The sequence below is a fragment of the Trichomycterus rosablanca genome, chromosome 18 (genome assembly GCF_030014385.1).
Source record: "Trichomycterus rosablanca isolate fTriRos1 chromosome 18, fTriRos1.hap1, whole genome shotgun sequence".
Lineage (NCBI taxonomy): Eukaryota > Metazoa > Chordata > Actinopteri > Siluriformes > Trichomycteridae > Trichomycterus > Trichomycterus rosablanca.
Genome location: NC_086005.1, coordinates 10211588 through 10355766, shown reverse-complemented (window position 1 = coordinate 10355766; position 144179 = coordinate 10211588). Strand labels below are relative to the sequence as shown.

General features: G+C 40.9%; 1 protein-coding gene across 1 annotated transcript; it reads right to left on the bottom strand.

Annotated features, from left to right (window-relative positions):
* Positions 1–82717: 82717 nt before the first annotated feature.
* kirrel3a (kirre like nephrin family adhesion molecule 3a) lies at positions 82718–136871 on the bottom strand. The gene is made up of 15 exons (XM_063014740.1): positions 136793–136871; positions 129400–129549; positions 124236–124385; positions 115310–115467; positions 109300–109450; positions 100044–100149; positions 97211–97359; positions 96032–96159; positions 95599–95725; positions 92627–92727; positions 91233–91431; positions 90654–90761; positions 87367–87476; positions 86868–86954; positions 82718–83128 (listed from the first exon to the last, which is right to left on the bottom strand). The coding sequence occupies exons 1-15, from the start codon at positions 136869–136871 to the stop codon at positions 82718–82720; spliced, it is 2214 nt and encodes a 737-aa protein (XP_062870810.1).
* Positions 136872–144179: the final 7308 nt, after the last annotated feature.

The window sequence follows — 144179 nt, the reverse complement described above, 5'->3', positions numbered from 1 at the left end:
TAATACCTGCTTTGTGGTAGTCCTGTGGGGGTCCTGACCATTGAAGAACAAGGTGTAGGCAGGCTAAAAAGGTATGTAGAGAAACAAATGGACTACAGTCAGTAATTGTAGATTTTCAAAGTGCTCCTATATGGTAAGTGGAGCTGCTAAAATGGACAGTGAGTGTAGAAACAAGGAGGTGGTTCATGTGGCCGCTGAGCCCAGCCGGATGGCAGAGCTGAGATTCGATACGATGTATTCGAAATCCCAGCTCTGGTGCGCTAGCTTGTGTTTTTACTGCTGCGCCACCTGAGCTGCCCACAGTGTGTATTGTTGAGTTTGTTCTCCTCGTTCTGTGTCTGCTTTGTCTTGTCTTGCTTTGTAACTTCACGGTCCCACATTAATAAAACACATAAATTCAATAATTTGAAGGTGTGTCCACATACTTTTGGTCATAAAGTCTACCAAGAATGCCCAATGCCAAACCTTGCTTTTGGGCTGGGATCCAAAAACCCAATCCAACAGGGTATATTTATTGTTGGTTGTATCTTTAAAGCGACACATTTAACATAACACAGGTGTGCACTGTGATTTACAGATGTTCACTGCATCTTACAGATGTTTACTGCTGTTTACAGATGTCCTCTGTTCACTGTTTATTTTACTTCTAACACTAATGGTTGTAATGCATTAACTGTGACACTCAGATCTGTGGTAATTACCTCCACCTCACTGATACAGAGCTGTGAGAGGAACACTTCAGTGGAGCTCAGACTGCACAGCAGGGGGGTGGGGGTGAGGGGGTTCTGGGGGGTATCTTCAAGCAAGGGCAAAAGCAAAAGCAAGGGCATTGGCATGCACGCCTTGGTGATGTTTGACAAGTGTGGGTATGACACCGCTTGTCATTCTGCTGCACTCTGTGTTAGTGGTGCAAGATACACATGGTCTCTGACATCTCCATTACAAATAGCTTTAATGAGGGCATTACTAAAATTATTCCATGTGTACCCGCTCTGTATATGCTCTGTATATGCTCTGTATCTGCTCTGTATCTGCTCTGTATCTGCTCTGTATATGCTCTGTATCTGCTCTGTATGCACTTTACACACACACTCTGTTCCTGATTTATACCCGCTGTGTACCAGCTATGTACATGCTTTAAACCTGATCTGTACCTGCTGTGTATGCACCTGCTCTATATCTGCTTTATATAGTTTGTACTGCTCTGTACCCACTTTATACCCACTTTGTTCCTGCTCTGTAGCCGCTCTATACCCACTTTGTTCCTGCTCTGTACCCACTTTATACCCACTTTGTTCCTGCTCTGTAGCCACTTTATACCCACTTTGTTCCTGCTCTGTACCCACTTTATACCCACTTTGTTCCTGCTCTGTAGCCGCTTTATACCCACTTTGTTCCTGCTCTGTACCCACTTTATACCCACTTTGTTCCTGCTCTGTACTCACTTTATACCCACTTTGTTTCTGCTCTGTACCCACTTTATACCCACTTTGTTCCTGCTCTGTACCCACTTTATACCCACTTTGTTCCTGCTCTATAACCGCTCTATACCCACTTTGTTTCTGCTCTGTACCCACTTTATACCCACTTTGTTTCTGCTCTGTACCCACTTTATACCCACTTTGTCTGTACCCACTTTATACCGACTTTGTTCCTGCTCTGTACCCACTTTATACCCACTTTGTTCCTGCTCTATAACCGCTCTATACCCACTTTGTTTCTGCTCTGTACCCACTTTATACCTACTTTGTTTCTGCTCTGTACCCACTTTATACCCACTTTGTTTCTGCTCTGTACCCACTTTATACCCACTTTGTTCCTGCTCTGTACCCACTTTATACCTACTTTGTTTCTGCTCTGTACCCACTTTATACCCACTTTGTTCCTGCTCTGTACTCACTTTATACCCACTTTGTTCCTGCTCTGTACCCACTTTATACCCACTCTGTTCCTGCTCTATAGCCACTCTATACCCACTTTGTTTCTGCTCTGTACCCACTTTATACCCACTTTGTTTCTGCTCTGTACCCACTTTATACCCACTTTGTCTGTACCCACTTTATACCGACTTTGTTCCTGCTCTGTACCCACTTTATACCCACTTTGTTTCTGCTCTGTACCAACTTTGTTTCTGCTCTGTACCCACTTTATACCCACTTTGTTCCTGCTCTGTACCCACTTTATACCCACTTTGTTTCTGCTCTGTACCCACTTTATACCCACTTAGTTTCTGCTCTGTACCCACTTTATACCCACTTTGTTCCTGCTCTGTACCCACTTTATACCCACTTTGTTCCTGTTCTGTACCCACTTTATACCCACTTTGTTTCTGCTCTGTACCCACTTTATACCCACTTTGTTTCTGCTCTGTACCCACTTTATACCCACTTTGTTCCTGCTCTGTACCCACTTTATACCCACTTTTTTTCTGCTCTGTACCCACTTTATACCCACTTTGTTCCTGCTCTGTACCCACTTTATACCCACTTTGTTTCTGCTCTGTACCCACTTTATACCCACTTTGTTTCTGCTCTGTACTCACTTTATACCCACTTTGTTCCTGCTCTGTAGCTGCTTTATACCCACTTTATACCTACTTTATAACCACTCTGACCTGCTCTTTATCCTCTTTATATCCACTGTATTACCACATTATACCTGCTCTGTACCCTCTTCATACCCGCTTTATAACTACTTTGTACATGCTCTGTACCTGCTTTATACCCGCTTTATAACCACTTTGTACCTGCTCTGTACACTCGTTATATCTGGATTATAACTACTTTGTGCCTGCTCTGTACCCTCTTTATACCCTTCTTATAGCTACTTTGTACCTGCTCTGTACCCACTTTATACCCGCTTTATAACTACTTTGAAACTGCTCTGTACCCTCTTTGTACCCGCTTTATAACCACTTTGTACCTGCTCTGTACCCGCATTATACCCTTCTTATAGCTACTTTGTACCTGCTCTGTACCCACTTTATACCCGCTTTATAACCACTTTGTACCTCCTCTGTACCCACGTTACACCTGCTCTGTACTTACTTTGCACCTGCTCTGTACCCGCTTTATACCCACTTTATAACTACTTTGAAGCTGCTTTGTACCCACTTTATACCCGCTTTATAATTTGTTTGTATCTGCTCTGTACCCACTTTATACCTGCTTTATAACCACTTTATACCTGCTTTATGACCACCTTGTACCTTCGGTGTACCTGCGGTGTACACGCTTTATACCTGCTTTATAACCACTTTGAACCTGTTTTGTACCCACTTTATACTTGCTTTATAACCATTTTGTACCTGCTCTGTACCCGCATTATACCCTTCTTATAGCTCCTTTGTACCTGCTGTGTACCCAATTTATAACCACTTTATAACCACTTTGTACCTGTTTTGTACCCCCTTTATACCCGCTTTATACCCACTTTGTTCCTGCTCTGTACCCACTTTATACCCACTCTGTTCCTGCTCTGTACCCACTTTATACCCACTTTGTTTCTGCTCTGTACCCACTTTATACCCACTTTGTGCCTGCTCTGTACCCGCTTTATAACCAATTTGTACCTGCTCTGTACCTGCTTAATAACCACTTTGTACCTGCTTTGTACCGCTTTATAACCACTTTGTACTTGCTCTATACATGCTTTAAACCTGTAAATCTGTACCTGCTGTGAATGTGCCTGCTCTGTACCCGCTTTTGACTTGCTTAATAAATTATTTGTACCTGCTCTGTTGCCGCTTTCTGCCCAATTTAACCACTTTGTACCACTTTGCTCTGTACCCACTTTATTTTACTTAGTAATGCTCTTAATGCACTGGCATCAGATCCACGTTGTATTCCTGTCTTGTGCCCATTATATCCAGGTTCTGTCAGACCCAGACCAGGTCTCAGTTTTGTAAACATAAATAAAAAAAAACCTGTAATTTTGCTCCAGCTTATACCCAGCATGTCACTGAACACCCCTGTGGAAGCAAATATTGCTCCTCAGGGCAGATGCTGATACTGACGTCCTGTATTTGTGTCTGAGGAGTGAAGCTCATGTGAGGAAGATTTTAGGTGAAGCTTTTTCCGGCTTTTTCTCCTCTGCTGAGAAAGATAAAGCTGGTGTGAGGTGATGATGGGAAGTGCTTTGAAGGAACAGTGTTCATGGTAATGTCTGTCAGTTCAGGAGAACACCATAATCCTCCCAGACTCGACCTTTACTCCATGTATTAGATCCATTAGTTCAGTGGGGAGACACTCGGCGGTGAGCGACCTGTCAGAAAATATTCAGGACCCGGACTCAGATTTCTTCCCTCAGGCAGTGGCTTCCTGGAGCAGAACTAATTCAGTCAGACCAGGTCTTCATAAGTAACCAGCAGCAGGTGAAGCAGCATGAAGAATTGTGAATCAGAAAGCGTGCAGGGTGCACAAAGAAAATAAATCCAGCGGACCAGATGTCAGAATCAGGAGCACATTTAGTACAAAGGTACGGATTTCATCATGGCAGCTGAGCACAAGAACATCCAAGTTATGATTTGTTCCAGCATGCAGCACCTACAGTCCTGTCCACAATTATTAGCACCCTTGATAAAATTGTCCAAAAGCCACCAAGATATTGCAACTAAAAGACTTATTTCCAATATACATACATACAGTGTATCACAAAAGTGAGTACACCCCTCACATTTCTGCAGATATTTAAGTATATCTTTTCATGGGACAACACTGACAAAATGACACTTTGACACAATGAAAAGTAGTCTGTGTGCAGCTTATATAACAGTGTAAATTTATTCTTCCCTCAAAATAACTCAATATACAGCCATTAATGTCTAAACCACCGGCAACAAAAGTGAGTACACCCCTTAGTGAAAGTTCCTGAAGTGTCAATATTTTGTGTGGCCACCATTATTTCCCAGAACTGCCTTAACTCTCCTGGGCATGGAGTTTACCAGAGCTTCACAGGTTGCCACTGGAATGCTTTTCCACTCCTCCATGACGACATCACGGAGCTGGCGGATATTCGAGACTTTGCGCTCCTCCACCTTCCGCTTGAGGATGCCCCAAAGATGTTCTATTGGGTTTAGGTCTGGAGACATGCTTGGCCAGTCCATCACCTTTACCCTCAGCCTCTTCAATAAAGCAGTGGTCGTCTTAGAGGTGTGTTTGGGGTCATTATCATGCTGGAACACTGCCCTGCGACCCAGTTTCCGGAGGGAGGGGATCATGCTCTGCTTCAGTATTTCACAGTACATATTGGAGTTCATGTGTCCCTCAATGAAATGTAACTCCACAACACCTGCTGCACTCATGCAGCCCCAGACCATGGCATTCCCACCACCATGCTTGACTGTAGGCATGACACACTTATCTTTGTACTCCTCACCTGATTGCCGCCACACATGCTTGAGACCATCTGAACCAAACAAATTAATCTTGGTCTCATCAGACCATAGGACATGGTTCCAGTAATCCATGTCCTTTGTTGACATGTCTTCAGCAAACTGTTTGTGGGCTTTCTTGTGTAGAGACTTCAGAAGAGGCTTCCTTCTGGGGTGACAGCCATGCAGACCAATTTGATGTAGTGTGCGGCGTATGGTCTGAGCACTGACAGGCTGACCCCCCACCTTTTCAATCTCTGCAGCAATGCTGACAGCACTCCTGCGCCTATCTTTCAAAGACAGCAGTTGGATGTGACGCTGAGCACGTGCACTCAGCTTCTTTGGACGACCAACGCGAGGTCTGTTCTGAGTGGACCCTGCTCTTTTAAAACGCTGGATGATCTTGGCCACTGTGCTGCAGCTCAGTTTCAGGGTGTTGGCAATCTTCTTGTAGCCTTGGCCATCTTCATGTAGCGCAACAATTCGTCTTTTAAGATCCTCAGAGAGTTCTTTGCCATGAGGTGCCATGTTGGAACTTTCAGTGACCAGTATGAGAGAGTGTGAGAGCTGTACTACTAAATTGAACACACCTGCTCCCTATGCACACCTGAGACCTAGTAACACTAACAAATCACATGACACTTTGGAGGGAAAATGACAAGCAGTGCTCAATTTGGACATTTAGGGGTGTAGTCTCTTAGGGGTGTACTCACTTTTGTTGCCGGTGGTTTAGACATTAATGGCTGTATATTGAGTTATTTTGAGGGAAGAATAAATTTACACTGTTATATAAGCTGCACACAGACTACTTTTCATTGTGTCAAAGTGTCATTTTGTCAGTGTTGTCCCATGAAAAGATATACTTAAATATCTGCAGAAATGTGAGGGGTGTACTCACTTTTGTGATACACTGTATATATATATATATACTGATCAGCCATAACCTTAAAACCATTTCTACTCTTACTGTCCATTTTATCAGCTCCAAGCACTCTGTAGTTCTACAATTACTGACTGTAGTCCATCTGTTTCTCTGCATACCTTTTTACCCTGCTTTCACCCTGTTCTTTAATGGTCAGGACCACCACAGAGCAGGTATTATTTAGGTGGTGGATCATTCTCAGCACTGCAGTAACACTGACATGGTGGTGGTGTGTTAGTGTATGTTGTGCTGGTGTGAGTGGATCGGACACAGCAGAGCTACTGGAGTTTTTAAATACCATGTCCACCCACTGTCCACTCGATTAGACACTCTTACGTAGTTTGCCCTACTTGTAGATGTAAAGTCAGAGACGATCGCTCATCTATTGCTGCTGTTTGATTTGGTCATCCTGTAGACCTTCATCAGTGGTTACAGGACGCTGCCCACTGGGCGCTGTTGGCTAGATATTTTTGGTTGGTGGACTATTCTCAGTCCAGCAGCGACAGTGAGGTGTTTAAAAACTCCATCGGCATTGCTGTGTCTGATCCACTCATACCAGAACAACACACTAACACACCACCACCATGTCAGTGTCACTGCAGTCCTGAGAATGATCCACCACCCAAATAATACCTGCTCTGTAGTGGTCCTGGGAGAGTCCAGACCATTGAAGAAAGCATGCAGAGAAACAGATGGACTACAGTCAGTAATTGTAGAACTACAAAGATCTTATATATCTTTTATATATATATATATATATATATATATATATATATATATATATATATATATATATATATATATATATATATACAGTATATATATATATATATATATATATATATACAGTATATATATCAAGAGCCACGGTATCCAGGGAAATGTCAGCATACCACCAAGAAGGACAAACCACATCCAACAGGATTATGTGGACGCAATAGGAAGCTGTCTGAAAGGGATGTTCGGGTGCTAACCCGGATTGTATCCAAAAAACATAAAACCACGGCTGCCCAAATCATGGCAGAATTAAATGTGCACCTCAACTCTCCTGTTTCCACCAGAACTGTCCGTCGGGAGCTCCACAGGGTCAATATACACGGCCGGGCTGCTATAGCCAAACCTTTGGTCACTCGTGCCGATGCCAAACGTCGGTTTCAATGGTGCAAGGAGCGCAAATCTTGGGCTGTGGACAATGTGAAACATGTATTGTTCTCTGATGAGTCCACCTTTACTGTTTTCCCCACATCCGGGAGAGTTACGGTGTGGAGAAGCCCCAAAGAAGCGTACCACCCAGACTGTTGCATGCCCAGAGTGAAGCATGGGGGGGGGGATCAGTGATGGTTTGGGCTGCCATATCATGGCATTCCCTTGGCCCAATACTTGTGCTAGATGGGTGCGTCACTGCCAAGGACTACCGAACCATTCTGGAGGACCATGTGCATCTAATGGTTCAAACATTGTATCCTGAAGGCGGTGCCGTGTATCAGGATGACAATGCAACAATACACACAGCAAGACTGGTGAAAGATTGGTTTGATGAACATGAAAGTGAAGTTGAACATCTCCCATGGCCTGCACAGTCACCAGATCTAAATATTATTGAGCCACTTTGGGGTGTTTTGGAGAAGCGAGTCAGGAAACGTTTTCCTCCACCAGCATCACGTAGTGACCTGGCCACTATCCTGCAAGAAGAATGGCTTAAAATCCCTCTGACCACTGTGCAGGACTTGTATATGTCATTTCCAAGACGAATTGACGCTGTATTGGCCGCAAAAGGAGGCCCTACACCATACTAATAAATTATTGTGGTCTAAAACCAGGTGTTTCAGTTTCATTGTCCAACCCCTGTATATATATATATATATATATATATATATATATAGAGAGAGAGAGAGAGAGATATGACAAATAAAGGCAATCTATTTAGTATCTCCAATTAACCTGACTGTATGTCTTTGGACTGTGGGAGAAAACCCTTACAAACATGGGGAGAACATGCAAACTCCACACAGAAAGGGCTGTCATTCTTCACCATGAGAAAGACAAAACCTCACACAGTTTAATTAAGAAAAATCCTTATAACCACAATAATTGGCGCAATAATTACAAAGTTCCAATCAACTGGAACTTTGAAGAACTTGTCTGGACGAGGACCCATGTTTATTTTGCCTAACACTACTGGGACTTTAACTGGAAGCATGTTCTGTTGTCTGATGAAACAGAAAGTGAGATTTTTGACAACAAACACTTAAGGTGGCTTTGGTGTAAAAAGACAGATAACTAAATTAAAAACCTGCTGCCCACTGATAAGTACGCTGGAGCTTCTGTGATGCTGTGGGGCTGTTTTTTCTTCTTCTAAATGTCCAGGGAAGCTTGTTAGGGTACATTCATTTTAAAACATTTTTTACATTTAATTTTTTAGGGCTAGTAATGAGGTGAAAAAACTAAATAATGATGTGATTCCAAACAGGTGATTGTAATCATGGTTTGATACAAAAGCAGCATCCAGCCAAGTCTTTGATGAGCAAAGATGATCAGAGGATCTCCAGTTTGTCAACAAATGTCTGAGAAAATTATTGAAATGTTTAAAAACAATGTACCTCACAGAAAGATTGGAAGGGATTTGCATATGTCTCCCTCTACAGTGCATAATATCATTAAACGATTCGAGAAATCGAGAGGATTTTCAGTGCGTAAAGACCAAGGGCACAAGCTTGAGCTGAACACCCGTGATCTTCAATCCCTCAGATGGCACTGCAAGAACCGCCACTCAACAATAGCTGATATAACCACATGGGTGAGGGATTACTTTGGCAAACCTTTGTCAAGCACTACAATACAGAGTTACATAAACAAATTCCACTTAGAACTTTACTGTGCAAAAAAGAAGCCTTATGTTAACCATGTCCAGAAGCGGCGTCGACTTCTCTGGGCTCGGAGGCATCTAGGATGGACCGTCACACAGTGGAAACGTGTATTGTCGTCAGATAAATCAGCATTCCAGGTCTTTTTTGGAAAAAATGGACGCCATGTGCTCCGGAGCAAAGACAAAAAGGACCATCCAGACTGTTATCAGCAACAAGTCCAAAAGCCAGGGTCTGTCATGGTATGGGGCTGTGTCAGTGCCCTTGGCGGAGGTAATTTACACTTCTGTGATGGCAGCATTAATGCAGAAAAGTACATTGAGATCTTAGAGCAACATGTGCTGCCTTCAAGACGTCATCTTTTCCAGGGACGTCCATGCATTTTTCAACAAGACGATGCAAAACCACATGCTGCACACATTACAAAGGCATGGCTGCGGAGGAAGAGGGTACAGGTACTGGACTGGCCTGCCTGCAGTCCTGACCTGTCCCTAATAGAGAATGTGTGGAGAATTTTGAAACGAAAAAATGTGACAACGACGACCCCGTACTGTTGCACATCTTAAGACGTGTTTGCAGGAAGAATGAGACAAAATAAAAGCTGAAACATTAAATCACTTGGTCTCCTCGGTGCCAAAACGTATTTTAAGAGTGGTGAAAAGTAATAGCAACATTACAAAGTGGTAAATGCTTTTCTGTCCTAACTTTTTTTGGAATGTTTTGCAGGCCTGAAATGCAGGAATGGATGTTTATTAATAAATGAAATGAAGTTGACCAGACAAAACATGAAATATCTCAGAGATATCTATTGCGAATCTTCGGCCAATGACAAGCATTCAAAATAAAACCGTAGTACTTACCTGGACACAGGACATACTTGCAAACTTTGCAGTGACAGTGATCAAGATCTCAGATCAGGAAACCCCTCGGAACTTAGTGCTATGTGGGAATCGTACAATCTGCTGTTTCACCATGTTTTTTTTATGAAATTTAGTTGAGATTGTTGTAAGTAGGAAGCCTGCCAACTGCTGCGGATACTATTTCAGGGGTATTCGCTGCAATTATCACTTGTCAGAGACGTGGTAACAGTTGGCATTTCTAACAGTTGGAATTTCACTTCTGCAGATGAATGATTAACTTCATTTATGAGTTTATTTCTGCTTCTGAACTTCACACAAATGCATTATGTAATAGTATCTATTTTTTTATATTATTGTTTAATGCACTGTGTTGAGATGTTGCTTCAGCCTGGCATCATACTCTGGTGCACACTGGTGATTGTGTGGGATTTTTGGACATGACCGGCTACTCCTAAAGCACTGCTGTAGCCCGGGACGGCTCCTAGGCCGAGAGGAAGCTTAGAGACATTTGAATTCAGGAGCCCCTGAGGTTTACCTGCAACATTACAATCCAGTAAGGGATAACGCTGCTGCAGGGGCTTTGAAAGATAGTGAAGTAGATAGTGAAGCAGATAGTGAAGAAGTGTCTGCCACAAAAGTAATACAGACCACGAAACTTGGAAATGCATTGAACAGGAGTTTCTCCTGGACTAGAAAGAGCTTGGAGGACGTTGGTAGAAAGAGAAAGACGGTAAATCATTGATGGGTGCAGAACAACAAGTCAAACACTCCCATTATTTTTTACTGCAGCAGGAGAGACTCGAGCACGAGTCTTCAGTTATAGAGGAAAAAATGTCCAAAAAAATTTCCAAACTAGGTAAATAATTCGGTGTCATGCAGAGGTGGAACAGTCGTTAGAGTACAAGAGGCCAGATCAGTAGCTCATTAATACTCTACTAAATATTAATTCCTAATTTATTGTTTATCCATTTACTTTAATAACTTACTCATTCTACTCAAGGTTTCAAGACAGACTAATAAATGAAGGTATGTACGTTTATATATATATATATATATACACACACACCGATCAGTGGTGGATCATTCTCAGCACTGCAGTGACAATGACATGGTGGTGGTGAGGTGTTAAAAAGCTCAATCAGCGCTGCTGTGTCTGATTCACTCATACCAGCACAACACACACTAACACACCACCACCATGTCAGTGTCACTGCAGTGCTGAGAATGTCCCACCACCCAAATAATACCTACTCTGTGGTGGTCCTGGGAGAGTCCTGACCATTGAAGAACAGCATGAAATGGGGCTAACAAAGCATGCAGAGAAATAGATGGACTACAGTCAGTAATTGTAGAATGTAGAACTACAAAGTGCTTCTATATGGTAAGTGGAGCTGATAAAATGACTGTGAATGTAGAAACAAGGAGGTGGTTTTAATGTTATGGCTGATCGGTGTGTATATATATATATATATATATATATATATATATATATATTTATATATATATATATATATATATATATATATATATATATATATATTTATATATATATATATATATATATATATATATATATATATATATTAGGGCTGTCGAAGTTAACGCGATAATAACGCATTAACGCGATCTCAATTTAACGCGATTAAAAAATATAGTGCCGTTAACGCAAATTCCTATTTGGCCCTGCGAGTCATCCGTAGTTCATGTTGAGGCTTGACCGTGCACGGCATCTCTCATTAAGACGGCGTTTCTGAAATGTAACCGAGCGTGGTAGTGATGTACTTTCTTAATAAATAAATAAATACACGCTATATTCACAAGTTTCGGGAGCATTTAACATTTTATTAACAACTTCTGTTACGGTACCGAATAGCTGACAGCTAGAGTCCTCGCGTTAGCCGAGCATGCTATTACATGCACTATGGAAGACCCAAAGGGTCAAAACACACTCACTTCATGTAGAAACGTCCATCAAACCATTGTCACAATACAAGCACAGAAAAGTCTGTTACAATAACTACGCTTTATCCCACCTAAAGCACCACTGATCTACAATGTTTTCTGATGGAGAAATTCTAACCTACAATCTGACATTTACTGCCTAGTATGTGAGTGAATAAAACTCCCTTACAGTTTTCTCTTGTCCCAGCAGTTTTTAACATCAGTACATTTAGCATAAAATGTGTTCACCATTTTAATTGTAACATTTCACTTAAAAATTCTTGTTTTATATAACATTTACACAGATTTTTTTAAATGCGATTAATCGCGATTAACTATATAAAATTCTGAGATTAATCGCGATTAAAAAATTTAATCGTTTGACAGCCCTAATATATATATATATATATATATATATATATATATATATATATATATATATATAAAGCAAATGTACAGACGTTTCTTTTTCTTTCTATTTCATTTATGCATTTTCTTTCATTTTCTCCCAATTTAGCGTAGTGAATATGTCTTCCGCTGCTGGAGGATCCCTGATTGCAGTCGAGGTGGGTATGTTGCTGCTCACGCCTCCTCCGACCCGTGCGCAGTCCTTTGCGGAACCGTTTTTCACCTATGCACTCTGCACAGATAATCGTATCGGTCCCATATTGGCCCAAATCACTGGATCGGATATCAGAAGGAAAACAACGTGTAATCCGATCCGATACTGTTGCTTAATGTGAATAACACAATGTAAATAAGGCCATTTTTTGTGTGTAAAGCAAATAACACACGAAGATACAGGTACATTCCAACAGAGTGCCGTTTATTGCCAGCTCACTCTGCAACTGCCGTAACAAGGTGCATCTTGATGACATTGTTAACATGTACCACTGATCTACAACTCATCCGCAACAGCCATTCAGAAATTAAAACACACTAATCTATTTAAACTTTTAGCATTTTAAAAAAATCATCTACTACTGCCACATCTAAAAACACTTTTTAAAAACTATAAAAATCGCTTTATAAATGATACATCGCTCACCTGCGAAAACCTATCTTGTCCCGGCTCGGAGATCTCTCACATCCTCAACGATTCATCCATTAGTGTTAAGAAATAAAACAAACTACACAGTTTCCCGTTTATCCACAGATGTCCTCTTCAGAATCCAACAGGGTTTAATAATCTAAAAACGTGACAGAACTTTAACGGAAAATCTCAACCAAACTCTGCGTCAATTCTAATTGGTCCACCATGTTTGATTGACCTTCCAATTGTAGACACTTTGGACGACACGCCGTAAAGTGAGATGTGTCACCTGACCAACAGCTCGAACGTAAGTAAAACCAAAAATGCTGCCAAATGTTCTGTGTGTAAAAGTGAAAATAAAAACAGCAGTTTTGCATAAGTGTGATGTAGGTTGTAAATTTATTCCTTTAGAATATTTGTTTCACAGTCTGAGAATTGTTATTAAGATAGCTAGTTTAACCATGGTGCGTTGAAACATGTATTATTACTGCTTAGTTGTTTGAGAGGAGAAATGACGGTATAGGATTGGTATCGGTATCGGCAGTGGTATCGAGTCAGCCCTAGTTACTAGCATAAAGAATTTGCTGAGAGAAGCTTTACCTTTTGTTTACAGGTTGTGCAAATATTTGTTGTCTAGAATTGAAAGGTTGCTGAGATGGCAGTGAGGGCTCTCCTCATTTCCTGCATTACACAAACCACAAACAGGAAGCAGGACGAAATGATTACCATCATAATTCTCACCCTGATCTTGTTTCTCCTGCTTTGTTGCTCCTGTGTGGATGCAATTTAGAAAATTACAGAGCGTAATCAGAAATAATGCTACGTCTGAGCTAATAATGTACATATTGTACATGTTTATTCTGGTATTGCACTTTGATTAGTTTCTTTTATAACCAGAGTAGCAACACCAACATTTTTCTTCAGCTTATGATGAAACCACCAGCGCATGACGGAGTTCATCATCTCCGCTGCACTCTAATCTTGTTCTCCGAATAGGACATGTCCCTCAGTACCAGTTAGTTTCTGTTTATATTGCTCTGGTGCTTTACTGTGGGTGTATGGTTTATTTTTCTCTGACACTTACAAGGTTCTGGTGGAAAGGTGTGTTGGTTATTGTACGCTGAATGTCGTGATGGGAATCTGATAACACGGACCTAATTTTCTACACCACTGGATACATGATGAAAGATGGAAGGAAAAAAGGCCAAACTTGTATTTGATTCTTATATTATGTTGTATTATATTAATTTATACACTGATCAGCCATAACATTAAAACCACCTCCTTGTTTCTACACTCACTGTACTTTTTATCAGCTCCACTTACCATATAGAAGCACTTTGTAGTTCTACAATTACTGACTGTAGTCCATCAATGGTCAGGATCCCCACAGGACCACCACAGAGCAGGTATTATTTAGGTGGTGGATCATTCTCAGCACTGCAGTGACACTGACATGGTGGTGGTGTGTTAGTATGTGTTGTGCTGGTATGATCGCTCATCTATTGCTGCTGTTTGAGTTGGTCATCTTCGAGACCTTCATCAGTGGTCACGGGACGCTGCTCACAGGGTGCTGTTGGCTAGATATTTTTGGTTGGTGGACTTTTCTCAGTCCAGCAGTGACAGTGAGGTGTTTAAAAACTCCATCAGCGCTGCTGTGTCTGATCCACTCATACCAGCACAACACACACTAACACACCACCACCATGTCATTGTCACTGCAGTGCTGAGAATGATCCACCACCCAAATAATACCTGCTCTGTAGTGGTCCCAGGAGAGTCCTGACCATTAAAGAACAGCATGAAAGGGGGCTAACAAAGTATGCAGAGAAACAGAAGGACTACAGTCAGTAATTGTAGAACTACAAAGTGCTTTTATATGGTAAGTGGAGCTGATAAAATAAACAGTGAGTGCAGAAAGAAGGAGGTAGTTTTAATGTTATGGCTGATTGGTGTATATTAATACCAACAACATCCAAAAAGGATTTTAAAAATCTTGGAGAAATGAGCTGCTCTTCACTCCATCTCATGTCAGATTTCATTCTCTAGTGAGAATTATTTCAAGACTGAACATGATTTGAGCTCCATTACCTCCTCTGATTTACTCAGCTTCAGATCAGATGGAGGTATTTTTGACGTTTGACACTCTCGTTTATGAAGACAGGTACAATTTACCTCTAGAGTTTTCAGAACATTCATGGTAAGAATCTATCCTGGATGGAGAGGATTTGAAGAGGATGAAAATCCAATTGTTTCCTGCCAAGTCTGACATTATGCTTTACAGGATCTGTCTGGCTGGTTCTGGAAAACTGAAAGAATTCACAAACAGTTTCCTAATCCTCTAAAGTGTTTATTGAATAAAATAATCCTTGCTTAATTCTATTACACACACTGGATTATTTCTAAGCCTGCTTTTATCTCAGGAATTTGTACATTATAGGATAAGTGGATACCAAAGTAATCTTGTGTGTTTTTTTTTTTTTGCCTGGTAGAGACTCATGTTGGGTTCCATTGTGCTCACAAGCTGGATTTTTAGTACTAAGTAAGTCAGTATTACTGGAATATAATACAATATGGGTCACAAAAATGCCTTTTTTGTTCTTTAGTTTCCACCCCTATCTTTATAATAGAGTACCAGTTAGAGTCCCATTTGTCCTCTGAATACATCTTCTCCATTAGAGACCCAAGGTGATGTTTATATTATTCCTGTTAGTGGGTGGGATATATTAGGCAGCAAGTGAACATTTTATCCTCAGAGTTGATGTGTTAGAAGCAGAAAAAATGACTAGGGCCAAATTGTGAAGGCTAGACGACTGGGTCAGAGCATCTCCAAAATTGCAGCTCTTGTGGGGTGTTCCCGGTCTGCAGTGGTCAGTATCTATCAAAAGTGGTCCAAGGAAGGAACAGTGGTAAATCGGCGACAGGATCATGGGCGGCCAAGGCTCATTGATGCACGTGGGGAGCGAAGGCTGGCTCGTGTGGTCCGATCCAACAGACGAGCTACTGTAGCTCAAATTGCTGAAGAAGTTAACGCTGGTTCTGATAGAAAGGTGTCAGAATACACAGTGCATTACAGTCTGTTGCGTACGGGGCTGCATAGCCGCAGACCTGTCAGTTAGGAAGGTGGTCATAATGTTATGCCTAATCAGTGTACATTACAGTTACAGCCTGAGCAATTGAGGGTTAAGGGCCTTGCTCAAGGCCCCAACAGCAGCAATCTGGCAGTGGTGGGGCTTGAATCAGTGGCCTTCTGATTACTAGTTCAGTACCTTAACCACTATGCTATGGCTTGCCGTTGGGTAAGCTAGAGTTGCTGTTACGTAATATTAAGGTGTCCATAAACTTTTGGAAACTTGTCCTTCTCGTCTGATCTCTGTGTTTTAACAGAGGTGCTCATTTCAGTAATAGTTAACCACAGAACCTGTCTCAACAGGTTTTGTTGCCCCTCTGAATGTCAAACAACCCCAACACCCCTAACCATTCATTTGGTTCTGCTTGTAAATCTAAGCCTGGACATAGTCTCACATTCTCATGTTCACGTTATCTCCTCTATATAAACTCGACCCTACGTGTAATAAACTGGAAGCTCACTCTGATTGTCTATGGGTTGAGTTTCTTCCCCTATACTCTCAGGGCTCTTTCTCTCAGACTCATAGTAGCAAATTACACTGGAGTAGAAGATCAGAGCACCAAGATTGCTTGATGCTCTAACAGTTGCCCTGGTCAAGTCTCAAAAGGAGAAAAGACTGAATTGTGAGTAGAGTGGCTTCCATGTGAACACATTCCCAAATCCTAATGACCTGCATAATGGAATAGACTCGTAACATTAGCCCAGCATCATAGCTTATTATCCAGAAACACTTCCTGCAGTCTCAGATTGTATTATGAGAGTTATCCAGGGTGGTGACAAGGTTTTGACATGTAGACGTATCTCCAGTCAGACTGCCTGGGGTTTTTTAAAGAACTGACGTGAGAAATCTACCAGACATGAGTGTCTGTGAGCAGAATAGGATAGTCTGAGCTGTGCATCATTAGCATAGGTGTGGTAGGAGCAGCCATGTAAGCACATATACAGTCAAGCCGGAAAGTCTGCACACCCCTTTCTCCATGTTTTATTACATTACAGACTCATTTTACTGTATAATAGATTAAGTTCTTTTTTGTCACAAAATTCTACACAAAAAATCCCACAATGACAAAGTAAAAGCAGGTTTTTAGACATTTGTGCTAATTTATTAAAAATCAAAATGTAAAATATCATATGTACACAAATGTGCAGATCCTTTGATATGACTGAGGTGCATTTAGTTTTTACTGATACTGCTTGAGATGTTTCTACTATTTAATTGGAGTCCACCTGTGGTAAATTCAATTGATTTGACATGATTGGGGATTGCCAGCACTTGCCTATATAAGGTCCAACAGTTGACAGTGCATATCAGAGCAAACTTCAAGCCATGGGGTCAAAGGAATTATCTGCAGACCTCAGAAACAGGATTGTGTCAAGGCATAGATGTGAAGGAGTGTACAGAAAAATTGCTGCAGCCTTACAGGTCCCAAAGAGCACAGTGGCCACTATCATTCGTAAATGGAAGAAGTTTGTAACCACCAAAACTGAGCGATCGGGGATGACAGGCCTTGGCCAGGGAGGTGAGCAGGAACCTGAGGGTCACTCTGACAGAGCTCCAGTGTATCCTTGTGGAGATGGGAGAACCTATCAGAAGATCAACCATCCAGGCAGCACTCCACAAATCACACCTTTATGGTAGAGTGGCCAGACGGAAGCCACTCCTTGGTAAAAGACACATGACAGGCACCTAGAGGACTCTCAAACCTCTGGTCTGATGAAACCAAAATTGAACTTTTTGGCCTGAATACCAAGCATCACATCTGGAGAAAACCAGGCATCGCTGATCACCTGGCTAATGCCATCCCTACAGTAAAGCATGGCGGTGGTAGCATCATGATGTGGGGATGTCTTTCAGCAGCCGGACCGGAGCGACTACTCCTGATAGAGGGAAAGATGAATGCAGGTAAGTACACCAAAGATCCTTGAAGAAAACCTGCTCCAGAGCGCTCTGGACCTCAGACTGGGGCAAAGGTTTACCTTCCAACATGACAAGGACTCGAAGCACACAGCCAAGAGAACGAAGGAGTGGCTTCAGAGAAAGTCTGTGAATGTCCTTGAGTGGCCCAGCCAGAGACCAGACCTGAATCCAATCAAACATCTGTGGAAGGAGCTGAAAATGGCCGTGTACCGACGCTCCTCATCCAAACTGATGGAGCTTGCAAGGATATGCCAAGCGGAATGGGCAAAAATGTCCAGAAACAAGTGTGCCAAGCTCGTAGCTTCTTTCCCAAGATGCCTTGAAGCTGTAATTGCTGCCAAAGGTGCATCAACCAAGTATATTTACTAAACCCTGTTTTCACTTCATAATTATTGGTGATTGTGTGTAGATGTTTGAGGTAAAAAAGGACTCAATCTGTTATAGAATGAGTTTGTAACGTAATAAAACGTGGAGAAGATGAAAGGGGTGTGCAGACTTTCCGGCTTGACTGTAGTAGTAAAAAAGAGGACTCTAAAGAAATGTTCTGGATTGATGGGGCGTTTATGCCATGCACAGATGCCTTTGGTCATCAGAAAGTGAAAGGTGGCCATAATAATAATAATAATAATACGCTGTATTAGCAAAAGTAATTGCTTGGAACAGCAAATATTTTAGTTCCTGATTGCATGGCAGGTGATCAGTACTTATTTAAATCAGATAAAAATAGAACACCTTGTAATCAGTGCTAATCATGTGTAGTAAATCAGCTCAGCTCTGTTTCCTGTTATTCTGTCATAGAGACTAATGTAAGTACAAACCTCCGAGCTGCTTTATTATCATTCCTTATTTGTACTTTCTTGTTAAAACGATGATATATTTCACTTCAAGGTATCAGTTCATTATTCAGCTTACCAGTATCAGCGTCCTGGCCAAGCAATCTGAATCCAGTTACTTAGAGTAAAGTGAATATGTCTGCGATTTCAGGTCCATTAATTTGATTAATTTTAGATGAGGGAGCAACCATTTGTTTTTGAGTTTTTTTTTTTTTTATCTCCTTATGTTTTATTTATATTTTGCTGCTCGGCTGGCAGGAGAGATGAATTATTAGCCTTGCTGGACAAAGCCATTAGCTTGATATTAATCCCAGACAGGGTAGCTTAACTTCTTTAAAGATGCATCTAAAGCCCTGAGCTTCTTAGTGAGGTCATGAAGTTAATGTGTGGATGGTGTCACAATTCATCACCGTCTTTTACTACAGAACTGAGACAACTACTAAATCCAGACCCAATTTCAGGCCTTTCTGTTTGCGTTTGTCCATTTTTCTTCCCCATAATAAGCAAGTCTGTATATGATTAAATACCAAACAAAGTACCAACCTTGTCCTCAAGGTTTTTTTTGCATTTCCCCCCAGTTATCCTCCCAATATAGTCATATCAAAGCACCTGATTGGCTTCCTCCTCAGACCGCCACTCCAAACTGAAAAGAGCCATTATAAACACGCCCCCACTGACACATGTGCAGTAACCGGCTGCTTCTTTTCACCTGCTTAAGGCGGGTTTGTATGGCACTCATTATTATGTATGAAGAGTCATGCACTGATATACATTATTCCCTGTCTCTGTGCAGGCATCATCAATCAACCAGCAGAGGTCGTAATTGCATCAGTTATGAGGAATCCCCTCCGGCATTCCCAACCTTGGACGAACAAATTCTTGTGGGTAGCAGAGGTGAGTTCAAGATGTCAGCTCTGGTGTGATAGCATGTTTTACCACTGTACCACTTGACCGCCACAGTTAATTTACATTTCTGGCATTTATCTTTGGCTGGTAAAATACACTGATCAACCATAACATTAAAACCACCTCCTTGTTTCTACACTCACTGTCCATTTTATCAGCTCCACTTACCATATAGAAGCACTTTGTAGTTCTACAATTACTGACTGTAGTCCATCTGTTTCTCTACATGCTTTTTTAACCTCCTTTTATGCTGTTCTTCAATGGTCAGGACCCCCTCAGAGCATTTATTATTTGGGTGGTGGATCATTCTCAGCACTGCAGTGACACTGACATGGTGGTGGTGTGTTAGTGTGTGTTGTGCTGGTATGAGTGGATCAGACACAGCAGCGCTGCTGGAGTTTTTAAATACCATGTCCACTCTCACTGTCCATTCTATTAGACACTCCTACCTAGTTGGTCCACCTTGTAGATGTAAAGTCAGAGACGATCACTCATCTATTGCTGCTGTTTGAGTTGGTCATCTTCTAGACCCTCATCCGTGGTCACAGGACGCTGCCCGTGGGGCGCTGACCATTGAAGAACAGCATGAAAAGGGGCTAACAAAGCATGTAGAGAAACAGATAGACCACAGTCAGTTTAATGCTATGGCTGATGATCTTCCAAATCCAATTCAGCTCACCTTTGCTAGGCTTGTTTGCTTTCTGTTTGAACTTTGAACTTCAGAGCCAGAGCTGGAGAAGTCTGGTGAAGATCTAGGTAGTCAGGAGAACAACCGAAAAGGCAGAGACGATGATTAACACATAACCCGGTGCGGGTACGTGATCCAGAGCTAAGTCTCCTGAGGGGAACTTTATCCCAGAAAATCCCTCTAGCTTGAATACAAGGCACAAGTGAACACTCAAAGCCTGTGAAGGTCATTGATGTTTAGAGGTGGCATTAGAGAGAGAAGGGTAAGATTTTGGGGAACTCAAAACCATGAATGATGGATGGGTTAGTTGATTATTGAGACATTTGCATTTGAAAAATGCAGTTATACTTCTAATATTGTAAATGTGATATTCATTTACATTTACATTGTCTGCATTTAGCAGACGCTCTTATCCAGAGCGACTTACAGAAGTGCTTCCATAGTAAACATTTCATTTCTCAAGTTTTTTTTATTTTATTTTTTTATATTCTAATTAAAAGACAATTAAATGTGATTAAATAATTGTATTAACATAATATAATGCTGCTTTTGTATCACAGTCAGTGCAATCAACTTGAGCATAATAGCACAGAATTAGCAATGGCTGTCAAAAGCAGTTGATCACTTCTAAAAACAAATAATTTGTATATTTAATCAGAGGCAGTGGAATAAAAACAAACAACACAAAATCTAGCTGTGTATAATGACTTATGGGAACGTTATGGGAACCAAAATCACACCGCTTTTCCTTCGCACTTCTTTTGTTGAGCTCCAACTTGCAAATTACAACCATCATTAGGTTTTAATTTCTTTAAATCATCTCAGATTTTGCACCAGCTGGTCCACATTTTCTAAATTCCACATTTTGTTGGCCAAGCGACAATGGAGACACATCTGCAGCACGTCTCAATCAATTAATCATCATCAGTACCACTACAAATTTCAGATGATTTTTCTGTTTGGCAAAAATAACTTGAAGTGAAGTTGTGTTTTAGTTTGGCATATTTGGAGTGGGTTCTGCATGACCTGGGTTTGAGCTCAGCTGGTATTACAGGTAGGTACTTGATGGGAACTAAAGAAATGAGATTTACTTCAAGGCTTCATCAAGAGGGTAAGTTCAAATACTTTAGTCTTGGATCAAAGGTCATTTTGGTCATTTTACTCACTCACTTACGCACACAGTAACACCCTGGACGGGGCGCCAGTCCATCGTAGGGCAGACAGATACACACACACACACCCATTCACCTATAGGGCAATTCAGTGTCTCCATTTAACCTGACTGCATGTTTTTGGACTGTGGGAGGAAACCGGAGCTCCCGGAGGAAACCCACGCAGACACGGGGAGAACATGCAAACTCTGCACAGAAAGGACTGGGGATCGAACCCAGGACCTTCTTGCTGTGAGGCGACAGTGCTACCCACCGAGCGACTGTGCTGATTTTGGGCAGTTATGCTTATGCGAAATGACTTAAGGGTTAATGACCTTAAGAGCTCCCTCACTTCGACAACAGGGCTTAAAGAAAACTTTGGGTCCATGTCTGTTTTTTCCTCATCATTTGCAAAGCCAAAAATGGACCAGCGGATCCAAATGGATCATTTACAAAGCCAAAAATTGACCAGCCCCAAGCTACCTTAGAGAACTCATTAAACCCCACTATGTACCACACAACCTTTGAGCCAATAGTCTTGCTCATCTTGATTCTCCACCCAGAACTTGAGGAAACTTTGTTCTAACAGGGTTTCAGCAGATTTGTGTCTATGGACTGTTGTTTACTTAAACTAGAGTAGGGAAATATTCACTGTGGAAGCACTTCTGTAAGTTTCTCTGGATAAGAGCGTCTGCTAAATGCCTGTGTGATTTACAATTAACTACAGTTTTAATGCTGTACATCTTAAGAAAATCGTTTCCTAATGGTTTTCGGCTCTAAATAATGAATTTTCCTACCTTTCATGTCTGGGGTATAAAAGACTTTTGCTTTAGGGAGTAACTTGTACCTCTAAGTGAAGTTGTGTTGTGGTATTTTAGTTTGGCATATCTGGAGTGGGTTCTGCATGGCAATAGGCATCCTATTATCTGGGTCTGAGCTCAGCTGGTATCACAGGTAGGTACTTGTTAAGAACTAAAGCAATGAGATTTACTTCAGGGGTTCATTAAGAGGGTGATTTCTACTTTAGTCTTTGATCAAAGGTCATTTTGGGCAGTTATGCTTATGCTAAATGACTTGAGGGTTAATGACCTCAGGAGCTCCTTCACTCCAACATCCGAACACTTTTTTGTTTACATTTTATTATCTTATAATATCGGAGAGAATTGTATTGTCTTTTAAACTTTATTGCTCCTCTCTCTCTCTCTCGCTCTCTCTCTACATTTATTATCTCATTTTATGGACTTTTCATACTTGATTTTCTTTGTTTTATCATACTCTTCTCTTCGTTCCTCATTGTTTACTTTTATTTTCCTGTTTTATTGCCTTTTATTTTTTCCTGACTTTGTTTATCACCCTGAATTATTGGATACCTCTTGCCTAATAGTGTAATTTGAATAGAATGCCTCAGTGGCTGGTGTATGGTGGAAAGCCTTGTTCACAAAGAAAGACAAACAAGATATGTATGTATGAACCTGCCACCTGAGCCACAAAGAAGAGGTGATACATACAGTACAGCACCATTTTTTATGCATATGAAAGTAAATAAGGATTACACAAAATAAGAAGCCTGCTTGAACAGTTTGGATATATCAAAAGTGCAGCCCATTATATTCTATATGGACAAAAGTATTGGGACACCCCTAAAACTGATTATTGAATTATTGCTAACAGGTGTAATAAATAATTACATAATGAAAATTCCAACTTTCCAACTTTGCAGCAACAGTTTAGGGAAGGCCCTTACCAGTTCCAGCATTACTGTGCCCTGTGCACAAAGCAAGCTTTATAAAGGCATGAAAAAATCTTGATTTATAGTTTCTCCAGTGGCCTGCACAGAGCCCTGACCTCCCCACTGTACAATTAAAATGAACTGGAACATCAATTGAGACTCTATTGACCAACATCATGGCCCAGTCATAAAAATGGGTACAAATTCCCACAGACATACTTCCAAGTCTTGTGACAAGAGTTAGAGTGACATTTTTGGGCTCTTTTTCAGCTATATTTAAATACTATTTTTTATATGGAATGTCCAACAAGCTTGTGGTCAGGTGTCCAAATACTTTTGGTCATATTATTACATTATGGCCAATATTACAACATAACAACAGTATTTTTTATTTTAAAAGTGTTAGTTTTGTTGTGGGTGGCACAGTGGGTATAGAACTGTTGCCTCACAGCAAGAAGGTCCTGGGTTCGATCCCCAGGTGGAGCGGTCCAGGTCCTTTCTGTGCGGAGTTTGTATGTTCTCCCCATGTCTGTATGGGTTTCCTCCCACAGTTGAAAAACATGCAGTCAGGTTAATTGGAGACACTGAATTGCCCTATAGGTGAATGGGTGTGTGTACGTGCGATGGACTGGCGCTCCGTCCATGGTGTTACTGTGTGCCTTGCGCCCATTGAAAAGCTGGGATAGGCTCCAGCACCCCTCCGCGACCCTAAATGGATAAGCGGTTAAGAAAGTGAGTGAGTAAATGGGCACAAATCCCACTGACATACTTGAAAGTCTTGAATGAGTGACATCTGTCCTATTTTTTTTACCATTTTATGAAATGTCCAACAAGCTCATGCTCAGTTGTCCAAATACTTTTGGTCATATTACACTATGGCCAATATTACAACAGTATTTTTTTTTTTAATTATTATTCAGCATTAGTTTTGATTTTTGTCATACATGGCAACCCTGGTCATACTACGAGAGCATTCTGCTGACAAGATTTCAAACTGTGTCTATGGAAATCTGTGCCTATTTATTTAAAAGGACATCTGTAAGATCAGGTCCTGATGTTGACCAACAAGGCCTGGCTCACAGTCAACCTTCCAATTCATCATAAAGCTGTTCATTGGGGATGAGGTCAGGGCTCTGTGCAGGCCAGATACAACAGTACCAGATACAGCTGGATTCATTCAGATGTCCTTTGGAGTCCATGTTTAGCTTAGTCAAGGTTACAGCTATTTTGAGAGCATATTAGCCAGGTGGTCCTAATGTTTTGGCTCATCTATCTTACTCTTTATTTCTCTTTTTCTAATAAATACCACCTCATCCTATTATCCTAATTGGACTGACCAATAAAATGCCCCCTTAACGCCTGAACCTTCAGATCTACATCAGTCTCAAACACCCTGTGATTAACTGATGCGCCAATAAAATGCCTCTGATTAGATCTAGACTTCCTTACCTCTTCTCCATCAGCTCCTTCCTGTACTTAACTTCTATAGACTCCGCCGCATTTACCCCCATTCGACTCTGATTACTGATTAGCGCTTTCTCTCGGACGCCACGTTCACATCTCATTAATTGGTCTCACGATAGCGCTCGCGACTGCTTACGGTTCATTTTGCTCCAAGAGAGGACTAATTGCCGATAGCTGTGAGCTGCTGAACCCAGCATGGACGTGATTAATCCCTCTCTGCCACTTCCTCCCCCGATCTGCGCATCGGAGACCGACTTCAGGTGCTTTAGAAAATGGGTCATTTCCCACCGTGCCCCTTTTTTTTTTTTTTTTTTACCAGAGTGAAATTGCTCCTATTTTTCTTTGCTCTTCCACCTTTTGGCTTACCTCTGCAGACTGAACGGGTCAGGGATGCCTCCCAAAGGTCTCATGTATCAAAAAGAATGGCTGGAAAAGTCTGGTTGAAGTTGTTTTGAAGTTAGAAGTTTACATGAATCAGTTAGAGGTGCTGATCTTTGCCTTTTCACCTTCCACCTTTTTTCTGTCTAGAAGAAAAATGTCCTGAGCGTGGATGGTATTTACACTGCCAGATCCAAGAGCTGTTAACTCACTTTATGGACCATTACACCCAAGCTGGAGGGGAAGACTTGATTGTCTTGTTGAGATTTTGGGTATAAATTAGCTCCTGCTAAAAAACCCTGAAAAACCAGTATATATAGTAATACAGTGCCCCCTTTTTACCCGATCTCATCATGTCCAGTTGGAGCTTATCTCTCTCCCATTGCTACTACCACCTCAACCTTCGATTCAGGAGGGCAGAGGCTGTCACATGCCCCCTTCGACAAGCACACAACCTCTGATCACATCTTTCCACCTGCTAGGGGTGGGGTCTTTAGTCAAATGTATTTATTTATTATCTCACAGGGAACAGTATTGCATAGAGCCACGCACTGCCATCCATGACTAGCCACCCCCATGTGGGTGCCTTGGCCGGTCAGCAGAGGTTATAATTGTCTCAGAGACAAGGATTCCCGTTTCAGCCACTGCAAAGACACAGCCAATAGTGTGTGTTGTTGATTGTACAAATGAGACTTGAACCCAAGAGCTCAGGATTTCAGCAATGGTGGATTGGTGTGTTTTACCACTGCGCTACCTGAAGGCCTCCCGTATTATTTTCTAATCTGGGGTTCTAATCCAACCCCAGCCATCTAATCTAACCCTAACCCTAGCCATTGAGCGGGACATACCATGACAACATACCATGACAGACCTGGACTTGTTGCTGTTAACAGTTTGGATGGTCCTTTTTGTCTTTGGTATGGAGCACAATGCTGATTCATCTGACCCCAATACACGTTTCCACTGTGTGATGGTCCATCCTAGATGCCTCAGAGACCAGAGAATTCGACGCCGCTTCTGGACATGGTTAACAAAAGGCTTCTTTTTTGCACAGTAAATTTTTAAGTGGAATTTGTGCATGTAACTCTGTATTGTAGTGCTTAACAAAGGTTTGACAAAGTAATCCCCCACCCATGTGGTTATATCAGCTATTGTTGAGTGGCGGTTCTTGATGCAGTGTCGTCTGAGGGATCGAAGATCACAGGCGTTCAGCTTAAGCTTGCGCCCTTGGCCTTTATACACTGAAATTCCTCCTGATTCCTTGAATGGTTTAATTATATTATGCACTGTAGAGGGAGAAATATGCAAATCCCTTCCAATCTTTCTTTGAGGTACATTGTTTTTAAACATTTCAATCATTTTCTCACACATTTGTTGACAAACTGGAGATCCTCTGATCATCTTTGCTCATCAAAGACTCAACCTTTCCTGGATGTTGCTTTTGTACCAAACCATGATTACAATCACCTGTTGACATCACCTGTTTGGAATCACGTCATTAATTAGTTTTTTCACCTCATTACTAGCCCTTAATTGCCCCTGTCCCAACTCTTTTTGGAATGTGTTGCAGGCCTGAAATGCAGGAATGGATGTTTATTAATAAATGAAATGATGTTGAGCAGATAAAATATAAAATATCTCAGGTTCATTCTGTCTGCAATGGAATAAAAGTCAAAGTAAATGTAAGAAACTCTTTGTATTATTTATTATTTGCATTTTCCATATTGTCCCAACTTTTTCTGGTTTGGGGTTGTACCATTAGAGCTTGTTCAAAACTAAGTAAACATCTTATTTTACTGCTTTCCTTAACTTTTCCTATACAAGAAAGAAAACACCCATTTAGGCCTAATCAGAAGTTCAAGACAAATACTAGATATCTTCCTTTTCCTCCTAATGAGACTAATCAACTCTGTTTAATCCATCCATACTTACCAGTGATCCCTTGTTCCCCTTTACTTTCCTCACCCGCTACGCCAGTTCTACTCTCCCACTTTCTCTCTCTTGAGTGGTCAGGATGTGCCACTTGCTTGTTGGCTTTAATTTAGACTTGTCCTAGATATGTTCTCCAATGAGCACCATGCTCAATCAATAATTCAGCAGAGTCTGAATGGAAACCAGGTTAATCAGGGTGGCTTGAGGAGGGGTCTGCAATCAGTGCTATTCATTTCGAGTTTTTCTCCCCCTGGTTCCTGGCTAACAGTCTCTTCCTAGCTTACTTTTTTCCTGTCTTTTATGCCAACAGAAAATAAACATTCACCACTAGTTCAAAACTAGATGCAGCCATTGTGATTGTAATCAAAAACAAACAACAAAAACTAAATGTATAGTGGATTTTCAGAGAAAATATGATCTGTTAGGTCAAAAATTTGCTTTATCAATTTGGATTGATATAGAACTCAATTAGGCTTATTGGTTTTATGGCACAGACTTGACTTTTTAGTACAGTTCACATATTTACGATAGGGTTGAGGTCAATGTGTGTAAATCTAATGTACATCTAATAACCCATAAACTCATGAGATTCCTGGCGGTGCCAAGTTGACACCACAAACTCATCCATAAAATGTGATCAGAGATCTAACATTCGGGGCGGCACGGTGGCTCGGTGGGTAGCATTGTCGCCTCACATCAAGAAGTCCTGGGTTCGATCCCCAGGCGGGGCGGTCCGGGTCCTTTCTGTACAGAGTTTGCATGTTCTCTCCGTGTCTACGTGGGTTTCCTCCGGGAGCTCCGGTTACCTTCCACAGTCCAAAAACATGCAGTCAGGTTAATTGGTGGCACTGAATTGCATGTGGGTAAATGGGTGTGTGTATGTGTGTGTGTGTGTTTGCCCTGCGGTGGACTGGCGCCCCGTCCAGGGTGTTACTGTGTGCCTTGCACCCATTGGGGGGCTGGGATGGGCTCCGCCGGCCCCCTGTGACCATAGTTGGATGGGCGGTTGAGAGGGTGAGTGAGTGAGAGATCTAACATTTTCCATTATGACCGATGGAAGGATGGGTTTATATGTACTGAACCCCCACCCCCATACAGCAGGTTGTTGGTATAGAGATAACTAAAACAAGTTTAGCTAAAAATATATAACGAAAAGGCCACAGCTGACTTTCAGGTTCTTTAAACAGTTTTTCACTGGGATTAAATTGCAGTGCTTTTAGAAGACACCATGTTGTAATAATGATAACACTGCCCCGCTGTCTTTTAAATAAGACACAGTAGTGATATAAACCACAGCCTATTATCTAATGTGAGTGATTTTTTTTACTTACAATTTGTATGCATGATTTAATAAATCTGTCCACACTGGGATGTGCTACATTATTTTAGTCAAGTGCTGAAATGAAAATAAATCAAAATATGTAGATCTCTGTAAATAATTTTATTCTTATGTCTTGGTTTCCACCGCTAAGACCCAGTGGTGCCATCAGAGGCAATTTGCGTCAGATAAGTCAGATGAAGCGACGGCTGAATAGTGTATAAACTCTTGCCATGAGTGGAAGAACAGAAGTATATTTGAGTGTGCCTTGTCCTCTCTGTGATTTACAGCTCCATGTAGGAATCCGCCGCTGGCTGGTAACAAGAAGGACCTCATTCTCATGTGGTACATGTTAAAAAGCGCATGAGTTTGTCCTCCTCGGCCAGCATGAGGTGAGGTCAACCATGCAATGTGGAATTCATTCATGTAATTGTCTGTTTAACTACAGCTTTATCCTGGTCAGGGTTGCAGAGGGTAAGATTATTTAAGCTCCCTTGAGATCATTGACAAGCTCCTCCCGTGTAATTCTGGACTGACCTCACCTTTCTCAGAATCATTCTTACCCCACCAGGTGAGATCTTGCATGGAGCTCCAGAGCGAGGGTGATTGACTGTGATCTTGTATTTCTTCCATTTTCGAATGATCGCACCAACAGTGGTCTCTTTCTCACCAAGCTTCTTTCTGATGGTCTTGTAGCCCATTCCAGCCTTGTGCAGGTCTACAATCTTGTCCCTGATGTCCTTTGATAGCTCTTTGGTCTTGCCCATGGTGGTCGAGAGATTTGAACGGAAGAAACTGATTCTGTGACAGGAGTCTTTTATACAGGGACAGGACTAATTTGTGTGCCTCATGGGCACATAACCGGTCTGTGGGGGTCAGAATTCTTGCTGGTTGGTAGGGGATCAAATACTTATTTCCCTTAATTAAATACAAATTAATTTATAACTTTTATTTAATGTTTTTTTTCTGGATTTTTTGTTGATATTCTGTCTCTCTCTGTTAAAATAAACCTTCCATAAAAATTATAGACTGTTCAAGTCTTTGTAAGGGGGTAAACTTACAAAATCAGCAGGGGATCAAATACTTATTTCCCCCACTGTATGTATGGATGGATAAATGGATGGATGGATGAATGGATTTATGTATGAATGGATGGATTGATGGATAGATGTATGGATGGATGTATGTATGTATGAATGGATGGATGGATAGATGGATGTATGTATGTATGTATGTATGAATGGATGGATGGATGGATTTATGTATGTATGGATGGCTAGATGTATGTATGTATGGATGTATGTATGAATGGACGGATGGATGAATGTATGTATGGAGGAATGGATGGATGGGTGTATGAATGTATGGATGGATGTATGTATGTATGAATGGATGGCTGGATGGGTGAATGTATGTATGAATGTATGTACAGTGTATCACGAAAGTGAGTACACCCCTCACATTTCTGCAAATATTTCATTATATATTTTCATGGGACAACACTATAGACATGAAACTTGGATATAACTTAGAGTAGTCAGTGTACAACTTGTATAGCAGTGTAGATTTACTGTCTTCTGAAAACAACTCAACACACAGCCATTAATGTCTAAATAGCTGGCAACATAAGTGAGTACACCCCACAGTGAACATGTCCAAATTGTGCCCAAATGTGTCGTTGTCCCTCCCTGGTGTCATGTGTCAAGGTCCCAGGTGTAAATGGGGAGCAGGGCTGTTAAATTTGGTGTTTTGGGTACAATTCTCTCATACTGGCCACTGGATATTCAACATGGCACCTCATGGCAAAGAACTCTCTGAGGATGTGAGAAATAGAATTGTTGCTCTCCACAAAGATGGCCTGGGCTATAAGAAGATTGCTAACACCCTGAAACTGAGCTACAGCATGGTGCCCAAGGTCATACAGCGGTTTTCCAGGACAGGTTCCACTCGGAACAGGCTTCGCCAGGGTCGACCAAAGAAGTTGAGTCCCCGTGTTCGGCGTCATATCCAGAGGTTGGCTTTAAAAAATAGACACATGAGTGCTGCCAGCATTGCTACAGAGGTTGAAGACGTGGGAGGTCAGCCTGTCAGTACTCAGACCATACGCCGCACACTGCATCAACTCGGTCTGCATGGTCGTCATCCCAGAAGGAAGCTGACGCACAAGAAAGCCAGCAAACAGTTTGCTGAAGACAAGCAGTCCAAGAACATGGATTACTGGAATGCCCTGTGGTCTGACGAGACCAAGATAAACTTGTTTGGCTCAGATGGTGTCCAGCATGTGTGGCGGCACCCTGGTGAGAAGTACCAAGACAACTGTATCTTGCCTACAGTCAAGCATGGTGGTGGTAGCATCATGGTCTTGGGCTGCATGAGTGTTGCTGGCACTGGGGAGCTGCAGTTCATTGAGGGAAACATGAATTCCAACATGTACTGTGACATTCTGAAACAGAGCATGATCCCCTCCCTTCGAAAACTGGGCCTCATTGCAGTTTTCCAACAGGATAATGACCCCAAACACAACCTCCAAGATGACAACTGCCTTGCTGAGGAAGCTGAAGGTAAAGGTGATGGACTAAACCCAATTGAGCACCTGTGGCGCATCCTCAAGTGGAAGGTGGATGAGTTCAAGGTGTCTAACATCCACCAGCTCCGTGATGTCATCATGGAGGAGTGGAAGAGGATTCCAGTAGCAACCTGTGCAGCTCTGGTGAATTCCATGCCCAGGAGGGTTAAGGCAGTGATAATAATGGTGGTCACACAAAATATTGACACTTTAGGCACAATTTGGACATGTTCACTGTGGGGTGTACTCACTTATGTTGCCAGCCATTTAGACATTAATGGCTGTGTGTTGAGTTATTTTCAGAAGACAGTAAATCTACACTGCTATACAAGTTGTACACTGACTACTCTAAGTTATATCCAAGTTTCATGTCTATAGTGTCGTCCCATTAAAAGATATAATAAAATATTTGCAGAAATGTGAGGGGTGTACTCACTTTTGTGATACACTGTATGTATGGATGGATGGATGGATGAATGGATGGCTGGATGGGTGAATGTATGTATGTATGGATGGATGGATAGATGATTTATGATTTGGGTACTTTTCTTGTCCTTAAAAAATATCAAAATAAATAATACTACCTAAAAACAGACATTTTTAACACTAAGTATTTCTGATTAAAAAAAATAAGCTTACGTTGCTTCTGTACTTTTATCTTTTTGTCAGTGTCTGACCTCACACAGACTTTATTGACTGAATACTCCACAAAAAGACACAAAAACAAACCCACTTCAAAAATCTTGTAGAAAGCTTTTAAGAAGACTGGAAGCATTACTTTACTTTTTCCCCAGTGTGACACAAAGCGAGGTCCATAAAGACGTAGTTTAATGAGTCTGGTGTGGAAGTCCTAGACTGCACAGAGCCCTGACCTCGTCTGCACTAAACACCGTCGGGATGCTCTCTAAGGATGTTTCCCTGCATTAATTATATATAATAACCAGAAGATGTTAGCACGCACTATATTGCTATATTCTTCTCTTTTGCTCATTTAGTCGTATCTGATATCCCAATTATGACTTTTTCTATTACCGAAGACCCCCAGCCTGACCAAGGAGGGCTTCAGACTATCACATGCCCCCTCGGACATGGGTGTAGTTATCAGCTGCTTATTTTTTAGTCTCATGGTGAGCAGTGTTGTGTATGAAGAGTCACACACTACTATCCATGTGTTAGGTGCAGCCTAAAGTCACTGCACAGACGTCCCTTCTATAGACATAGATCAGAAGAGGAAGAACAGACAAGAGACAAGGTCAGAGTTGGAGATGCCTTTGTTCATTCTGAGAATGACAAGAGCTTATATAGCCAGCACCATAAGTATATGGACATTTAAAATATCTAACACCATGAATCAAACATCTCTCATACAGGCGCCTCAACAACAAAGGCCGCAGTTGCAGCAGCAGTGAGAAATCCGTTCAACCCACCCACCCTCAGACACAGCCAATTGTATGGGTTGGGCTCCAAATCTCAGCTGTTAGGGGCGAGCACATTAGAATGCTGCACCACGATTATGTATGTGTTCAGGTCGTCTAGGACGTTTTCCTGATTCGTCAGCAGCCCAAAACTCTCCACCTGAAGCTTTTAAGTCTATAGCATTGTAAAACTTGCTTGACTGTGGACACCTGTTTTCCAAAACTGATCATAAGCTATCAGCTGGTTAAATAAACTATTTGGCTAGAAGTATTTGAACACCTGACCAGGAGCTTTTCGGACACTCCATGAAGTTGCCAACCACTTACACAGTCTTTATTCTTATGAAGTGTGTCTGTGGGAATTTAGGCCAGACACAGCCGATTGTATGGGTTGGGCTCCAAATCTCAGCTCATTAGAATGCGGTACCACTTGAGGGTCACTAGCTGTGTCCTTAACTAAGTGCTGATTAAGTATGTGTTCAGATCATCTAGGACGTTTTACTCTTCAGCTTTTCCTGATTCGTCAGCAGCCCAAAACTCTCCACCTGAAGCTTTTAAGTCTTTAGCATTGTAAAACTTGCTTGACTGTGGACACCTGTTTTTGAAACTGATCATAAGCTATCAGCTGGTTAAATAAACATTTACATTTTCAGCATACACCTTTATCCAAAGCGACTTACAGTACAGTATACAATCTGAGCAATTGAGGGTTAAGTGTTGATTACTAGTCCAGTACCCTAACCACTAGACTACGACTTGCCTCATTTGGCCCCATTTGGCTAGAAGTATTTGAACACCTGACCATGAGCTTTTCTGACACCCCATGAAGTTGCCAACCACTTACTTGCTGTTGCTGCTACAACAGTCTTTATTCTTTTGAAAAAGTGTGTCTGTGGGAATTTAGGCCTGCTCATTAAAAAGAGCACTGATAAGAAGGCCTGTCTGGGTGAGGTTGAGGTCAGTAGTCATTCTGGAACATGAATGGCTTTCATTAAACTGTTGCCACCAAGATGGAATCATTTAATTTACTGTATGTGACTTTAGCAATGAGTGTGACTGATTCACCCTGACTCAATAATTTGGAGGGGTGTGTACTGAGAGGACCTGCACCCCTTGCAAAGGTTCCGGATTCTGTTCCAACCACATGATTCATATTACGATCTAAAATGTGTCGTTAGAAAAATTGAATTTGCTGTCAGTGTCACTTGTGATTTAATAAACACTGAGCCAATCTGAATATTTTAGAAATATAATATTTCAGACTGTACATTTCAGTTCGGTTCGAGTTCTTCTGCCATCTTTAAGATTGACTAATGCTGCATAAAATAAAATAAGGTTTAGTAAGCCATTAATTTTGACAGCTTCATTCTTCCTGCTATAAATATCATTTTATTAAGCCACATTAGAACTGACAGTGTGAACTAATAAGCCTTTTTGTTTTGTGACTCCAAAATCAGTTCATTTTGCGAAACATCATCCAGAATCAGTTCATTTTTGTGCCTCTAAAATCAGTTTATCATGCAAAACAACATCAGCAGTTTCACCAGAAGCTGTTATTTTCCCCCCCTTGAACATCCTGAAGCGCATTATCACTTAATAGATTCACATCAGGTTTGAGATCCAGTCAGGATCCATTCAGCCGAACTGATTACAAATCTGTGACCTCAATAGCACCTTTGCATTTGGTCCAGATGTGCACTTTCATACCAGATTTTATGTCCAATCATATTTAAACCAAAGTGACTCACAATCTGACTAAATAAAAACCAATCAATTGAAGTTTAAGGACATAGCTTAAAGGACTTATGGTGGCCATAACATTGAAATTACCTCCTTGTTTCTACACTCACTGTCCATTTTATCAGCTCCACTTACCATATAGAAGCACTTTGTAGTTCTACAATTACTGACTGTAGTCCATCGGTTTCCTTGCATGCTTTGTTAGCCCCTTTCATGCTGTTCCTCAGTGGCCAGGACTCTCCCAGGACCACCACAGAGCAGGTATTATTTGGGTGGTGGATCATTCTCAGCACTGCAGTGACACTGACATGGTGGTGGTGTGTTAGTGTGTGTTGTGCTGGTATGAGTGGATAAGACACAGCAGCACTGCTGGAGTTTTTAAATACCGTGTCCACTCACTGTCCACTCTATTAGACACTCCTACCTAGTTGGTCCATCTTGTAGATGTAAAGTCAGAGACGATCGCTCATCTATTGCTGCTGTTTGAGTTGAGTTGGTCATCTTCTAGATGTTCATCAGTGGTCACAGGACGCTGCCCACGGGGCGCTGTTGGTTGAACGTTTTTAGTTGGTGGACTATTCTCAGTCCAGCATTGACAGTGAGGTGTTTAAAAACTCCATCAGTGCTGCTGTCTGATTCACTCATACCAGCACAACACACACTAACACACCACCACCATGTCAGTGTCACTGCAGTCTGGGAATGATCCACCACCTAAATAATACCTGCTCTGTAGTGGTACTGGGAGAGTCCTGACCATTGAAGAACAGCATGAAAGGGGGCTAACAAAGCATGCAGAGAAACAGATGGACTACAGTCAGTAATTGTAGAACTACAAAGTGCTTCTATATGTTAAGTAAAGCTGATAAAATGGACAGTGAGTGTAGAAACAAGAAGGTAAATCATGCAGTTTAGTATAAGGTGACGTGTTAGATGAATAATTAATGGAAAAGTGTTAAAGCACATGGCTTGTAAGAAAACATCAAAACTCCCAGCATGCTTCAATGAAATGACCAATGTTGACCAATATTTGCTCAAATGCCTTCCTATTAACTTCCTTATTACTTGTCTAGTATCTGAGCATCTAGCTAGCACTGCCCTTTTTACACTTGGGGATACACAAGCAAGTACTACACTTTCTTCATTATGTAAATCTGGTTTGGACTTTAATTTACCCATAATTATTTGGATATTTTTTCATGTCCTTACTTGCCTCTGATTAGCAGACAATCTAAATCATGAACTATGCAACTTAGCATCACATTTTTAAATACATTTTTTAAATGCATTTTGTCCCTTTCTCTCCCGATTTTAGCTCGTCCAATTTTTACCCAATTGCATTATGCTTCCTCTCTACTGGAGCTGACCCCTGCCCCGACTGAGGAGAGCGAACTGACACACGCCCCCTCCGACACGTGTGCAGTAGCCGTCTGCATCTTTTCACCTGCAAGAGGCGAGTTCATATGCCGGTCAGCTTTGTGCATGGACAGCCAATCGTTGTTCATGTAGCTGCCCAGCTTAGCCAGATGGCAGAGCTGAAAAGCACATGACTTTTGAGAATCCCTCAAAACTCCCAGCATGCTTTAGTCAGATCATGGTAATAATACTAATGCCAAGCAGTTTCATTACTAGGTGCTATTGTTTTAGATCACAGTAGAGAAAAATGTACTAATAAATGTTTATGTTTATTGTAGTACATGGCAGTTGTAGCCTAGCGGTTAGGGTACTGGACTAGTAAGCGGAAGATTGCTGGTTCAAACCCTACCACTGCCAGGTTGCCATTGTTGGGCCCTTGCGCAAGGCCCTTTAGCCTCAATTGCTTATACTATATGGACTGGACTAGTAAGCAGAAGATTGCTGGTTCAAACCCTACCACTGCCAGGTTGCCATTGTTGGGCCCTTGAGCAAGGTCCTTTACCCTCAATTGCTTATACTATACGGTGTAATGTAAGTCACTTTAAATAAAAGCGTCTGCTGAAAATGTAAATGTAATTTTAGAAATGCTAAGGGGGGATTATGAAATAATTTAGTCTGAAAAGGGTTAGAAAATCATTTTAGGCTGTAGGACTCCACCAAACCATGGTAAGAGCAAGTATTTTCAACTAGAATAAAACTTGACTTTGGTGGATCTACCAGCAGTTGCAGACCCATTAAAGTATCTCCAACAGATGTTTCTAGCCTCAGACTAGTAAGCTAGTGCTAGCTGCTAGAAAGTGCTAGGGAGCATTAGCTAAGTACTTAACATAAGATTCCTTTTCCTCAAAAAGTGTCGTATAGAATCAGACTGCCACCTAAATCCTCCACCATCTATTGAACTGGATAAGCTGAACGCCCGAGCGCTGATACCTCCATTACGGAGAAATTGACCTCTGTCCTGCACTGTCTGATAGAGTCGTTTCATTCTCACCATCCTCGATCCTCATCAGGACGGGTCACCACCCTGATCGATACCCAGTGGTTCCTAAATCTTGGAGTAATTACTCTGTAAATAAGAGAAGCGTTAAAACAATCAGCTTTAATGGGAATAATCAATAGTCAAATGCAGATGTGTAGCTGTTGTCTAATGGAAGCTTGACTTTTCTCATCACTCGCTCTGGTAGGAAAGGGATGAGATGTGTTTAATAAGCTCTGAAAGTGCTCTCATCAGTTCCCTCCAGAGTTCCATTCGGTTCCCTCCATAAAAAATAGCCCCTTATGAGACCAGTGACTGAGTTGAACTAGTTTGCACAGTGTTCCTACCTTATTAGTCTGCTTTTTATCTTGTTGAAGCATGACGCCAAGAAGCTACAATGGATAAATTGTATGTACAATGGATGTATTGTGTAGCAAGATGCATTCAGGTTCTCCTAAATTGCTTCTCGATTGTTACTAAAGTATCTTGGGAACACAAATAGCTTACACTTATTTATCATTTCTCTTTCTTTTTAGCACATTTATTGACTTTTTGCTTTTCATTGTGGTCACTCATTGTACATCAGTGTTCCTCACATAGCAGGACTCCAGATGTTTAGTCAAATGATGATCTAAAGACGCTATAAATCTATTACAAGTAGAATCAAATTGATTGTTAATGAAAAATTGAAGCCCAAATATGGCTGCTGTTTCCTATAATCATACTGACCACTAGGAGAACATGTGATGTCCAAAAAACATCCACTTAATGACTACAGCAGTACAACCCCAAATCAGAAAAAGTTGGGACAGTATGGAAAATGCAAATAACTTGTATTTCATTACAGACAGGATGAACCTGATATATTTCATGTTTTATCTGCTCAACTTCATTTCATTTATTAATAAACATCCATTCCTGCATTTCAGACCTGCAAGACATTCCAAAAAAAGTTGGGACAGTAAAGCATTTACCACTTTGTATTGTTGCTATTCCTTTTCACCACACTTAAAAGACGTTTTGGCACCGAGGAGACCAAGTGATTCAGTGTTTTAGCTTTTATTTTGTCTCATTCTTCCTACAAACACGTCTTAAGATGTGCAACAGTACGGGGTTGTCGTTGTTGCATTTTTCTGACTGCAGGCAGGCCAGTCCAGTACCCGTACCCTCTTCTTCCGCAGCCATGCCTTTGTAATGTGTGCAGCATGTGGTTTTGCATTGTTGTTGAAAAATGCATGGACTCTGTATTGTAGTGCTTGACAAAGGTTTGTAGTCCTTGCCCATGTGGTTATATCGGCTGTTGTTGAGTGGCAGTTCTTGATGCAGTGCCATCTGAGGGATCAAAGATCTCATTGATTGAGAGTCAGGCCGTTTCGTGCAACATCAGGGCCTGATCTCACAACTAATTTTCATTTAACTGGCACAAATTCACACCAAAGTCTTGTGAAAAAGCTTGCCAGAAGAGTGAAGACTCTTATAAGTGTGAAGAGGGGACGGTTTAACCTTTTTGTAGCTCTGATACTTATAGGTTAACATATTTGTGACATTAGCAGACACTTTTATCCAAAGCAGTTCACAATTAACTGAATACAATTGAGAAATTGTGGATTAAAAAGGCAAATTGGCAGCTGTGGAGCTTGAACAGAGAACCATCCGTTTACTACTCCAGAACCTTAACCTCTCAGCTTCTACTGTTACCAGTTACCATAGCAGAAATGTTCGAGTGGTTTAAAAAAAAAAAAACACTTTTCAAAAACATTTTACTTTTGCCAAGTAGCTCCTACATCTGATGAGGCTAAACTTTAAAAAGACTGTTCTGCTTCAAAGCTTTTCAAAGTAATGCTGTCCCAGTCAACACCCACCTCGCTCACTTTTTCCCACACAGAGCTTCAAACGTAACTGCACCAGATGCTACATGCTCTGAAATCAAATGTTGACTTGAGCTATAAAGAGCTTTTAGTCCAGCGGATAGGAAAAAAAGAGGGAAAACAAAGAAATCAAGAGAAGAATAAGCTACAACGGTGTCTTTATGGAGGTTTATGGAGGTGAGAAATTTCAAAGTCTGTCAGAACAAAAAAAAAAGAAAAACTAGTATGAATTAATTCCAGGATTTACTTCAGTGGAGGAGATTTTTCCAGTTCCAGCTGGATGTGGGTTGAAAAGCTTTCTGGCAGGAGCGATTTCAGATTTTTATTTATGGAGGATTTCTTTCATTCAGAGATAATTTATTCTAAAGTAAAAAGATGGTGGTATCTACAGCAGCGTCTCCATTATTATTATCCATTATTGCTTTCATTATAATTTATTAAAACTAATTGACCTGATTTATAGTAAATAAATAATACTTTATAATAAATAATTATAGGGCTGGCACCGATCCGATACTCGGTATCGATATTGGTCCGAAATTGGCCCAAATCACTGGATCAAATATTGGAAGGAAAAAAACGTGTAATCCGATCCAATACTCTTGCTTAAAGTCAATACAGTGGACCCTTGAGTTACGAACGGTTTACCATACGAACATTTCGGGTTACGAACGATCTTTTTCAATTTACCGTATGAACAAATTTCGGATTACGAACCGAAATTCGCGAAACATGTGACGTCACGAACAAGTTGACTCCAACCGTCCCTCTCTCTATATATATATATATATACAGTGAGTGAATATTCAGACAGCGGACTGTGTTTTTCCGGTGTTTTCTTTATATTTTGTCAAATTCAATATTAAAATGTCCCCAAAGAATGTGCAGAGGAAGTGCAGTGGTGAGAAAATATACAAATCTATTACATTTGTTGTTGTATAATTACTCCTGCCAGTAGCTGTCACTGTGTATCAGACAGCGGGGACAGTGAGTGAGAGAGAAGAAGGAAGTTATTATTTCGTGCAATTGCACCTACAAAATACAACACTATTGAAATAAAGAAGGAAACAATAGAGAAATATGAGAGTTATTGTTGTTTCTGGTAGATACATTTCATAAAAAAATTTAATAAATAAATAATAATAAATTCAATTTATTATGGTGTATGGTACAGCACATACTGATATGTGATGTGATGTGGTGTGTTTTTTATGTACAGTACAGTACTACTGTGTATTGTTGTTTATTATTGTTTATTACAGTAATGTCTATTCTATAATTTAAGATTTAAGGGAAATATACTTGTATTTATAACAAAGAGCATTTAAGACATTAAAAAAGGTTAGGTAAGGGGGTGGTTTGGGAGGTCTGGTACGGATTAATTCTATTTACATTATTTCTTATGGAAAAAGTATTTCCCTCTCATCATATAAACATAAATTTGATGCTGATGAATAAATGTTGTGCTTTAACATGTTTACACTCTTTAATCACTGGCCTTTATAGTAAAGCATTTGTTACATTTGTGTAATTAAGAAATGACCAGACAAGCCGTGAGTTTATGAATCTTAATGCAGTTTGTGCTTTTATTCAGCATCATTTGTTTATTCATTCATTTATAAATGACATTTCTGATTAATTATTATTAGTGTGGACGAGCACTTCTTTTTCTTGTGTGTGTGTGTTTGTGAGCGTGTGGGAGTGTGCATTTGTGTATTTATAAGTGTGTGGGATTATGTGGTAATTTGTGTGTTTGTGTGTGAATGTGTATATACACTGATCAGCCATAACATTAAAACCACCTCCTTGTTTCTACAATCACTGTCCATTTTATCAGCTCCACTTACCATATAGAAGCACTTTGTAGTTCTACAATTACTGACTGTAGTCCATCTTTTTTTATGCATGCTTTGTTAGCCCCCTTTCATGCTGTTCTTCAATGGTCAGGACCCCCACAGAGCAGGTATTATTTGGGTCGTGGATCATTCTCAGCACTGCAGTGACACTGACATGGTGGTGGTGTGTTAGTGTGTGTTGTTCTGGTATGAGTGGATAAGACACAGCAGTAACACCTCACTGTCCCTGCTGGACTGAGAATAGTCCACCAACCAAAAACATCCAGCCAACAGCGCCCCATGGGCAGCATCCTGTGACCACTGATGACGGTCTAGAAGATGACCAACTCAAACAGCAGCAATAAATGAGCGATTGTCTCTGACTTTACATCTATAAGGTGGACCAACTAGATAGGAGTGTCTATAGAGTGGACAGTGAGTGAACACAGTATTTAAAAACTCCAGCAGCACTGCTGTGTCTGATCCACTCATATCAGCACAGCACACACTAACACACCACCACCATGTCAGTGTCACTGCAGGGCTGAGAATGATCCACCACCTTAATAATACCTGCTCTGTGGTGGTCCTGGGAGAGTCCTGACAATTGAAGAACAGCTTGCAGGCTAACAAAGCATGCAGAGAAACAGATGGACTACAGTTAGTAATTGTAGAACTACAAAGTGCTTCTATATGGTAAGTGGAGCTGATAAAATGGACAGTGAGTGTACAAGGAGAAACAAGGAGGTAGTTTTAATGTTATGGCTGATCGGTGTATATTCCCAAAATTGTTTTTGGTGTGAAATCAGGACGAAGTGCAGGAGAATTAGGAGAGTTTCCTGCTATTCAGAGCCGAAATCCGACTCTAAGAGCTTTAACCTCTGTATCAATCCCACCATGAAATGAAAGCTCTCTTTTAACAATGCAGCCGAATTCAATAGAAGCAACTAAGAGCAGAAACTCCAGCAAGTGGAGTTAAAATACAGAGTAGACTGTTCTTTTTGAGGAGGCTGAGGTCATTCAATGTGTGCTGAAAGTATTCTATCGGTCTGTGGTGGCCAGCGCCCTCTTTTTTGGTGTGGTGTGCTGAAGAAGCCAACAAACTGAATAAGCTGGTGAGGAAAGCCAGCTCTGTGGTGGGACAGGAGCTGGACAGTCTGGAGGTAGTAAGTGAGAGGAGGATGAAGAACAAATTCAGAGCGATCCTGTACAGTAGTGTCTTTTACTCTTTTAATGAGGAATTATGGCGGCTGGGCAGTTAGTCATAGGCTTATTCCACTTAAGAGCAAGACGGAGTGTTTCAGACATTTTTCTTTTTTTGTGCCCACTGCCATCAGCCTGCATAACAATAGCATTTTTATGTAATGCAACTATGGCCAGCATGGTGGTGTAGCCAGTATTGTGGGTGCCACATAGCAACATGGGTCCTGATGACCTGAATTTAGTCCTCACTTCATTCAGATTGGGGTCTTGGTGGATCTGGCGCCCCCTAGAAACACTACCAATAGACCTCTAGATTCCTCACCCTGGACAGAGCAATAATGTATTGTAGCACAGCACACACTCCATTCACCCTCCTGCTCAATTACAAGGGCCAATCCACCTTTTACATGGTTTTGGGACTTGAGAGGAAACCCAAAGTTAACCCACATGGACTCAGGAAGACAGTGCCTGGAGGCAAGCATCAAACCCAGGTTCCCAGGACCCAGGTTGTGTACAGCCACCGCATGACCCCAAAGCATGACCCCAAAATTTTAACCAGTGCACTATTAAATGCTAAAAAATGTCACCCAAATGTCTACCATGGTGGGTGGCACGGTGGTTAAGTGGGTAGCACTGTCGCCTCACAGCGAGAAGGTCCTGGGTTCAATCCCCAGGTGGGGAGGTCCGGGTTCTCCCCGTGTCTGCGTGGGTTTCCTCCGGGAGCTCCGGTTTCCTCCCACAGTCCAAAAACGTGCAGTCAGGTTAATTGGAGACACTGAATTGCCCTATAGGTGAATGGGTGTGTGTATGTTTGTCTCCCCTGCGATGGACTGGTGCCCCGTCCAGGGTGTTACTGTGTGCCCATTGGAAAGCTGGGATAGGCTCCAGCACCCCTTCCCCAAGAGCCCCCTAAGCCCCCCCCATGACAATGATTGGATAAACGGTTAAGAAAGTGAGTGTCTACCAGTGTCCTTCCATGCACTTCTTAGGCTGAGGAGGGTGGCAGACTAACACAGACCTTGTCTCAAATGTGTCAAGCTACCAACTGACTGTAAACCAACCAGAAGCGAATAGAGGAGCACACTGTTGCCCCTGTATTCCTTCACCAGTCATGCCTGTGCTTCAACCAAGCAGTAGGATCTGCAGTAGCACCTGCAAGGAGATGAATCTCCATCCAACAGACCCTCCCTCAGACACAACAGTGTCTGTTGAGCGCTCACCAAAAAAAAGACGCAAGCTGGAGTCTCATTGGTGCCACTGACCCGCTCAGGGGCTCAACATACACAATAAGCCACTCGCTTCACTTTAGTGAAGATACACAGAATTAACTTTCCCAAGAGTAAAGTTTATACCATAAGTAGAAAACACCAGACCCCTGAGGGTCCCACACCAACACCAAGTGAGGAGAAGGTTTAGATTAAATCTTAGTAAAGACAGAGTAGGAAATCGATTTCTAAAGCAGTGTGGTGTGAAATCCGGGCGTATGTGGAAGCTGAGTCACTTTTCTGATTCTGGATGAAGTATTTTATCACCTCAGTGTTTTTTTCCAGACAGTATCGATGTTGATTTTTTTTTACCCAGAGGGGAAAATTTCTCACTTCAGAAGTGTGTCATGGAGAAATGCTGTACTCTGCAGAATCTGATGTGAATTGTGGGTTTAACTCCCGCTGTGTGCTTCTCTTTGTCAAAAGGTTCACTTTGGCTTTAGGAACCTGGGGGACGTGGCATGTGCCACCCGGTGTTTTTGTTCCAGACAGGAGCTCTCAATATCTTACAGTGCAGAAGGATGTTAGTTCTGCTACTGTTGGGTTTAGGTACAATGTAAGGACTGTGGATACACCATAACTGATTAAATATTTAGGAGAACTCTGGAAAGCTGGAAGTGTTTAAGCTCCCCTCTGTCTCCGCCCCATCTTTCTAGGCCAGTATTAACTTTTAGCATTAGCATAGCCTTTAGCATTACCACCAATGTTCATAGAATAGTTCCCCCTAGCGGTTATAGTGTATCTTGTGTAGTGTTGTCAATAAATTCCCCTGCAAACGTCTCTGCTCTTGCATCTTGTGCTCTTGCAACTCTGTGGTGTCTTAATACTTTTTGGCACATGTTGAATTTATTACTTCAGGAGGTAAATTCTCTAATGCTGGATGTAAATAAAAATAAATCAGCAATGCATTTAAATGCCAGTGATGTGTATAATCCCTCAGCGATGCTCTCTTGTTAACACTGCTGGAATGATTTACAATAGAATCTAATAAAAACACTCATGAAGAAATTTTAATCCCTGACCTTACTCCTTTGATTTTAAATTTAATTTAAACTCACAGCTTCTTAATTTATCACGTTTAACCGATTTAATAGGGAAATTAATTTTTAAATGTGATGCTTTATTTTTTATTTTATTTCTACCTCACATTTCTCAACTTGCATTTATTAGCAGACATAAGATGTTAAAACCATTTCACCATTATTTATTTTAATTGTCCAAAAATGTATGAAAATCTTGGCTAGACGTCTGTAGACACTCACATACTGAGTTCTGCTGTTTTAACCACACCCATTTGTTTTATAAACTATAATTTAATTTATTTTTGGATTGATAAAGTATCTGTCTGTCTATCTTTCTGTCTATGTATATATCTGTCTATCTTTCTGCCTATCTGTCTATCTTTCTGTCTGTATGTCTACTTATCTGTCTGTCTATCTATATATCTGTCTGTCTGTCTGTCTATCTATCTGTCTGGCTGTCTGTCTGTCATCTATATATCTCTGTGTCTATATTTCTGTCTATCTGTCTATGTATGTATTTGTCTGTCTGTCTATCTGTCTTTCTATCTGTCTATATATCTATCTGTCTGTCTGTCTAACTTTCTGTCTATGTATATATCTGTCTATCTTTCTGCCTATCTGTCTATCTTTCTGTCTGTATGTCTATCTATCTGTCTGTCCATCTATATATTTGTCTGTCTGTCTGTCTATATATATATATATATCTTTCTGTCTGTCTATCTATCTATCTATCTATCTATCTATCTATCTATCTATCTATCTGTCTGTCTGTCTGTCTGTCTGTCTGTCTGTCTGTCTGTCTGTCTGTCTGTCTGTCTGTCTGTCTGTCTGTCTGTCTGTCTACTCACCTGTCTATCTGTCTGTCTGTCTATCTATCTATTCAAATTAATAATATACAATAGATTGTGGCTTGCACAGACCCCTGACCTTAACCCAATATAACTTATTTAGGATGAATCGGACTTTCCTGTCCAACAATTCTCTTTAAATAAACAGGCACTAAATCTCATAGACACACTCCAATGTTTTGTGGAAAGACTACCCAAAAGAGGGAAGGCTGTTATAGGCATAAAGGTGCTTAATGTTCACGGTTTTAAAAAATGATGTCTAACAAGTGCAAATACTTTTGGCTATATAGAATACATGTCACTTGTATGTCAGAATTAGACTTTAACTGGACATGAAAGCAAATCTAGTCTATTGAAAAGCTAATTGAATTTAATTACACTGGTTTCAGGGTATCACACTGGCTTTGTTTTGCTACCCTCTCACCGGTCAGTCATGCATGTAATCTTTTTCTGAGGATTTTTTCACTTCATCAAAGTGTTTATGAAAAGCAGTGGCGGCGAGCAGGAATCTCATAATGGCTTCACTTTTATTATCCCTGCTGAGAGACGTTCTGTTGATGGAAAGAAAATAAAAAAGGCACTAATGGACAAAAAGAAAAAGTGACATTAGACGCATTAGACAAATTAGACACGTTAGACGTGTCGCTTTTACTTCTTCAGACCACCATGCAAATGAAAGGCAATCACAATGCTTCTCCTGCAAATGAGCATCTTTGATCTGTTGAGTGTCTTTCTGTTTCTGAGATCTAATGGATGATGAGTCTCCTGGTTTTGTCTTGTATCAGGTGGGCGTGTTGATCTGAGACGTGTATCTGTATCAGATCATGTTGATCCGAGACGTGGTGGGAGAGATGTATGAGGTAACAGTGGATCATATGTTCTTTACTGAATCCGTCTCCTGTGAGGTCACCAACGCTCTGGACAACACCAACATCTGCATCTACAGAACGATATGCTACTTTATTATTTACCCATGAAAAGTTAACTTGCTTATCTAATACCTGGTGGGACCCCCACGAGAGCAAAGGACTGCAGAAATACACTGATCAGCCATAACATCAAAACCACCTCCTTGTTTATACACTCACTGTCCATTTTATCAGCTCCACTTACCATATAAAAAGCACTTTATAGTTCTACAATTACTGACTGAAGTCCATCTGTTTCTCTACATACTTTTTTTTAACCTGCTTTCACCCTGTTCTTCAATGGTCAGGACCCCCACAGGACTTAGAGCAGGTATTATTTGGGTAGTGGATCATTATCAACACTGCAGTGACACTGACATGGTGGTGGTGTGTTAGTGTGTGTTGTGCTGGTATAAGTGAATAAGACACAGCAGCAGTGCTGGAGTTTTTAAACACCTCACTGTCACTGCTGGACTGAGAATAGTCCACCAACCAAAAATATCCAGCCAACAGCGCCCCATGGGCAGCGCCCTGTGACCACTGATGAAGGTCTAGAAGATGACCAACTCAAACAGCAGCAATAGATGAGCGATTGTCTCTGACTTTACATCTACAAGGTGGACCTACTAAGTAGGAGTGTCTAATAGAGTGGACATTGAGTGGACATAGTATTTAAAAAGTCCAGCAGCGCTGCTGAGTCTGATCCACTCATACCAGCACAACACACACTAACACACCACCACTATGTCAGTGTCACTGCAGTGCTGAGAATGATCCACCGCCTAAATAGTACTTGCTCTGTGGTGGTCTTGTGAGGGTCCTGACCATGGACAGTGAGTGTAGAAACAAGGAGGTGGTTATAATGTTACGGCTGATCTGTGTAGAGCTGAAGTGGAACTTTGCACTGCAAGTATATTATATTTAAAAAAGGTTGCTCAGCTTTGCACCGTGTTTTTAGATGGTTCTCAGCCCCGCAGGTTAGAATGCTTCAGCTAAATTCCATCATTTATTTGCAGTAATCAATAAATAGTAAGTAAGATTATTTCAGAATTGTATGATGTGCCTGAAGGACTGTGTAATTTATCTGAATCTATCGATTATTCTGTCCAATTTATGGGCCCGTGTGCATGAACGCTTTGAATACTTAGCAGGTTCCTGGCCTGGTGTGAAATGAAAATGTTTCGCCTGTGTCCTACTAAAGGGCAACTTTTCTGCTTATTCAAGCATCAGATGGAAAAGGCTCACGGTGGCGTTCGGTCAGGTTTTCGATGGAAAATTTGCACCCTTGAGGTGCTGCAATAACAGTGCCCTTCTTCCGCCTGGCAATAAGTCGTTTTAATGCCTTATAAATTCTTCATCTGCTCGGCTTCCTCTTCTGACTGCTTGAGGAAGTGAATATGAGAGGTTCAGGTTCGACTCCATTACAAAACGTACAGACTATAATAATCTGCTCAAATATTTGTGCTGGATGGTCATGCAGGGTCGGGGATAAAGACGGACGCTTTAATAGCCTGTATTAGAGGGAATATCCACATGCAAAGAAAACACCATTACAGACGTAATAATGAGCGATGAGGAGAAGAACCACCTCAGATTCTCTAATGTGGAAATATCAGAGGAAATAGATTAATAATGAACGTACAAAATGAGCTCACTGATGCAGCAGCTGAAGGAACGGATCTCCCGGGGAGCGGTACAGAAAAAGATCAACGAGTTTAACATACAGCAGAGTTGTTTAGAAATACTCAGTTATAGTACACGGCCAAAAGTATGTGGACACCTGACCATCAACTTATGCATCCCAGTCTAGAACTATGAGCTTTATTATGTAGTTGACCCCACTCTATGTGCAGTGGGTATAGAGAACAGGGAATTTGGGTAAGAGGTAATGATGTGAGATAAAACATCTGGTTTAAAATCATTGTTCCAGTTCTTCCCTAAAGTGTTAAGTTGGCTTGAGGCCACTGAAGTTCCTTCTCTCCAGATTTAGCAGTTCATAATTTTATAGCTGTCATTGTGAACAAGAGTGGTTCGGTGAATAGCACTGTCGCCTCACTGTCGGTCCTGGGTTCGATTCCCAGGTATATATATATATACTGGTGCTGGTCATAAAATTAGAATATCATGAAAAAGTTTATTTATTTCAGTAATTCCATTCAAAAAGTGAAAGTTGTATATTATATTCATTCATTACACACAGACTGATATATTTCAAATGTTTATTTCTTTTAATGTTGATGATTATAACTGACAACTAATGAAAACCCCAAATTCAGTATCTCAGAAAATTAGAATATTGTGACAAGGTACAATATTGAAGACACCTGGTGCCACACTGTAATCAGCTAATTAACTCAAAACACCTGCAAAGGCCTTTAAATGGTCTCTCAGTCTAGTTCTGTAGGCTACACGATCATGGGGAAGACTGCTGACTTGACAGTTGTCCAAAAGACGACCATTGACACCTTGCACAAGGAGGGCAAGACACAAAGGTCATTGCTAAAGAGGCTGGCTGTTCACAGAGCTCTGTGTCCAAGCACATTAATAGAGAGGCGAAGGGAAGGAAAAGATGTGGTAGAAAAAAGTGTACAAGCAATAGGGATAACCGCACCCTGGAGAGGATTGTGAAACAAAACCCATTCAAAAATGTGGGGGAGATTCACAAAGAGTGGACTGCAGCTGGAGTCAGTGCTTCAAGAACCACCACGCACAGTCGTATGCAAGACATGGGTTTCAGCTGTCGCATTCCTTGTGTCAAGCCACTCTTGAACAAGAGACAGCGTCAGAAGCGTCTCGCCGGGCTAAAGACAAAAAGGACTGCTGAGTGGTCCCAAGTTATGTTCTCTGATGAAAGTAAATTTTGCATTACCTTTGGAAATCAAGGTCCCAGAGTCTGGAGGAAGAGAGGAGAGGCACAGAATCCACGTTGCTTGAGGTCCAGTGTAAAGTTTCCACAGTCAGTGATGGTTTGGAGTGCCATGTCATCTGCTGGTGTTGGTCCACTGTGTTTTCTGAGGTCCAAGGTCAACGCAGCCGTCTACCAGGAAGTTTTAGAGCACTTCATGCTTCCTGCTGCTGACCAACTTTATGAAAATGCAGATTTCATTTTCCAACAGGACTTGGCACCTGCACACAGTGCCAAAGCTACCAGTACCTGGTTTAAGGACCATGGTATCCCTGTTCTTAATTGGCCAGCAAACTCGCCTGACCTTAACCCCATAGAAAATCTATGGGGTATTGTGAAGAGGAAGATGCGATACGCCAGACCCAACAATTCAGAAGAGCTGAAGGCCACTATCAGAGCAACCTGGGCTCTCATAACACCTGAGCAGTGCCACAGACTGATGGACTCCATGCCACGCCGCATTGCTGCAGTAATCCAGGCAAAAGGAGCCCCAACTAAGTATTGAGTGCTGTACATGCTCATACTTTTCATGTTCATACTTTTCACTTGGCCAACATTTCTAAAAATCCTCTTTTTGTATTGGTCTTAAGTAATATTCTAATTTTCTGAGATACTGAACTTGGGGTTTTCATTAGTTGTCAGTTATAATCATCAACATTAAAAGAAATAAACATTTGAAATATATCAGTCTGTGTGTAATGAATGAATATAATATACAAGTTTCACTTTTTCACTTTTTGAATGGAATTACTGAAATAAATCAACTTTTTCATGATATTCTAATTTTATGACCAGCACTAGTATATGTATATATACAGTGTATCACAAAAGTGAGTACACCCCTCACATTTCTGCAAATATTTTATTATATCTTGTCATGGGACAACACTATAGACATGAAACTTGGATATAACTTAGAGTAGTCAGTGTACAGCTTGTATAGCAGTGTAGATTTACTGTCTTCTGAAAATAACTCAACACACAGCCATTAATGTCTAAATAGCTGGCAACATAAGTGAGTACACCCCACAGTGAACATGTCCAAATTGTGCCCAAATGTGTCGTTGTCCCTCCCTGGTGTCATGTGTCAAGGTCCCAGGTGTAAATGGGGAGCAGGGCTGTTAAATTTGGTGTTTTGGGTACAATTCTCTAATACTGGCCACTGGATATTCAACATGGCACCTCATGGCAAAGAACTCTCTGAGGATGTGAGAAATAGAATTGTTGCTCTCCACAAAGATGGCCTGGGCTATAAGAAGATTGCTAACACCCTGAAACTGAGCTACAGCATGGTGGCCAAGGTCATACAGCGGTTTTCCAGGACAGGTTCCACTCGGAACAGGCTTCGCCAGGGTCGACCAAAGAAGTTGAGTCCACGTGTTCGGCGTCATATCCAGAGGTTGGCTTTAAAAAATAGACACATGAGTGCTGCCAGCATTGCTGCAGAGGTTGAAGACGTGGGAGGTCAGCCTGTCAGTGCTCAGACCATACGCCGCACACTGCATCAACTCGGTCTGCATGGTCGTCATCCCAGAAGGAAGCTGACGCACAAGAAAGCCTGCAAACAGTTTGCTGAAGACAAGCAGTCCAAGAACATGGATTACTGGAATGCCCTGTGGTCTGACGAGACCAAGATAAACTCGTTTGGCTCAGATGGTGTCCAGCATGTGTGGCGGCGCCCTGGTGAGAAGTACCAAGACAACTGTATCTTGCCTACAGTCAAGCATGGTGGTGGTAGCATCATGGTCTTGGGCTGCATGAGTGTTGCTGGCACTGGGGAGCTGCAGTTCATTGAGGGAAACATGAATTCCAACATGTACTGTGACATTCTGAAACAGAGCATGATCCCCTCCCTTCGAAAACTGGGCCTCACGGCAGTTTTCCAACAGGATAACGACCCCAAACACAACCTCCAAGATGACAACTGCCTTGCTGAGGAAGCTGAAGGTAAAGGTGATGGACTAAACCCAATTGAGCACCTGTGGCGCATCCTCAAGTGGAAGGTGGAGGAGTTCAAGGTGTCTAACATCCACCAGCTCCGTGATGTCATCATGGAGGAGTGGAAGAGGATTCCAGTAGCAACCTGTGCAGCTCTGGTGAATTCCATGCCCAGGAGGGTTAAGGCAGTGCTGGATAATAATGGTGGTCACACAAAATATTGACACTTTGGGCACAATTTGGACATGTTCACTGTGGGGTGTACTCACTTATGTTGCCAGCCATTTAGACATTAATGGCTGTGTGTTGAGTTATTTTCAGAAGACAGTAAATCTACACTGCTATACAAGTTGTACACTGACTACTCTAAGTTATATCCAAGTTTTATCTCTATAGTGTTGTCCCATGAAAAGATATAATAAAATATTTGCAGAAATGTGAGGGGTGTACTCACTTTTGTGATACACTGTATATATATTAGCCATAACATTAAAACCACCTCCATGTTTCCACACTCACTGTCCATTTTATCAGCTCCACTTACCATATAGACGCACTTTGTAGTTCTACAATTACTGACTGTAGTCCATCTGTTTCTTTGCATGCTTTGTTATCCCCCTTTCATGCTGTTCTTCAATGGTCAGGACCACCACAGAGCAGGTATTATTTAGGTGTGGTCTCTAATGTGGAAATATCAGAGGAAATAGATTTATAATGAACGTACAAAATGAGCTCACTGATGCAGCAGCTGAAGGAACGGATCTCCCGGGAAGCGGTACAGAAAAAGATCAATGAGTTAGTTTGCAGTTTTTAAACCCACAGCTTGAATCACTCAAACACCACTGAATCAAACTGATCAGTATCAGCAAATGACTACCAGTAGTCTTCACTATTCTTGCTCTCAATCTAGAGTCTGGATGGATGGATGGATGGATGGGTTGGTAGTTTGGTCGACACTTAAGTCTTGCACACACAAGTCTCTACAGTGCAACTGTAAATTAAAAACAGATTGAATGAATTAATGAATTAATAAATATACAGTATAATACACACTGATCAGTCATAACATTAATACCACCTCCTTGTTTATACACTCACTGTCCATTTTATCAGCTCCACATACCATATAGAAGACACTTTGTTGTTCTACAATTACTGACTGTAGTCCTTCTGTTTCTCTGCATGCTTTGTTAGCCCCCTTTCACCCTGTTCTTCAATGGTCAGGATCCCCACAGGACCACCACAGAGCAGGTATTAGTTGGTAGACCATTCTCAGCACTGCAGTGACACTGACATGGTGGTGGTGTGTTAGTGTGTGTTGTGCTGGTATGAGTGAATCAGACACAGCAGCAGTGCTGATGGAGTTTTTAAACACCTCACTGTCACTGCTGGACTGAGAATAGTCCACCAACCAAAAATATCCAGCCAACAGCGCCCCGTGGACAGCATCCTCCGACCACTGATGAAGGTCTAGAGGATGACCAACTCAAACAGCAGCAGCAATAGATGAGCGATCGTCTCTGACTTTACATCTACAAGGTGGACCAACTAGGTAGGAGTGTCTAATAGAGTGGACAGTGAGTGGACACGGTATTTAAAAACTCCAGCAGAGCTGCTGTGTCTGATCCACTCATACCAGCACAACACAGACTAACACACCACCACCATGTCAGTGTCACTGCAGTGCTGAGAATGATCCACCACCTAAATAATACCTACTCTGTAGTGGTCCTGGGAGAGTCCTGACCATTGAAGAACAGCATGAAAGGGGGCTAACAAAGCATGCAGAGAAACAGATGGACTACAGTCAGTAATTGTAGAACTACAAAGTGCTTCTATATAGTAAGTGGAGCTGATAAAAATGGACAGTGAGTGTAGAAACAAGGAGGTGGTTTTAATGTTATGGCTGATCAGTGTGTATTTATAATAAAGAATTAATAAATCACAGATTCGTCTGATGTAAAGCGTACTCGACAGCTTGTAATTCTGCTTGTAAATCTATTCAGCTCACAATAAACTCCTTCTTTCTCTTTGTAATTTCAGGACGAGAAAGTCACAGTGTAAATAAAATGATGTATATTTATTACCCTCACCATATGTGTGAAAACATCACACACACACACACACACACCCCCCCCCGACACAAACACATACACGCTATTATTCACGTCCCATAAATCTTACATCCTTCCTCTCTCTGTAGTACGGAAGCAGCTCCCAGGCTGAAGGCGTAAGATAAAGCCGTCCAATTATAATGCCTTTTTATCACCGATTCCTCTGCCAGAAGTGGTTAGCTCCCGCTTAAAACGCCGCAATGTTTTCAAACCTCTTCCAAATATTTTCACATCTATGTGTAATTATTACCACTTTCCACAGAGACACAATTATTCTTTATGCGAGAATAGAGCCGGTCTCTGTTGGCGCTACGATGGTTGAATACGCGAGACCTCTGTACACCAATTAAAATCAATGTCTGCAGTTACGGTACAAGGAGGAATAAATGACCACGTACTGAGGAAAATATACAATACAATGTAAATACTGTATATTGCATGTTTCTAGTCAGATTGAATAAAGGGTTTAAACACCACCATTTAGCAGAAACTGTAACTGGTCTGGAATTTACGCTTGTGATGCAGGTGGTGCGGCGGTAAAACACGCTAGCACACAAGAGCTGGGATTTCAAATACATCGTATCAAATCTCAGCTCTGCCATCCGACTGGGTGGTCTACGGCTATGCAGCTCCATACGCAACAAACTGCAATGCACTGTGTATTCTGACCCCTTCCTATCAGAACCAGCATTAACTTCTTCAGCAATTTGAGCTACAGTAGCTCGTCTGTTGGATCGGACCACACGGGCCAACCTTCGCTCCCCACCTGCATCAGTGAACCTTGGCTTGGTTTACCACTGTTCCTTCCTTGGACCACTTTTGATAGATAATGACCACTGCAGACCGGGAACACCCCACAAGAGCTGCAGTTTTGGAGATGCTCTGACCCAGTGGTCTAGCCATCACAATTTGGCCCTCGTCAAACTCCCTCAAATCCTTACGCTTGCTCATTTTTCTTGCTTCTAGCACATCAACTTAGAGGATAAAATGTTCACTTGCTGCCTAATATATCCCACCCACTAACAGGTGCCGTGATGAAGAGATAATCAGTGTTATTAACTTCACCTTTCAGTGGTCATAATGTTGTTCCTGGTTGGTGTGTATAAATATACAGTGTATCACAAAAGTGAGTACACCCCTCACATTTCTGCAGATATTTAAGTATATCTTTTCATGGGACAACACTGACAAAATGACACTTTGACACAATGAAAAGTAGTCTGTGTGCAGCTTATATAACAGTGTAAATTTATTCTTCCCTCAAAATAACTCAATATACAGCCATTTATGTCTAAACCACCGGCAACAAAAGTGAGTACACCCCTTAGTGAAAGTTCCTGAAGTGTCAATATTTTGTGTGGCCACCATTATTTCCCAGAACTGCCTTAACTCTCCTGGGCATGGAGTTTACCAGAGCTTCACAGGTTGCCACTGGAATGCTTTTCCACTCCTCCATGACGACATCACGGAGCTAGCGGATATTCGAGACTTTGCGCTCCTCCACCTTCCGCTTGAAGATGCCCCAAAGATGTTCTATTGGGTTTAGGTCTGGAGACATGCTTGGCCAGTCCATCACCTTTACCCTCAGCCTCTTCAATAAAGCAGTGGTCGTCTTAGAGGTGTGTTTGGGGTCATTATCATGCTGGAACACTGCCCTGCGACCCAGTTTCCGGAGGGAGGGGATCATGCTCTGCTTCAGTATTTCACAGTACATATTGGAGTTCATGTGTCCCTCAATGAAATGTAACTCCCCAACACCTGCTGCACTCATGCAGCCCCAGACCATGGCATTCCCACCACCATGCTAGACTGTAGGCATGACACACTTATCTTTGTACTCCTCACCTGATTGCCGCCACACATGCTTGAGACCATCTGAACCAAACAAATTAATCTTGGTCTCATCAGACCATAGGACATGGTTCCAGTAATCCATGTCCTTTGTTGACATGTCTTCAGCAAACTGTTTGCGGGCTTTCTTGTGTAGAGACTTCAGAAGAGGCTTCCTTCTGGGGTGACAGCCATGCAGACCAATTTGATGTAGTGTGCGGCGTATGGTCTGAGCACTGACAGGCTGACCCCCCACCTTTTCAATCTCTGCAGCAATGCTGACAGCACTCCTGCGCCTATCTTTCAAAGACAGCAGTTGGATGTGACGCTGAGCACGTGCACTCAGCTTCTTTGGACGACCAACGCGAGGTCTGTTCTGAGTGGACCCTGCTCTTTTAAAACGCTGGATGATCTTGGCCACTGTGCTACAGCTCAGTTTCAGGGTGTTGGCAATCTTCTTGTAGCCTTGGCCATCTTCATGTAGCGCAACAATTCGTCTTTTAAGATCCTCAGAGAGTTCTTTGCCATGAGGTGCAGTGTTGGAACTTTCAGTGACCAGTATGAGAGAGTGTGAGAGCTGTACTACTAAATTGAACACACCTGCTCCCTATGCACACCTGAGACCTAGTAACACTAACAAATCACATGACATTTTGGAGGGAAAATGACAAGCAGTGCTCAATTTGGACATTTAGGGGTGTAGTCTCTTAGGGGTGTACTCACTTTTGTTGCCGGTGGTTTAGACATTAATGGCTGTATATTGAGTTATTTTGAGGGAAGAATAAATTTACACTGTTATATAAGCTGCACACAGACTACTTTTCATTGTGTCAAAGTGTCATTTTGTCAGTGTTGTCCCATGAAAAGATATACTTAAATATCTGCAGAAATGTGAGGGGTGTACTCACTTTTGTGATACACTGTATATGGCAGCAGTTTGTTTTTGATAGATGTAAACTAAACCAGTCGACGGCTTCACAATTCTCAAAAAAACACAAGAAAATATTCTAATACATTTGTAACTCACATACAGAATTACATTCTTGAATGCCGATCGATGACAGAACAGAATTTGTATTAAAAATGGATAAAGTCAAATCTGTATTATTCTTGCTTTATGTCTTTGTGCTTACTGTGCTAACACTATTTTATTATTTTAGGACAGGATGCCAAGCAACACCTCGGGTTTCCATCCTCCAGAGATCTCACACTCCAACTTGTTTATCCTAGATGTATTCATAGATTTTTTACACATACAAAAATGTGGGGAGTGACTAAAACGCCTAATCTCAATAGTTAGAAAGAATGTCCACTTAATTTTGGCCATGTATATACACTAATCAGCCATAACATTAAAACCACCTTCTTGTTTCTACACTCACTGTCCATTTTATCAGCTCCACTTACCATATAGAAGCACTTTGTAGTTCTACAATTACTGACTGTAGTCCGTCTGTTTCTCTACATACTTTTTAACCTGCATTTACTCTGTTCTTCATTGGTCAGGACCACCACAGAGCAGGTATTATTTGGGTGGTGGATGATTCTCAGCACTGCAGTGACAATGACATGGTGGTGGTGTGTTATTGTGTGTTGTGCTGGTATGAGTGGATCAGACACACAACACACACTAACACACCACTACCATGTCAGTATCACTGCAGTGCTGAGAATCATTCACCACCCAAATAATACCTGCTCTGTGGTGGTCCTGTGGGGGTCCTGACCATTGAAGAACAGCATGAAAGGGGGCTAATGAAGCATGCAGAGAAACAGGTGGACTACATATACAAAATTTAGTACATATTATGTGTGGTTGTGATATCAAATGTATAAAGATGCAAGGCTTGTCTTAAGTCCTGTTTTGGTTATATAAAAACGCCCTTGGAATTTGAATTGATTGTACAGCAAGCTAATGGTCAGATGTCAACACGTTGGCCATGGTGTTCCTAATAAAGTGGCCAGTGAGCCACTCTGTATATTAACTGTGTGGCACATACTATATTTCTCAGATAGTTAATCCCTAAATTCTGTCCTAGGCGTGGTCCTGGAAGGAGACGGTGCTGGAATCGGGAACATCGGGCAGGTACACGGTGGAGACGGTGAGTACGGAGGAGGGCGTGATTTCCACCCTGACCATGAGCAACATCGTCCTCGCCGACTTCCAAACCATCTACAACTGCACGGCCTGGAACAGTTTCGGCTCCGACACCGAGATCATTCGCCTCAAGGAACAAGGTGAGTGTGTGTGTGTGTGTGTGTGTGTGTGTGTGACTGTACTTGTTCCCTGTAGCCCTGTTCTCGAGTGATTAAACATGCCGCCTTGATTATTTCACACACGACGGCTCCGTGTCCTGATAAGCTTCTTTACTCTGGTAAATGTCAACAATTTCATTCAGTGAAATTTCATAATGAGTTCCTGATCTTCCATTTGTAATGTCATTTCAATTGCTCTAAATCGCTTTTGCTCGCATTTTCAAGCCCTTTGAAATATTTATGTGAGATTAGGCGGCGCTTTTCTTTTTCAAACGCTGCCCCATTTTCATTTATTAAATTCGTCTCACGAGGAGCAAAACGGGGTCTTATTCAAACCAGTCGTTCCCAGTAGGACGGGATCTAAAACCCACGTGGCTCTGTCATGTCTTTTTACTGATGGATGTTTCTACACCGCGGCTTCCTAGCATGTTTTCTTTTCTCGGCTCTCTAATTACCCCCACGGGTTTGTGTGTGTCCTCTGTAGGGTCCCTCCGCCTGGCAGTCATCATCGGGGGGGCGGTGGGAGCGTTCCTGGCGCTCATCGTGCTCATGGGGACCCTCGGGGCTTTCTGCTGCGCCCGTCTGCAGAGGAGTAAGTACACCAGCTTCCTCCTGTCCCCCTCCGTCTTTCCTCCGGCTGATGAATGACGAGAGCAGCGGCAGCTCTTCCTCACCTGGGGTGTAGAACTGGCCCTCGGAGGCACTCGGTGGATGTTTAGATTTCTCTGCAGGAACCAGAGCTGCACTGTGGGGGTGTGAGGGAAAAAATCAGACAGTAAAATCATCTTTTTATGTATTAACACCTCGTATTATCACGTCTTAGTGAACTTAGCGAAGCTGTACGTTTTTAAACTGCCTTCAGGGTGAAAAATATGTATGTGTATTAGCATCCAATCTCTCACCTTTTAAAATGGATCATCACATGAGATATAACAGTTCATGCTCTCATAAATAGCCGAGAGCTGGATAATGAACAGCATTTGCATTGCAGAATGTGTGAAGCCTGATTCATTTTACTTTACATTTTACTTCTGCATATTGTAATAAGCCTGGCTAATGCTAATTATTTATATTCATGCATTTTCTCCCTATTTTCCTCTTGATTTAGTGCACTCAATTTTTGTCTTCAGCTGCTGAGAGATACCAGATTGCATCCAAGGAGAGCACGTCGCTGTACACGCCTCTTCCGACACGTCAATTCTGCACAGGCGTCTCTTCCGCCAGTCAGGGTCCTTACACAGCGTATGAAGTTCCCACCCACCCACCCACCCACCCACACACACAAAGTCTGGTCCCCACGCTGCAAATACGATGGCCAATTAGTATCTGCTTCAGGCACTGCCAATTATACCCGCCAGATGGCACCCAGTCAACCGGTGGAAACACTGAGTTTCGAACCGAGGAGTTCAGAACCTCGGTGCTGGTGTGCTAGTAGAATATCCAGCTGCGCCACCTGGGCACCTTATTCTTTTTTTTTTATGCATTTTCTCCCAATTTAGCGTAGTCAATTTGTCTTCCACTGCTGGGGGATCCCTGATTGTAGTCGAGGTGGGTATATTGCTGCTCACCCCTTCTCCGACCCGTGCGCAGCCCCTAGCGGAACCCCTTTTCACTTATGCACTCTGCACAGGCGCCTCTCTATCTGCGAATTAGGGTCCTTACACAGCGTTTTGAAGACCCCACCCACATAGTCTGGTCATCCCGCCCTAGCAGACATGGTGCCCAATTAGTGTGTGCTGCAGGCACTGCCAATTATGCCCGCTAGATGGCACCCAGCCGACTGGTGGCAACGCCAGGTTTCGAACCGAGGAGTTCAGAATCCTGGCGCTGGTGTGCTAGCGGAATATCCCGCTGCGCCACCTGGGAGGCTATTTATTTATTTTTTTATTCATTCATTTATTCATTAATTTAGAATCCAGTTCATACTGTTCTCTGTATTTTTTTTTTTACTTCCTAATTTATGTATATTTAACTATTTATTTTGTCATTTTTTTCAGAAAAAAAATATCTTTTTAATGACATTCATGATCTAGAATAAAATAATTCTTACACATTAATACACAATTAAATAAATAACAATTTTTTAAATATTATTTTATACTTTATTATTTTTATATTTTATATTTTTTGTTTTAGTCTTCTTTATTTATTTATTTTGTTGACTAAAAGTAATTTTTTATTGCATTTACTATAATTTACGTATTTATTAATTTTTTTTCCTATTATTTTATTTCAATTCACATAATAATTTTTTTATTAGGTGCTGGGTAGCATATCGGTCTATTACACTAACCAACGTTTATTTACAAAGATGATTGGCTATGTTTTAGGGTGGCACGGTGGCTTAGTGGGTAGCACTGTTGCCTCACAACAAGAAAGTCCTGAGTTCGATCCCCAGGTGGGGCGGTCCGGGTCCTTTCTGTGCGGGGTTTGCATGTTCTCCCCGTGTCCGCGTGGGTTTCCTCCGGGTGCTCCGGTTTCCTCCCACAGTCCAAAAACATGCCACCAGGCTAATTGGAAACACTGAATTGTCCTATAGATACCTAGCCAGATAAAATAGGGAGGGTTGTGTCAGGAAGGGCATCCGGCATAAAAATTGTGCCAAATCAATGCGTGGATCATGATCTGCCAAGAGCCGACCCCGCAACCGAACGGGACAAAGGCCAAGGAAAAGAAGAAGAAGCTATGTTTTAAGGGGGGGAGGGTCGAAGCCATGTAATGGATTGGCACCCTATCCAGGGTATCCCTGCCCTGCGCCCAGTATTTCCCAGTGGAACCGGAGAAAAGTCCATCCAAAAGAATCCAGACCGCCCCGCCTGGGGATCGAACCCAGGACCTTCTTGCTGTGGGGCGACAGTGCTACCCACCAAGCCACCATGCCGCCCGACTCAAGATTAATAGAACTAATTCCAATGTTTCATTAAGTTTTAATACTGAAGCTTTAACATTAGTACTTAAGGTTCCAGTTAAAATAACATAGGTTCAATTCCCGTTACCACATGTTTCAGTTTGAGTTGCCAAATTTGCAGGTCCAGTGTCCAAGTTACCAGTTTATGACTGAGACTATCAAGATCTAAAGGTACTTAGTGGTAGTTCTAGAGATACTGTATTTTTTCCTGATGTTTAAATGTTTTCTCATCACTTATCCTGCGATGCAGATGGAGCACACTGACATCCAGCAGAAGTTGGTTCTCAATCAGCTGGAAGCCCTCCAGAAAAAAAAAGTTCCACGACATTACGGTGAAGAACCTGCTCTCACCTTCATCCATCTCTATTAAACGCTCGCTGAGATGTTGTCCATCAAGCTCGACTCACATTCAGTTATCTAACAGGACGGAGCAAGATTGGTATATCTGGTTTATCGCAGCCTGTAAGTCAGACTGTCCATCAGTACAGAAGCGAAACAGAAAATCAATAGATTATTTCAGAGTTCAAAAACTGGAGCTCAGAATTATTTCATTTTTTTAAACAGAATGTTAGAGTGAATAAGGAGGACATGCTGTTTTTAAACCGTCATCAGACAGCAGTGTTCTTCATGCTACATGATGGTGAAGCACATTTTTCCCTCAAGGGTTTTCATTTCCAGTACTCCAGTGTCCAATGGGGATGTACAGTACTTTACACATTTATACTGACAGCATTTAGCAGACGCCTGTATCCAAAGCTACTTACACTTACAGTATACATTGCAAGCAATTGTGGGTTTAGTTCGAGGGCCCAGCGGTGGCAACCTGGCCGACGTGGGGCTTAAACCAGTGATCTTCTAGTTACTAGTCCTGTAATATGACTTCCAGCTACTAGTTCTGTATTATGACAAAATACAGTTTGAGCAATTGAGGGTTAAGGGCTTTGCTCATGAGTCCAACTGTGACATCTTGGCAGTGGTGGGGCTTGAACCAGCAACCTTCTGATTACTGGTTCAGTACCTTAACCCAGGGGTCTTCAACCTTTTTGGACATGCTCCCCCCTTCGTGTGCCGACCTCGAACTTGTGAACCCCCACTGATTGGAATATTTATCTTATTAGGGCAAGCCGTAGCCTAGTGGTTAAGGAACTGGACTAGTAATCAGAAGGTCACTGGTTCAAGCCCCACCACTGCCAGGTTGTCACTGTTGGGCCATTGAGCAAGGCCCTTAACCTTCAATTGCTCAGACTGTGTACTGTAACTGTAATGTAAGTCGCTTAACACACTGACATGGTGGTGGTGTGTTAGTGTGTGTTGTGCTGGTATGAGTGGATCAGACACAGCAGCGCTGCTGGAGTTTTTAACACTTCACTGCTGGACTGAGAATAGTCAAACAGTAGCAATAGAAAAGTGATCATCTCTGACTTTACATCTACAAGGTGGACCAACTAGGTAGGAGTGTCTAATAGAGTGGACACGGCATTTAAAGACTCCAGCAGCGCTGCTGTGTCTGATCCACTCTTACCAGCACAACACACACTAACACACCACCACCATGTCATTGTAACTGCAGTGCTGAGAATGATCCACCACCTAAATAATACCTGCTCTGTAGTAGTCCTGTGGGAGTCCTGACCATTGAAGAACAGGGTGTAAGCAGGCTAAAAAGGTATGTAGAGAAACAGATGGACTACAGTCAGTAATTGTAGAACTACAAAGTGCTTCTATATGGTAAGTGGAGCTGATACAATGGACAGTGAGTGTAGACACAAAGATATGTATATATAAAAGTAGATTTTTATGCTTTTTTACTTTGTGTATACAGTATGTGGAAGGTGTTTTCCTGTTCCATCATGATTATGCCTCTGTTCACAAAGCAAGGTCCATAAATACATGGCTAGAGAAGTTTAGTGTAAAGGAACACTAGTGGCCTGCAAAGAATCCTGACCTTAACCCTACTGAAAGTCTTTGGGAATGAAACAACAATTGGGATCTTTGATTGGGAACATCAGTGTCTAATCCCACAAATTGGCCTAAGTTCATACAGGTACACTCCAGAATCTGTCAGGTAGCCTTCCCAGAAGAGTGGAGTTAATTATTCTTAGAGGGATTCTACCTGAAATGTCCATGGATTTGAAATGGGATGTTCAACAAGCTAATGGTCAGGAGCTCACAAACTGCTGGCCACGGGTAGTGTATTTTAATGGTAGAAATAAATGTCTTTTAGTTCCATTGGGGAGCAATGAGGTGAGAGCGCTCCTGTGCATGTACAGTCCATTTAACAAACATCCAATTAATATCTGCTCAAGGCTTCAGTCATCAGACTCGTTCTTAAGCATTCAACTATAGTAAAAATAATTTTACATTCTTAAACTTGAGCCTTTAAGTGTTTCTGTTTCTAATTATTTTGTATTGTAATGTAATGTTGAGTAACATTAGGCTAATGAGCTGTTCTAACACTATTGGAAATAACTACCTTGTAACTGAGCCCTGCACTGTACAATTCCAGTTGTTACTATTGTTAGTAACATGTACGTTCGCATATTCCAGCTTGTTTGGCGCAGGGTCAGCCATCGTACGGTGCCCCTTGAGCAAAGAGGGTTAAGGGCCTTGCTCAAGGACCCAAGAGTGGCTGCATAGCAGAGCCTGGATTTGAACCAGTTGATAGCCCAAAACTCTACCCACTAGGTTACCACTGTCCCCACATAGTGTATTAGTCTATTTAGTCTTTTAGTATTAGTCTTATTAGTACAGTAGCGTAGTAGTAGTGGTTAGGGTCTTGGACTAGTTATCGGAAGGTTGTTGGTCCAGTCCCCACCACAACCAAGTTAATTGCACTGTAATCTTCAAATAAAAGCATCTGCGTAATGCTACAAATGTAATTTTTTTAATTATAATTATAAATTAAATGTCTTAATTCTTGGACCACTGGGACAGCAGTAGCCTAGTTGGTAGAGCTTTGGGCTACTCACTCACTTACTTTCTTAACCGCTTATCAAATTAGAATTGCGAGGGGGTGCTGGAGCCTATCCCAGCTTTTCAATGGGCGCAAGGCACACAGTAACACCCAGGACGGGGAGCCAGTCCATCGCAGGGCAGACACACACACATTCATTCACCTACAGAGCAATTTAGTGTCTCCAATTAACCTGACTGCATGTTTTTGGACTGTGGGGGGAAAACGGAGCTCACGGAGATAACCCACGCAGACACGGGAAGAACATGAAAACCCTGGAGATCTAACCCAGGACCTTCCTGCTGTGAGGCGACAGTGCTACCCACCGAGCCACCGTGCCGCCACTGTTGGGTCCATCAGCTTGTTTTTTCCTGGTTCTTAGATTACAATCGGTCATCGTAGGCGATTTGTAATCATAAGGTGATGTTTTTTTATTTTTTTCACATTCAACCTTGGAAGAGACCACTGTTCCATGTACTTCATAATAAGTGAAGTCAGACCTGCCCTATTAATTAACAGTATATAGACATAGAAGTCACCAGCTGTGGTTAATCATACTCACTATGTCACAACGTTTGTTCCTACACCATCTAATGAATCACTACAGTTGCTGTCTATCTGTTTTTGAAAAATTCTCTTTTTCCAGACTTCCCAGTTTCAGACTGACTCTTTAAACCTCTTAAAGATTTATTTTTGTGTAAACAGAACTTACTAGGGTGATCATTGCAGAGGTCATGTTTTCATATGCTTATTTAAACCTGAATCTTCAACACCCATTTAATTAGACCATAATCTGATTTAAATCTTTATGGAAGAGGCGATTACAGCCACTAAACCATGTAATCTTCTAACCATGATGTACTTATCAGTCCCTTCCCAATTTTCAGGTCACATGGGCTATCATTAGCACTAGCTGAACTTGACCTTGGCTTAGTGTGTGTACATATTCTTGGCCACAGATTTTGGCTGAGTAGAGCAACTTATTCTCGGCCACTGTTGGAATATATTTTTATTTGAGGCAGTTTGTGATTATATTAATGTAAGTTTGATTAGTGTTAAAACTCCGTTATTTGCGATCCCAAGTCGAATGTGAAAAAAGGAAGGTTGGGTCAGTAACCCAACAAGTAGCCACGAAAGGGGACAAGCATTGTCATAACAAGTGCACACTTTTTCACAGAGCTTACATTTTCGGCATTTAGCAGACGCTTTTATCCAATGCGACTTACAGTCTAAGCAGCAGGGTCTTGCACAAGGGCCCAACAGTGGCAACCTGGCAGTGGTGGGGTTTGAACCAGTGACCTTTTGCTTACTAGGCCAGTATCTTAACCACTAGGCTACAACTGCTTGTAAGTTATTTACATAAGTAATATACTGGCTGCGTCACAAATCACATCCAATGTGCTTTGTTGTGTATGCCATTGTCGGTGCATTATTTAGACATACTTTTTAGTATGATATGTTGGCCTGTTTTACTCTCTAACGTTTTAATGAGAATGACCATCGCAGGTATTTAAATTCACTGGCCCAACATCTTCCACCGGCCTGGTCAGGCACTCAACAAACACTGTCTTCCCATCTCTATGGGTTTCTACTCGTTTTCCGTGAACTTCTATAATATGCAGAATATAGACTGACTGCTTGACTTTGGGTTGTTTCTGGTGCTCCTGAATGACAAATCTAACAGCATGAAGTGACTTATAGAGATAGGATGGATGGATAATTGGACGGATGAATAATTGGATGGATGAATGGATGGATGGATGGATGGATGGATAATTGGATGGATGAATAATTGGATGGATGGATAATTGGACGGATGCATAATTGGATGGATGAATGGATGGATGGACGGATGCATAATTGGACGGATGCATAATTGGATGGATGAATGGATGGATGGATGGATGGATAATTGAATGGATGAATAATTGGATGGATGGATGGATAATTGGACGGATGCATAATTGGATGGATGAATGGATGGATGGATGGATGGATGGATAATTGGATGGATGGATGGATGGATGAATAATTGGATGGATAATTGGATGGATGAATAATTGGATGGATGGATGGATAACTGGATGGATGAATAATTGGATGGATGGATGGATGGATGGATGAATAATTGGATGGATGGATGAATAATTGGATGGATGGATGGATAATTGGATGGATAATTGGATGGATGAATAATTGGATGGATGGATAATTGGATGGATGGATGGATAATTGGATGGATAATTGGATGGATGAATAATTGGATGGATGGATAATTGGATGGATGAATAATTGGATGGATGGATAACTGGATGGATGAATAATTGGATGGATGAATAATTGGATGGATGGATGGATGGATGAATAATTGGATGGATGGATAACTGGATGGATGAATAATTGGATGGATGGATGGATAATTGGATGGATGAATAATTGGATGGATGGATGGATGGATGGATGAATAATTGGATGGATGGATGGATGGATGGATAGATGGATGGATGGATGGATGGATGGATGGATGGATGGATGGATGGATGGATGGATGGATGGATGGATGGATGGATGGATGGATAGATAGATAGATAGATAGATAGATAGATAGATAGATAGATAGATAGATAGATAGATAGATAGATAGATAGATAGATAGATAGATAGATAGATAGATAGATAGATCTGGTCTGAAATAAAGTTTAATTTCTTTTTCATGTTCTTCAACTGCTTTATCCTAGTAGGGGGTTCTGTCAGGTCCGGTTCAACCAGGAACACCATAAATAGGGCGTCAAGCCTTTCCCTCAGACATAGCTGCACAACCCGAGCACCATAAAATACAATTGTCAGTTTTAAAACCCAATATTTTATTATTAGACAGAACATAAAATGATGGATTATTTTCTTCTTGCTGTATATATACTTTCTATTCATTTATGCATTTTTTACCATTTTCTCCCAATTTAGTGTAGTCAATGTGTCTTCCGCTGCTGGGGGATCCCTGATTGCATTCAAGGAGGGTATGTTGCTGCTCACGCCTCCTCCGACACGTGCGCAGTCCTAGCAGACCCCTTCTCAGTGTCAGGACTCTGGATGTCAGAATGCTGACACTGAAATGTCCTCTTCTCTTATTCCACATATAACCTTGTACAGTACTGTGAGTCTGTTTATTACAGATAGATCATGTCAGCTTTGTTAGATGCAGCTGTTTTATGACACATACAGTTCTGATGTACTGAATTCTCTCTACACTAATTAAAAACGTTTAACAACTTTAGTTTTCATTTTATACACTTATTGCACATTTATCTGCTTTAAATTTACACACAGCATCTTTTAAATGTGTGCCTATAAACATAAACTAATAAGGTCCAAAAGGATAACATTAATACACTGTTGCACAGCCATCGGGCAGCTTCAAGAGGCTTTAATTAGTTTTTTTTTTCAGCATTGCGCTTCTATTTTGACCCGTTCCTCATTTCACAGGATTACTGTATGAAGGTCCTTCTAAACGGAGATAATTTGGTGCAGTTTATTTCTTTCATTGAAAATCAGGCCGTATATATGAAGCTAATACTAATAGGGAAGCTAGGTTTTTGCAGACTTGCTATATTTCCAGTTCACGGCTTATAAATATCATGTTGCAAAATAAAATCATGACCTAGCAAAAACTGAGCTGAGTTTCCTGTCAATGTGATTTTATTCAACAGCATTGTTGTTTGGCTTTATTGGTAACCTGTAATTGTCAGATCATAAATCATGTTAAAGCATAGAATCCCTGATCTTGCTTTCTCTGGAAATACCAAAATTACGTTTATTTGTTAAAATGTGGTAACATGGCACCAGTTTTTGTCAGATAGCTTATGTCATGTGGCAAGGCGAAGCAGTACTATTCAGATGTTAAGTGCACCTCATCAATTTTAGCTTTTATTATTGTTCATCATTTACATTTATGAAATTTAGCACATGCAAAGTAATCCAAAGCAATTTATAATTATAATCTGTTACAGTGCAGGCAGTTGTGGGTTAAAGGCCTTGCTCAGTGGTCCAACAGTGACAAATTGGCTGGTTGAACCATCAACTTTCTAATTACAAGTCCGATACCTTAAGCAATAGACTTGAGTCTCTTGAATGAATACAAAGTGTGGCAGGAGACCAGATCCAGAATCAGTGCTCATCTATTTACTTGTTACTTATTATACGCCAAAAATCCTTAAATCCAACAAGCATAGACGTAATACATCCTATCCTCAAAATAAGTGTCACTTACCATACAAGAGCACTTTGTAGTCCTACAATTACTGACTGTAGTCCATCTATTTCTCTACATACCTTTTTAGCCTGCTTTCACCCTGTTCTTTAATGACCAGGACCCCCAGAGAACCACCACAGAGCAGGTATTATTTGGGTGTTGGATCATTCTCAGCACTGCAGTGATACTGACATGGTGGTGGTGTGTTAGTGTGTGTTGTGCTGGTATGAGTGGATAAGACACAGCAGTGCTGCTGGAGGTTTTAAATACCATGTCCACTCACTGTCCACTCTATTAGACACTCCTACCTAGTTGGTTCACCTTGTAGGTATAAAGTCAGAGACGATCGCTCATCTAATGCTGCTGTTTGAGTTGGTCATCTTCTAGACCTTCATCAGCTGGATATTTTTGGTTGGTGGACTATTCTCAGTCCAGCAGTGACAGTGAGGTGTTTAAAAACTCCAGCAGCACTGCTGTGTCTTATCCACTCATACCAGCACAACACACACTAACACACCACCACTATGTCAGTGTCACTGCAGTTCTGGGAATGATCCACCACCCAAATAATACCTACTCTGTGGTGGTCCTGTGGGGGTCCTGGCCATTGAAGAACAGGGTGAAAGCAGGCTAAAGTGTATGTAGAGAAACAGATGGACTACAGTCATATATGGTGAGTGGAGCTTATAACAAGAAGGTGGTTTTAATGTTATGGCTGACCATTTAAATCACTCTACTGTCAAACTTCTTGCATCAGACTTACATGTTCATCTTACTTATTAACATGTTTATTTTTTTTAATAAACTCTTTGACACTGAAGAGTTTGGTCGTCTGGGTCAGAAACAAATTCAGCTGTTAGGAGTGCATAAGAGAGAACAGCTGGATCTGGTTCTGATTGGACAGTAGCAGTAATGAGGGAACATTAAATTAGCCACAGTACATTTGTTGGTCTAAATGAACCGTCTTCATTATGTGTAAATGAATAGTCTTGCAGGGTCTGAATGTACCCCCAATTACCAGTCCGGTGTTAAATTACTAAATTTAAACAGACAGTATTTGTGTGTGTGTGTGTGTGTGTGTGTGTGTGTGTGTGTGTGTGTGTGTGTGTGTGTGTGTGTGTGTGTGTGTGTGTGTGTGTGTTTTTAAACTGACTAATCAATTTGAAGTAAACACATAAAAAGCAAATTAGTATGTTTGATTGTTTCTGTAATTATATTAATCAATAATGGGTTAGTGTGGTTTTGACCTGAACACTAAATGCAGAGTAATTTGGGTAATATGGGTAAATTTCATTGGCCTGCAAAGAGACATGTTTTTAACCCTGATGAAAACCTTGGGGATAAATCGTAGCATTATTTGTAAGCCTTATCGTACAACATTATTGCCTGTTACTGAGCTGAGAGTAACTGATGTGAATGTCTGTCATGTCTGGGACCTGGATAACCGCCACATCCGCCAGTCTATCCATGTATTAAGCAATCATTTCCTGACACTGTCCCCTTGCTGTGGGTAAAGACTTCCTTTGTTTATCAAGATCTAGATTTCCAGGAAGCTCCTTCCAACGTCCTTGGGGGCAACTAGTCAATTTTAAATCATTATTTTATGTCCATTGTATGTATGGACAGTTGTTTGTACAGATGGGTTTAAATGTCTTATACACCGATCAGCCATAACATTAAAACCACCTCCTTGTTTCTATACACACTGTCCATTTTATCAGCTCTACTGACCATATAGAAGCACTTTGTACTGACTGTACTCCATCTATTTCTCTGCATACTTTTTATCCTTCTTTTACTTTGTTCTTTAATGGTCAAGACCCCCACAGAGCAGGTATTATTTGGGTGGTGGATCATTCTCAGCACTGCAGTGACACTGACATGGTGGTGGTGTGTTAGTGTGTTGTGCTGGTATGAGTGGATCAGAAACAGCAGTGCTGCTGGAGTTTTTAAATACCTCACTGTCACTGCTGGACTGAGAATTGTCCACCAACCAAAAATATCCAGCCAACAGTGCCCCATGGGCAGCGTCCTGTGACCACTGATGAAGGTCTAGAAGATGACCAACTCAAACAGCAGCAATAGATGAGCAATCATCTCTGACTTTACATCTACAACTTGGACCAACTAGGTAGGAGTGTTTAATAGAGTAGACAGTGAGTGGACACGGTATTTAAAAACTCTACTCATACCAGCACAACACACACTAACACACCACCACCATGTCAGTTTCACTGCAGTGCTTAGAATGATCCACCACCTAAATAATACCTGCTCTGTGGTGGAGAGACACTAAATCTAAATCACTAAATCACTTGGTCTCCTCGGTGTCAAAACATATTTTAAGTGTGGTGAAAAGGAATGGCAACATTACAAAGTGGAAAACGCTTTACTGGATGTTTAATGGATGTTTATTAATAAATGAAATGAAGTTGAGCAGACAAAACATGAAATGTCTCAGGTTCGTCCTGTCTGCAATCAAATAAAAGTCAAAGTAAATGTAAGAAACTCAGTGTTTTTATTATTATTTGCATTTTCAATGCTGTCCCAACTTTTTCTGATTTGGGGTTGTAGATTAAATTTCATATTTGCATGTATATTAAAATTTACTGCATATTGAAATCATTGAAATGAGATATTTTTTGTGATGCTTCTTACAAGTGCATGCAAGTTTAACATAAAAAGATCTTTAATATTTATGTTATGTGTTTGCTTGGCATCAAATTAAACTTATTGGCTTTAATAAAAAAAAAAGAAAGGTACCAGGTTGTTCTTTAAATATTACTGTGGACAGTGTAGGTCAGGTCACTGGCGTGAGGAGCATTTTCCATACATCTCCGCCTATAATTCAGCACAAAGGACCACAAATCTGCTTACCAGCTTCATGTGGGTGTGAAGTGGAAGCTATAAATGGTATACCGCAATTAGAGACACGTCCACAGTGATAAGTGGATGTGATTACACATTGTTGGATGGGGGTAGAATGGGGTTTATATTGCTTTAAGTAAGAGCTTCATTTGCTTAATCAACTTCATTGATTTCCTAATTAAATAATCAATCAATCTAGCAATGTTGATTATTTTACACAGTTGGAAATGCCAGTACTGCTTTTTAACGTTAAGGACTTTCTGTTTTAACGTCGAAAAAACAAAAGGTGGAAGGTTGACGGGAGTGATTAGCCGCCGTGGAGCGCAATAAGAAAGCAATTCTTTTCAAATAATTATTTTCATTTATAAAATAATAATTCATTTAAAGTACGGTCATTATTCCAACACCCACACATCCACCGCTAATTACACCGTGTTTATAAAAGTGTGTGTCTGTGTGTGTGTGTGTTTGACTCAATACACACAAATACAAAGCAGCTCTTTGCTCTGAATCAGAGATGGATTCATGCGGTGGGTGGTGAAGGTTCACTATAATTTTAAAGCTACATGCCTCCTCAGTTGGTGGTACAGCCCTAATAGCGCTGAACATAATTGCATGCCTTATTAGAGCTTTTAAAAACACGTAATAAGTGAATCTGTGGTGTCTGTGCAGTAAATGAGGAAAAATATGTTCATACGATGATCTGCAACACAGTGTGTGGTGTATTTTTGGGAGCAGGTTAGTCACATCCAGTAAAATGAGGAGAGAATGTGTTTATATTTGTTCTTTTGGCATAATGTGTCAGTAGATAATGAACTGGAACCTTTTTGGACTGTGATGATATTTAAAGAAATCTTTTGAAGGAACTCCAATATTTATTCACAAAGTTGAATCAGTTCATCTGGACACAAGTTTGTTGTAGAGATACGTTTCGTCACTTATCCAAGTGACTTCTTCAGTCTGATCTGGTGGTGAATACCCCAACCTTATATGCAGCCGATTTGCACTCACCTGCAAGCCAGCGGCCACTCATTTAATGATGAAGATGTGCAGATCCTTGACAAGGAGGAACGCTGGTTTGAACAGGGAGTCAAAGAGCCACCATCCCTGATCCGAGGAGGGGGTCTGAGAGTACATCTCTCACCATCTTACAATGCCGTAATAGGAGCTATACCCCAATCATGTGTGAAAGGTACACATGGCCATTGTAATTAATGGTAATTGTGATTTGCATATGGACCTGATCACCAGTTCCATTGTTACGCAAATCGGCTGCATATAAGGTTGGGGTATTCACCACCAGCTCAGACTGAAGAAGTCACTTGGATGAGTGACGAAACGTATCTCTACAACAGACTTGTGTCCAGATGAACTGATTAAACTTTGTGGATTTGTGTACCTGGATTATTGAGCATGCATCAAGAGATTCAATATTTATTCATCTGCAGAAACTATTTAAACTTGAATACAGACATACATCATATAAGGGAGTAAATCCTCTGGTCGTCACAGTTTTCATACTTACTTATTTACACTAAGGGCAGTTTGGAAACCAAAGTACTAGGAGGCAACTCAGACGAACAAGGAGAACAATGCCTGCTGTTCCACCTTGACGACTAACAATAAGGAAACAGGAAAGGCATGGTGGCTAAGTGGGTAGCACTGTCGCCACACAGCAAGAAGGTCCTGGGTCGATCCCCAGGTGGGGCGGTCCGGGTCCTTTCCGTCAGGAGTTTGCATGTTCTCCCCGTGTCTGTGTGGGTTTCCTCCAGAAACTCCGGTTTCCTCCCACAGTCCAAAAACATGCAGTGGGAATGGGTTCGTGTACTGTATGTGTGTTTATGTGTGTCTGCCCTGTGATGGACTAACCGGTCCAGGGTGTTATTGTGTTCCTTGTGCCCAATGAAAAGCTGGGATAGGCTCCAGCACCCCCCTGCGACCCTTGGGCTAAACAACAATGTAAAGAACCTGTGGTTTTGTTACAAAATGGACAAGGATTAAACCATGTGAGTCAAAGCTGAATTATTATTATTATTGTCAATAATAATAATATTAATCATTTTTATTATTATGGAAATTAGTGTGTCAGACTGGGATGATGGAACTGAGGGCTGGAACCCACATACACCGTATGCAACATAAAGCTTACTGATCTGATTATTATTATTATTACTGAAGAGTTACAATCTTACTCAGGAGTGGCTGGCCTAGCAGGATTAGTGAGAGCTTATTCAGTCCAAAAATATAAAAAAAAGGCAAAATGTGGCTGTTCAGGTGGCGCAGCGGTAAAATACGCTAGCACACCAGAGCTGGGATTTCAAATACATTGTATCGAATCTCAGCTCTGCCATCCACCTGGGCTAGGCAGCTATATGAACAACGTTTGGTTGTTGTTCATCCAGGGAGGGAGCCGGATAGGGACTCCTTATAACTGAGCGAATTCTGATCTCTGCTGGCTGGTTGATGGCGTCTGCACAGAGTAGAGTCTCCGTGCACAAGGCAGATCCGCATATGAACTCGCCTCGTGCAGGTGAAAAGATGCAGTCGGCGACTGCACACGTGTCGGAGGGGGCGTGTGTCGGTTTGCTATCCACGATCGGGGCGGGAGTCAGCACCAGTACAGAGGGAGCATAACGCAATTGTGTAAAAATTGGACACGCTAAAAATCGGGAGAAGAAAGGAGAAAATGCATAAAACAGGGCAAAATGAGGTGAAAATCAAGCTTTTTTGAAATGTCCTTCTCAAAATCCCAATCTCAGTCCAATTAGGAATTCGTGGGCTGACATAAAAAGGTCAAATCTGTTTCAGAAAATCAACACTTGGTTAAATTCTACCGATTTTGCCATGTTGAGTGTAAAAAGCAGCTAAATTAAATAGATTTTGGTTTGACAATCCCAGTGTGCTCTATAATTTGTGATGCCCAACCACAACCTCAAAAATCATTTAAAAAACTAATTATATTTATGTACAGTATTTCTTCTTGGTCTAATATCCAGTTAAATTAAGGTGTCTTGCTTTAGTTGAAGGTCTTTGAATTCATTCAGAGTCGCGGAACACATGAATGATGCCTGAATTTCTTGCCGTATGCAGGTTGTTCTTCTCATTGATGATTTTGATTAAAAGTCAATCTAATTAGCTCATAATGATGCTGCTGCTGTTAATGAGGGTTATGTAAATGTCTGATCTGTTCAGGAACCATGCTAGACTGTATTAGTGGGAAGAAGAAAAAAACAGAGAACAGAAAAAGGCAAAAGTTTACATACACTTGTCCACTGTTTATATATACACCGACTAGGCATAACATTATGACCACTGACAGGTAAAGTGAATAACACTGATTATCTCTTCATCACAGCACCTGTAGGGTGGGCTGATGTGAGGATTTGAGCGAGTTTGACAAGGGCCAAATTGTGATGGCTAGACGAATGGGTCAGAGCATCTCCAAAACTGCAGCACTTGTGGGGTGTTCCCAGTCTGCAGTGGTCAGTATCTATCAAAAGTGGCCCAAGGAAGAAACAGGGTCATGGGCAGCCAAGGCTCATTGATGCACGTGGGGAGCGAAGGCTGGCCCGTGTGGTCCGATCCAACAGACAATCTACTGTAGCTCAAATTGCTGAAGAAGTTAATGATGGTTCTGATAGAAAGGTGTCAGAATACACAGTGCATCATAGTTTGTTGCGTATGGGGCTGCATAGCCGCAGACCAGTCAGGGTGCCCATGCTGACCCCTGTCCACCACCGAAAGCGCCAACAATGGGCACGTGAGCATTGGAACTGGACCACAGAGCAATGGAAGAAGGTGGCCTGGTCTGATGAATCACGTTTTCCTTTACATCACGTGGATGGCCGAGTGTGTTTGCGTCGCTTACCTGGGGATAACATGGCACCAGGATGCACTATGGGAAGAAGGCAATCTGGCGGAGGTGTGTGATGCTTTGGGAAATGTTCTGCTTGGAATCCTTGGATCTCAGATCTCAAGTCTGATTCATGGAGGCCCCACCACGCAACTTACAGGAGTGAAAGGATCTGCTGCTAACATCTTGGTGCCAGATACCACAGCACACCTTCAGGGGTCAAGTGGAGTCCATGCCTCGATGGGTCAGGGCTTTTTCGGCAGCAAAAGGGGGAACAACACAATATTAAGAAGGTGGTCATACAGTATGTATTGTAGATTTGTAATTAGAATAAAGTGTGGTCCAAAAAGTCCAACAATGTGACACTAAAACACATGTTGATTTATTTTATGTGATTGATTATTTATGAGATTTTCAGTAATGTCATTTTACGTCAGATATAATGAATGTTGTTGTTCTGCTTGCTTATCTGCCAGCTTGTCTCTTTTAATGTTAAACTGTTGTCAAAATCATTAATTGCCAAAAACAATCTTTTAGCTGTAAGTACTGATTAGTGGTAAATGTGACATGCTTACAAGCATCTAATTTAGTAATGCTGTGACAAGTAAGACGGATAACAAAAAAGTTTTGTCTGTGTCAGAATCTCACAGTGTGGCTGTTGCTTCAAGTCTTCAAACTCCATCAACAAAAAAGAAATGTCACAAAACTACTCCTCTATGAGGTCTTCTTTTACACTGCTACAAATAGCTTCCAAGTGCCATTCTTTGCCTTTGTTTTTACAGAGGCATTATCACAATTAGCAAAGTGCTAATTACATGACATGCAGATTTATTTGCTAGTCTGTCATGAAAGAATCTCTTTGTATAATGTGACACTGTGAAAACATGATCTCACTAAGTGTGTAATATTAAATTGGACTAAATATTTAAATGATTTCATATGGTAATGATCTTGTACAGGGGCAATGTACTGGTTGTTGCTGTTGGGTCCTTGAGCAAGGCCCTTAACCCTCAATTGCTTAGACTATACACTGATCAGCCATAACGTTAAAACCACCTCCTTGTTTCTACACACATTGTCCATTTTATTGACTTCACTTACCATATGTAGAAGCACGTTGTAGTTCTACAATTACTAACTATAGTCCATCTGTTTCTCTGTATGCTTTATTAACCCCCTTTCATGCTGTTCTCATGGTCAGGACTCTCCCAGGACTACTACAGAGCAGGTATTATTTGGGTGGTAGACCATTCTCAGCACTGCAGTGACACTGACATGGTGTTAGTGTGTGTTGTGCTGGTATGAGTGGATCAGACTCAGCAGCGCTGCTGGAGTTTTAAAATACAGTGTCCACTTACTGTCAGAGACGATCGCTCATCTGTGGCTGCTGCTGTTTGTGTTGGTCATCTTCTAGACCTTCATCAGTGGTCACAGGACTCTCCCCATGGGGTGCTATTGGCTGGATATTTTTGGTTGGTGGACTATTCTCAGTCCAGCAGGGACAGTGAGGTGTTTAAAAACTCCAGCAGTGCTGCTGTGTCATATCCACTCATACCAGCACAACACACACTAACACACCACCACCATGTCAGTGTCACTGCAGTGCTGAGAATGATCCACCACCTAAATAATACCTGCTCTTTGGTGGTCCTGTGGGGGTCCTGACCATTGAGGAACAGCATGAAAGGGGGCTAACAAAGCATGCAGAGAAACAGATGGACTACAGTCAGTAATTGTAGAACTACAAAGTGCTTCTATATGGTAAGTGGAGCTGATAAAATGGACAGTGAGTGCAGAAACAAGGAGGTGGTTTTAATGTTATGGCTGATCAGTGTAGGTGCACTTTGTAGTTACAGACTTCTTGAATATAAGAAGCATTTAAGATGTGCACTGTTAACATTTCCAAAATAAATAAACTTGTGATGTTTTATATAACAAGACTTAACCTGGTCAATATTAAAAAGGATATACATCTATTCACCAAATTCAATATTGAAAGGTTTCCTTGAGGAAAAGTAATATTAATATTTCAGTAAACACAGGTGTCTCAACTGGATTCTAAAAAAAACTTTCAATACCACTGTTGCCCTGGGGTGCAAAATGCTTCCACACACACACACACACACACACACATTGTTTCATGCACTGTGTTGCAGACCTAAATTGAAGTCCCATCCCTTAGGCTATTCAATATTCTACTTCTGTGCAAGCCAAAAGCTGAACCACCTTCTTCAACATTAGATAAATAATAACCCAGCCTCGGGCCATTCAGAGTATTCTAAAAACAAAAAGCTTTTAATGATAAAGGATTACTACATGCTTCTCTGGATTGCAGCTGAAATCCTAGTGGTGTAGAATGATACTCTGTTTGGGCAAAATGATGTAAACAGCTGACCATGAGTTTTTTAGACATCCCATTTCAAAACCTCCTCTCTCTTTTCCGGGTAAGCTTTTCAAAAGATTGTGCGTGTGGAAATGTGTATGTGTTCAGTGCATTGTTAGGTCAGATATTGAAGTTAGACAAAAAGGCCAGGCTATATTACAATGGACATTACAGTTAATCTAAAGGGAGTTTGATAGGATTGAAGTCATTGTTTTGGTATAGGATAGAAGTTTTGTGTTTTGGTAAAAATCACACTATTTAGGGGTTTGTCTTTGATTTTATCCCCTCATTATTTTATAGCATTATATTTTTAAATATTGACTTAAATATTTACAATGTAAAGTACATATACATCTACATTTTTTACCTCAAGATTGGTCAGACTTACCTTTTTGCCCACCTGAATTTTGTGCCACTAAAGCCATTCCTGTTGGACTACTGGATGCCATGGAGTTTATCAGTGACTGTGCTTGTCTAAACTCACCAATGAACAACAGGACAAAAAGGACCGTCCAGGAACCCAGGTGGCGCAGCGAGATACTTGGCGTTGCCACCGGTCGGCTGGGGTCCATCTAGCGGGCATAATTGGCAGTGCCTGAAGCAGGCTGTAATTGGCTACCGTGTCTGCTAGGGCAGCATGTGCAACATGTGCTGCCTTAAAGACATCTTTTCCAGAGATGTCCATGCATTTTTCAACAACACAATGCAAAAACACGTGTTGCACACATTGACTGACCTGCCTGCTGTCCTGACCTGTCCTCAATAAAGAATGTATGGAGAATTTTAAATGAAAAATGCAACAATATTAACAAGGCGGTCATATGACTGGGGATTCTTCAAAATGTGGCTTTGTAGTTTTAAGATGATCTTTGTTAGAAGTAAAGGGTCCAAACCATTAAAACCAGCCCCAGACTGTTATCCCTTTTCTACTTCGGACATCCAGTGTTGGCGTGCTTCATACCACCTCAGCTGACATGGACATTGAGCAAGCGTTCTTGCTGTGACCTTGCTTTCAGCTGCAGTTTGAGCAATTTCATGAGCTTGTGTGGCTTTATAACTGAGCTATTGTTGTTTCTGAATGGTTTCACCTTCAACAACAGCACTTTGCCTTTAAAACAGCTTTAGCAAAGCAGATATTTGATTAACTGACAATTGGAAAAGTGGTGTCTATTGATAGTGTCTAACTAATCATGCAAACTGTTTAACTTTCAATGTTTGTCCATAGACATTGCATGGCTGTAAGCCTGCCTTTGTGCAACTAAAAAAAATGATTTGCCTGAACTGTAGAAAATGTTGTTATAAACACTTCCATAGTATTAACATACACTACATTGCGAAGTAGTAGGCCACGTTAAATGACAGAGCGGGGTCCGCGGATGCTGAGTTGCATAGTGCGCAGAGGTCGACAACTTTCTGCAAAGTCAGTCGCTACAGACCTCCAAACTTAATGTGGCCTTCAGATTAGCTCAAGAACAGTGCATAGAGAGCTTCATGGAATGGGTTTCCATGGCTGAGCTGCTGCATCCAAGCCTTACATCACCAAGCGTTATCAAAACTCCTAAACCTTGTGGAAGATTTTTCCAGAAGAGTTGAAGCTGTTATAGCTGCAAAGGGTGGGCCAACATTATATTAAACCCTATGGATTAAGAATGGGACGTCACTCAAGTTCATTTGTGTGTGAAGGCAGACAAGCGAATACTTTTGGCAATATAGTGTAGGGTAAGTATAACTGTTTAAACTTAAGTGTTAAACTTTTGTAAAATTTAGTAGACATGGACTAATTTAACTGTTCAATTTCTATTAGTAGTTTAAGATAGAAATAATATGGAGTGACTAATGGTTAATTACTCACCACAGTTTGGAAAATTTCTCTAAGAGCATAGGTGAGTCAAAATGTGCTGAGTAAGACTTTTTCTTCTTAACAATGACAGCAGACATGGCCAGACTTTCAATTAGCCTAAGAAAAGCCTCCTTTTTAAAGTTTCCAGACACAAAACATCTAAAAAGCAGATCAGACGTCCAGATGATGCATCTCCTTCTGCAATCCATTTAGTTTCATGATGGATTCAGAATGATCAAACCAACCTTTAAAAGCCGAGATGATGAATTAAAACCACAAAGTAATAACTTATTCATACCGGGTTCGATTGATTCATGAAATTTTCTTAATGCCCTTATGGGGATTTAATATCTGAATGTTTCAGATAAAGCCTGAATAACAACAGAATTAAGTCATGTTCAAAGAAATTCATCCAGGATAAATGTTTTGCACTGGAATAGATCAGAAATCAGGATGTATTAATATATTTCATGATGTATTGGAACAGGGTCCATGAAGAAATCATGACAAGGCATTAATAAGACATGAGCAGAGCACCTTTGTACAGGTTCAAATCTCTATTTACAGAAAATGATGGACTTGACATGGCTTTAGCAATGGCATCAATCACACACTTTGTTTTTTTATTTTGCTGACCACTTATTATGCACCTTTGATTATCTCATTGATAATTTGATTGCTTTTATGCAACTGTGGTCAACCTTACACTTTAAGCTGCCAAAAGGAGGCACTTGACTCTCCACACATGGTCTTGGGCACACTTAAAACAGTGGCCCTAAACATACACATAAGAAGTTATCAAAAAAAAGCATGAAAATCCTTCAATCCGTAAGACATTACAGTGAACTCGCACAAGCTGGTATTTACAAGCGCAAGTGTAAACCATTTACTGTCAGCTCCAGAATTATTGGTAACCTTTGCATAAGGTTAAGGTTAGTGAAAAAAATTTCTTTGTGTTTTATTTTTTTCAATCTCAATCTCTTACTAAAAATAATATAAGCCAGATCCTGCTGTGAAGTATGAAGTACCGGGACCGCCTTCTTAAAATATTCTGAACTTAATATAACTAAGAAATACTTTTGTTTATATGCTTCCTTTTTTAAACTGAATATTTATAAGTTCTAAACATTTTGAATTTCTGTTTTACTGGGGTATAAATGCAAGCCGATGAAAATAAATTTTTGCTGGTAATTCATTAACAAAGAAATAAAAAAATACACTAATTAAACAAGATTAAACCTTCATTTACGTTATCAAATCCACAGAGATTACGTAGAATGATTGGAAATGCAACAATTTCCTTAATTTTGGCAGTTGGATAAATGTAAATGATGGGAGCATTTTGGAGTTACCTATTTCTGAAATCTGCAAAAACTAAGCAACTGTGCCGCTCAGGTGTCGCAGTGGTAAAAACACATGCTGGGATCTCGAATACATCATATCGAATCTTAGCCTGCCGGCTAGGCTAAGGAGCCGCATGAACAACGATTGGCCTGTTGTTCAGATATGGGTGGGATTGAGCCGGATAGGGTCTCTTTCTCATAACTAATGCAATTACGACCTCTGCTGGCTGATTGATGGCGCCTGCACAGAGATGAGAAAAGAGTGCTCTCAGGGTGTGTCTCTCCGTACACAGTGCTGAGCTGCACTGCACTCGTCAAAGTGTAGGGGATGAGATGCATACAGCATGCTGCCCACGTGTCGGAGGGGGCGTGGGTTAGCTTTGTTCTCCTCAATCAGAGCAGGGATCAGCATTGGTGGAGAGGAAGCATTACGCAATTGGGCAATTGGACGTGCTAAAAGGGAGAAAAAGGGGAGAAAATGAATAAATAAATTAAAAAAACACTAAGCAACTGGAGTTTGGTGGATACAATTGGTACTAGGTTGTATGGTCATATAATACAAAAACAGAGCATTTTGTAAAAAGTCATTTTCCCATTACCTTTTTTACCTATATTTACCAAGAGTACCAATAATTCTGGATCTGACTATATAAAAAAGAGGCAATTAAATTCAGATTCGACTTTATACACAAGCAACTGAGGTCTGTTTGTAAAGTTCACATTAAGCAGGATAGTCCAGATAGTTCAGATCCCCCAACATGTAAACATGGCACCATCCTCGTTTGCCAAGCCACAAGGAGCTCAGGGTTCACGGAGGAGTTCAAGTGGGCACGCATCATGCATGCAATACGTGTTTCAAACCATTGAACACAATGTATTCTGACAGTGACACATTCAAGAAACTTAAGAAAATGGAGAAGAATTTACAATAACAGTGATAAAAGACATACAAATGAGATTTAGAATGTCAAAAGGCTAATTTTTTGTTAGTGAAATTGTCCTTAATGGTCCCCGGAAGAATGTCCTGCCTCACAGATGACTTCCATGAGGCCTCAGGCATCTTTACAAAATTAATACAGGCATTCGATGCCTTCAGGTAATGGCCTGGCTTCTTAAACATGTCTGCAGTCTGAATGCTTTCGTAAAGCTGCAATCACACTAGGTCATTCAGCACAATTGTACAAAAATACATTCATTTCAATAAAACTCCGTGCACACATTAGCTTTGCATTAAGGGAAACCCTTAAAAGCATAATATATTCATTCCACCTTGGTCCAATTTTAGTCTTTTTTTGTTTTTAGCAAATAGTCGATTTTTACTTTCCTATTCCACATCAGCCACCAGTCCTACCTACAAGTACCAGCTACCAAAGTGGGAGCTTACATGAGTTCTGCCAAAACACCTGTAATGGCATCATTGGGCAATTAAAAAAAAAGATCTTGAGTGGACGTTAACTGATCAAACTTGTATATCTCAGACTTTTACTATTGAATGGCATCATTATGGTTGATGGAGACTGGAATGGCAGCTTTTTTATTTTACTGCTGAAGTCATTGTTTACATACCCTTGTAAGGAATGTATTATCTTTAAGTCTGAATATATCACAAAAACTGCCTGGTCAAATATTTACATACATTAATTTGATGGTGACAAAGGTTCAGGAACATTGTGTGTCATGGCTTCATAATTTCTCATTAATAGCTATGACTGACAACACCTAATGATTTCTCTGTGCCTATATAGGACTAATTTGTCTTCAACCATTTGACGTAGCCACAAGCATTACAATTAAAAAGTCTAAAAAAGCCCAGTACAGATCTCTGATAGATGAAAGAGGATGACTGATTTTCTGGAATGTTATTTGGAACCATTTGTATTATATTCAGGGCTCAAGATCATGTATACAAAAATGTTCATAAGTATAAAGTAAGTAAAAAGTTATCAAAATGTTGCTCGTTCAAGTCATACCACTGTAGAGTTGGGCCACTGAACAAGGCCTTTGACCTTTAATTGTTTTGGTTTGGCTTTAATTGTTATTGTTGTTGGTCACAACTGTAAGAAAACCCAATGTAAGAAAACCCAAAAATTAAGAAAACCCAATGTCACTCTTCAGAATCAATGCCAGAATTATAAATTGTAATCCAAGAATGTTGGTGGGACTGTCCACAGTCAAGTGAGCTTTGCATTTCTCTTGTCTTGCCATACAAGACAAAATCCCTTGCTTGGGTGCCAAAAAATCTGAAGTACACTTTTACAGTTAGATACAAATAAACCTACCCACTAGGTATGGGGGTAACAGAATTACAATTTGGTAACTAGTATAACTGCTGCATTGTAAAAATAAATAAACAGAACAGCCTTTAATTCCTTCAACTTTAAAACATTAAGTTGTCTAAGCAGGACAATGACCCAAAATGTCAAAAATTGTTTGGAATAACTGAATCAGGCTAAAAAAGTTTTTGAAGTTGGTCCCCCTTTTGCTGCCAAAACAGCCCTGCAACTGTGATGCACTGTGTATTCTGACACCTTTCTATCAGAACCATCATTAACTTCTTTAGCAATTTGAGCTACAGTAGATAGCTGTTGGATCAGACTACAGGGGCCAGCCTTCGCTCCCCACGTGCATCAATGAGCCTTGGCCGCCCATGACCCTGTCGCTGGTTTACCACTGTTCCTTCCTTGGACAACTTTTGATAGATACTGACCACTGCAGACCGAGAACACCCCACAAGAGCTGCAGATTTGGAGATGCTCTGACCCAGTCGTCTAGCCATCACAATTTGGCCCTTGTCAAACTGGCTCAAATCCTTACGCTCGCCTATTTTTCCAGTTTCTAACACATCAACTTTGAGGATAAAATGTTCACTTGCTGCCTAATATATCTCACCCACTAACAGGTGCAGTGATGAAGAGATAGTCAGTGTTATTCACTTCACCTGTCAATGTTATGCCTGGTCAGTGTATATTTATATATATATATATGGTTAAAATTCTGATCTCAACCCTATCAAGAATGTGTGGAGTGTATTAAATTCTTTACTAGGATATGGTAACAGATCCAACCAGAGGTGTGACAAACACTTGTTGATGTGGCTAATCAAGGTGAAAAAACCCTATAGGGCAAATAAGCAAATATTAGGTGTATTGTATGAAAATATTTGACTTATTTTCTTCCCATTTTTAGAAAATCCACTATAAAAGACTTTGTGAGATTGTTTTTACCATTAAGTCTGCAGACTGCAATAACATACATTACAGTTGCTTACAAGTGTATGTAATTTTTTGACTTCAAGTGTAGCTCGGCACTAACTAATGGACAGGTTAGCACACATGGTAGAGTTGGAAAAACTTGTTCTGCTGTGTTGAATTGCAGTAACAAAGTTAGCAGTGTTTAAAATGTTACATCATAGCTTAATTGCCAACTGTGTCATAATACATGGTCAGTCTTTTCAGTCCTTACTCGGTCCAGCCCATTCTGTAAGTTTCTAGTGTAATTGTGGCTTTACTGTCAGAATAAACTCCTGATTGTCATGGTACAATGCTTAATGAGAAAATGTTCAAGTGACTACAGAAAGTCTTCCACCACAACACGAGTGGCTCAGGAACCATACAAAACACACTGCGCATTACAAAACACAAACGTCTTCCATGTTAGTCATGTACACGCAGTTAAACAAACCACGAGCGTTAACCATCTCCAAGGTATCAGGTAGAACAAAGTTCCTGGCAAGGTATAACATCTAGAGTTTGTCCTGATACATTCTTTCGGGCCCCCTTAAACGTGGGTAAGCATGCGCTTTTGCAGGGGTCGGGTCAGGTCCGAGTTCTGCGAGGACGACTGTGAGTGATGTGTTGAGGACGATGCAGAGTTTTTGCTAGCCTTGTCAAAGTAGCTGCTGGTGCTGCTATCACATGTAGTGTCCTGGAGAGATCCGGAGTCGCTGAGCTCACGCTCGCACAGCTCGATGGAGCTGGAGCCCATGGCCAGGACGAAACGGCCACTGTAGTCGTACAGCCGGTGGTTCGGTGCAGCACCAAGAGTCGAGTAAATGTTGGTGAAGGACATACCAGTGGGTACACGATGCTTCCCCAGGGTTGCAGAGCCAGCTGTGTTACGTGCTTCAGGATTAGTGGTGGTGTTGTGCTCTTTGAAGGTGTTGACGCTGTAGTAGCCATTGGTCGGATCCTGAAGAGAATCATAGAGGGAATGTTAAAAATGGGCTTAATGTCAAATGGTTTACTTGACATTGTAGTTTTTTTTACTGTGTTTAATATCTGAAGGATTATTGGGTAGGAACATTTTACATCAAATATCAAACCACCTCCTTGTTTCTACACTCGCTGTTCATTTTATCAGCTCTACTTACCATATAGAAGCACTTTGAAGTTCTACAATTACTGACTGTAGTTCATCTGTTTCTCTGCATACCTTTTTAGCCCCCTTTCACCCTGTTCTTCAATGGTCAGGACCCCCACATGCCACTACAGAATAGGTATTATTTAGGTGGTGGATCATTCTCAGCACTGCAGTGACACTGACATGGTGGTGGTGTGTAAGTGTGTGTTGTGCTGGTATGAGTGGATCAGACACAGCAGCGCTGCTGGAGTTTTTAAAACCTCACTGTCACTGCTGGACTGAGAATAGTCCACCAGCCAAAAATATATCCAGCCAACAGCGCCCCGTGGGCAGCGTCCTGTTACTACTGATGGTCTCAAAGATGACCAACTCAAACAGCAGCAATAGATGAGCGATCGTCTCTGACTTTACATCTACAAGGTGGAACTAGGTAGGAGTGTCAAACAAAGTGGACAGTGATTGAACATGGTATCTAAAAACTCCAGGAGCACTGCTGTGTCTGATCCACTCATACCAGCACAACACACATTAACACACCACCACCATGTCAGTGTCACTGCAGTGCTAAGAATGATCCACCACCCAAATAATACCTGCTCTGTGGTGGTCCTGTGGGGGTCCTGACCATTGAAGAACAGGGTGAAAGCAGGCTAAAAAGGTATGTAGAGAAACAGATGGACTACAGTCAATAATCGTAGAACTACAAAGTGCTTCTATATGGTGAGTGGAGCTGATAAAATGGACAGTGAGTGTAGAAACAAGGAGGTGGTTTTAATATTATGGCTGATCGGTGTATATACATACAATTACCTTCACATGATTATTATTAACCGTACATGGCAGAACTATTTACTAGGTTTACTAAAGACAAAATTTGCTGTATAAAATATTTACAAACAGTAAGCCAAGGTCAAATTCATCTCCTGCTAATTATAGCCCCGTGATCTGAAAATTTGGAAGGGACTGATAAGTACATCATGGTTAGAAGATTACATGGTTTAGTGGCGTGAAATACTCGTCTCCTTTATAAACACTTAAATCAGATTCTCGTCTAATCCAGTGGGTGCTGGTAATTCAGGTTTGCATTAGCATATGACCTCTGCAAATAATCACCCCTAGTTAATTCTGTTTATGCATAAAATACGTTCTTAAGGGGTTTAAAGAATGAATGTAAAACTAGGGGACTCCAAGGGATTTGGGGATTTTAATGATTTCTGAATGAACCGTTCACTTTGTGTGAATTAATTACTGGAACACATATTACTTTTAGATCATGGGATCACTGTCCACAATCAGGCAAGCTTAACTGTCCCTAAGCTCATGGAGATGCAAAGCCTACTGTCTTTCTACTTCATTCCTTTGGTTTACCTCATAAACTACACAAGCAAAATATTTTGCCTGACAATGGGCATGACCTTGCTGGACATTCCATCCCAAAAGTAGCTATAACAACCTACCAGGGCAGTTGTAGCCTAGTGTTTAAGGTACTGGACTAGTAATCAAAAGGTCGCTGGTTCGATCCCCACCACTGCCAGGTTACTGCTGTTGAGCCCTTGAGCAAGGCCCTTAACCCTCAATTGCTCAGACTGTATACTGTCACACTACTGTAAGTCGCTTTGGATAAAGGCGTCTGCTAAATGCCGAAAATAGAAATGTAACAACCTCCATTTCTGAGGAGGCTTTCCACAACACTTTGAAGTGGGTTTGTGGGAACTGTTGATCAGTTAAAAAGAACATTTTTCAATGCATGATTGCAAATAATTTAGGTCTTTCCCAGTCTACCATACATAATATTGTGAAAAGATTCAGGGACTCAGGGAGAAATATTAGTCTGTGTAGGGCAAGGCAAGAAACCACTGTGGAATGTGTGTAAGCTTCGAGCCCTCAGATGGCACTGCATGAGAAACCATCATGATAATGTGATAAATATAGACACATGGGCTTGGGTGTACTTCAGAAAACCATTGTCACTTAACACAGTCCGCCGCTGCATTAAGAAATGTAAACTAATCATTGTTAGGTAATGAGAAAGCCAAAGATCAATTTAATACAGAAACATTGCCAAGTTCTCTGGGCCCAAGTTAGTATCAGATAAACCAGAAGACAGTGGAAATTTGTGCTGTGGATAAATGAATCCACATGTTAATTTGTTTTGGGCTAAAAACAGACATTAAGTTGTCTGTGCCAAATATAAAAAGGACCATCTAGGCAGTTATCAGCAACAGGTAAAAAGCCAAAAGGCAAAAAGCCAACATGTCATGGTATGGATGACTTGCATATATGTGAAGGTACCATTGACACAGAGGTGTATATTGGGATTTTAGAGAGATGCATAATGCCATCAAGGTGGCATCTTTTCCTGAGAGGCCCATGGTTATTTCAGCAAGACAGTGCCAAACATTATTCTGTGCATGCTACAGCAGTGTGGCAACAGTGGGTCTATTGAAAATGTATGGTGCAGCATGAAGAGGAGAATCAGACAACGTGACCACGGACTGGTGAGCAGATGAAATCTCATATTAAGCAAGAATTGAGACAAATTCCACTTAAAAAAACTGAGTCCTCAGTTCCAAACCAATAAAAAAGTCTCATTAAAAAGAAAGCTGATGAAACACAGTGCTAACATGCCTCTGTCCCATTTTTTTGTGTGTTGCGGGCATCAAATTCTAAATGTGTTCATGTTTACAAAATAGTGGAAATCTTTTCTTTGTATGTTTGTCAGTTAAATAAAGATTCAAAAGAATAAATCAACCCCAGATTCTTATTTGTATTGCATTTTACAAAATGTCCCAATTTTTCTGGAAATGAAGTTTGTAACTTTTATTACAGCTGTTATTCATCTCTGGGTTTTCAACTCCTACTGCTCATTAGTTTCTCCAAATTGATTACAAATGTAAAACAAGTAGAAGACTTAAAGGCTCAAATTTATATATATGCAATTACTATATTATTAGCTTTTTTATTACAGCCAAACTCTCAAGACCGAGTCTGATGACTGAAGCCTGAAGCAGATATAAACTGGATGTTTGTTAAATGGACTGTACATGGACATAAGTGCTGTCACCCCACTGCTTCCCAATAGAAGCAAAAATATAATAACTTTCACCAATAGTATACACCGATCAGCCATAACATTAAAACCACCTCCTTGTTTCTACACTCACTGTCCATTTTATCAGCTCCACTTACCATATAGAAGCACTTTGTAGTTCTACAATTACTGACTGTAGTCCATCTGTCAAGCTTGCTGAAATCCTTACGCTTGCCCATTTTTCCTGCTTCTAACACATGATCTTTGAGAATAAAATGTTCACTTACTGCTTAATATATCCCACCCACTAACAGGTGTCATGATAAAGAGATAATCAGTGCTATTCACTTCACCTGCCGGTGGTCATAATGTTATGCCTAGTCGGTGTATAGTGATAAAAGGTGATAATGAATAGCTACAGGTCACATGTTCAAAACACAAGCTAAATCCACACACTAGATAATCCTGACTTGCTCACTTGTCTTAGATAACCAAATGTAAACTGATCTTAAGGTGGAATGTGAGCAGGTTTCTCACCTTAATGTGCTGGAACTCCTCCTCCTCCTCCTGAAGAACCTCCAGTTGCTTCAGCACTGATTCCTGCTGAAACTCACCTCGCTCCATCTGCAACCACCAACCAAGAGAAAGAAATTTTCAGATCAAAATGAATGAATGGTAGTGAACACAAAACCTCTGGTACTGGAAATGCAATGTGTAATACAGAAACCATTACTCTACTGAAATGCATCCTTAAAATTGGTACAACTGGTACTGAAACTGGAACCTTTGGTAGCAAAGTTGGGACTTTTGTATTGGAACTAATAACTTTGCTAATAACTATTAGAAATTGAGACCTTTGGTACTTGAACTGTTATCTGTAGCACTGGTACTGTTGGTACTTCAGTACTGGAACTAATACTGTATACTGTAATACTACATTTTCAGTCCAGTTCTGGTACTGTGTGCAGTGTAATATCTCTTTAAGCAGGTTGTAGGTAATGAAAGGCAATAGAAAATGACAACATACTGGACTCACTGCCATCTGCTTGACCCCCGAGTGCTCCTCTGACTCCCTGGCGGCATTGTGGTCCTTGTGGACGATTTCCACCCGGATGTCATTTTTGGTTGAGACGACCCCCTTGAGACCTGAGAGACACAGTGTTGATTCATTAGAGCTGCAACATCACTGGCAACACATTACACACAGCTCCATTAAATTCCTGATGGTCTTTTTTAAAACTTCGAACCAGTATGAGAACCCAGTACTTTACTAAACCTATTAAAGCCCTAATAGTTCTTAGCTATAAAATTAAAAGAGAAATAAATAAAAAAGTAAAACTGAGGAAAGATCATGCAGCTGGTTCTTACTTTCGGCTTTTCCAGCACTGGAGATTTCTCTGTGGTGAGCAGTAAGTGAGATGGGTAGTGAGGGCATTACCAGCTGCAGCTCTTCTACACCATCAACACAAAAACACAACATCATGCAAATAAATACCAGCCTTCAGCGGGGGGAAAAAATAAGGAATTAATAATTCATGCAGGACAGAAGCTGTTTCTCAATCACACTGGCTTGCTATTGACAAGTCATTTATTTATTTATTGTTTGTTTTACCACCACATTATCATGGTAAGGGTTGCGGTAGGTCTGATGTATTGGGCGAAATGTAGGAAACACCCTGGACAGGTCAGCCAGTCTATTGCAGGGCATAAACTCACGGCAATTTTTAGTAGCTTCAATTGGCCTGACTTGAAGACTTTGGAGTTGTGGATAAAACATGCAAACTCCACACAGAATGGACCCTGGCCCCCAGACAGGGAGTCAAATTCTGTCCCTTCTTGCTATGAAGTTCCTCCACACCAGATCGACTAAACCTGGCACAGGGGCACCATGCTGGAACCAGCAAGGACCTTCCCCTTACTGTTACAACAAAGTTAAGAGCATATAATTGACTATATAATTAGGACGGGTTTTTCACAACATACAGCAGTAGCTACAGTTTACATTTACATTACATTTTAGCAGACATTTAGCAGACGCCTTTATCCAAAGCGACTTACAGTAGTGTGACAGTATACAGTCTGAGCAATTGAGGGTTAAGGGCCTTGCTCAAGGGCCCAACAGCAGCAACCTGGCAGTGGTGGGGGGCTTGAATCAGTGATCTTCTAATTATTAGTCCAGTACCTTAACCACTAGGCTACAATTGCCCTACACAGTGTGATGTGAAAACAAAATATTCAGTTGTGGGCAGAAAAGCCTTGTTGATGATATTTTGGGCATTTAGCAGACACTTTTATCCAAAGCGACTTACAGTACTGTGACAGTATATTGTCTAAACAAATGAGGGTCTTGCTCAAGGGTCCAACAGTGGCAACCTGACAGTGGTGGGGCTGAAACAAGCAATCTTTCGATTACTAGTCCAGTACCTTAACCCCTCGACTACAACTGCCCCTGATGAGAGAGGTCAGATAAAAATGGAAGTGGAAAATAATCTTAAAACGCATGTCAAACCTTGAGCAAGCAAATGGGCTACAACAGCAAAAATAATAATAATAAATAAATAAAAAGATTGCATTCAATTCTTATCAGCCAAGAACCAAAATTGATTGTAAAATGTTGCTTGGTCTGATGGATCTTATCTTCCGCAGCAGCATGCAGATGGTGGAGTGAGAATTTGGTGGACTCAACCATTTGCACCCCTAATAGCCACAATGAACCATCGTATCTTAAATGAGGGACAGTGGTAGCCTAGTGGGTAGAGCTTTGGGCTATCAATTGAAAGGTTGAGAGTTTGAATCCAAGTCTGCCACATAGCCACTGTAGGGCCCTTGAGCAAGGCACTTAATGCTCTCGGCTCCAGGGGTGGCGTACACCGGCTGACCCTGCACTCTGACCCCAGCTTCCAAACAAGCTGGGATATGAGAAGAAAGAATTTCGTTGTACTGTACACATGTACACCGACTAGGCATAACATTATGACCACTGACAGGTGAAGTGAATAACACTGATTATCTCTTCATCACGGCACCTGTTAGTGGGTGGGATATATTAGGCAGCAAGTGAACATTTTATCCTCAAAGTTGATGTATTATAAGCAGGAAAATGGGCAAGCGTAAGGATTTGAGCGTGTTTGACAAGGGCCAAATTGTGATGCCTAGACGACTGGGTCAGAGCATCTCCAGTCTGCAGTGGTCAGTATCTATCAAAAGTGGTCCAAGGAAGGAACAGTGGTAAACCGGTGACAGGGTCATGGGTGGCCAAGGCTCATTGATGCACATGGGGAACAAAGGCTGGCCCGTGTGGTCCAATCCAACAGATAGAGCTGATAGAAAGGTGTCAGAATACACAGTGCATAGCAGTTTCAGGGCTGTTTTGGCAGCAAAAGGGAGACCAACACAACAGTAGGAGGGTGGTCATAATGTTATGCCTAATCGGTGTATATGTATATATGACAAATAAAGGCATTCTATTCTATAATGGTGACGTTCAATATGATAATTCTCCATGCCACAAAGAACAATTAATTTCTGGTCACCAAATCTAAATTTGGGCACCTATGGGATATGACAGAATAGGGGGTTACCAGCATGAATGAGCAGTTGAAAATTAGCAGCATTTACATACATCATGACATCATGGATCTACCATTAAAATCTTAAGAAATGGTTCAACAAGATTGAAGGCTGTTTTGTCTAGGAGCAAAGATGGTTCAACCCAGTATTGAAGAAGAATAATGCCTTTTTTGTCATATATACATATACACTTGTACAGTACAATAAAATTCTTTATACGCATATCCCAGCTTGTTTGGAAGCTCGGGTCAGAGCATGGAGCAGACAGGGTTAACAGTCTTGCTCAAGGGTCCAACAGTGGCTGCATAGCAGAGACTGGATTTGAATCGACAATCTTCTGATTGGTAGCCCAAAGCTCTACCCACTAGGCTACAACTGACTGTTTTATTTTAACCAGTGCACTAGAATATGATTTTGGACACAGTAACAACAAGCAGTAGCTCAGTGTCTCATCTGATGCTAACACTCATCCAGCATTTTATCCTGGCAGCTGTTTAAAACCATACATCTCTGTTAGGTTCACTAAGACGTGATAATACGAGGTGTTAATACATAAAGAGGTGATTTTACTGTCTGATTTTTTTCCTCACACCCCCACAGTGCAGCTCTGGTTCCTGCAGAGAAATCTAAACATCCACCGAGTGCCTCCGAGGGCCAGTTCTACACCCCAGGTGAGGAAGAGCTGCCACTGCTCTCGTCATTCATCAGCCGGAGGAAAGACGAAGGGGGACAGGAGGAAGCTGGTGTACTTACTCCTCTGCAGACGGGCGCAGCAGAAAGCCCCGAGGGTCCCCATGAGCACGATGAGCGCCAGGAACGCTCCCACCGCCACCCCGATGATGACTGCCAGGCGGAGGGACCCTACAGAGGACACACACAAACCCGTGGGGGTAATTAGAGAGCCGAGAAAAGAAAACATGCTACGAAACCGTGGTGTAGAAACATCCATCAGTAAAAAGACATGACAGAGCCACGTGGGTTTTAGATCCCGTCCTACTGGGAGCAACTGGTTTGAATAAGACCCCGTTTTGCTCCTCGTGAGACGAATTTAATAAATGAAAATGGGGCAGCGTTTGAAAAAGAAAAGCGCCGCCTAATCTCACATAAATATTTCAAAGGGCTTGAAAATGCGAGCAAAAGCGATTTAGAGCAATTGAAATGACATTACAAATGGAAGATCAGGAACTCATTATGAAATTTCACTGAATTAAATTGTTGACATTTACCAGAGTAAAGAAGCTTAGGCGGCATGGCGGCATGTTTAATCCTTCGAGAACAGGGCTAAAGGGAACAAGTACAGTCACACACACACACACACACACACACACTCACCTTGTTCCTTGAGGCGAATGATCTCGGTGTCGGAGCCGAAACTGTTCCAGGCCGTGCAGTTGTAGATGGTTTGGAAGTCGGCGAGGACGATGTTGCTCATGGTCAGGGTGGAAATCACGCCCTCCTCCGTACTCACCGTCTCCACCGTGTACCTGCCCGATGTTCCCGATTCCAGCACCGTCTCCTTCCAGGACCACGCCTAGGACAGAATTTAGGGATTAACTATCAGACAAATACAGCATGTGCCACACAGCTTCAACTCTTCTGGGAAGGCTTTCCACAAGGTTTAGGAGTGTGTTTATGGGAATTTTTGACCATTCTTCCAGAAGCGCATTTGTGAGGTCAGACACTGATGTTGGATGTGAAGGTCTGGCTCGCCGTCTCCACTCTAATTCTTCCCAGAGGCGTCTATCAGGTTGAGGTCAGGACAGTGAAGTTCTTCCACACTAAACTGGCTCATCCATGTCTTTATGGACCTTGCTTTGTGCACTGGTGCGCAGTCATGTTGGAACAGGAAGGGGTCATCCCCATACTGTTCCCACGAAGTTGGGAGCATGAAATTGTCCAAAATCTCTTGGTATGCTGAAGCATTAAGAGTTCCTTTCACTGGAACTAAGGGGCCGAGCCCAACTCCTGAAAAACAACCCAACACCATAATCCCCCCTCTACCAAACTCATCCATCAGATTGCCAGACGGAGAAGCGTGATTTGTCACTCAATGATTCAATGATTTGGACGGGTGAGTGAATACTTTTGACAATACAGTGTATATATAGAGTGACTGGCCACTTTATTAGGAACACCATGGCCACCATGTTGACATCTGGCCATTAGCTTGCTGTTCAACCAATTCAAAAACCAAGGGTGTTATTATGCAGCTATGGTATTTTTTTCAAGAGTGTGTCAATAGGAATTTCTACCCATTTATTTATTTATACCCCAAACCATGCAGCCAAATTATATCTGATTTATGGTATCAAACTTAGAAATCAGAACTATTTTGAGAGCCATGAGTGCATGTTGCTAATGCCCATCTGGTCCTTCCGTGTGTAAAATGAGTGTGAAAAGCATTATGAAAACATCTGAAGTGAACAAGCCGGGGTGTGAGATCTCAGGAGAAAGAAAACATGAAGTGTTGCTTAGCACAGTTAGCACATGAACAGAAGGTAAAGACACACAAAAAAACATTTATATGCAACAGTTTCTATATAAAGTCCACAGCTATTGTTTAAATAATCATTCATTCATTTTCATCAGTTCATTCTGGTCAGTAAGGCTGTGGCTCTACCAGCTGCACCACTATATTATTATTATCTGTTGTTGCTATGAGTGAGTGAGTGAGTGAGTGAGTGAGTGAGTGAGTGAGTGAGTGAGTGAGTAAATGAAGAACTTACAATACGATCTGGAGGAGGGGTGCTACGGATGAAACACTTGATCTGGCCTTTTTCTCCATACAGAGCCTGCTGAGTCTGGGTGCTCGAGATCGTGGGAGGACCTAAGAGCAACATCACAATCAGTCAACAAGAACAGAACATCCACTGTCAACAATGGTCAGGACCCTCACAGGACCACCACAGAGCAGGTATTATTTAGGTCGTGGATCTTTCTCAGCACTGCAGTAACACTGACATGGTGGTGTGTTAGTGTGTGTTGTGCTGGTATGAGTGGATCAGACACATCAGCGCTGCTGGAGTTGAATAAATACCGTGTCCACTCACTGTCCACTCTTTTAGACACTCCTACCTAGTTGGTCCATCTTGTAGATGTAAAGTCAGAGACGATCGCTCATCTATTGCTGCTGTTTGAGTTGGTCATCTTCTAGACCTTCATCAGTGGTCACAGGACGCTGCCCACAGGGCACTGTTGGATGGATATTTTTGGTTGGTGGACTATTCTCAGTCAAGCAGGGACAGTGAGGTGTTTAAAAACTCCAGCAGTGCTGCTGTGTCATATCCACTCATACCAGCACAACACACACTAACACACCACCACCATGTCAGTGTCACTGCAGTGCTGAGAATGATCCACCACCCAAATAATACCTACTCTGTAGTGGTCCTGACCATTGAAGAACAGGGTGAAAGCAGAAATAAATAGACTACAGTTAGTAATTGTAGAACTACAAAGTGCTTTTATATGGTAAGTGGAGCTGATAAAATGGACAGTGAGTGTAGAAACATGGAGGTGGTTTGTATATACATGCTAACTCCATATACATGCTAACTGCACACAGAAAAACTACCTGGGAATCGAACCCAGGACCTTCTTGCTGTGAGGCAACAGTGCTATTCAACGAGCCACTTGTGTTCACAATGACAGCTATAAAATTATGAACTGCTAAATCTGGAGAGAAGGAACTTCAGTGACCTCAAGCCAACTTAACACTTTAGGGAAGAACTGGAACAATGATTTTAAACCAGATGTTTTATCTCACATCATTACCTCTTACCCAAATTCCCTGTTCTCTATACCCACTGCACATAGAGTGGGGTCAACTACATATTAAAGCTCATAGTTCTAGACTGGGATGCATAAGTTGATGGTCAGGTGTCCACATACTTTTGGCCGTGTACTATAACTGAGTATTTCTAAACAACTCTGCTGTATGTTAAACTCGTTGATCTTTTTCTGTACCGCTCCCCGGGAGATCCGTTCCTTCAGCTGCTGCATCAGTGAGCTCATTTTGTACGTTCATTATTAATCTATTTCCTCTGATATTTCCACATTAGAGAATCTGAGGTGGTTTTTCTCCTCATCGCTCATTATTACGTCTGTAATGGTGTTTTCTTTGCATGTGGATATTCCCTCTAATACAGGCTATTAAAGCGTCCGTCTTTATCCCCGACCCTGCATGACCATCCAGCACAAATATTTGAGCAGATTATTATAGTCTGTACGTTTTGTAATGGAGTCGAACCTGAACCTCTCATATGCACTTCCTCAAGCAGTCAGAAGAGGAAGCCGAGCAGATGAAGAATTTATAAGGCATTAAAACGACTTATTGCCAGGCGGAAGAAGGGCACTGTTATTGCAGCACCTCAAGGGTGCAAATTTTCCATCAAAATGGAAAGTGAGCCTTTTCCATCTGATGCTTGAATAAGCAGAAAAGTTGCCCTTTAGTAGGACACAGGCGAAACATTTTCATTTCACACCAGGCCAGGAACCTGCTAAGTATTCAAAGCGTTCATGCACACCGGCCCACATGTTTATGACCACATTTTTCTGAGTGTCTTTATATCAAACAGAGGGAATAATCAATATTTTAAATCAATGACGTTCTTTTAAATGCACATTATACAGTTCTAAAAAAAATCTCACGAATCATGTATTGATTACTGCAAAAATGATTGAATTCAGTTCAGATTAAATAGATCTAAGCATTTTAGAACTCGAGGCTATAACATTTAAAAAAAACACGCGAATAGCTACGTGAAGTCAAGCTCAAAAGTGATTTTTGCAACAGTTGATGACAAAATAATTGAAACACACACCTCTTTACCTAAAAACACAATAGCACTACTACTACTAATAATAATAATAATAATAATAATGATAATATAACAATATTAATGTAAAAACTAATAATAACATAATAATAATATTAATAATAATAATAATAATAATAATATTAATAATATTAATAATAATAACAAAGTAATAATAATAATAATAATGATAATATAATAATAATAATAATAATATAATGATAATATAATAATAATAATAATGATAATAATAATATTAATGATAATAATGATAATATAATAATAATTATAATGATAATAGTAATAATAATAATAACGATAATAACAATAATAATAATACAAATAATAATAATAATGACATAATATTAATAATAATGATAATAATAAAAATAATAATGATATAATAATAATAATAATAATGATAATAATAATAATAGTAATAATGATAATATAATAATAATGATAATAATAATAGTAATAATAATAATATTAATAATAATAGTGATGATAATAATTATCATGATAATAATGATAATATAATAATAATAATAATAATAATAATAATAATAATAATAATAATAAATCTGAATTCTTTAAAAACAGACATCAACCTAGATTAATGATTTAGTAATTTTGTGTTCAAAGTTCTATATTACTTTGTAGCACATGCTTTAAGATCTTTCTAATTTCTGTGCTCATATAAATAGGGTTAATTTGGCTGCACCTATTAAACTGAGCTTTGGATAAAAGCGTCTGCTAAATGCTGAAAATGTAAATGTTAAACATATATGTTGTTTGGATCTTTTAATCCTCTTTTTAATAGAAACAGTAATATGAAGCATTGAGTAGTTCACATTTAAATTCAGTGTAATTGTATTTACCGTTTACAGTAAGAGTCACGATTTTCTCCCCGACTCCGACTCGAGGAACCACAGCCCGGCAAACGTATTTCCCAGCGTCTTCCTGTTTCACTGCCTTCAGGGTCAAAGTGTTCTCGTTGCTAAGTACCTGCAAAGCAAACAGATAGTTTCAGTCAGAAGATAAACACTTTTTTTTTTTTTCTTTGAGTTATTTTGTTAGAGTAGTTAATGAAAATGGCAGATGTTAAGAGTTCTTGAAATAAAACTGAAGAGATCTGATAACATATGGAACAAACACTCGCTTCTGTTCAACAATAACAGGAAAAAAAAAAAACTTTTGACATGTAAATTAATAAGAAAATCTAGACTGATTATAGCTGCACTAAAGTTCACATAAACAACTTAGTTAAATGGGTAAATTCTGTATTAAGGACGGTAATTGAAGGTAACTCACCACACCATGGCCCCGTTTCATCCACACGATGGTGAGAGAGGGGTTTCCCATCCATGCACATTTTAAAACAGCATCCGAACCCAAATCCACCTGCAGAGACTGAGGTTCCGTTGCAAGACGAGGTCCGACTGTAAGCATAAATACAGTCTGGATTAGACACTGATCAGTCATAACATTAAAACCACATCCTTGTTTCTACACTGTCCATTTTATCAGCTCCACTTACCATATAGAAGCACTTTGTAGTTCTACAATTACTGACTGTAGTCCATATGTTTCTCTGCATGCTTTGTTAGCCCTCTGTCATGCTGTTCTTCAATGGTATTATTTAGGTGGTGGATCATTCTCAGCACTGCACTGACATGATGGTGGTGTGTTAGTGTGTGTTGTGCTGGTATGAGTGGATCAGACACAGCAGTGCTGATGGAGTTTTTAAACACCTCACTGTCACTGCTGAACTGAGAATAGTCCACCAACCAAAAATACCCAACCACACTGTACCTACTGTCAAGCAGGGATGTAGTAGTTCAGAAATGAATGAAGTGTTTATGGGCGTTTGGGTCCACAGAGTTAAAACACACTAGCACACCAGTGCTGACAGACAATAATTATCTAATAATAATTATTATAATTATTAATTATAATTATTTAACCGTCAGGGGCGGCTCGTGGGTAGCACTGTGGCCTCACAGCAAGAAGGTCCTGGGTTGTAACCCCTAAGGTGGGGCGGTCCGGGTCCTTTCTGTGCGGAGTTTGCATGTTCTCCCTGTGTCTGCGTGGGCTTCCTCCGGGAGCTCCGGTTTCCTCCCACAGTCCAAAAACATGCAGTCAGGTGAACTGGAGACACTGAATTGCCCAATGTGTGTGTGTGTATGTGTGTCTGGCCTGCGATGGACTGGTGCCCTGTCCAGGGAGTTACTGTGTGCCTTGCGCCCATTGAAAAGCTGGGATAGGCTCCAGCATCCCCCCACGACCATAATTGGATAAGCGGTTAAGAAAGTGAGTGAGTGTTTAACTGTCAGGGTTGGATGCTGAAGTGTTTATGTACTTTTGGCCATACAGTCTACATGTCCTTTACAAATGTACGCAAACTTTTGACTTCACCTTTACCAACCATATGTGCCGGTAGATTTACCCTACAAACTGGCAACCGAGTAATTAAAATGCACTAAAACTCACAGTAGACGTCGACATTGCGGCTGATGTTGGTGCTGCCCAGAGCGTTGGTGACCTCACAGGAGACGGATTCGGTAAAGAACGTATGATCCACTGTTACTTCATACATCTCTCCCACCACGTCTCGGATCAACGTGCCACCTTTCGCCCACCTGATACAAGACAAAACCAGGAGACGCATCGTCCATCAGATCTCAGAAACAGAAAGACACTCAACAGATCAAAGATGCTCATTTGCAGGAGAAGCATTGTGATTGCCTTTAATTTGCATGGTGGTCTGAAGAAGTAAAAGCGACGCGTCTAACGTGTCTAATGTGTCTAATGCGTCTAATGTCACTTTCTCTTTTTGTCCATTAGTGCCTTTTTTATTTTCTTTCCATCAACAGAACATCTCTCAGCAGGGATAATAAAAGAGAAGCCATTATGAGGTTCCTGCTCGCCGTCTCTGCTTTTCATAAACACTTTGATTAAGTAAAAAAAATCATCAAAAAGGAGATTTTAGTTTGAGATAATCACATGCCTGACTGATGGACCGGTGTGAGGCTAGCAACAAAACAAACGTGTCCTGCATTAGAAGATAAAATAAATCCACTGCCATTAGATTTTATTAGATTTGCTTCTCTGCTTTTGACATTTGCAGACATAGAGTTGTTTAATGTTTTAACAGATGAAATGCAGAACAAGGAAAAGTGGGTCTGTTTCATCATATCTCTGCTCACTGTTTTAGAGAGCGCTGTTCTGCATGACTTTTCTCTGACTACTTCTATCTTCCTGAAACATGCAGAATGTAGATTGGCTCTAAATTGCCCATGACTTAGGGGTACATGAATGTATTTCTTGCCCTGCACTTTGAGTTTCAAAGTGGCACAGGATTCACTAAGATTCTGACCTGGGAGCAGGGCAATGAAAGTATAGCTGGGACTCAGCTCTGGCCAGTCCCCTGACTGTCTGACTTCTTGCTAGAGATTTCAAGTTTTAATTTTTGAGAACTCAACAGTGAATGGAAGCTACATTCTAATTCTGAGCTGTTACAGGAATCCTTCAGTTCTGTGTTTTGTCAGTGGGTGTCACGGCTTTCTGGCTGCTTTGCCACTACTGATTTTTTGGCTTCCCTTGTTTGGTTCCTGTAGTGGGCGCTCTTTTTTTTTTCTTAAGTCTGTTACTGTGTTTTCTGTTTTTTTTGTGGTGGTCGGGTGTCTTTCTTTCTTTTGTAAAATAGTTCTTTTCTTTCTTCTATTCTTTCTTTCTTTTATTTGTTTATTCATTCTTTTTTCTTTTGTTCTTTCTTTCTTATCTTACTTTTTTGTTTTCTTTCTTTTCCTTTTTTTCAGTCTTTATTTTGTTTGTTTTTCTTTCTTTCTATTTTCTTTCTTTCTTGCATTCTTGTTTGCTGTTTTCTATCTTTGTTTCTTTATTTTCTGTCCTTAGTTCTTTCATTCTTTTCTTTCTTTCTTTTTCTTTATTTTTTTCTTTATTTTCTTTCTTTTGTTCTTTTTTTTCTTTTGTTCTTTCTTTCAATCTTTTCTTTCTTTTTTTATTTATTCTTTCTTTTGTTTTTTCTTTCTTTTGCTTTTTTGTTTTGTCTTTCTTTTATTTGCTGTTTTTTGTTTTTGTTTATTTTTTTATTTATTTATTTATTTTCTCTCTTTCGTTCATTCTTTTCTTTCTTTTGTTCTGTCTATTTTTTTGTTCACTGTTTTCTTTGTTTGTTTGTTTCTTCATTTTCTTTCTTTAGTTCTTTCTTTTTTCTATTTTTCTTTCTTTCTTTCTTTTGTTCATTGTTTACTTTATTGTTTCTTTCTTTCGTTCATTTTTTTCTATCTTTTGTTTTTTTCTTTCTTCCATTTTCTTTGTTTGTTTGTTTATTTTCTTTCTTTTGTTTCTTTCTTTCTTTCTTTCTTTCTTTCTTTCTTTCTTTTTCTTTATTTTCTTTCTTTAGTTCTTTTGTTTGTTCTTTTCTTTATTTATTTTCTTTGTTTTGTTCATTCTTTTTTCTTTAGTTCTTTCTTTCTTTCTTTTGTTCTTTCTTTCTTTCTTCCTTTATATATTTATTTTGTTTGCTCTTTTATTTGTTTCTTTCTTTCATTTATTCTTTTCTTTCTTTTGTTCTTACTGTTTTTCTGTCTGTATACAATAAATTCAATACAAATTGAGACTGTACTGGAACAAAACAATACTTATTCCTCAGTGACGGTGTATCTATCATCCCTCACATTGCAACTAAACCTAACAATGGCAGAACTAACATTGTTCTGCTCTGTAAGATATTGAGAGCTCCTGTCTGGAATGAAAACACCGGGTGGCACATGCCACGTCCCTCAGGCTCCTAATGCCAAAAAAAAGCTTAGACAAAGAGAAGCACACAGCAGGAGTTAAACCCACAATTCACATCAGATTCTGCCGAGTGCAGCATTTCTTCATGACACACTTCTGAAGTGAAAAATGAAAAAAAAAATCGATGTTGATACTGTCAGAAAAAACCTGAGGTGATAAAACTCACTTAGGTAATACATTTTCTTTCACACATCGTAACAACATGCAGAGGTCGAGTTATAAACATTTATAGCATTTAGCAGCACTTTCATTCACTGAGACTTGCAATTCTAGCTAATAACAGTGCAAGCAGCTAAGGGGTAAGGGCCATGCTCAGGGGCCCAACTGTGGCGGCTTGATTGTAGTGGGGCTTTAACTCGACACTTAATAATTACTAGTCCAGAACTTTAACCACTGAGCTATTACTGCTGGAAACTCCTAGTTACACTATCAGGAGTGTTTAATTTGGAAAGTAGTATAAGTGCTAGGGGTAGATAGGAGTGTTAATCATGTCATCTCTTACCTGTACTGGGTGACAGGTGGATTGGCTTTGGCTGAGCAATGGAACTTGACCAGATTTCCTTCCAGAACCGGCTGTGGTTCCACCGACAGATTTACCACCGGGAGATCTGCATGATACATAGAAATGGATCAGCTTTAAATGCAAATACACACACACACACATCCTGAAACACACATCCTGAAACACACATCATTCCACCCTGAAAGCTGCACTTCAAACTAATAAATTCACTCTAATAAAAGATTAATGAGAAATGTTCTTTCAGAATGAAAGAATAAACAATGCGGACAATAAAAGCAGAAAACGCCTGAGAACAGAAGTGACTCTGCATTAAGGTTAATTAGACTTGTGGTTTGTCTGATAATTGCTGAATTAAAATGTAATAATTTCTTTTTTTTTTTTAATGTCCATGATTAAAAGTGCTTATTAAAAGTAGAAAACACATTAAGTTCATTATGCAAACTAAATACAGAAAGCACACACACACAAATTAAAGAAGTGACATTTATTTTGACTGTTTTTATTAGGGTGATTTTACATTAACATGTAATAAAGAATTCAAATGGACTATTAGCTTGGACTTTGTAAGAAAAAAAATTTTCACATAGATTTTATCAGCTCCACTTACCATATAGGAGCACTTTGTAGTTCTACAATTACTGACTGTAGTCCATCTGTTTCTCTACATACTTTTTCTAGCCTTCAATGGCCAGGACCCCCACAGAACCACCACTACAGAGCAGGTATTATTTAGGTGGTGGATCATTCTCAGCACTGCAGTGACACTGACATGGTGGTGGTGTGTTAGTGTGTGTTGTGCTGGTATGAGTGGATAAGACACAGCACCGCTGATGAAGTTTCTAAACACCTCACTGTCACTGCTGGACTGAGAATAGTCCACCAACCAAAAAAATATCCAGCCAACAGTGCCCTGTGGGCAGCATCCTGTGACCACTGATGAAGATCTCAAAGATGACTAACTCGAACAGCAGCAATAGATGAGCGATCGTCTCTGACTTTACATCTACAAGGTGGACCAACTAGGTAGGAGTGTCTAATAGAGTGGACAGTGAGTGGGCACAGTATTTAAAAACTGATCCACTCTTACTAGCACAACACACACTAACACACCACCACCATGTCAGTGTCACTGCAGTGCTGAGAATGATCCACCACCTAAATAATACCTGCTCTGTAGTGGTCCTGGGAGAGTCCTGACCATTGAAGAACAGGATGAAAGCAGGCTAAGAAAGTATGTAGAGAAACAGGTGGACTTACAGCCAGTAATTGTAGAACTACAAAGTGCTTCTATATGGTAAGTGGGGCTGATAAAATGGACATGATTAAGAAGGACCAGGGTCCTTTCTGTGTGGTGTCTGTATGGGTTTTCTTTTGGTGCTCTGGTTTCCTCCCACAAGTCCAAAAACATGCAGTCCGGCCAGCTAAAGTTACTACAGATTTGCCCTAAATGTGTGTGCGTTTGCCCTATGATGGACTGGCGACCTTTCGGCCAATGAATCAGACACCCCGTGACCCTGATCAGGATAAAGCAGTGGTAAAACAGTCAACAGACTATTGTGGAATAAAGCTTTTGTTCTCTCATTTCAGCGACACTTTGGAAAAATCATCTCTGAATGAAAGACCTCCTCAGAAGACATGACATTTCATTCCTGGAGACGGTTTGAAGAAAGAAAACATATTGATTGGTAGGAAATGAATAAATACTTCGACGTCTGAACTCGCTGCTGGGAGGAAGTTTTTCACTTCACCTCCGAATGAAAGAATCTCCTTCACCTGAAGAAGAATTCGAAAATTGATTCAGGTTTTTGTTCTGACTGAGACACTAAAGGCTTTTGGCTCCAAAAAACAACCTGCGACGTGGGAGGCTGTCATTGTTCCTCATTTCCTTTGTTGATTTTGAAAATATGTTGACAACTTTTACAGAATAATGAAAGGAAATGGCATTCTTCTTGTTTGCAAAATGTGATGCACAAACTATTTGCTGAATTTATATAATACAGGGTGAGTCAAAAGTCACAGGACACTCTTTTATTTCAGAAACGAAAGGGAAAATGACATATCTGAATACCCCAGCAAGTAATGGGTGAGGGGGCCTATCTTTTAGGCTATGTCCGGAACATGGCCGCCATCTTGAAAGCTGCCATATTGGATTAAGGGCAAGTTTGTCCAACAGGAAGGTGGTCATGTAGCATATCAAAGAAGACCAGAATTTTCTCAGAAATCGATTGCCGCAATCAGATTTGCAATATCTCTTGTGGTTCAAAAGTTATCAACACAGAAATTTGCAACAACAACCGGAAACGTTCCCGTGTGATGCACAGCTATTTGACGTGTTCAATGTGTTGTCCCTGGTGCTGAACACAGAGCTGACGGCGCTGGATCCAATCGTTATGAACCCGCATGAGAATCTATGGAGAAATGCGGTCACAAGCCTCCACGATGCGGTGCTGATGGTGGTGTTTGTTGCGGATTTTCTCATTTCTCATTTTTTGACATTTATTGGTCAGCCAAAGATACTTTCTTAAGGGCTCCAAACATCCAGCCCACTACAACTCATCCCAATGGCAAAAAGAAATAAAATAATAAATAATAATTATCAAATTTAAAGCAAAAATCTTGAAGTGATCAAGTCATTTAATAACCAATTACGGCTGTGGGGACAACTGTGGTGAAACAATAAATAAATAAATTTACAATTAAGTTTGCTTTGACTTGCTGCACCAGTTCACTGATGCACTGATGCATTGTTTTTGTCCTTGTCCATGTATTTTTTGAAGGTCCTGATTAAGTTGGGACGTTTAGCGCAGCGGTCCCTAACTCTTTTTGCACCACGGACCGGTTTCATATACACCAATCAGACATAACATTATGACCACCTTCCTAATATTGTGTTGGTCCCCCTTTTACTGCCAAAACATCCCTGCAACTGTGATGCACTGTGTATCCTGACACCTTTTTATCAGAACCAGCATTAACCTCTTCAGCAATTTAAAGCTACAGTGGCTCGTCTGTTGGATCGGACCAGACGGGCCACCTTCGCTTCCCACGTGCATCAATGAGCCTTGGCCGCCCATGACCCTGGTCGCCAGTTTACCACTTTTCCTTCCTTGGACAACTTTTGATAGATGCTAATCACTGCACAAGAGCTGCAGTTTTGGAGATGCTTTGACCCAGTTGTCTAGCCGTCACAATTCGGCCCTTGTCAAAACTCAAATCCTTACGCTCGCCCATTTTTCCTGATTCTAACAGGGTGGTCGTAGCCTAGTGGTTAAGGTACTGGACTAGTAATCAGAAGGTTGCTGGTTCAAACCTCACCACTGCCAGGTTGCTGCTGCCGGGCCCTTAAACAAGGCCCTTAACCCTCAATTGCTCAGACTGTATACTGTCACAGTACTGTAAGTCGCTTTGGATGAAAGCGTCTGCTAAATGCTGAAAATGTAAATGTAAATCTAACACATCAACCTAGAGGATAAAATGTTCACTTGCTGCCTAATATATCCCACCGACTAACAGGTGCCGTGATAAGAGATAATCAGTGTTACTCACTTCACCTTTCAGTGCTCACAGTGTTATGCCTGGTCGATGTAAGATATAATTTCACAGACCGGTGGGGGTGGGGGGATTTAAAATAGAATAACTATAGAATGTAATATACGAGACGCTGCTCCCACCTAGTGGTGATTGGGGACAAAAACACTTGAAAACTATTGGAAATTTAAATGATCTTGTAGCGATCTCTAATTTTTTATTCTTTCTGTGCTTCCCGGTAATAAATGTCCCACGGACCGGTACCAGTCTGCTGCTCTGTGGTTGGGGACCACTGGTTTAGCGTATTTTCAAGGGTGAAGAAACAGAAATTAGTTGTAAATTGTTTGACGATAAGCGATGGAACAGTGGTTGGACATTTCGGGCTCAAATCTGCCACTCCCTGCCTGACTACACCCAATGGGACATGGACGTACCTATTGTAGTGATGCACTATATAACCAAAGGTATGTGGCAAATCCTTCTTATTATTGCTAACAGGTGTATAAAATGAATTACATAAAAAAAATCTTGCCAGGAATTTTATGGTCCAGGAATTGTAGAGGTCTGTAGCTTTTTTCATTATTTTCATTCAGGAAGCCTGTTAACTCTCACAGTGAATTCTGCTTGGTAAGTAAAATCTTCCTAATTTTTTTTTCCTTTTGATTTGCAGCTTTAATATGTGGAATATGTGGAGCTTGATTTATATTTATGTGACCTTTACAATTACACATTAATAATATAGAGTCTGAAAAAATGCAAAAGCACGCAGACAACCTTGGTAATTACTGCATGCAGGCATCTCTTATAATAAAATACTATCTAACATTGAACATTGCATTTATTTTTATGTAACCTTTACATTTGTAATATAGAGAATGAATCATTTTCTCCAGTATCCTTTTAACAAATCTTTGCTTATACTTATGAACTCATAGTGGATATTTGCACTAAAAGTATTATATATGAATATGAGAGAGTGAATGTATGTGATGCTAACGGGTGTAATAAATCAGTTATACACCGACCAGGCATAACATTATGAAGTGAATAACACTTATTATCACTTCATCACGGCACCTGTTAGTGGGTGGGATATATTAGACAACAAGTAAACATTTTATCCTCAAAGTTGATGTGTTAGAAGCAGGAAAAATGGACGAGTGTGAGGATTTGAGCGAGTTTGACAAGGGCCAAATTGTGATGCCTAGACGACTGGGTCAGAGCATCTCCAAAACTGCAGCTCTTGTGCAGTGGTCAGTATTTATAAGAAGTGGTCCAAGGAAGGAACAGTGGTAAACCGGCGACAGGCTCATGGGCGGCCAAGGCTCATTGATGCACGTGGGGAGCGAAGGCTGGCCTGTGTGGTCCGATCCAACAGACAAGCTACTGTAGCTCAGATTGCTGAAGATGTTAATGATGGTTCTGATAGAAAGGTGTCAGAATACACAGAGCATCACAGTTTGTTGCGTATGTGGCTGCATACTTATTAAACTTAGTTTAATGAAATTTAGTGGCCCGCACAGAGCCCCGAGCTCAGACCCACTGAACAACTCTGGAATGAACTGGAACATCAATTGAGGCTGTCTTGACCAACATCAGTGCCCAGCCATACAACTGCTCTTTTGACCGAAAGGGCACAAACTCCCACAGACATACTTCAAAGTCTGGTGAGAAGCCTTTTCAGCAGAGTAGATGTTGTTATAGCTGAGAAGATCACATAGAGGTCTTTCTATTTTAAAACCATTTGTTTTTACTTTTTACAAACATTTGTTGTTTGTACTTTTTTTTAGCCTGCTCTTCAATGGTCAGGACCCACACAGGACCACCACAGAGCAGGTATTATTTAGGTGGTGGATCATTCTCAGCACTGCAGTGACAATGACATGGTGGTGGTGTGTTAGTGTGTGTTGTGCTGGTATGAGTGGATCAGACACAGCAGCGCCGCTGGAATTTTTAAATACCGTGTCCACTCACTGTCCACTCTATTAGACACTCCTACTTAGTTGGTCCACCTTGTAGATGTAAAGTCAGCTGCTGTTTGAGTTGGTCATCCATCCATGTAAAGTCAGCTGTCCATGGGGTGCTGTTGGCTTTAAAAACTCCATCAGCATTGCTGTGTCTTATCCACTCATACCATACCTACTCTGTAGTGGTCCTGTGGGGGTCCTGACCATTGAAGAACAAGTTGAAAGCAGGCTAAAAAAGTAATTGTAGATCTACAAAGTGCTTCTATATGGTAAGTGGAGCTGATAAAAAGGACAGTGAGTGTAGAAACAAGGAAATGGTCATAATGTTATGTCTGATCGGTGTAATTACAATCTATGAAAATAAATCTTTACAAAAATGATTCTCAAGTTCCTTTTTTTCCAAAGGTAACTGAGCACCTGAGCAACAACCTTCAGGCCGAGAAACCTCAGCTTCTCAGCCTCGCCTTTGTCAAAAATCCATTATTTTAGAGGGTCTATGTAATTAGACGTCTATAAAATCAGCAGCCACCTGTGGTCTCGGGTTTCTCATTAACAATCAACTCGGCTTCAGGCTTTGTACCCCGAACAGATGCTTCATTTGAAAACATCTGGAGTCCAGCTGAGTTACAAATAATGATAGTGTACAGGATGTGAGAACAATGAAAATCAGTAAGTGTTGCAAAAGAAAAGGAAGCAAAAATAACAATTAGGAAAATAAGCGGTAGGAACTAAAGCAACATCTGTCTGAGTTCCCAAAATGCTTTGAATAAATCTGATGTTGTAGTGAGAGTGACAATTGAGAAGCAATTTACAAAAGACTGAATACAGAACTGCTAAAAAAAAATTCAGCGTCTGAGTTTCCATTTATCCACTGTAGCTTCTTGCCGTCATGCTTCAATGAGATAAAAATCAGACTAATACGGACGGAACACTGTGCAAACTAGTTCAACTCAGACATACGTCTCACAGGGGGTCTATTTATGTGAAGGGAACTCTGGAGAGAACTGAGAAGAGCACTTAAACACATCTTGTCTTTTTCCCACCAGAGCGAAAGATGAGAACAGATGAGCCTCAATTAGACAACAGCTACACATCTGCATTTGACTATTGATTATTCCCATTAAAGCTGATTGTTTTAACGCTTCTCTTATTTACAGAGTAATTACTCTGAGATTCAGGAGCCACTGGGTATCGATCAGGGTGGTGACCCGTCCTGATGAGGATCGAGGATGGTGAGAATGAAACGACTATATCAAACAGTGCAGGACAGAGGTCAATTTCTCCGTAATGGAGGTATCAGCGCTCGGGCGTTTAGCTTATCCAGTTCAATAGCTGGTGGAGGATTTAGGTAGCAGTCTGATACTACATGATACATTCGGATGAAAAAAGTTAACGTAAAGTAATAAAATATTCATTTTTTTTATATGCTTATACACCGACCACGCATAACATTATGACCACTGACAGGTGAAGTGAATAACACTGATTATCTCTTTATCACAGCACCTGTTAGTGGGTGGGATATATTAGGAAGCAAGTGAACATTTTATCCTCAAAGTTGATGTGTTAGAGTTAGAGTTTGACAAGGGCCAAATTGTGATGGCTAGACGACTGGGTCAGAGCATCTCCAAATCTGCAGCTCTTGTGGGGTGTTCCCGGTCTGCAGTGGTCAGTATCTATCAAAAGTGGTCCAAGGAAGGAACAGTGGTAAAATGGCGACAGGGTCATGTGTGGTCAAGGAATATTAATCATCACTATCTATCTATCTATCTATCTATCTATCTATCTATCTATCTATCTATCTATCTATCTATCTATCTATCTATCTATCTATCCTGTCTGTCTCTGTCTGTCTGTCTGTCTGTCTGTCTGTCTGTCTGTCTGTCTGTCTGTCTGTCTATCTATCTATCTATCTATCTATCTATCTATCTTTCTACCTAGTCTGTCTGTCTGTCTACCTAGTCTGTCTGTCTGTCTGTCTGTCTGTCTTTCTACACACTGTCTCAAAATAAACCAGACCACCACAACCCTGACCACACTAAAGCTGTGGTAAAACATGAAAAACAAATGGAATAAGATTGTAAGATCTGTCCATGTGCTAAAGCTGAGGTATTAATAGGTTAAGCACCATGTGAATATCTAAGAAAAAAGTGGCCCAGTCAATGTCCTGACTTGTCCAACTCCATCAGAGATGCTGGGGTAAAACGTGAAATGGGCAGTTGAAGTCCAAAATCCAGCAGTTAATCTGATTTCAATCAGCTTTATAACAAAAAAAAAAAAAGAAGCAAAACTGTGTCCACAGTGCAACGACGAACTGATAACAGAGGGCAGGAAACCAGAACCGCATATCAGTTCACATTGTTGCTTCTTTTGTGGCTCAGTAAAATAAAATTTACAGCAGGAAGAATGAAGCTGTCAAAACTAATGGCTTATTAAACTGCATTTCATGCTGCATTAGTCAATCTGGAAGATCCCAGAAGAATTGAAACGTTTTCGCAATACATTTGGTCAGAAACATTATAAATTGTAGAACAGGATTGATTAGATTTGCACCTCTGTCAGTGAATCAGTAGTGGCAGTTGATACTATATAAATGCAAATGTGTGTTTTGATGCTTGTCAACTCAATACAATGAGCTCCCCAGCAATAATGTCCTCATTAGCGTACTACAGGCTAACTCTGGGCAGTGTGGGCATTAATATTTTCCTGTTATAATAATTATAATAAAAATTATAATAATAATATTGATAATCTAGGGCAGATGGAATGCTGTTATTTGTCATATATACATATACAAGTGTATAGTGCAATTCTTTATTCACATATCCCAGCTTCTTTGAAAGCTGGGATCAGAGCGCAGGGGCAGTCATTGTACAGCAACCCTTGACCCAAGAGGGTTAAGGGCCTTGCTCAAGGGTCCAACAGTGGCTGCATGACAGAGCCAGGATTTAAGCCACCAATCTTCTAGCTGAAAAGGTACGGTGGCTCGCTGGGTAGCACTGTTGCCTCACAGCAAGAAGGTCCTGGGTTTGATCCCCAGGCGGGGCGGTCCGGGTCCTTTCTGTGCATAGGTTGCATGTTCTCCCGTGTCTGCATGGGTTTCCTCTGGGAGCTCCGGTTTCCTCCCACAGTCCAAAAACATGCAGTCAGGTTAATTGGAGACACTAAAATGTGACAATAGAATGTGTGTGTGTGTGTGTATGTATGTCTGCCCTGCGATGGACTGGCACCCGTTCAGGGTGTTACTGTGTGCCTTGTGCCCATAGAAAAGCTGGGATAGGCTCAAACAACAACCCTCCACTGCTGAAGACCCTGATCGTGTCCAAGGAAGGTATATTTGCCTGACACACGCTCCCTCGGACGCGTGCCCAGTCCGCCAACCTTGTCTTATTCGCCCATACTATGGTGGCGAGACCATACTATGGCTGTGAGACCAGTCTTGCACATGGAGAGTCACACACTAAGTCACACACGCTTTCCTCCACTTCGGTACAGGTGCCTTTGGCTACTAACCAGGGTCCCTACACAGCTTTAAAGACCTCACCCCTTTTCTCCCACCCAGCAGACTAGTGGGCACCTTTGTCTGCTGCAGCCACTGCCAATTGTGCCTGCTAGGGGCGCCCAGTCGACCAGTAGCGGAGCTGAGATTAGAACTCAGAGAGTTCAGAACCCCAGCACTGGTGTGCTAGCGGATTATTAATATTTTTAATAATAATAAATAATAAAAAAAAATTACTCACGCTGGATGTCGATGGTGACGGTGGCCTCTTTGCCGTTGGGTGCCGCTTTGTTGGAGGCTCGGCAGGTGATGTGCTGTCCAGTCTCGATGTTGGACGCTGAGACGTACAGGGTGCTGACGGTGCTTTCCTTGTGCCCATCGCGCAAAAGAGTCTATGAAAAGATGCACAGAAGGTTAGAAAATAGCCAAGCCTGAAAATCTAAGAAGCCATCTGGCTGATTTTAAATGATATAGCGCTGTACCGCACTGCACTAGCTATATTACTGTTTTTCCACTTTGCTGCCTTGCTATGAGTTTAATTTAATTAAACCTTGACCCAGTGTGCAGCTCATATTTTAAAGCGCAGTCAGTGAGATGAATTGTTTATATGACATAGTTACAATCGACTTTCTCAGGTAGGAATGGTACAAGCATGGCAAGTACACGATTATAAAATACAAGAGTCAACATTGGGATAAACACTCATATGTGTGTGAACCAGAGATCGACTGGCTGAATAAACTAAATAAAAAGATAAAAGAAATATGACATATTGATTTACCATGAATTTACCACGGCTAATGTAAATGTATTTTACTGTAAAACAAAAAATGCCTTACAGTCAGTGACCGGGAGTGAGAATTAAACCCATGTATTAAGGACCCATGTGGTTTTGCTTTAAGTAGAGCTTTGGGCTATCAGTTGGAGGATTGCTGGTTCAAATCCAGGCTCTGCTATGCAGCCACTGTTGGGCCCTTGAGCAAAACCCTTAATGCTGCCTGCTCCAGAAGCGATAACCCATAACATTAAAACCACCTCCCTGTTTCTACACTCACTGTCCATGTTATCAGCTCCACTTACCATATATAAGCACTTTGTAGTTCTACAATTACTTACTGTAGTCCATCTGTTTCTCTGCATGCTTTGCTAGCTTTCTTTCACCCTGTTCTTCAATGGTAAGGACCCCCACAGAGCAGGTATTATTTGGGTGGTGGATTATTCTCAGCACTGCAGTGACACTGACATGGTGGTGATGTGTTAGTGTGTGTTGTGCTGGTATGAGTGGATAAGACAAATTTTTAAACACCTACTGACTACAGTCAGTAATTGTAGAACTACAAAGTGCTCCTATATGGTAAGTGGAGCTGATAAATTGGACAGTGAGTGTAGAAACAAGGAGGTGGTTTTAATGTTATGGCTGATCGGTGTAGCTGCAATGTGAAAGATCTGTTGTTTTTACTGCTAGATTTTATCAAATCAGGCAATAAAAAGAGAGGCTAAAACTTTCCAAACAAGAGAAAGATAATAAAATGCTAGTATTGGAAAATAAACCCCTCTTTTTTATGCTTAATGATAGATTATAGATTCTGTATACAGTAGGTCTGCATTTAAATACATCAATTCATCTTAGGGAAAGTTTTAGGATGCAATGTAGTCACATACTAAACAAGTGTACATGCATCCATCTCTACAAGACACATCGGGCCGCACTAAGTGGGAACTGTCGCCTCACAGCAAGAAGGTCCTGGGTAAGCCATAACAATAAAACCACCTCTTTGTTTTTACTCTCACTGTCCATTTTATCAGCTCCGCTTACGATATAGCACTTTGTAGTTCTACAATTACTGACTGTAGTCCATCTATTTCTCTGCATGCTTTGTAAGCCCCCTTTCATGCTGTTTATGACAAAGGGCTGAGAATGATCCACCTAAATGACACCTGCTCTGTGGTGGTCCTGTGGGGGTCCTGACCATTGAATAACAGGGTGAAAGCAGGCTAAAAAGGTATGTAGAGAAATAGATGGACTACAGTCAGTAATTGTAGAACTACAAAGTGCTTCTATATGGTAAGTGGAGCTGATAAAATGGACAGTGAGTGTAGAAACAAGAGGTGGTTTTAATGTTATGGCTGATCAGTGTATGTTATTTGAATGGTGGACTATTTTCGGGACTGCATTGATACATCTAGTCATGTAGTCAGTGGGGTTCCTGTGGGGATCCCTTTTTGATTGATTAATGGGAAACAGAGGGGTGACAAGGTGCACAGAGCAACAGATACAGTTGCTACAGCTGGGTACAGTCAGTAATTGTTTACCCACAAAGTATAATAATTATGTATAGTATTTGTATATAAAACATTCAATGAAAATTCTCAGAAATCAATTATTTAAAGAAAATGAATAAATCATTTAAACATTTGTAATAGTAACAGCTGGACATCAATGATAATATTGCCAAGCAACGTTTCCACCTAAATTCAGCTAATCAGTAGCTAATTTGTTTGTGTAAATTAGGATTAATGAGGCTTCTCTCTCCTGGGGGCTTCCAAAGCCTCCAACTCAGCAAGTAAGATCACATCATCCTATAACGAATAGTTAAAAAAAGAGCACATTTTAAATCTAAGACTGTCACTGATGATCAAAATCTGGGTGCTATATCAGTTTAAAAAAAAAAATAAAGATCAGTATGTTCCATCCAGCAAATGTTTATTTTGTTTCCAGCCACACTACTGAATCCTACGTGTTAATTAAGCTGTTTTTTATTTCTGAAAATTGGATTTGAAATGTGACTTAAATTAGAAAGTAAAGTTTGGAACAGTTAACCAATGGCTAGTTTGCTAACATTCAGATGATGGTGTGAAAATTAGTGTGGAGCAATTAATAAGCCGACTCTGTCCTGTGGGTTTTTGATGCACGGACAAACACGATTCCATCCTCACATCATTACTGGGGAAAAAAATATTCCTCCGAGCTTCTCTCCGTCCACCACTCGAGCTACAAAGTAAGTAAATCGCTGAAGAACTCATCAATAATGAAGAGCTTCAGAATGTCTTTCCTTTTTGTCGTATTTAAAGCCTGTCAGTCTAGCTCCAGTCACCCTGAGGAGTAAATGAAAAATGACTTCTCATGCCATTAATTTGACATGGCCGATGTTTTTGAGGACATGTGGCTACACGGGCATGGTGCTTCAGAACAGTAATGCAGTCCTGCTTTGAAGAGAGAGTCTACATGAGTCTGAAAATTTATATACAAAAGCAGATTGGTGGATGTAATATTTGACAAGCATTTGAGTCTGATTACTAATATGTTGCAAAAAAAAAATTAGAGTGGTGAGTACAAGGATAGATGGGTAGCCACACAAACACAGAACTTTGTTATTACTCAGTCTTAACAAAAACTAGACATCACAAGCTTTAATAAGTTGAAATTTGTTGCAGGAATGCATTCAGCAGCTTTTATATCCAAAGTTAATATGGCAGGGTGGATGAGTTTATATGAGAAGCACAAAAGCTGGACTCCTAAGCGACTCCTATATAACATAACATTAAACCACCGCCTTGTTTCTACACTCACTGTCCATTTTATCAGCTCCACTTACCATATACAGTGGGGGAAATAAGTATTTGATCCCCTGCTGATTTTGTAAGTTTACCCCCTTACAAAGACTTGAACAGTCTATAATTTTTATGGAAGGTTTATTTTAACAGAGAGAGACAGAATATCAACAAAAAATCCAGAAAAAAAACATTAAATAAAAGTTATAAATTAATTTGTATTTAATTAAGGGAAATAAGTATTTGATCCCCTACCAACCAGCAAGAATTCTGACCCCCACAGACCGGTTATGTGCCCATGAGGCACACAAATTAGTCCTGTCCCTGTATAAAAGACTCCTGTCACAGAATCAGTTTCTTCCGTTCAAATCTCTCGACCACCATGGGCAAGACCAAAGAGCTATCAAAGGACGTCAGGGACAAGATTGTAGACCTGCACAAGGCTGGAATGGGCTACAAGACCATCAGAAAGAAGCTTGGTGAGAAAGAGATCACTGTTGGTGCGATAATTCGAAAATGGAAGAAATACAAGATCACAGTCAATCACTCTCACTCTGGAGCTCCATGCAAGATCTCACCTGGTGGGGTAAGAATGATTCTGAGAAAGGTGAGGTCAGTCCAGAATTACACGGGAGGAGCTTGTCAATGATCTCAAGGGAGCTGGGAGCACAGTCACCAAGAAAACCATTAGTAACACACTTCGCCGTAATGGATTGAGATCCTGCAGTGCCCGCAAAGTCCCTCTGCTCAAGAAGGCTCATGTACAGGCCCATCTGAAGTTTGCCAATGAACACCTGAATGATTCAGAGAAAGCTTGGGAGAATGTGATATGGTCAGATGAGACCAAAATTGAGCTCTTTGGCATCAACTCCACTCGCCGTGTTTGGAGGCAGAAAAATGCCCGGTGGGGGTGGTGTTCTTGGGGTCATATCCAGCATTTCTCTGCTCCCAGCTCCCTTGAGATCATTGACAAGCTCCTCCCGTGTAATTCTGGACTGACCTCACCTTTCTCAGAATCATTCTTACCCCACCAGGTGAGATCTTGCATGGAGCTCCAGAGTGAGGGTGATTGACTGTGATCTTGCATTTCTTCCATTTTCGAATGATCGCACCAACAGTGATCTCTTTCTCACCAAGCTTCTTGCTGATGGTCTTGTAGCCCATTCCAGCCTTGTGCAGGTCTACAATCTTGTCCCTGACGTCCTTTGATAGCTCTTTGGTCTTGCCCATGGTGGTCGAGAGATTTGAACGGAAGAAACTGATTCTGTGACAGGAGTCTTTTATACAGGGACAGGACTAATTTGTGTGCCTCATGGGCACATAACCGGTCTGTGGGGGTCAGAATTCTTGCTGGTTGGTAGGGGATCAAATACTTATTTCCCTTAAATAAATACAAATTAATTTATAACTTTTATTTAATTTTTTTTTTTCTGGATTTTTTGTTGATATTCTGTCTCTCTCTGTTAAAATAAACCTTCCATACAAATTATAGACTGTTCAAGTCTTTGTAAGGGGGTAAACTTACAGCAGGGGATCAAATACTTATTTCCCCCACTGCAGAAGCACTTTGTAGTTCTACAATTACTGACTGTAGTCCATCTGTTTCTCTTCTTACCTTTTTAGCCTGCTTTCACCCTGTTCTTCAATGGACAGGACCACCACAGAGTAGGTATTATTTGGGTGGTGGATTATTCTCAGCACTGCAGTGACACTGACATGGTGGTGGTGTGTTAGTGTGTGTTGTGCTGGTATGAGTGGATCAGACACAGCAGCACTGCTGGAGTTTTTAAATACCGTGTCCACTCACTGTCCACTCTTTTAGACACTACTACCTAGTTGGTCCACCTTGTAGATGTAAAGTCAGAGACGATCGCTCATCTATTGCTGCTGTTTGAGTTGGTCAATTTCTAGACCTTCATCAGTGGTCACAGGACGCTGCCCACGGGGCGCTGTTGGCTGGATATTTTTGGTTGGTGGACTATTCTCAGTCCAGCAGTGACACTAAGGTGTTTAAAAACTGAGCATCAGCATTTATGTGTCTTATTCACTCATACCAGCACAACACACACTAACACACCACCACCATGTCAGTGGCACTGCAGTGCTGAGAATGATCCACCACCTAAATAATACCTACTCTGTAGTGGTCCTGTCCATTGAAGAACTGGGTGAAAGCAGGCTTAAAAGATATGTAGAGAAATAGATGGACTACAGTCAGTAATTGTAGAACTACAAAGTGCTTCTATAGGGTAAGTGGAGCTGATAAAATGGACAGTGAGTGTAGAAACAAGGAGGTGGTTTTAATGTTATGGCTGATCAGTGTATTACCCAGTGTAGAGCAGATGTGTTAAACAGCTTCTTTACTTTTACAGTTTATTTGAGTCAAGGTATCTCTTTACGTCTTTTGAAAACGTGTCATTTTACTTCAATGAAGTAAAAACGCCCCAAAATATATTTAATTATAGTAAAATAATGTTGTTACTATACAGTAGAAGTATTATATTACATACTGTATGATACTATACCCCTTTGCTGTTTTCCCCGGGAATGTTTGGATCAATACGTGTATCCTTCTATTGAGATTAAATGTCAGTCTATCACATGGCTGATAACTGTGGAAATCTCAGAAAGCAGCAAGTTATGCCCATTTGCCTATTTATTTTAATGCTGTGATTTAAATGCACCACCAGCTGATGTACCTTGGAGTACATGGCACCGTTGAGCACCTCTCCGTTACGGATCCAGATGATAGAGGCTGCTGGCTTGGCGTTGTCGGCGTGGCACGTCAGGTTGAGCGGGTTACCTGCCCTCAGACTCACCACGGGTGCTCCGACAATAACGGGGTCATCCGGAGGAACTGGAAAATAAAATAATGAATAATTGATTAGATCCTTCGGCATCTGAGAATCGCATCTCGGATCAGACTGTCTGTGCGTGACTGAACAGCGGGTGGAGATGGGGTCCATTATTTCGAGTAAGCCAGAAAGAGACTGTAGGGATGAGCAAAGGCAAATGTAGCTCTTTGAATAGCACTGATTGCGGCCCCCTTCCTCGAGCAGCTCTGATTAACCTGGTTTCCATTCAAACTGCTGAATTATTGATTGGGCATGGTGCTCATATCTAGAGAGAACATATCTAGGACAAGTGGCACATCCTGACCACTCAAGAGAGAGGGAATTAAAAAAGAGAGATTAGGACAGGGGTTGAATCAAGTAACAAAAGTATAAAAGGACTGAATGGGGATAAGTAGCTTCCACTGGAGGGAAAACAAGTTCCCCAATAGTTAAAGTGAACTTCTGAAATCAATTCGGATGTTTACTACTTGGGGCGGCACGGTGGGTAGCACTGTCGCCTCGCAGCAAGAAGGTCCTGAGTTCGATCCCCAGGTGGGGCGGTCCGGGTCCTTTCTGTGTGGAGTTTGCATGTTCTCCCCGTGTCCGCTCTGGTTTCCTCCCACAGTCCAAAAACATGCAGTCAGGTTAACTGGAGACACTGAATAGCCCTATAGGTGAATGGGTGTGTGTGTCTGCTCTGCGATGGACTGGCGGTGTGCCTTGCGCCCATTGAAAAGCCGGGATGGGCTCCAGCACGAACACCCCCCACCCCCGCGACCCTGATTGGATAAACAGTAAAGAAAGTGAGAGTGTTTACTACTTACATCCATCTGACGGCTCAAGTTAGTATGCAGAACCGCCTTTGGACTCCATTCAGTGCAGGCTTCACCTTTCATATCTCTGGCAGGTTGTCAATATTTTTAAAAGTGTTTTAAGGTGTAGGCCGGGGCTGATTTATTACTCAGATTTACTCACCGGAACCAATCAAGTTCTACCCTCCAGCTCTAGCAGCCGTACAGCTCTGAAGTGAGGTAACAGCCCTTGGTTAAGGTGTCGTAAATATTGAGCTTGACCCAGCCATCTTTCTTTTAGAAGAAAAAGATGGAAAGTCAGGAGCCGAAGGGTGAATACACAAAGATCAGCGCACTTTATCACCTCAAAGCCAAGCTTTGAAAACAATGCCTCTGTATGCTGCATCGACCCCTGGCATCTATGTGCTATTTTTCTTTAGGCTGAAGGAACATCTATGGCTGTATACCCAATAAGCCAGGACTAAAAAAAAAATGCTTAACAGTGCTTACTCATCTTAGCCATCGTCATTACAGCCTTGTTTGCAAATGTGCCTTAGTGTAATAGCTTTAAATTGACAATTTAGCGAGGCCAGTTGATGGATCACCCTTGAGCGCACTGCACCAGTGACTGAATGAATTGCCCGTGTTTAATTGCCGTCCTCAGCAACAGAATCACTCCAAATCTTTCCTACTGAAGCCTGGCTTCCTAGCACCAAATTACTTTTCTGGCCATCCTCTTGATACATGAGACCCTTGGGATGTATCCCTGACTTGATCAGTCTGTGGCAGCAAGGCAAAAGGAAGAAGAATGAAGAAAAATGGAGCAATTTCATTTCAGGGAAGAAAAGAAAAAAAAGGAGAAAAAAAGAGAAGAAGGAGGCGCAGGGGAAATTTTGTGACTTATCTGAATGTACCTGAGGCCAGTTTTAGATGTGCAGATAGCAGGAAGAAGTGGCAAAGAGGGCACACAACCATCAGCAATTAGTCCTCTTTTAGAGCAAAATAAACCACAGTCACAGCTGCATTCATGAGGCCAATTAAAGAGATGTGATTGTTCCATCCAAGACAAAGCACTAATCAGTAATCAGATTGGAAGGAGGGTAGATGTAGCAGAGAATAGAAGTAAATACAGAAAGAAGTTGAAAGAGCCAAGAGCCAAGCTAAGGATGTCTGAATTTGATCAGTTAATAAAGGGTTTTTACTGACTAACATGCAAACTCCATTTCGAGACACTAAAAATGCAATAAAAACTGAAATCTGCAATTACAACCCCAAATCAGACAGGATGAACGTGAGATTTCATGTTTTATCTGCTCAACTTCATTTCATTTATTAATAAACATCCATTCCCTCATTTCAGGCCTGCAACACATTTCAAAAAAAGTTGGGACAGTAAAGCATTTACCACTTTGTAATGTTGCCATTCCTTTTCACCACACTGATTTAATGTTTCAGCTTTTATTTTGTCCCATTCTTCCTGCAAACACATCTTAAGATGTGCAACAGTACGGGGTCGTCGTTGTCGCATGTTTCGTTTTAAAATTCTCCACACATTCTCTATTGGGGACAGGACAGGACTGCAGGCAGACCAGTCCAGTACTCGTACCCTCTTCTTCCACAGCCATGCCTTTGTAATGTGTGCAGCATGTGGTTTTGCATTGTCTCGTTGAAAAATACATGAACGTCCCTGGAAAAGATGACGTCTTGAAGGCAGCATATGTTGCTCTAAGATCTCAATGTACTTTTCTGCATTAATGCTGCTATCACAGAAGTGTAAATTACATTTGCCAAGGGCACTGACACAGCCCCATACCATCACAGACCCTGGCTTTTGGACTTGTTACTGATGACAGTCTGGATGGTCATTTTCGTCTTTGGTTCGGAGCACACAGCGTTTATTTTTTCCAAAAAAAGACCTGGAATGCTGATTCATCTGACCACAATACACGTTTCCACTGTGTGATGGTCCATCCTAGACGCCTCTGAGCCCAGAGAAGTCGACGCCGCTTCTGGACATGGTTAACATAAGGCTTCTTTTTTGCACAGTAAAGTTCTAAGTGGAATTTGTGCATGCAACTCTGTAATGTAGTGCCTGACAAAGGTTTGCCAAACTAATCCCTCACCCATGTGGTTATATCAGCTATTGTTGAGCGGTGGTTCTTGATGCAGTGTCGTCTGAGGGATCAAAGATCACAGACGTTCAGCCTAAGCTTGTGCCCTTGGCCTTTATACACTGAAATTCCTCCTGATTCCTTGAATGGTTTAATGATATTATGCACTGTAGAGGGAGAAATATGCAAATCCCTTCCAATATTTCTTTGAGGTTCATTGTTTTTAAACATTTCAATCATTCATTTGTAGACATATTGGAGATCCTCTGATCCTCTTGTCTCATCAAAGACTCAGCCTTTCCTGGATGCTACTTTTGTACCAAACCATGATTACAATCACCTGTTGATATCACCTGTTTGGAATCACATTATTGTTTAGTTTTTTCACCTCATTACCAGCCCTCAATTGCCCCCATTTTAACTTTTTTTGGAAAGTGTTGCAGGCCTGAAATGCAGGAATAGATGTGTATTAATAAATTAAATTAAGTTGAGCAGATATAACATGAAATATCTTGGGTTCAAACTGTCTGCAATCAAATAAAAGTCAAAGTAAATGTAAGGACCACTATTTTTATATTATTTGCATTTTCCATACTGTCCCTACTTTTTCTGATTTGGGGTTGTATATACTTCACTTGAAGCTTTATTGAACAGACATTTTTGGTCTGATTGTTTGGTGTTGTCATACTTTTGGCCATATTGTGGTCAAGTACCTTATGAGTATGTGTAAACTTTTAAGTTCAACTATATGCACAAACTACAGACTATGAATTTTAATTCAATGGGAATAGCTACATTAAACCTGATATTGATCCTCAGCTTTTGATAATCACCCTGCAATCAAGGCTAGGTGCTTTCCAAAACTCAGTTGCCTTTCCCTGATCTGATACCACTTATAAGCAATAGTGATCTTCAGAGCCTTTGAGATTTCTATTGATGCCTGCCTCGCATTTTAACTAGAATGGATTAAATTAGCCTTAAGAGACCCCATTGAAGATCATGTACCTGCACCGGCTCATGTCTTATTCATTATCTATGCTTACTCTATTCAGCAGGCCAGCCTACTCAGTTCTCCTCCAGACTACTCGGATCCTCTTCAGCTTCGGCTCTGAGGATCAAGGTTCAAATAGCAATCAAGCAGGGCAGCTAAGTCCAGCCGGTTGGGAATGGCCGGGAGGCTACTCTGTGTTGGCATTGTAAAATGTGCAATTAATATTTATGAACATAATGCTAGTCAGTAAACAGAAAATATAAACCATGGTTTATACCTTATAAGTAATGCATTAGAGAATTACCAGCTATTTCTTAAAAGTCATACATTTGGGGTGTTTTTTTTCTCAGTAGAAAAAGAGTGGAGTAAGCATTAGAGTGGAGGAACACATAATTCATAGTGTGATCCTCAATACACAGTAAAGCTTTCTATAAGAATACACCACTGAGTACTGTACAGTTGCTTTCAATAAGTCTGATGAGTTTCACTGTCATCTTAATAAAGTTATTAGACCTTTTCTCTTTCTATCCAACCCCCTCATACTGGTGTCAGAAGTGGGTTAGACTGCTGCCAGAAGAAAAACAATGCTGGCAAGTTTTCAGAATGGCACAGTAGGCGAGCTTAAGCGGCAGATGGACATGATGCTGACGGAAGAGACAAAGATGTCGAAGCTGTAAAGGACTGGGGATATACTGTATATATATACATACCTCCTTGTTTCTACACTCACTGTCCATTTTATCAGCTCCACTTCCATATGGAAGCACTTTGTAGTTCTGCAATTACTGACTGTAGTACATCTGTTTCTCTGCATACAATACCTGCGTTCACCCTGTTCTTCAATGGTCAGGACCCCCACAGGACCACCACAGTGCAGGTATTATTTAGGTGGTGGATCATTCTCAGCACTGCAGTGACACTGGCATGGTGGTGGTGTGTTAGTGTGTGTTGTGCTCGTATGAGTGGATCAGACTACTAGATTAGACACTCCTAGATGTAACTTCACCTTGTAGATGTAAAGTCAGAGACGATCGCTCATCTATTGCTGCTGTTTGAGTTGGTCATCTTCTAGACCTTCATCAGTGGTCACAGGACGCTGCCCACGGGGTGCTGTTGGCTGGATGTGACAGTGAGGTGTTTAAAAACTCCATCAGCATTGCTGTGTCTTATCCACTCATACCAGCACAACACACACTAACACACCAGCACCATGTCAGTGTTACTGCAGTTCTGAGAATGATCCACCACCCAAATAATACCTACTCTGTAGTGGTCCTGTGGGGGTCCTGGCCATTGAAGAACAGCATGAAAGGGGGCTAACAAAGCATGCAGAGAAACAGATGGACTACAGTCAGTAATTGTAGAACTACAAAGTGCTTCTATATGGTAAGTGGAGGTGGTAAAATGGACAGTGAGTGTAGAAACGATCTGAGTATATTTATTATTATTTTATTTTTATTTATATATTTATTTATTTTTATTTTTTATTATCATTCATTGATGAATACTGAAATACCAGCTGTTATGGACCCTACAAGTGTGCTAAATGTGTCAATTCATGTTATCTCTGAATCATTTCATTCATAACAACATTCTAAAGAGCGTCTAATGATGACTTTCTCTGTCTTTAATTCCTCCATTAATTCTGGATATAATTTAGGTAGGTAGACTCTGGAGGAAAGTCCACGAAATACAGCACAACTTTATTTTCCTTGGTAGTTTTTGCAAAGCTTTAAGGTTTAAGATTCATGACATAAAACATTGTATTAAGTCAAAGAAACCCCTAAATAAAACCACTTATACTGATAGTCATTGTTAGCTTTGGCCTCCAGTGTACATTAAGAGTACAAAGAAAAAAATAAACTATTGAAGCATTTATTCGTTCTGTTCAGCTTTTAAGCCAATATAATAAATAATTCCCTACAAGAATGCTACTAAAAATGTCACTATATCTGTTATTTATTCAGATATAAGATACATTAATAATGTTAAAGGTAAACTTCACATGTCTAGACATATTAGAAAACATTTATCAGAAATACGATTTCATATCTGTTATATGTAACATCTGAGTGGACCTTGGGTCCAGCTACGTCTCCTCCTGTTCTTTGGCTTTCAGACAGTCAGACGTGGCGTCTGGATCCTGAGGTAAGCTGCGGGCCAGAACTACTGCAGAGGCTCTGTTTTTGTTTCAGTTTTGGAATCCATTCAAGTATGCCAATGTACATTTGTTTAAACCCACAATACACATAACAACTGATAAGCAGAGCTGTTAACACATTGATCTCCAAGGCAACAACGATGGCACCAAGAACTCTTGTTGAAAATCAGTCTTTCAGTTCCACATGCCTGCGATCAGCCTATTAAATGGCAAACTATCAGCCCATTATGAAAATCATTAAGGCAATTATTAGAGTGTCTGTTTAGACGTACAACGACCAGGCATAACATTATAACAGTATGAGCACTGACAGGTGAAGTGAATAACACTGATTATCTCTTCATCACGGCACCTGTTAGTGGGTGGGATATATTAGGCAGCAAGTGAACATTTTACCCTCAAAGTTGATGTGTTAGATGTGTGCAGATCTTGTGGGGTGCTCCCAGTTTGTAGTGGTCCATGGAAGAAACAGTGGTAAACCGGCGACAGGGTCATGGGCGGCCAAGGCTCATTGATGCACGTGGGGAGCGAAGGTTGGCCCGTGTGGTCCGATCCAACAGATGAGCTACTGTAGCTTGTTGCCTGTGGGGCTGCATAGCCGCAGACCAGTCAGTTAGGAAGGTGGTCATAATGTCATGCTTCATCGGTGTATAAACCAGCCTTAAGTCTTGAGTGAGCTGCAGTCCTCAATGCCTAAAACTTGTTTGCTAATTACTAAACTCTTTATGAAGCTAATAAAATCACAGGACTAAGTAAAAGCTCAGGACTGGAATGTGACTTCATTTGGTATTAAACCAGCAGCTGAATAATGAGTTTCTTACCATACGGACAAAATAAAGACAAAGGACTACAGAGAGTCTCACAACTTTAGATAAAACTTTACAGAAGTTCAGTCAGTCTAGGTGGAATTAATATTAAGCTAATGGCAATGACTAGTGAAGCTAAGGATTTGTCTTTCCTGCCAAAGGGCTAGCCCAAAATAAAACATAAAGAAGTAAGGGATTAAAAACAAATGCTTGCTTCCCCATCTATAATTAATCATATTAATGGAGCTGCAATTGCCGGCATCTTTACTTTCCTCTAAGTAACAGGATTCAGATTGCTTGGCTGGACCGCTGGTGCTGGCGAGCAGAATAATGAACTGATACCCTGAAATCTATCATGGTTTTAACAAGCAGGAGCAATCAATAATGATAATGAGGCTCCTTTTGCTGCTAAGAGGTGGGTATTTACATCATAGTCTCATTGACCAAGATTCACTAGAGATGGAAAAGATATCAGAGGTCTTTTACTAAAGATGGTTAGCTGAAGCATAGAAATAATGGTTGCTCATTTAAGCATTCACATCCCATGCTAGGTTGCTAAAAATTTGCTGTTATTTAGACCTCTTAAAATTTATGTTCCAACAACCCACACCATCTCTTTAGACTTTACAGAAATACACTTGTGAAATCAGGGTTCTTGACTTGGTCTTCTTTACTTTATACATATTAACCTCTTGATGCCCTTTGGTCCCTAAGGGACTATTGTTTCCTCCAACACCCAGTTATATAAAGCTATAAGTTAGCAGGACTTGTGTTAGGTTTGTACCATCACCCTAGAGTAGACCCTTGGGTACCTCTGGAGAACCCACTATCACTTTTCGCTCATGTCACTAACCTGTCCATGTCCACTGAGACCCCTTAGCTGCTGGTTCAGCCTACTGTCATCTTGAAACTGGACTACAGCATATTGCCTCTGGATCATCGTCCTTATATGCAATAACAGACCACCAGCAAATCATTCAAAATGCAGCGCCCTGTCTGGTTTGTAGTGCTAGTGTGTAGAGCTTTGTCCAATCAATTGACCGGTTAAAAGTTTGAATCCTGACTCTCCCATGCAGCCACTGTTGGGCCCTTGATCAAGGCCCTTAACTCTCTTGGCTCCAGGGGGCCGTACAATGGCTGACCCTGCGCTCTGACCCCAGATTTCAAATGAGCTGGGATATGCGGTTCCAATTCTTACCCAATTGCATTATGCTTCCTCTCTACTGGTGCTGACCCCCGCCCCGATTAAGGAGAGCGAACTGACACATGCCCCCTCCGACACAGGTGCAGTAGCCGACTGCATCTTTTCACCTGCATGAGGCAAGTTCATATGCAAATCAGCTTTGTGTACAGATAGCCACACCCTGATCAGCATTATTCCTCAGCAGAGGTCGTAATTGCATCAGTTATGAGGTCCCTATCCGGTTCCCTCCCTGGATGAACAACAGCCAAACATTGTTCATATAGCCGCCCAGCCCAGTCGGATGGCAGAGCTGAGATTTAATACGATGTATTCGAAATCCCAGCTTTTGTGTGCTAGCATATTTTACCACTGCGTCACCTTTACTTGACTCAAGGAAAACAAGCATAGAAGCTCTTTTATGTACTGATAACCAAATTTTGGAATGGACTTCTTCTAGCTAGGACCACTGTTATTGTCAATGGAACGTGGCTCACAACCCACATCTTTACTTAAATAAAGGCTTATCTGATAAATAGTCTGTTGCCTGTTTGTATTAGAGTGAGGAAATCACTAAGAATAATAAAGTTTCATATGTATATCTTAAATGTAGACCTTATAAAGGCCCTCCACACCAAGGGTATTTTGGGTAGTATGTTTTATTCCTCTCTTACAGTGACTCCTCTATTCTTTGACCTGAACCACTTCTTTTAAAATAATGTATATTTTTGATAAGGCATTGTGAACTGACCCAGAACAGTGAGCCGAGCAGGTCGTGACCTGATGCCAGCCTGGATGCCCTGACATTCAAAGCTTCCATCGTCAGCTAGATCAACCCTCTGGATCAGAAGATGGTATTCGCCTTTGCTGTGGTCACCCACTACATCGTAGCGTGGATAGCCTGGTAAACAAAAGACAAAAAAAGGAGATTTGTTAAAGCATACAGTGTTTGTAAGTTAATCAAATACTACAATATTTGACACAAAAATACATAAAACAAAGCAAGCAATTGATCTAGATTCATTTTAAACATCTTTGTAGATAACCAACAAAATAATGTAAAGTTTAGCAATATAATATGCTCCTTTTTTTAGTAGTCGCCTCAGCAGATCCACCTGGTCTGCATACCTGATTTTGTACAGTTTGTTATGCTAGATGCCCTTCCTAATGCAACCTTTTTTTATTTTATCCGGGTTTGGGACCAACACTGAGAACGAACTACCAAATGCACATCCAAATCCCCTTCCCTCCTGAACAGACATAGTTATAGGTCTATTACACTAACCCACCACCACTGCTATCATTGCGAGTACACTGCGTGTACCATCTACCATCTTCCTTAATTTCCTTCGGGATCAATAAAGTATCTATCTAACTATCTATCTAACTATCTATCTATCTATCTATCTATCTATCTATCTATCTATCTATCTATCTATCTATCTATCTATCTATCTATCTATCTATCCATCCATCCATCCATCCATCCATCCATCCATCCATCCATCCATCCATCCATCCATCCATCCATCCATCCATCCATCCATCAGCCCGCCAGCCAGCCAGCCAGCCAGCCACACAGACATGATTGGCTATGTCTTATAGGAGGAAAAGGGTTCCTCATAACTGGTGCAATTATGACCTCTGGTGGCTGAGTTGGGTGTGGCTCTCTGTGCACAAGGCTGGTCCGCATATGAACTCGCCTCGTGCAGGTGAAAAGAGGCAGTTGGTACTGATCACGTGTCGGAAGGGGCGTGTGACAGTTGCAAAGCTTCTCGGTTAGCGATGGAGGGCTGTATCAGTGGACGCAAAGCGTTACGCAATCAGGGTAATTGGATACGACTAGATTAGGGGCGAAAATTGGAGAAAAAGAAGAAAAAATATATATTATTATTATTATTGTCGTTTTGTTATTATTATTATTATTATTATTATTATTATTATTATTATTATGGCTTGATGTGAATCTAAAGTTTAGTTAAAAGTTAACAGATGATGATGAAGCAATCCAACGCTCTACGGACTCAGATTACTCAGATAAATGTCACCAATGCAAAACCATCCAATCAGGTCTCACAGCAGACGTGCCCATGTGAAAATAGCTTCTTGTTGAGATTAGATAAGGAAAAAAAGGTTTGTAGGATGGATTATAGGTCATTGATTCATGCTAATTCAGTGGAAATGAGGAGTAAGCGCTGATAACATCCCATTAGCTTTGGGTTTTGCTGACGGTCTCATCTAAAGTCGATGGAGTTTGCTCTTATCATTTGCTGTCCCGGGGCTCCGTATTTAAAAAGCACTGATGCAGGAAATCAGCTCGAGTCTCAAGTCTGTGATCATATTTTACTCAGAAGCAAAATATAGAATGTGTCTAGTCTGTAAAATCCTGAAGAAAATTGGCTTGAAGGACGTGGATCAACAGAGTAATGACCTTATTACATGTGAGGCTCCGAATGTAATGTGGTTGAAGAGAAACCGGGATGGTACTCGGGTAAATGAAGGCTGATCAAAGCGATGAATAGATGAATGAAAGTGTGTTGAAAGATGAAGTCAGATATAAAAAGAGAAATTTACCGAGCGATTCTGTGATGAATCATGTTTATTTCGAATGGCTTTAGGAGCAAAACTCACTGAAGCTTTAAGAATCGCAAACACTTTTAATGGCTTTTAGGTATAAAAATGAATGTCTAATTTCAGTAAATAGCAACTCAAAAGTTTCAAGGGTGAACTGGGATGAGACGTTACACTGAATAGTCTGTTTTTAACTTTGATACATTTCTTCTAATTTGCTATTAGTGGTTAAAACATACACAGCTGGTGACTTCTCTGTGCTCAGATAAATAAGACTGGTTTGACCTATAGGTCAGTGGTCCATGGTTAAATAAAAAAACAATCTAGCTGCTCAGGTGGTGTAGTGGTGAAATACGCTAGCACACCAAAGCTGGGATTTCGAACACATTATATCAAATCTCAGCTCTGCCATCCGGCTGGACTGGACGGCTAAATGAACAACGTACGACCTCTGCTGGCTGACTGATGGTGCCCTGTACAGAGTAGAGAGATAATGCTGATCAGGGTGTGGCTCTCCGTGCACAAGGCCGATCCGTATACGAACTCGCCTCGTGCAGGTGGAAAGATGCAGTCGGGTACTGCTCATGTGTCGGAGGGGTCATGTGTCAGTTTGCTCTCCTCAATCAGGGGTGGGGGTCAGCACCAGTAGAGAGTAAGCATAACACAATCGGGTAAAAATTGGATGCGCTAAAAATGGGGAGAAAAACGGGAGAAAATGCATAAAAAAATAATAATAAAATAAAAAAAACAATCTGATCTGAATCTAAATACGAAATAGAACTGTCACTTCTTCCTCAGAGATTTTTTTATTTTATTTTTTTTTTCTCTTTTTCTCCCCCTTTAGCACATCCAATTGTTCAATTTGCATCGTGCTTCCTCTCTGTCTATGCCGAACCCTGCCCTGACAGAGGAGATCGAAGCTAACCCATATCCGCTCCGAAACATGAGCAGCAGCCAGATGCATCTTTGCCACCCACACATTGATGAGTTTGGCTTCCACCTAGCGTTGCATGCGGAGAGACACACCCTAAGGGCACTCTCCCTCATCTCTTGTGCAAGCGCCTCTAAACAGCCGGCAGAGAACGTAATCGCATTCTGACAGAGAGAGACCCACATCCGGTTCTTTGTCCCACCTCCCCCCCATATGAGCAACCGGCCAATCGTTGCTCATACAGCCACTCAGCTTCGAACCGGTGAAGCAAAGCTGGATTTGATACCACGTACTCAGAATCCAGCTCTGGTTGCAGCGCGTCTTTTTACCGCTGCGCCACCTGAGTGGCCCTGAGAGAATTCTTTTTCCCAAATTATCTAAGGCACCACAAATTAGAAAATGCTGGAACACGTGTGTCAATACCAATGCCCAGAGCTTAGAGGCTGCTGCATTAAAATTTCACACCACAAAGCCTAAATGAGGTTTGTTGCTGGCTGCATGGACAAATAAAAAGTCCTCTGAATGAGGTTTTTGTGATCAGATGACACATCAGCACAGATAAGAACATGGTCACTCTGGTCCTTGTTCCTGTTTATATCGTTCCACCCTGTCTCACGATTTTTTCAGACTGAACAATGCTACTGTTACACTCTTTCTTCAGTTCTCTATTGATTGGACACAGAAATTTATATGTTTATTTCACAGTACAGGAGGCTGCTGAGCAGCTGCTGAGCAAACTTTATGTTTTGGTTCAGCGTAACATTTCTGCGACAAGAATATAAAGTGCTACAAGATAAAAACAGACTGAAATATTACAGAGAAACAAAGTGACATGATATAGAGTGACAGAGAAATATGACACAGGGTGATACAAAGTGGAACAGATATTATACAGGGTAGTAAAGGGTGGTATGATACATATATATGATATATAACAGTGTGATACAGAGTGAAATATAACAGTGTGATACGGAGTGATATATAACAGAGTGATAGATTACAGTGTAATACAGAGTGGTATGATACAGAGTGATATATAACAGTGTGATACAGAGTGGTATAAAACAGAGTGATATATAATGGTGTGACAGAGTGGTATGATACAGAGTGGTATATAACAGTGTGATACAGGATGGTATGATACAGGGTGGTATGATACAGAGTGATATATAACAGTGTGATACAGAGTGGAATGATACAGAGTGATATATAACAGTGTGATACAGAGTGATATATAACAGTGTGATACAGGATGGTATGATACAGAGTGGTATGATACAGAGTGATATATAACAGTGTGATACAGAGTGATATATAACAGTGTGATACAGGATGGTATGATACAGGGTGGTATGATACAGAGTGATATATAACAGTGTGATGCAGAGTGATATATAACAGTGTGATACAGGATGGTATGATACAGGGTGGTATGATACAGAGTGATATATAACAGTGTGATACAGAGTGATATATAACAGTGTGATACAGGCTGGAATGATACAGGGTGGTATGATACAGAGTGATATATAACCATGTAATATAGTGTGATATATAAAGGTTTGATACAGAGTAATATATAACAGTGTGATACAGAGTGGTGTGATACAGAGTGATAGATAACAGTGTGATACAGAGTGATATATAACAGTGAGATACAGGCTGGAATGATACAGGGTGGTATGATACAGAGTGATATATAACAGTGTGATACAGAGTGATATATAACAGTGTGATACAGGCTGGAATGATACAGGGTGGTATGATACAGAGTGATATATAACCATGTAATATAGTGTGATATATAAAGGTTTGATACAGAGTAATATATAACAGTGTGATACAGAGTGGTGTGATACAGAGTGATAGATAACAGTGTGATACAGAGAGATATATAACAGTGAGATACAGAGTGGTGTGATACAGAGTGATAGATAACAGTGTGATACAGAGAGATATATAACAGTGAGATACAGAGTGATAGATAGCAGTGTGATTCATAACAGTGTGAGATATAACGTGATTATGAGTGATTAGTAAAATACAACCTAATGAATGAATATAATAGTTTTAAATGAATAAGCCCTCTGGCTGCACTATAGACCAGTACATGGCAGCGTGTTCAAGTCACACTTCATGCTACACTAAATAATTGTTGAATTGGTTTAAAAATGATTCATTACATTTCCAAATTAGAAATCATGATGGAGTTCAGCAGTTGTTCCAGCGATAATTAAAAATGCCTGAACGGTGTGAAATTGCTTTACTATTGTTAGATTCTTAGTTTTTCTTTTTTTCATGTAATACCAGCACATGATCCATCCTGGAGGTTTTAAACCTTTAGTAAGTGTAGAAGAGAGAAGCAGCAACAGGCTTGTCCCCAAAACTCCAGAAAATAAAACTGTTCACCTACCTGACATGTCACGATTGACTCCGAGAGCCAGGCCGTCTTTGACCCACAACACCATGCCATGATAACCAGTGATGGTACAGGGTAAGGTTACAGGCTGCCCTGCTACCACCACCATGTCATGTGGCTGCTGCACAAACACTGCACTCCATCCTGTAACACAAAGAACAACACCGTGATCAGACATGATCATTAAATACACTGTTCCAGTTATGTTCCGGACACCAGTTTGGTACTAATCAGTATGAGAACAGCTTTATGTAAGTGTTCAAGCCTGGGTGTGGTTCCAAGTACTAAGCTCTGGTTCACTTTTAAGCAAGCTCAGGTGCTGACTGTGTGAAAGTTACCAGACCCACTGCTAACAGGGGTATAGAATGTGCATAAAGTCAGACCCCCAAAAAATTAATATGGTTTTCTGAGGCTGCTGTGAAAAAAACAGTTGCCATTTAAAACACTCCAAACCAGTACTGATAATCATGACAGCTTTTAAGCCAGTTATACATATCACAAGTAAATATATACATACATACAAACATACATACATAAATTTATACATACACATAAATAAATAAATAAAACATACATATGGCATAACATTAAAACTAACTCCTTGTTTCTACACACATTGTCCATTTTATCATCTCCACTTACCATATAGAAGCACCTTGTACTTCTACAATTACTGACTGTAGTCCATCTGTTTCTCTACATGCTTTGTTAGCCCCTTTAATGCTGTTCTTCAATGGTCAGGACCCCCACAGGACCACTACAGAGCAGGTATAATTTAGGTGGTTGATCATTCTCAGCACTGCAGTGACACTGACATGGTGCTGGTGTGTTGGTGTGTGTTGTGCTGGTATGGGTGGATCAGACACAGCAGCGCTGCTGGAGTTCTTAAATATCGTGTCCACTCACTGTCCACTCTATTAAACACTCCTACCTAATTGGTCCACCTTGTAGATGTAAAGTCATAGACGATCACTCATCTATTGCTGCTGTTTGAGTTGGTCATCTTCTAGACCTTGGTTGGTGGCATATTCTCAGTCCAGCATTGACAGTGAGGTATTTAAAAACCCCATCAGCGCTGCTGTGTCTTATCCACTCATACCAGCACAACACACACTAACACACCACCACCATGTCAGTGTCACTGCAGTGCTGGGAATGATCCACCACCCAAATAATACCTGCTCTGTGATGGTCCTGGGAGAGTCCTGACCATTGAAGAAGAGAATGAAAGAGGGCTAACAAAGCATGGAGAGATACAAATGGACTACAGTCAGTAATTGTAGAACTACAAAGTGCTTCTATATGGTAAGTGGAGCTGATAAAATGGACAGTGAGTGTAGAAACAAGGGGGTGGTTTTTATGTTACAGCTGATCAGTGTATGTATATAAATGACTACATAAATAAATACATAATATATGACATTTGTTACAATACCTGACATCGGTTGTTATGATCTTGTATATGACATTCTTACAGAGGGTTCAAGTAAGTTTGACCTGACAATTTACGCTCACATTTTTCCCAACAAATTACATTCAGCAAAAACAGTGACTGCATTAAAATGTGCAGAAGTTTGTTTCCTGTAGATGGTTTGTTACTTATACTGAACTTATTCTTACCAAGAAAATCAACAGAACATGGATAGTGATCAATGGGTGTCCAGACTTTTTCTTAAGACTGTATCAGCTTGGGCTGAGGTTATGTACTGGCTTTTTTTGACAGATGGATCATACTGCTGTGAGAGTATCTACCCACACTGATCTTAAGATAAACAAAGGTCAGGCAGACTCTGTCCAGCTCTTGTTGTTACTCTGGTCAGGCTTGCTTGATAGTGATATTGTTTAAACATATACTTTTTGAGCATATGAAGAATAAGAAACAGTAATAATAATAAAGCTTTTTTGACTGTGGACAGTGTCACCTGTGTTCCAGCACCTTTTATTATTTTAATTATTATTTAATTTTAATAGTTTTTGTTTTGAGTGTTAGGAAATTGTTTGGGGATTTTGTCTGAACACTGTTTTATGTACTGAGTAATGAAATCAAAGTATCCTTATTAATATGGGCACAGAAAAGTAAGAAGTCACCAGCGATCATCAGTAATAATCACTAATGAGAAGTGTTTTGTTCAAAAATGTGTTTGGGGTTGTATCCTTCTGTTTTCAGCATCCAGACAGATAAACAAGGTTTTATTAAAATTATTACTGATATAATGAGGGAAAAATGATAATTTTTATATACAGGGCAGCTATGTACAGGGCAGCTGTAGCCTAGTGGTTAAGGTACTGATCCAGTAATCAGAAGGTTGCCGGTTCAAGCCTCACCACTGCCAGGTTGCCACTGTTGGGCCCTTGAGCAAGGCCCTTAACACTCAATTGCTTAGATTGTATACTGTCACAGTACTGTAAGTCGCTTTGGATAAAAGCGTATGCTAAGTGCCAAAAATGTCAATATACATTTTTAACACAAATGGTTGGAAGTTGTACGCTTGACAGATGCCATTAAATAATGGGAAAAAAATAATAAAATTCAGTAGGTGCTTAAATTACAACCTTGGTTTCTGGCAGCAAGCTATTAAAAAAGTCACGTTCCAGTTAGTGGTTCCATACAGGTACAGTTTATAAAATAGATGTAAATTTGACATTTCAGTAGAAGTTCAATGTTTCAGATAAAAAAAAAAATCAACAATTTATGCAAACATAAACCCATCTGTGATAAATTATTTTAGATTAGTGTTCATGCTTCAACACATTTATTATTATTATTGTTACTATTATTATTATTTATTATTAGTATTATTATTGTTACTATTATTATTATTTATGATTACTATTATTATTATTTATTATTATTACTATTACTAATTATTTTTTATTATTATTGTTGTTTTGTTATTATTATTGTTGTTTTGTTATTATTATTATTATTATTGTTACTAGTATTATTATTTATTATTATTATTATTATTATTATTTAAATTGCACTGAGATACCTGGAATAAAATCAGTCTGAATAAATCAAATGTGCATAATGCAATATTACAATGCTTTTTTTTATTTATTTAATAAGGCTGGAGAATCAATTCCAGAATTAAAATGAGCAGGAAACGCTCTGGCTTCTTCTGATCGTCTCCATCCAAGACAGATTGCTACTGTGTTTCAGGAATGTGTAGTGCAAAATTGCTCCCGCTTTCGTGAACGAGACATTAGACCCCGTCTGATCGCATTCTCTCTAGTTTTAAAGGAAGCCAAATGGATAGAAGAAGAAAAAAAGCACAAATCACTTTTATCTCTAAATTGAGTCTTGCAACCAATATGCAAAACTCTAGTAGAGAATGAGATCAGACATGAAGAGCTGTTTGATTCTTGGAGATTGCTCCTGTATTTCGGGGCTGCCACAGTGGATCTGGTCTGGGTACCATACTTAGCTCTTCCTGACACAACCCTCCTATTTTTATTCAGGCTTGGGACAGGCACTGATTGTGCACTGACAAGTACACATCCCAATGGCTAGACTAGGTTTTGGCACCTCTTCTTTGCAGATTACAATAATAACTGGAATAATAATAACAATCAGGGCTGCTCATGTGGCGCAGAGGTAAAATACGCTAGCACACCAGAGCTGGGATTTCAAATACATTGTATCGAATCCCAGCTCTGCCATCTGGCTGGACTGGGCAGCTATATGAACAACATTTGGCTGTTGTTCATCCAGGGAAGGGAAATGCCGAATAGGGACTCCTCATAACTGATGCAATTATGAGCTCTGCTGGCTGATTGATGGCGTCGAGGAATAATGCTGATCAGTGTGTGGCTCTCCGTGCACAACTCGCGTCGTGCAGGTGAAAAGATGCAGTCGGCTACTGCACACGTGTCGTAGGGGGCGTGAGTCAGTTCGCTCTCCTCAATCGGGGTGGGGGTAATGCAATTGGGTAAAATTGGATGTGCTAAAAATCTGGAGAAAAATCATGTCTGTGCCTGACTGGCCGATAGCACCACTGAGGCTCAAACCCTGGGTTATATATATATATATATATATATATATATATATATATATATATACAGTGTATCACAAAAGTGAGTACACCCCTCACATTTCTGCAGATATTTAAGTATATCTTTTCATGGGACAACACTGACAAAATGACACTTTGACACAATGAAAAGTAGTCTGTGTGCAGCTTATATAACAGTGTAAATTTATTCTTCCCTCAAAATAACTCAATATACAGCCATTAATGTCTAAACCACCGGCAACAAAAGTGAGTACACCCCTTAGTGAAAGTTCCTGAAGTGTCAATATTTTGTGTGGCCACCATTATTTCCCAGAACTGCCTTAACTCTCCTGGGCATGGAGTTTACCAGAGCTTCACAGGTTGCCACTGGAATGCTTTTCTACTCCTCCATGACGACATCACGGAGCTGGCGGATATTCGAGACTTTGCACTCCTCCACCTTCCGCTTGAGGATGCCCCAAAGATGTTCTATTGGGTTTAGGTCTGGAGACATGCTTGGCCAGTCCATCACCTTTACCCTCAGCCTCTTCAATAAAGCAGTGGTCGTCTTAGAGGTGTGTTTGGGGTCATTATCATGCTGGAACACTGCCCTGCAACCCAGTTTCTGGAGGGAGGGGATCATGCTCTGCTTCAGTATTTCACAGTACATATTGGAGTTCATGTGTCCCTCAATGAAATGTAACTCCCCAACACCTGCTGCACTCATGCAGCCCCAGACCATGGCATTCCCACCACCATGCTTGACTGTAGGCATGACACACTTATCTTTGTACTCCTCACCTGATTGCCGCCACACATGCTTGAGACCATCTGAACCAAACAAATTAATCTTGGTCTCATCAGACCATAGGACATGGTTCCAGTAATCCATGTCCTTTGTTGACATGTCTTCAGCAAACTGTTTGCGGGCTTTCTTGTGTAGAGACTTCAGAAGAGGCTTCCTTCTGGGGTGACAGCCATGCAGACCAATTTGATGTAGTGTGCGGCGTATGGTCTGAGCACTGACAGGCTGACCCCCCACCTTTTCAATCTCTGCAGCAATGCTGACAGCACTCCTGCGCCTATCTTTCAAAGACAGCAGTTGGATGTGACGCTGAGCACGTGCACTCAGCTTCTTTGGACGACCAACGCGAGGTCTGTTCTGAGTGGACCCTGCTCTTTTAAAACGCTGGATGATCTTGGCCACTGTGCTGCAGCTCAGTTTCAGGGTGTTGGCAATCTTCTTGTAGCCTTGGCCATCTTCATGTAGCGCAACAATTCGTCTTTTAAGATCCTCAGAGAGTTCTTTGCCATGAGGTGCCATGTTGGAACTTTCAGTGACCAGTATGAGAGAGTGTGAGAGCTGTACTACTAAATTGAACACACCTGCTCCCTATGCACACCTGAGACCTAGTAACAATAACAAATCACATGACATTTTGGAGAGAAAATGACAAGCAGTGCTCAATTTGGACATTTAGGGGTGTAGTCTCTTAGGGGTGTACTCACTTTTGTTGCCGGTGGTTTAGACATTAATGGCTGTATATTGAGTTATTTTGAGGGAAGAATACATTTACACTGTTATATAAGCTGCACACAGACTACTTTTCATTGTGTCAAAGTGTCATTTTGTCAGTGTTGTCCCATGAAAAGATATACTTAAATATCTGCAGAAATGTGAGGGGTGTACTCACTTTTGTGATACACTGTATATTTATAATTTAGACCTGCTGGTATCTGGCCCTAAATAAAGACTTAACACTTGTTTGTAGAAGTAATAATACCACTTATCATTTACCTACATTAATATGAATAAAAATACTTATATACCTGTAAATAAACATACTAAAGTACTCTTACCAACAGCTGAGATAGATGCCCAGTATTTCCCATCATGCTTTCACTTTCACATATAGTGAACTCATTGGTGTGGAAAATGAGCTCAGTCTTACTACCATTATGACCAATCACCAGTAACCAACACACATTCCACCAAACTGGTGAAGCAGCAAAGTCGGACAAAGAAAACTGTTGGTTAGCTATTGGTGAGGAAAGACGTTTCCTATTCGGAGAGCAAGATTAGAGTGCAGTGGAGATGATGAACTCCGTCATGCGCTGGTGGTTTCATCATAAGCTGAAGAAAAATGTTGGTGTTGCTACTCTGGTTATAAAAGAAACTAATCAAAGTGCAATACCTGAATAAACATGTACAATATGTACATTATTAGCTCAGACGTAGCATTATTTCTGATTACGCTCTGTAATTTTCTAAATTGCATCCACACAGGAGCAACAAAGCAGGAGAAACAAGATCAGGGTGAGAATTATAAATGGTAATCATTTCGTCCTGCTTCCTGTTTGTAAATGCTGGCTGTTTTTTTTGTTTTGTTTGTGTAACACAGGATATGAGGAGAGCCCTCACTGCCACTTCAGCAACCTTTACAGATAATAGCAAGGCCTTTATAATATATAAATAAAGATTGTACCAATCTTTAAAAAAAATTGCTTGCAAACAATAAAGAAAGCAGTATTTTATTAATATTCACAGTTGTGTAAGTTTACTTCTAAGCATCAATCATTCGACCATCCAGGTGGATTGGTCTGGGTCCTCTCTGTGTGGAGTTATCTACAAGAGTTTCCTCTGGGTGCTCCGGTTTCATCCCACAGTCCAAAGACATCCAGTTAAGATAATTGGAGGTACTAAAATTGGCCAAGATGTGTGTGTGTGTGTGTGTGTGTGTGTTTGCCATGTGATGCAGTGGTGACTTGTCTGGAGTGTTTCCCACCTTTTGCCAAGTGAATCGGGCTCACCGCGACCCTGAACTGGATAAGCGGTGGTAAAACAGTCAACAAATTATTGAATGAATCAAGAGGTCTTGCGGCAACATTAAATAACATTAGAACTTATTATGACCCATCAGATTATCAGATCTCCAACAGTTAATTTATAAAAGAACTCACAGCAAAAGAACATATACAAAAATGATTCCTATTTGTGACTGAGTCACTGATCTGGTCTCTCATTACCCCCACAGCTTCTTCACTTCAGGATGCTGCTGAATTGTTTATACAGTTTGCAGTTCTTGCTTTTTTTCCTCTCCTCCTCTGACTGGAGACTGACTGAAGCTCGAGTCTCTTCTACCGCAGTAAGAAATGACGTGGGTGGTTTGCATTGTGGTTCTGTACCCATCAATGATTCACTGTCTTTTTCTTTCTACCAACCTTCACCAAGCTTCTTCAAACTCTCTCCAGTCCAAGAGAAACTCCAGTCCGAGTCACTGTCACGCTGCAAGTAGACGTGCTGATTATCCCCAAGTACCTGTTATCCCCAAAGTGTTTGTTCATAATATTTATTCATTTAGTCATTATGTTTAACCACTGCTTTATTCTGCTCAGGGTCAGGGTGAGTCCAATTAATTGTGCAAAAGGCAGGAAACACGATATTAGAATCTCCAGTTGGCCTGACTGCATGTATTTGGACATTTGGGAGGCAACCGGAGCACCCGGAGGGAACCCACACAATCAAACTCCAGACCCTACTTGTTGTGAGGTGCCAGCTCTACCCACTGCACCACTGTGCCTTCCTTTTGTTTATTAATCCATCTTCAGTAATCACTTTGTCCTGCTCAGACTTGTGGTGGTTCCAGGACCATCTGTAAAGACTAAATCAACCTGGACAGGGTGCTAAACACTTTAAGGATAACCAAACCTTACCCATTCGCCTACATACACCTAAGAGCAATTTAGAGATGCCAGTCTACTCCCTGTATGCTTTTCATAGTTGGTTTGAAACCTGTTTTGATTCAGACACTCTAAGAACAAGCTAAACTCTTCAAAGACTAAGACCAAGACTGACACTCAAACCCAGGTCCCCAAGACCCACGTTGATTAAAAAAAAAAACATGCACCTCAGGAGCTCTGAACTTCTCAGACACCGCTGTTGTGCTAAATTGACAGCATTCCGGGGTAAAGAACTAAACTCTGCTCCTAACTCTGTATTCTCAATCATGTCACCACAATGGCAAACAAATAAATACCCATCCGGCTTTCCTTCAGTCAGACGTGTTCAGTTGTGTCTTTTGAGTGCCTGGCCAGGTCATGGAGGAGTTTTAGTGATCTGGCTCTTAACATTGGTTGGTAAGTAGGTAGGTAGGTACATTGGTTGGTTGGTAGTTAGGTTGGTAGGTAGGTAGGTACATTGGTTGGTTGGTAGAGATGTCAGTCTACTCCCTCTCTGTGTCTGTTGAGTGCCTGGCCAGGTCATGGAGAAGCTTTAGTGGTCTGGCCCTTAACTCATTACAACACCTTTGGGATGAATTAGATGGTTGAATACAACGCAGGCCTTCTTTTTCAACATAAGCCTGACCTCATGGATGCTCTTTTGACTTGGTTGGTTGGTGGGTACATTGGTTGGTTAGTAGGTAATTAGGTAGGTAGGTAGAAAGCTAGGTACATTGGTTGGTTGGTAGAGATGCCAGTCTACTCCCTGTATTCTTTTCATAGCTGGTTTGAAACCTCTGTTGATGCAGACACTCTAAACCAAGCAGAACTTTTCAAAGACTAAGACCAGGATTGATGCTCAAACCCAGGTTCCCAAGACCCACGTTGATGAGAAAAAACACACATCTCAGGAGCTCTGAACTTCTTACAGCGTTCTGGGGTAAAGAACTAAACTCTGCTTCTACCCCTGTATTCCCAATCATATCACCACAATGGCAAACAAATGAATCCCCATCCAACATTCCCTCAGTCAGACGTGGCCAGTTGTGTCTGTTGGCCAGGTCATGGAGGAGCTTGGGATGAATTGGAAAGTTAAATACGACCTAGAACATGTTTTTCAACCTACGCCTGATGTCATAGAGGCTTTTTTGACTCAACTGGCACAAACTCCTTCAGACATAGCCAATCAATGGCCAATGGCACCAATGAGATTCAAACCCAGATTTCAGCAGTGGTCTGCTGCACCACCAAAACCATTAAACACGCACTTTTATACTTTGTTTTAGTTGTTTCTTTTCAAGAACTTGTGTGTACATCAGTGGCTGAAACAGCAAAACTTTTTTTTTTTCTTACCAAAGCGCCTTAAGCAGCGTTATCCCTTATTGGATTGTAATGTTGCAGGTAAACCTAAGAGGCTCCTGAATTCACTCGTCTCTAAGCTCCCTCTCGGTATTAAAGCCGCCCCGGGCTACAGCAGTGCTTTACGAGTAGCCAGTCATATCCAAAAATCCCACACAAACACCAGACACAAACACCAGCGTGCGAGTTTGATGCCTGCCTGAAGCAACATCTCAACACAGTGCATTAAACAATAAAGGCGGAAAATAGACACTATTACATAATGCATTTGTGTGGAGTTCAGAAGCAGAAATAAACTCTTTATAAAGTTAATAAATGTTCTGCATTGGCAAAACATTCAAGCTGAAGCTTTGTGAATGTAATTGTAAATGACTTCTCAATGCCAGAGTGCGGAATGCCAACTGTTAAGACGTCTATGACAGGCGATAATTGCAGCTACAGTGACGGCCTTTAAAAAAAACAAAGCGACAATAACTATCACCATAGTGATAGTCGTATTAACGGAGTCGTGAAGATGTCAGTTCCACACAGGCCAAGCAGAACACACTCCAGCAAGCACGGTTAATTAGAACAGGGATCTGGGAACTCGAGGTGCGATGCAGAAGCTCCATCAGCAGCCACAGATTTCCCAAGTCACGCTACACTTCAGTTTGGACTCCTAACAAAGAGCCACATTATTAAACAAGTTGTTTATCACAGGGACAGGATGTTGGAAATCACATGCTGAACTAATTCCTGACCTACATCACACAGCAGAGATGAAATGTAGGTCTTTTAATATGTAATAAGGAAATATATTGTGTAACTGGGTCTCTTTCATAGTAACTTTATATGAAGGTCAGAGTTGGATGTCAGAAATCATTGTGAATTATTTTAACACGTGTTTGTTTATGTCACAAATCCAGCATCTCTGTGCTCCGGGAGCTCATGTCTCTTGTGTGTGTGCCACGCCCCTGTCTCTGTGAACACATGGTTGAGGTGGTTTTGTTTATAGTTCCTAGTTGACGCGCCCTCATGACATTGTCCTTATTGGACGATAGAGCTAATGATCCACAGCTGAACCTCATTGCAGTTTGAATGCTCAAGGTATTTAAGGACTGAATGTAGATTGTTCAGTGGAGGTTATTTTGATGGTAGGTAGGTAGGTAGGTAGGTAGGTAGGTAGGTAGGTAGGTAGGTAGGTAGGTAGGTAGGTAGGTAGGTAGGTAGGTAGGTAGGTAGGTAGGTAGGTAGGTAGGTAGGTAGGTAGGTAGGTAGGTAGGTAGGTAGGTAGGTAGGTAGGTAGGTAGGTAGGTAGGTAGGTAGGTAGGTAGGTAGGTAGGTAGGTAGGTAGGTAGGTAGGTAGGTAGGTAGGTAGGTAGGTAGGTAGGTAGGTAGGTAGGTAGGTAGGTTAGATTGGTTGGTTAGGTAGATTGGTTTGGTAGTTGGTACATTGGTTGGTTGGCATATTGGTTGGTAAGTAGGGTGGTTGGTACATTGGTTGGTTGGTTGTTACATTGATTGGTTGGTTGTTTGGTACATTGGTTGGTTGGTAGGTACATTTGTTGCTTGGCACATTGGTTGGCTGGTATATCTGTTGGTTAGTGGTACATGTTGAGCATTAGCATTGTGTTAGCTTGCAGGGTGTATCTTAGCTTAGGGTTTAGGATAGTTTAGGATCACGTATCAGGTGTGTTTAGATTAGCATTAGCAATTACATTAGCATTTAGTTTAGCAGTTAGCATAGTTCTAGTGTTTGTGTGTCTTGTCTTGTGAAACCCAGTCTTGTCCAGAGTATCATCAATACATTTTATGTAACATAACATATCTTGTAGGCAGTTGTAGCCTAACGGTTAAGGTACTGGACTAGTAATCAGAAGGTCAGTGGTTCAAGCCCCACCACTGCCAGGTTGCTGTTGTTGGGCCCTTAACTCTCAATTGCTCAGACTGTATACTGTCACAGTACTGTAGATCGCTTTGGATAAAAGTGTCTGCTAAATGCCAGAAATGTAAATATCTCTGTGTGCGTCCACCCTCGTGTCCCGTCATGAGCCCTTAATTACAGTTTACAACCCTCTTAGCAACTTGCTAACAGGAAAGGTTCCCAATGTTTTTACTCATTAACTTTATTGTACTTTGTAAATATAAACAAATGTAGAATTTAAAGGATGCAAAATACTCAATAAACGTTAGACACAGTCATGTTTATCACTGTGTTCCATCAGTGTAAATGAGACTCTGTAATGAGAACTGATGTTACTACTTGTCGCAGTTCTGCAGGTGGAATTTTTCTCCGTTCTTGCTTGACACGAGACTCCGGCTGCTCAGCGTTCTGTGGCCATCATCGTCTGATTCTCTTCATGCTGCGCCATACATTTTTAATATCAGACAGATTCTGTGTCTACAAAGCCACAATGTTGTAGCGCGTACAGAATAAGGTCTGGCACTGTCTTGCTGAAATAATCATGGACTTCCTGGGGAAAAAAAAAGCTGTCACCTTGATGGCTGCCTCTCTAAAATTCTAATATACGCCTCCGCGTCAATGTCACCCATAGTGTGGGCACTGATTTAGGATTTTCACTGTTCACTGATAGCAGTCTGTGCACTTCTTTTTGTCTATGGCACAGAGAACTCAGTGTTCTATCAGTGTTTCTGAAGAAAAGCTGAAACGTGGACTTATCTGACCACAGCACATGTTTCCACAGTGTTCTGGTCCATCTGAAATGAGCTGGGACCCAAAGAATCAGTAGTATTACATACTGGTGGATGGCTTTCTCTTTGTGTAATAGTTTCAGGTTGTACATCTTGATGCAGCCGTGGACTGTGTTAAATGACAATAATTTTCTGAAGCACTTCAGAGCCCATGTGGCTATATTTATCACAACAGCATGATGTCTGCAGGGGCAAAGGTTATGCACATTTAACATTACTTTTCAGCCTTGGCTTACAGCCTTATATTTATCCAGATTCCCTGAATCTTTTTACCATATTATGTATGGTAGAAGGTAAAATACCTCAATTATTAGCAGTCTTGCACTGCTGTTCTTTTTTAACTGATTGCTCAAGGTATTTAACGACTATGCCGTGGATCATTCACAAAAGGCTATTTTAATGGTACGTTGTTTGGTTGGTACATCGGTTGGTACATTGTTTGATTGGTACATTGGTTGGTTGGCACATTGGTTGGTTGGTATGTTGTTTGGCTGGCACATTGGTTGGTTGGTAGGTAGGTAGGTAGGTAGGTACATTGGTTGGTTGGTAGGTAGGTACATCGGTTGATAGGTACATTGGTTGGTTGGTTGGTTGGTACATTGGTTGGTTGGCACATTGTTTGGTTGGTATGTTGGTTGGTACATTGGTTGGTTGATAAATTGGTTGGAAAATTGGTACATTGGTTGGTTGGTACATTGGTTGGTTGGTAAATTGGTTGGCTGGTACATTGGTTGGTAGGTACATTGGTTGGTTGGTTGGTTGATAGGTACATTGGTTGGTAGGTACATTGGTTGGTTGGTTGCTACATTGGTTGGTTGATAAATTGGTTGGAACATTGGTACATTGGTTGGTACATTGGTTGGTGCATTGGTTGGTTGGTTGATTGGTACATTGGTTGGTTGGTAAATTGGTTGGCACATTGGTACATTGGATGATATGTTGGTTGGTTGGTACATTGGTTTGTTGGTACATTGATTGGTAGGTACGTTGGTTGGTACATTGGTTGGTCAGTTGGTAGGTATGTAAATTCTTTTAAAAGGTTTGGCACAAAGTTTTGAGCCACAATCCATCTTTGGGTATAAAAGGAGGATCCACCAAAGCCCCAGTTCTGGTAAGTAATAATACCCTCACTTGTTACCAACTGACCTGCCTATTATGGGTCGTTTCAAAACGGAGTAATTTGCATACATTATAAAGTTTTTACTCTCATTTTGCTTCTGTCTCCACTATTTTGAGTGTGTTCCTTAATATTTACAAAAAATAATTACATTGGTCAGCCAAAAAGTTATTTCTTTGTACTTTTGTTAGGTAAACGCTTCCTCTGTAGCAATACTACCCTCCACTGCTGACTGAGGAGCATTGCAACTGACACACACCCCCTCCGACACGTGCGGAGCAGAGGTCGTAGCAGAGGTCGTAATTGCATCAGTTATAAGGTCCCTATCCGGCATCCCACCCTGTATGAACAACAAGCCAATGTTCAAGGAGCCGCCCAGCCAAACGATGAGTTTGAAATGTCAGCTATGGTGTGCTTGCGTGTTTTACCTCGTGTTTTACCTCGTGTTTTACCGTGTTTTACAGTAGACCCTTGACTTACGAATTTAATTGGTTTCGAAGGGCTGATCTTAAGTCAAAATGTTCATTAGTTAAACATATTTTTCCCATAAGAAATAATGTAAATAGAATTAATCCGTGCCAGACCTTCCAAACCACCCCCTTACCTAACCTTTCTAATGTCTTAAATGGCTTTTTTGTTATAAATACAAGTATATTTTCCCTTAAATCTTAAATTATAGAATAGACATTACTGTAATAAATAATAATAAACAACAATACACAGTAGTACTGTACTGTACATAAAAACGCACACACATCACATTTAGTATGTGTGCTGTACCATACACCATAATAAATTTCCTCCCTTTTTTATAAAATGTTTCTATCAGAAAAAACAATAACTCTCATATTTCTTTATTGTTTCCTTCTTTATTTCAACAGTATTGTATATTGTAGTTGTAATTGCACGAAAGAAAGAATACTTTACTCAGCGATTTCCTTCTTCTCTCTCACTCACTGTCCCCTTTGTCTGATACACAGTGACAGCTACTGGCAGGAGTAATTATACAACAACGAATAATAATAGATTTGTTCATTTTCTCAGCACTACGCTTCCTCTGCAACTTCTTTGAGGCCATTTTAATATTGTATTTTACAAAATATAAAGAAAACACCAAAAAACACCGTCCGCTGTCCGAATGTTCACTCACTGTATATATATAGAGAGAGAGACGGTTGGAGTCAACTTGTTCGTGACGTCACGTTTCGCAAATTTCGGTTTGTAATCCGAAATTTGTTCGTATGGTAACCCAAGGGTCCACTGTAGTCAATTGGTCTTTACAATTACATTTGCTTGGAAAATAAACCATAGTCACATTCCTCTTGTGCAAAGTCTTCTACAAAACTCTACCCAAAAAAAGGGGCCTGTTAAAGGAAAAATTCCATATTATTATCCCCAATTTTAGGTGTCAGGTCTCCACATACTCTTGGCCATACACCTGTAGTAGACACACAGGGTTTATTGTAGTTGTAGGTTATTGTGTACTGATGTCTGTACTCTGTCATAAATGCAGTGAAGTACATGGTTTTCATTTTCTCCTCCGACCCTCCGCAATCCTTCTTCTTCAGCTTCTCAACAGCATGCTGTACTCAAACAAATCTGATTTGCTTGAATCCCAGCAAGCGCCGATTCTTTGTGCACCCTGCACGCTTTCTGATTCACAATGCTTCACGCTGCTTCACCTGCTGCTGGTTACTTATGAAGATCTGGTCCGACTGAATCAGTTCTGCTCCAGGAAGCCGCTGCCTGAGGGAAGAAATCCGAGTCCGGGCGGTGAATGCTTTTTTCCTGATCGGCTGAACGAGCGTCTGACAGGTCACTCACGGCCGAGTGTCTCCCCACTGAACTAATGAATCTAATACATGGAGTAAAGGTCGAGTCTGGGAGGATTA

Bases quoted from the DNA above. Each gene is read 5' to 3' on its own strand.
- kirrel3a (XM_063014740.1), bottom strand. From the start codon at position 136,871: ATGCAGTCAGGCCAACTGGAGATTCTAATATCGTGTTTCCTGCCTTTT. The intron at 92,728-95,598 runs GTAAATACAATT...TGTTGCTCTTAG, and splicing joins CGTGACTCTTACTGTAAACG to GTCCTCCCACGATCTCGAGC. The intron at 83,129-86,867 runs GTGAGAAACCTG...GATTCTCTTCAG, and splicing joins AGGAGTTCCAGCACATTAAG to GATCCGACCAATGGCTACTA.